The 144,179-nt window shown below is 46.1% G+C and overlaps 1 protein-coding gene and 2 pseudogenes across 1 annotated transcript in view; 2 read left to right on the top strand and 1 right to left on the bottom strand.

Moving 5' to 3' along the window:
• The first annotated feature begins 15,122 nt into the window (after positions 1-15,122).
• On the top strand, positions 15,123-18,706 carry LOC144103457 (cholinesterase 1-like; annotated as a pseudogene).
• Positions 18,707-40,308: 21,602 nt separating this feature from the next.
• LOC144103458 (acetylcholinesterase-like) lies at positions 40,309-114,439 on the bottom strand (annotated as a pseudogene).
• A 20,564-nt stretch (positions 114,440-135,003) lies between these two features.
• LOC144103459 (acetylcholinesterase-1-like) overlaps positions 135,004-144,179 on the top strand; it is a 19,843-nt gene continuing 10,667 nt past the window's right edge. The window contains exons 1-2 of the mRNA XM_077636170.1: positions 135,004-135,049; positions 135,361-135,639. Coding sequence (XP_077492296.1) covers positions 135,004-135,049; positions 135,361-135,639 — 325 coding nt within the window. The remainder of the gene's footprint in view (positions 135,050-135,360; positions 135,640-144,179) is intronic.

Genomic DNA, 144,179 nt, shown 5'->3' on the forward strand with positions numbered 1-144,179 from the left:
GTGCCGCATGAAGATGGATGTCTTGGGAGATTTCTGGGGTGCGACTGACTCGTCGTAGTAGACGTGTGACGTGAAGGGCATTGGTGCGAATGACAGCCCGGGCCGTATGTAGCATGGGAACGGTTTCCACAGCGCAAAGTGCCTCTTAACCGCAAGCATCTCCGCACAGAAGAAGGAAAGAGGTCCTGAGAGGCGAAACCTTGACGTTTTGTTCAGGGCAGGCTCGCAAGTACAGTAAACTGCCGTTGTCGTTTCGCGGGCCTGGATGTTTGCGGCAACGTACATAACGATGGAGCCATGCGGCAGATAGGCGTCGTGCTCTGTAATTCGGTCGCGAAACGACGATGCCGCACGGGTAGATGATGGGCGACGTAGATCAGTTGATTTGTTGTCACTTAGCTGCAAGAAACGCCAGTGAGGAAGAACTGGCGCGGGCGGCTGTAGAATGGAGTGCGATAAAGCATATGCCTTGAGTCTACATGCTGTGTGTGTAAGGTTTGACTTTAGACGGCGAGCATCGTGTCGTTGCTGCACCAGCTCATCTAGTGTATTCAGCTGCGCATGTTCATGGAGCGCCACGATCAGGGAAATGCGGGGAAGGCAAGTGATGACCCTCATTGCCTCTCGCTTATCAGCTTCCAGAGATCCCATTGAGCCCTCGTCAAATGCAGGACTTGGGCTTGGTAAACCAAGCGCGGTTGCACAATCGCCCGCACCAACTGTCGTGCAACATGAGAGCGGGCTCCGCCTGTTTTAGGGGCATTGCATCTAATCAGACTCAACGCCTGAATTGCTTGTTTTTTAGCCCGAAAAGCCACACAGTATCTGTTTCTGACTCATGTATTGTCAAGCCCAACATTTGTACGGTCGAACTTTCTTGATTCGGAGATCCGGATAGATGGAGACGAATTGGTGTTGCAGCGAGTTTACGGCGCCCTCAGCGGTTGGCGTCTGACACCTACGTGGTTTTGCTTACTGAAAGCTGCAGACCAAATGAAGAAACAAAAGACGACATAATATCTACGGCTTAATGTAGGTCCGCTGCTTGATTCATCAGGTCGTTGTGAGTGCTACACACCGTTATGTCATCTGCATACAATAAGAGCTTAATCTCAGAGACATCATGTAAGCGCCAAGCAAGAGGGATAGAAGCAACAATAAGTACTGTTGGCGATAACACCGATCCCTGGGGAACGCCGCGAAGAGGCACAAATGATCCGACGGCCTCACCACTGAGGTGTATGGCAAAGTTTCAGCCTTCAAGGAAGGATTTAACGAAATTGAGCACTCTAACGAAGAAATGAAGCATGTAAAGCGATTCCAGGATGACAGCATGACTGATATTATCGTACGCGTTTTCCATGTCCATGGCAAGTACAGTGCGTACATTGTGGCAGGGAGTTGAGGCCACAACTGCTGACGCCAAGACAGCCAGTCCATCTTCTGTACCTATGGACGTACGAACGCCAATTTGGACGGGATCGTAGAAACCATGATGCTCAAGCCACCACGACAGTCGTGTGGCAAGAATTTTTTCGGTAAGATTGCATAATGTCGGCGTAAGCGATATAGGCCGGAAATTTCCGAGGTCCGTCGGCGGCTTCGCGGGCTTTGGTATGGGGATCACATAGCCGATTTCCAGATTTCTGTTACGACGCGTTCTGTTCATACCTTATTAATGGTGGCGATGAGTTGAGGCAGTACAGCGGAACTTAAGTTCTTGTAAACCTCGTACGGAATGGAGTCCAAACCGGGCGCAGTCTTCCGATGGGCCTCGTCTATTGCTGTAAGCAACTCGGGCATTGAAAATGGGTTTTCAATTCCCTCGACGTCGGCTGTGGATGGGAGCTTATCGACATATGCTGCAATGGCAGCCAAGGGGGCTCCTATTACCCCTGGAGGCAACATATCATACTTGGGGAAAAACTTCCGCGCTGCCTCTCTGGAGAAATCATCCGGAGCTAAGTTAGCTGCGAAGCATGCTGTGGCCGCGGCGGAGCGTGGAACATAACGCCTTATAATTACAGGCCCTAACCATACAAATTTCTTTCTTCATTAAGGAAAAATATGTTGCTTCGCGGTTGTTTCGCGGGCAATTCAGCTCGCTTCGTGTCCTTTAACAGTAGAACTGTCATTTTTGTTGCCTTATAACTCTGCTGCCATCCATTTAGACTCATTTCTGTTCACTAGCCTTTGCGTTTCGGCGCCAATGGCAAACAACGGTAAACTACCGCATTCGTGTAATTTGTTTCGAGGGGTACCGGTAAATTGCTGTTCATTAAGTGAGAGTGCCTGCCAAACGCGTTCAACCCCATTTTTATTTATCTTGCATTTCTGTGCCGTGGTATTGATCTGCGGTGACTGCGCCCATTAGGTAGCTGTATTCGCTGACCACTTCAAATACTTCGGTACATATCGTGAGCTGTCGTTCCCGTACGATGGTTCAATATTTCTTCACATTTTAAGATATCAATTATTATACAAGACATTTTGCTTTGGGTGTTTAGGTATTCAGCATGCTTTGCCATTTGGCCCCTGAGAAATTCAATTCCATGTGCAGATCGGAGATTTTTTTTTTTTTATTCGAGAAGTGTGCCATGAGGCATAAGTTGAAAAAGGAAAGGGGGGAAGGAATGCACGGGATTGAAAGTTAAAAGAAGGAGTGAAGAACCGTTGCGCTGAGGTAGTCGCAGAGGTTGTTAATGAAACGGTTGTCCATTGTCCACTTCACGAAGTCACTTTCGCGGTTCCACCGCAGGCCAACCTCCCTGAGGAGCCGTTTTCTGATAGCAGCCGTCGCTGGGCACGTCCACAACAAGTGCCGCACATCACATATGTCCGGTGCAGCGCCACAGTGAGGGCACCTGTCAGGTAGTGGCAGATCTTTGGCACGCCACCGATGACGGACAGATGGTGTCAGAGCCGCCCCTGCCCGAATCCGGCGCACGGATACCTCCTCCTGCCGAGTAAGACTACGGGGGAGAGGGTGCGAACACGGAGGAATTAGAGCGCGTGTTCGCTGGCGCAGAACTTCGGAATCGGAAACGTGGGACAGGAACGGATCTGGGGGAAGAGGGGAAGGTGGCGGATCGTCTAATGTATGAAGATGAGTCATAGCATCCGCTTGAATGTTATGTGGATCCTGGGCATGGCCGCGAATCCAGTGTATGCGCACAGGACATGGATACTTTGCGCAGAGCACATGAATAGATTGTGAAATCTGGAACGTTCGTCGAACAGCCTTCAGCTGTTTAAGGGCGGCGCGGGAGTCGGTGTAAATGTGAACTGTATTGAATGTTGGAACGAGCGGAAGGGAAGCAATGGCATTGTAAATGGCTTGAAGTTCCAATGCCAGGGGAGTGCACGTATCCGCAGTATACGTCGCGCGAGAGTTGAGATGCGGATGAGATGGACTATACACAGCAGTAACTCCCCTCTCTGCAGAATGAGATGCATCCGTGTATAATATGCACCCTTCAGGCAGATACGCTGCTGATACCGACGGGGAAACAGTGGGGCGATTGTCAGTGAGCTGGCAATAGGACCACGGTGGAAGTGTCTTTAAACGATGAAGTTTGAGAGACTGTTTTCAAGCTCTATTTGCCACCCGTTGGTCGATGATCTCACTGAGTGTATTAAGTTGGGCGAACTCCTGTAGCACAGGTATGGGTGTTAAACGAGGCAGATATGTTATGACGCGCATAGCCTCACGATTGATAGCTTCAAGGGAGTCCCACTGTCTGCGGGTGAGACGTTGAAATTGAGCCTGATATACTATCCGTGGCTGAAGGATAGAGCGCACAAGCTGGCGGGCCGTATGAGCACGTGCGCCACCAGAGCGCATAGCTATGCGACGAATCAGACCTAGAGTAGCGTGAGCCGATTTACGGGTGGCTGTCAGCCACGGGGTGCCAGTCCCAGATGTATGTAGGAGAAGACCAAGAATACGAACAGTTTCTACCTGAGGAATCAGAGAATTATGTACCGTAAAATTTAAAGCGGGAGCTTTCCGTAAGGCGGCTTTATTTCCAATTCGAATGAAACATGATTTAGTAGGAGAGGGTGTTAGACCCAAAGGTGGGAAGCGAGATGTCAATACATCCAGCGCGTGTTGAAGGACCGACTGATGAATAGACGCATCTGGATGACAGCACCACAAGGTGATATCATCGGCATATGCAAGCACGCGGATAGAAGGGATGGTCTCTAGGGCTCGAACCAGAGGAATTAAAGCCACATTAAATAATGTGGGGGCGAGAACGGAGCCCTGCGGCACTCCTCTATTGGAAGTGAAATTACCAAAGGGCTTTCCGTGGACACGCACGCTGAAGGTTCGATTTGCTAAAAAGGCGTGAATGGAGAGGAGGAACCGGTGAGGGAGACCAAGAGTTTGAAGGGAGGCAAGAATGGCAGAGTGAAGGATGTTATCATATGCCTTTGTTATGTCTGTAGCGATTACGGTTCGTACAAGGTGACTCTGTGGGGAGTGGTCAAGCACGTCAGCAGCCAAAGTAGCAAGGCCGTCCTCCGTTCCAATATGTGGGCGGAAACCAATTTGGGAATCTGGGTAACAATCATGGGATTCCAGCCACCATGATAAGCGTGCGGCTAGAATGTTTTCATAAAGCTTGCAGATGGTAGGGGTAAGGGAAATTGGACGAAGGGCCGAGAGAGATACTGGAGGCTGACCTGACTTGGGGATTGGAACCACAATAGAATGCTTCTAGTCTCCCGGCATGATGCCAGAAAGCCACACTTCGTTAAACGTATCAAGTAGGGTTTCCAAAGCCCTCCCTTCCAAGTTACGGAATAAGGAGTTAGGTATGCCGTCGTGCCCGGGAGTAGTAGTAGTTTTTAAACGGTCAATGGAGGCCAGCAGCTCTGCCATGGTGAGGTCAGAAGTAATCCCATCGGGGGGCTCTGTTACCGATAAGTCAGGTGGAGACGTAGCGGTGCAGTCATGGTTTGGAAAAAATTGACGGGCCGCTTGTTGTGCAAATGTGTCCTCATCCACATTTAGCGCGAGGCGAATGCTCTCTGTTGAATCTGCAACCTGAGAAGGGCGCTCCATGGCGTGAAACACTCTCCAAAGATGTCGATTGCCCTGCGTAGAGGACAGGCGGGCACACCATGCAGCCCAGCGTTGCCTGCCTAGCCGCTTTGCATAGCGCCGCGCCCGTGCGGTAGCGCGGTGAAGAGTAGGAAGAGCCGAAGGGTCATCGGGGTGACGAGTAGCGTAAAGATCCGCCTGGCGACGAAGAGCCCACAGATTCAAGAGATGTATGTCCGGGTTTGGGTCATCTTCATTTACAGTAGTGGTAATAGTGTGAGTAGCGAGAACATCAGATAGAGTAGACAATGCTGAAGAGGGGTTGAATGTAGATAAATGATTGTCTGCGCGTACAGAATCCCATGATGTTATTCGTACAGTGCGGCGTATTTTCCGTAGACGCGTAGGCGTGAGGGAGATAAAAATAGGGCTGTGATCGCTAACCCAAGTATCAGAATCAACAGCCCAACGAGGGTTACCGGGGCCTAACCACCAAGTCAAATCAGGTGAATACGGGCCACCTCGTGGGCGGGTAGAAGTATTCGGGTGGTTTAAAAGTTGAAAGGAATGATCTGAAAAGCTCCCTTGGATGTGTGAACCCCTTGAGGAATCCGATGGGTAACCCCACGCAGTGTGTGCGCCGTTGAAGTCACCGCCAACTAGAATAGGGATACCCGAGTTGGTAGAACGTAGAAAACGAACCCATCCCAGATTGGGAGATGCGGAGCCAGGACGACTATAAAAAGAAACTAGAATAAGGGGTGTGCGTGCAGGTTTTACGAGAAGGGCGACAACCTCTTGACGTGTGTTGCACTACCTTGAAAGGTCGAGCGGTGTGTGCGGAACTGAACTGTGAATATAAATTGCAGATTTACCTGGGCTGAGGGAGGAGGCGGTGCAACGGCGATCAGGGATAGATGGTGAATGGTATGCGCAGAAACCTGAAAGGCGTGGGAGTGCATTATGCTCTTGCAGTAGGAACGCCCATGTCCTCAGCTTTCCGTCGCGAAGGCGGATGTTCACTTCAGAGGCCTTATTAGCGAAACCTCGACAGTTCCACTGCACCACCACCGATGATGATGCGCTATCCATGACGAGGCCGAAGAGCTTCCACGATGAGGGATGTCACCTGCTTCATCAGCGCTAATATCTTGTCCACTGTCGGGGTAGTCACGGCTAACAGGTGGTCGGCACCTGATTGTGGGCCAGTGCTTACCCTAGGTGATTCCTCTGATGATTGCTCCCGAGTTATGAGAATTCTTCGAGAGGATTGAGAACGACGCTGTTCCCGGCGCTGGGTGAGTTCGTCTAGTCGGCGGCGAGCCTCCGCGATTGCATTGTCTAAAGCTGTGTCTTCATCTGTAGTATCCACATGTGATGGATGCACTGGACGTTTGGGCGTACCATTTGATCCGGGAAGGTGAGCCGCTTGTGCATATGTACGCTGGCGAGGAGACGTATGGTGAGCAGCAGGCTCAGATAAAGGAAGTTCAGGGAAGTCGTTGTCGTCACATGCGAGAGCTGCAAAGCGATTACTTGTAGGGACATCCATTTTTGCAGGCGACTTGGGAAACTTCTTCGCTTGCTTCTTCTTTGGACAAGCGGGGGAGCGAATGTCATGGTCCGGCGATTTGCACAGGGCACAATGAGCTGTTGGTTCATTCATGTCGGCCACAGCTGCTGGATTAGGGCAGGTATTTTGCATATGTCCTTCTTTGTGGCAGTGATAGCAAAAAATACGACGAGGTCGGAAGGGCTGTGGTTTGACGATCGCACCGTAGTAGGTAAGGTACTTCGGGAGAGTCAACGGGCCTTGCAGGATGAGCAGGTATGAGCCCCGGCGACCCATAGGCCGTGCTTGCAGTACAACATGAGTTGAGCAGCGAATATTTGCGCGCACCTCCTCGGGAGGGCTCGTGCTGTCGACATGATAAACCATACAGCGGAGTGTGTCAGGACCAGATGCAAAATATATTTGCACCGGGACATGCTTGCTGTCATCCAGGGGGATCCGCGTAACTGCGCAAAGTTTCTGGGCTTCCATCAAGGATGACAAGTTTACCGTGATGGTGTTCGATGGGCGATGGACGACAAACCCGCAGTAGTTCGAAGAGCCAAGGGCATGGTCAATTGTGGCTTGAACATTCCGGGCAGGGATGGCAGTCATATCAAAGCGCAATGTAGGCTTGATGGTAACGCGGAACGAGTTCGCAGCAGGCGAAAGAGAGCCTTGACTCACGGGAGGCATCTGTGGAGGAGGCTCAGACGCTGGTGACGGCCCTTGGTGGGAATACTGAACTGGCGCGACGGGCACAGTTTCTTGAGGGAGTGCCACGGGCACGGAGGCGGTAGAGCAGTCCATGTCACAGGCCAAAGTCGTAGCATCGGAAGACGGCGCAGGCTGGAGGCCTAGAGGCGCTGACGATTGCGTGGACGTGGAGGCTGCGTCAGGTGGCAACACAGCGGGCATCCGCGTAGCCGTCGTCGACAACGCAGAATCCATGCAGACGCGTAGCGCGGCCTCGCTCGGCAGCGCCGAGCTAAGCCTAGCTTGCCCCTGAGGGTTCCGGTTGGGTTTTCTCACTTGAGAATGCGCCCGCCGTGCCGGGAATTTCTCCGTAGGGGCGTCGTCAGCATTCGGTCGCACGGAGGGCACTGTCCGACCCACGCCACACACGAGAAGACAGCGAAAAGCGAAAACACAGACCTAGAAGCAGACACGTATCCACCCACTAGGTCTTCGTATTTTTCGGAGATGCCTAAGGCACTATTAGCTAGCTGAGATTCCTAACTCTTAAGAAACCATTTACCTGAACACCTTCTGTAAACTCGCAGGGTAGAGCAGCCCACAGACTTTCTCTGCTAAGTGTTTTCCGTCATCATTGGTTACGTAACATTTTCCCTGTAATGGACTATGGTCACTCAGTAGTCGCTATACATATATTCGGGAATCATTACAATGCTTCCCCAACAGCCCGGTTATCACTTCCCCTGTTAAGAATGATGGTCACCCGGCAACCGATATATATATATATATATATATATATATATATATATATATATATATATATATATATATATATATATATATTATCTGGGGCCTATACAGATGCTTTATAGCCAGGACAGGTAACTAATGCACGACTCTTGAGGTTGGTTTTCAACCAATAAAATGCTCTTACGGTATCTATAAAGGCTATATACGAAGGTCGGGAATATTGGTGTTTCTCAATCACCTGCTCAATGATGCAAATATGGTCTATTTTTTACTAGCTTTTCCGAAAGCCGCCCTTTTTAAAGGTCACTCAACCAAAGGTTGTTGTCATTCAATCAACAATTAATATAGTAAATACCTTATAAACAACGTGCTGTAAGCAAATCGGTACATAAATTTTCAGTCCCACAACATCCCTTTTATTATGCATTCTGATGACGGTAGGGTTTCTCCAAATATGCCATGAAATCCGCAGTTAGCTTATCCTCACCACCCGCTATCCACCTTTGCAAAGCTTTTAAGCATTTCTTTAGTTCTCTGTCATTTATCTACGGCATGTACAGTTCCTCTGCACCAACTTCTTTATAAGTAGCTTGCTCATTATATCTGCTGCTTTAGAGATGTGCGCAGAACTCTTCGGCTATTTTGCATATCTTATCGATAACAAAATTGGCATTGCATGCCTTCTCTCTCAATTTATAGCGACACCTGAATTTTGCGTCTAATTTCATTGCGAAAGCTTTTAGGGTTCCTCCACTGGTCAGCGACCGCTAAAAACTCTTCATGTTAGCCTTTTTTTATGTCATATATATTGCGCTTATTGGTTAACTTGGACATTCATTATGCATTCTCTAATAAGAGTCATGGGAGTTTTTGCACTGCGTTGAAGGGGATTATTAATTCTACAGAGAGATCTTAAAATTCCTATTTAAATCTTGCCGGCTATACACTGCATGCTTCTGGTTTACTGGTTTTGTCCATTCGCCTTTCATATCTGGACACAGTTGAGGCCTCGCCATAATGTAGTCTATAAATCTCAACTCTTCCAGCTACTCCACATCTTGCATTATCCCAGAGTGTAGGGACAGTAGAAACTCTGTTACGAATAAAGCAGAAAACATCTTTGAGCTCTCGTTCTCGGCGCACCGCGGGGAGCGTTGAATTCAGAAGGGCGGAACAAAATACCCGTGTCTTTGCTGCCACTACGGAGGGACTGCACGGAAGCGAATCTAAAAGAGCTTACGTGAAACTTTGTCTGAGCTTTAGCGTATACTTACTATGCTGCTACCAGAATAGGCCAACCTTCGACAACAGTGTCTACCTAATACCATAGTGAGAGGAGTAGGAAGTTGCTGTTTCTTGCTTAAGATGCACTATCAGGAACGAATGAAATGCGCACGAGGCATTTCAAAGAAGAAGTGAGAAATTAGGAATGCTTTGGATCGGCAAGCTTATAAGGTGCGCAGGCTGTGATCACTGCGAGAGCGCGAAGACTTCCCTTAAGAAGTGTTAACCTAAAATTTATGTCCTCTCCAGGAACTGATACGTTTGTATTTTGTGTTGGCATTTCATTGCTCTTGTTCGCCTTTCATTCGTTGCTGGCAGCACTCTCGACCGCATGAGAACGCGCCCTTTTTTAATGTGACATCGTTAGAGCTTCCGTTCTTCCGCTTAGTGGTTGCCTGTGTGCTCCCTCTGCGATATTGAAGAGGGTAGAGCAAAGAAGGGTTTCAACGACCCAAAGCGACTCAGGCAATGAGGAGCGCCGTTGCGGGGGGCCAAGGATAATTTCGATCACCTGGAATTGTTTAACTTGCACGGGCCTCCAAAATTCCACCTCCATGGAAATGCTTCCGCTACGTTCAAGATCAAACCAGCGTCTTTTGGGCCAGCAGGCGAGCGCCATATCTATTGAGGCACATCGACGGCGAAGCGATCTTGAAGACCTGGGTGGATGGGTGCACACGCATGGGTGACTTGTGGGTCATCCAGGCCATGTAATGTTTTGGCGTCGTCACAACCTATCCAAAGGATTGCGAGAAAACTGTTCACTGTGGCAAGTGGTAGTTCAGTTAATGATTATCTGTGAGAGGTTGCTCGGGAAGTGCAGCGTGGGTCTTACATGTCACACCACTGGCACCACCTGCCATCGCAAGGCTGTGGCGCATCGTTTCCAGCAATCCATAAATCCAAGCAAATGAATGAACAGTTCCGCAGATATGGGTCAACACTGTCCACACTGTCGCAGCATACCGATAAGGGGGACGTCAAGTGGCCCCTCAAGTTTTCCGTTAATTCCATTAAATCTCCCTTCAATAATACCATACTTGCGTTGATGGCCGCACGTAGCAGAGAAAACGCCGTCGGCATTGACTGACATAGTGGCCGAAAAAGACGCAATTGACAGGGTTGTGACGTCACAACCACATGCCCTTGCACGGGTAATTCATACATTACAGTGCGATCACAAGATTTCGTCCCGTAGGTATATGCTGCTCCGACAACGAGCAAAACCGCCACGGTTAAAGACACAAATTGTTGCTAGAGTGCTCGTATTGTTTGCAAACACCTTTAGGGCGTTTATATTTGTCAATTAAGTGCGGTAAAACTTACATTAGGGGTCAATTAGGTGGGAATCGAACTAACGCCCCTTGAACTGCGAGACAAGTACGCTGCCCGTAGGCCACAAACGCTCCTCTCTTCAAGCGGTACACAAATTGAGCTGATGAATACGTTGTGGTCTTTGACATCGCACGGTCTCTTAAAAACATGCACTCATGCGTGCACTGTTAATTAAGACTGCGATAATTATTTTACTTCGGTGTCTGACGTAGTTCTTTGTTTGTGAAAAGATACATGCATCTACATACGTGATGCATCGACGCGTGAGGTGTGATTCGGGCATCACGAATCGAGGAAAGAGAAAGTGGTATAAACCTGGCGCGGGGCCGCCGAGTGTGTTGATGCTACTTCGACATTAGGTCTCGTCAGTCTGGAGGAAAAGTTCCATCCATCGCGGACTCCGCTGAGGGGCGCTGCGATCGTTCGCCTGGGGAGAAAGCTGAGCACCAGCTCCTTCTTCGTCTGCAGATAGCAGCTGCGGACTAGCGGTGGTGGTACGATAACGCTACCGCTATCGACTCTTAAATGCAACGCTTGAACACCCCTCAAGTTTTTTTTTAGTCTTGCCTTTAGGGCTCTTCCATGTCCCCTTCCGGTTGTTGCGTTTGGGGAAAAACGTATTCATGATCAGTAAAGTATTTTGTACGCGAATCAAATTACAAATTCTCCTGGCTGTTCTTAGAACACATGCCGTAGTCCCCTACTGCCTGGTCGCCTTCCTGTTTCTTAGCGACCGTGGCTCTAAAGGTGCCCATCAGACCGGTGTGCTGCGTTTCTTACTCTGCTCAACACTGATTCAACATCTCTATTGGAGCGTTCTAATATGTGTTATCACGAATTATTACATGTGCGAAGCCTTTTAGAGTATTTCGCTAATACCACTTGTTAGTCTGCATTCGTATAACTGCCACATGCTGCAAAATTCCTCAATAGCGCCAGATATATTCATTTTGGTACAAATCTCGTTGCTACTTTTTCTCTGTGCGCTGAAACCGCGATGGAACTGTACGTTAGCGTAGTATATTTTCACTGGCGGTGATGGTAGTCCGGCGGTCACGAAGGCAGTGAAAAGAGCTTTCAAAAGAAAGTTTATTGGATGACTCGTGCGCAATAAGAGCTGAATGGCTCGACGGTGGCTTTTAGCAACAAGAGTGTTTGGCGGTCGTCGAACGGAATGCGTGCCGTTCTCGGCCATGCAAAATTTAAAGATGGCAATGAACCATAGAGATAAGACACCAAAGGAACTACAGTAATCAGGAATAACGTGCAAAGAGCTCTTCGTTCTTGAGGTTTCACGAGATAAGTCTCTTGGCAACTGGCGTCGCAAACCAAATGATAGCCTAGCGTCGGCTGCTTTGAGCATGAACAAAAAAGAGTACAAAAATCCCGAAAATTCCCTAAACATAGATCAGATGCTTGAAAGCAAAAACAAGCGTGCAACACAAGGAATGAATAATCACTGATAATGCAAACACTAACTATAGCGCATAACCGGGCTTCAGTAGCACATGTACAATTTCCGGGTGCACGCGGCGCCCCTGGGACACTAGGCACCTCTAGTATACCATTTACCCCATAACCGTTAGCGTTTCCGGAGTACCGGGAGCCGGCACACTGCAAATGCGCATGCGAAAATCGATTTCACGCGCCAAATGGGGCCACGTACCCGGGGGCTTCGCGTGCGCCTTCATCGGTACCAATCAGAGCGAGCTCACCGGTAGTAGTCGGGCTCCCGGAACTCCGGTAACGGGAACGATAGCACGATAATCTAGAGGTGTCTACTGTCGCTCCGTCGGGGCCTGCTTCGTAATCAAGACGTTCAATTCAGCGAACGATCCTGTACAGCTCAAAGTAACCGTGCAGAAGCTTTTAATTCTGTCTGCAGCGGCGAATGGGCTTGCACACCCATAAGCGGTCGCCAAATTTGTATTCCGTGTGCCGCTAGCCGGAATATAGCTAGCGGAGGAGAAAAACTAGTCGCGCTGTTTAATTTTAATCTGGCAAGAAGCCATCGAAATATTATGTAAAAGAATAGAGCAGTCAGGAACATTGCTGAAGCAGTTGTTCGTGGACGCGCTCATTCGAGATATGTCTGGTCGCATCGCGCGTCACAGAGAGAATGATGCAGCCTAGTGCCGGCGGATTCGGACGTGAACCAACAAGAGTACAAAGTTTTGCGGCAATATGCATCGTCTGTCGATTTAACATCAGTAATTCATTTTACATCCGATTATATTCCAGCGATGCCCTCAAGAGCACAGCAAGGATGGCTTCACTGAATTATTGGTAGCATTCGGTAGCTAAAATAGCAGTTTGTCCGGAACCGGGCACTAAAGACTTGTAGCATAGCGCGTAGACTTCCTTCCTTGCTAGTGGTTGACAAAGATGTTCTGTTTCTAGAAAATTCATGATCTTAAATTGATTTAAACTAAGGAACGGGGGGAGGGAGGGCTGGTTTTGAAAGGACTTTACCACGTGTCAATTGACTAGCTAAAGATTCACGCCTTGAAAGTGCTCGTGCAAGTGCTCTAGACCATGTTATGTGACATGACTATGATGAATAAATTTTGTGTTCTTTTCAATCAAACTTTACTTTCGAGTCAGCGCTCGTCTGTGATGTCTCCTTCTATTGTGCTTTCGTGTGTTTCTGCGCGGTGCCTCCCACAATGAGCTAATCTGCTCAAAGGTGGGAGGCGTGCGCGCAGATTGCGGGATGTGATGCGATCTGGCGCACTCACTTTGATCTGCCATTTACCTGCACGCTATGCTGGAAGTCTATTATTAATGCCTCATATTTCTGCACGTACAAAACGTGATTGAATTTGAAAGCCTGTCTCGTATGTTCGGCGCAAGAAATTAGGCATCGAAAAGCCAAATTTGTTATCAGTTCTTTGCAGCTAGAATGAAAGGAAGTCACACTGTGCAATGAGTCTCCTAAGAAAATATTCGAGCAATACATTCCAAAGACATTCCAATAATTTCAACCTATCAAGAACGCACCAAAAGTAAGAACTGATGTTCTCTAGTGCAGCAGTCAGAGTAGCGTAAAACAACACTGGGGGCCTCTCTCAGGATTTTCTAATATCCTCGTGTAGGACCAATGGTTCTCGATTTGTTTATCGAGAGATCGTGCTCAGAATGTCCTCTGTGAAACATTTCTATATCTTTACATCATCATTGAATGATTAAGTACACAAGGCTTAGCATTATTGAATCTTGTAAATTTGAGGAACGATAATAATTCATGTGAAGCAAATGGAGCATTTAGACACAAGACCCATCCAGTACCGTTACTACAAGTTTTCACCATATTTCACTCCAAATTGGTGGAACAGCATAGATAAAATTAAAGCCGTAACGATCCAAACAAACGATATAGCCATTACCACCAGGAAGAACTACTGCGCTGTTTAAGTGCTCTAGAAACCTTCGAGTTATGGTCATCATTGGTAGTCGAAAATGTCAGTTGAAGAAACGCCTGTCCCACTAACCTATGAGAGCAATCTGGCAATGGGCAGGTGGTGCAAAGATGGTCAAAGCAGCTATAGGGGCTCCCCTACAAACTTTGTGAATTTTATTGGTGCAAAATAAACTATAAATTGCTATAAGCGGTCAATCAGTGCCCTCTCACATCAACGGTTTTTTGAACGCCTATTGCCTTATGGATAAACTAGAAAGGTGACCAGGGTAAGAGTCGTGTGCATTGTCACCTATAATAGGGAATCTGAAATAAAAATATGAACGAGAACGGATTGAAGAAGACGACGAGGATGGCGATAAGGATGACGTGGATTAACCGAAGAATAAAGAAGATGAAAAAGCACTACTCGCTGAAGTGGGAAGAGATGATTGGTAGAGAAGAGAAGAAGAAGAGGACGACGACAAGGATTACGTGGAGTAACGCGAGGACTATAAAAGCGCGAGGGAGAGCGAGGCACGGGGGGGGGAGATCAGAGCTGCTGCCAGCCATCCGGTTTGTGCCACCAACGCCAACAACACCGGCAGCACCTCCACGGGCGCTTGGGCCGGGAGCTTATACAACGCAGCCAGCGACGACAGCCGAAGCACGTCGAACGCCGCCTCGACGCCGGCTACTAGATCCATTCCATTCAACGCCGCAGCCGCACCAAACCAACCGTGAGCACGAACGCCAACCACTAACAGTACAACGCTAGTAGTAGACGCTAGTAGCAGTGTTCCCGGGTCGCGTGTATTTTTATCCTTTCTGTGTTGTGATAATTTTGTCAGCTTCGTGCGCTAGCTTTTGTGTCATGAAGGGTGTATTAAATATGCGTCTGTGTGGGTACACATGTCACCTAGTCCATTCTTTCGGTCCCAGTGTTCTCTGGGGACAAGTTAAGTGGCGAGCCTGCAAGGATTGATTTCTTTGTTTCATTTTGCTTTCTCTGGGATCTTTCTGACCTCTCGACGGCGGAAAGTATGGATTTGGCAAAAATGTTAGAACTGGCGCTCAAGCTATGGTTTAGCAAGGAAGAGACGATGTGTCTCTGTGACGAGGATAAAGAGGCAAAACGGCAGAGCGAGGAAAGGGAGCAAGCACGCGCAGACGCTCGCGAGACAGAAGAGCGGGAGGCGAGAGGAGCTCGCGAGGCAGAAGAGCGAGAAGATAAAAGAGCTCGCGAGGCAGAAGAACAGGAGAAGAAAAAAGACAGACCGGGATCAGGAGTTCCCTTTGTGGAAACAGGCGCATGTCGCGGGAGGTTATAAGGAGATCATGGACAGTGATCAACGTATCTTAGCGGGTAGCGAATCTCCGTGGTTACGTAGTTTTCTCTTTTTGTAATGACAAGTTGCCTAGTGGACGGAGAATGTCTTACTTTTATTTTTTAGCCCTAAGCCATTCTCACAAATAAGAAGAGGCTATTGTCCAAATAACAGCGGTGGTGACAACGAAAAGAACCGATCATTGTGATTTGCCGTTAATTGTACAATGTGGCAATGACGTCAGCACTAATTGCTATTAATTCACTCGCCCTTTATAAAAGGTGTAATAAAACAGGACGTACCCAGGAGATCAGGATTATTTATTGCAGCATCAACAGCATTCAAAAAATTATATGCCAGTGGTTAGTGAAACGGAAGCCGCATTTTCTCACCTCAAGTAATAGTGTATCTTGCTAAATTATTGCTCGTGTGTACGTAACTAAGATTCTTTTCTTTTTGAGGTTCGGAAAAGATTCATTTCGGAATGCAGCGTTTATTATGCCTTCGGCTAAAATAAATTTTTGGCAGCCCGTGACTGTAGTGCGTTTCACTATCGCAGCAAGGATCTTCTCTCGAGTGGCTCTAGAATGAGCCTTTTAAGGCAGCTAGCTTTTTTATTCTTTTTTTAATTCCCAGCGATATTCGCAAAATAATTACTCCGGAGAAGATGCAGCTTTCGTCCGGAGTAAAGCGTCCTTGGTACCGATTATATTTCTTTCCTGTGATGTTGCACGACTTCGGCGCTTGGTGTTCGGTTAGTATTCGAATGTAAGTGTATTGTGTAACTTCTTATAAGTCTGCAAAAGAGAGAAGACTGCCTATATCTAATCCTATGGACACCGACGCTGATCACATCCTCGCGGCTCCCAGTCATGGCATGGCTCCATGGCGGAGAGTTTCAAGTTCGATCAGCTGCCATGCGCTTGGATCACGGTGCCAATCTGGCTTCTCTTGGAAAAGTGGTCGTAGTAACCATTGCCTACAGGTGCTTTTTTGCTAGTGTAGGTGCATGTCGTTGCACACTACTGCTTTTCATGATCGGAGAGAAGCAAGGTAATTTCATTCCGTTAAAGTTTGAGGAGCGCGCTTGAAGGTCAATAGGAAGTAACTCACCCTCTAAAGTAGACAGGCGACAATTTAGGAGAAAAAAAAAAACATGGCGCAAGGGTAACAAGAAGCGCCATATAGAAAGTAATTCTCGTACTCATAAATATTTATCTCTCGTGTTTAGCATACAAAGATGGTGTGAGGCTAAGAAATAATGCCAGTGACAAAGTGTTCCTGTACTCATGAATATTTTATCTCCCGTATTTATATGAAATATCTAAATGTTTATAAAACGCAGGCCGAAACTCATTATTCATTCGTTTCCGCCTCAGCGCGAACGTACTGTTATAGCTCTCTTGTAGCTGTAAGCAGCAGGATAGGCAGATATGAATGTGCTATTAATCGACAGTACACAACCTGCCTTCAGAGAGATATATTATAATAAAGATGGTGAGAGCAGAATTTGAATTTTGCACAAAAAATGGTTGGACAGAAAGTCCAAAATAAGATGAAACGCGTTAGCAGAGCAGAGAAAAAACTTTCATTTTTATTCAAGATTTCTGAAATTCGCAGAGGTCTGCCTTTGAAGACCTTACATCAGGCACGTTACAGGCTGGTATAGCACACACATAAAGAACGAAAAGAGGATAGAAAAATAATTTCCGTTCAGCAATAGCCCTGCCTAAAATTTTCAACCTTCCAGAATATATTCATATTGTGAGTAGCTTTAAACTTTGGAACTCCGCTCATATGTCCTCATCTTAGCGCCGGGAGGTACTTCTGACATCAGGGACTTTACCGTAGGCCGAATACAGCGACTGCCTATTTCACAGGTTAAATGCCGGCAGAGAAGTCTACGACTGTCTATCGCTTCGCGACGCCGGGTCTCTGATACCGGCTGCCACTGCCCTAAGGTGTTTAAATATAATATATATACACACGCTTGCCTTAACAATTTATTACAAAGAAAATTGCTGCATAAAAGATTTGCCCTTAATTCACCCTTAGAGTCTTTTGACGAAAGAGGCTTGAAGTCGATTCCTCCAAAAATTGCTACGTAAAGCATCGCACCATCACGCTAGTTAGGGTGGTCGAGTGCGGGTATATATGAAGATTTCTTTATTTGTAGTTTTCAGTAATTATTTCAAATTGACATGCCTTTAAGCTTTACCCCAGTGTTCATGCTGCAGTCGTGTGGTTTCGTGTATGAAGGGACAGAGGATGCTCCGGGAAACCAGGGACTGCACGACTCGGCGTTAGCACTGCAGTGGACACAAGACAACGTCGCTGTCTTCGGCGGCGACCCAGCGGAAGTGACGTTATTCGGATGAAGCGCTGGTGGTATCGCCACCGGTTTTCACCTGTTATCGCAAGGAAGCAAACATTTGTTCAAGCGAGCGATCATGCAGAGCGGGCCTGCGACAAAATGACCGCACGAAAGAGCGATCGTTGATGTTGAGATACACCAATAACTTTGCTCAGATCTTTGGTCGCAGCAATGGTAGCATCCACACCAACTTGTCGTTAGACTTGGTGTCGTGCCTTCGAAATGTAAACGCGTTTAATCTCCTCAGTGGAGCATACTTTTGCTGACGAAGGCAATCGTCTGTTTGAACCAATTTTAAGGGATGAGTTCCTCCCCGTGGACTCCAGTGAAGCTGCATTTCCGGGTGAAAGAGATGTCATAATTGGATACGTCGCCAATGAAGGAAGCATCATGCTCTAAAAGAGTTTCAGAGACACGTTCTGTCAAAATCTACTTCCCAGAGAAATTACCAAGCTAGAAATATTTCAGTTCCTGGGAACTCTCCACCCGGATCTGTCTCTCCCCGACCTTATCCACCCACCTCCAGCAGATATATATAGCGAATATTGAAGAAAATGATTACAAAGGACTGAGACAAGCACTGTCTGATATGAAGATCGATGAACATGTGTGCGCGACCTTCCAAACTGCGGAAAGGTTGGCCGATGCCGCAGCTTCAGCCGACGGTGGCAATGGCGTCTACGTCTACGAGATGAATTACGTGTCGGCCTGCAGCAAAAGACAGACATGGTTTGGTATGACGCATGGAGACGAAATACCTTTCGTGTTCGGGAGACCTCTTGACTTTGACGGTGGATGTACAAGGGATATTCCATTCAGCAGGGCAGCCATAGAGTCATGGAGCAGTTTCGCTAAAGCAAGAAGCCATAAAGGGTGGCGTTCCGTCTGGCTGTTTTGTAGAGGCCTTGGTTATGTAGATCTCAAGTCCCTGAACCCGTGAAAACACTCTTGGCAAATCAAAACGCATGTGCTTCGACACGCAGCGCGCATAAAGCTGTGCCAGTAATAAAGCATTGCGGAGATTCATCCTCTTCAATGTGTAAAAGTACTCTTAATCAGTTTAATTGATTTTACTAGAAGCCACAGCGCAATAGACATTACGACATCGAATAGTTATTTCTCGACAAGAAAGGAAATCAGTAAGACCGCCTGCGTTGCTACTCAATAAGTATTTTTTTGAAGGTGGATAAGTGTGCAGATAAAATGATGTGTTTATGAACAGAGTGAATAACAATATTTTTTTCGACATCTAGACATGGCTGTCAATACACAGGATGTTCCTTACGATATGAAGAGCGTTCGGTTGCTTACATATCTGCAATCTCATGCACGCAGCAAACAGAAATTTAACGACAATGATCTTTATAAAAAAATATCTCTTAGATAAATGTGAACCCAACGCCTCATTGCGATGATAAAGGTTTTCCAGGGCAAACTCTGTGATCATCGATATTCCTCGCTCGTATACATTGCAGGAAGAGGTTCGTTAGAGACAAGCGCGATTTTTATTTTCTCAAAAGAAGAATTTCGCTTCCCTTATAATTTAATAGGTGTTCACTCGTTCTGATTCTTCGTAAATATTTGGCGCATTTATCCCCCTTGCTTCAATATTATAATGCGCAGGTGCATAATGTTAGAATTTTTTAATATTGCGGAATGCAAAGTATGTTATAGCTATGAAATAATGTACTGGCAGTTGTGCTACTATCCAAGATTTTAAGAATATTTTACATAATGGAACTCAAGCACTTTTGCTTAAGCAACAGACAATGCCTGGACAGTTTCAATATTTATAAACAGCTCGGTAATGGCACTGGACTGTTTCTTGCCCTTTACTTTGAGCTTTAATAATGGGTAATATTGTACGTGATAGAAGCTGTGATGTGCAAGGTGTATGGCGCGCTTACATAGCGGCAGTCGTGGTCGGCTTTCACCAAAATACGGTTGTCGCACCTCTTTTGAAACTGCTCTCTTTCCTTCTACATTGCATAGCGCTTATTGGACCTAATGGTATTAAGTGGCCGATGTTTTTGCCAAACTCGATGTCCGTTCTCAACATCACAAGCAAGGGCTCAGCAGTTTCAAGCGCGAAGAAGGACTCTCGATATTACGCACTCAATGAGCTCGGATTTGGTTAAATTCCAAAGGTATTTTTTTATGAAGCAACCAACTACACCACCTAGAGTTGCGGACGAAATCGAGGGGTGGTAATAAATTGTTGTTGGTCATAATGCTGTCTTATTTCGAAATAAACGGAACGACGCTTGCATTACGCTTGTTTTACGACGATAGTTTAGCATTGGTTATAACGACTTTAGGTTTGGATTATGAGGGTTTAACGTACCAAAGCAACTCAGGCTATGAGGGACGCCGTAGTGAAGGGCTCCGGAAATTTCGACCTCCTGGGGTAATTTAACGCGCGCTGACGTCGCGCAGTACACAGGCCTCTAGAATTTCGCCTCCATGGAAATTCGAGCGCCGCCCCCGGGATCGAGCCCGCGTCTTTCGGGCCAGCAGCCGAGCGCCATAACCACTCAGCCACCGGGAGGCCCCGTTTTAACGACTTTAGAGTGTATATATGTGTACACAGCGTTACGGTGCAGTTGGAACACCGATGCTTCTCTTTCCTCCCATGCGGCGTCACCGCGAATGAAAACTAATGTAACCAATTAAAAAGTTGTATTTTCTCACGTCGTTGACTGAAATGCGAAGGCGTGCCTCTGTCCTTGCGGCGCCATCTCTCGTTATGGAATTCTACGGAATGTTTACTAATGTAGGTCGTGAAGATGCGAGTTTAACATATGCCCTAAGAGAACCTGGACTTTAATATAGTACCGAGAAGAATCAAAGCCCGGTGCGCACGCGTTGACAGAAACGCTTGCCTCAACGATCGAAAGCGCTAAGACAAACGAAAGTGGACAGCAATGAGGACTTCAAGAATACTTGGATTCGGTTCGATTCGCTGTGTGCTGAAAAAACTACGAAGCATAGTAATATTTTACGCTGAGTTCGGCCTGCTACACAGACCTCAAAATCAATCCTACTTGGTACATTGCTCTTAATGGAGGCTTACAGATAATGTTGTTGCTCGCTGCAGTTGTAGTTAGAAAGATTTGTTCAGCAAATTGAGAATGAACCTTGTGTTTGCAGTCCTTATTTCAGGATCGCATTGGTCAAGGTTTCTATGGCGGCTCGGTGTAAGACCCATTTCTGGCCTGCTCCTGCGTAGATCACGGCGGCCTCCCATTGGTCAGGAATTGGCGAAGGAATAGGGATGTAGCCTTGTTTGATGAAAATGAGTGAGTGAGGTTCCGTTTGGTGTGTGCTTAGCTTTCCTTCAACTCTGTCTTAACAGAGTTGCCGGTTTTTTTTTACTTTTCCCCCCTTTGATATCTCACGTTCAGGGTAGCATACTGGGCATCGCCTGGTCAACCCTTCTGCCCTTCGTCCTTCTCTTTCTGTCTCTCTCTCTGTGCCCTATTCGATAGTGGGAACGTTTTATGTCTTCAAGACCGTTATTTTTGGCCGCGGTCTTCTTTCTTTTATGATACGTAGCGGCTGATGCTCTCATGAGTAGCTGTTAAAAGGTCCTATTTGCAAAATCGATTGTGATGAATAGTGACTTGAATTTCGAGGCCCATCTGCTGATTCGGTTGTATATTATGAATAAATAGTTCTCTTATCAGTCAGGCTGCCAGAGATTATAAGTTGTCCTGAGATAAACGACTTAAAATACGATCCGAACTATGTTTTTCTGACTTCACCTCATCGGAAGCAAAACTTGTTGGATGCTTTCGAGATCGTTTATTAAGGGAATTCTGGTCTCACTACTCTCCGCAGTTTTTCAGCACCCTTTGATGCTGGGAGACTTCATTAACAACCTCACGAAACGATAAATTACTTACTGTTAGTTCGTGATAAAAGTTCTGCTTTTTTTCTCCCTCAGCAACATTTTTGCCTCAACTAACCCGCCTATATCAGTGCCGCCGGTTTGGAAATGCCAAGTTTTTTTTTCAATCAGGGCACTTATTTTCATCAATATCACTTGAGCATCATCTCATAATGGCGACGAAATTGGTAGCGAAACTTAAGGCACAACAGATGGATTCAAAAACTCAAATTCTTGCCCATGCTACCTAGAAGGCAAAAAAAAAATCTATCGGATCAACAAGGCCAATGCGTACTTGAAATCTTCAGCGAAAGCCTTCATAGGTCGCAAATCTCATGCGAAGGCGAGGGTTGCTAGCGCTGATGCTTCTTACACTATTGCTGCCGAACGCTTTCCTAACACAAACTTCGTGCTAGACGGAGATTCATCCAGTGGTGGTCTGTGTGGGTGGGTGTGTGCTGCTTTTTTGTATTCTTACGCAGCACACATACATCGTAGACATCTCTGCTTTAACTGATATTCATGCTTGTCTTCCTGAACCGATGACGCTCTAAGGAGTTGAAGCAACGAGATTTTTGTTTTCACAGCTTACAAATAGGGTCTGCGCGCCAGGTAGACCAATTAAGATAAAAAATGCGAGTGCTGCAAAGTTGCATTAGGGCCGAGTAAATAAAAAATAGATGCGCATTTTATTAAAAGAATAGAGTGAAGGTGATGTAGGAACAAAGGAAAAAAAACAATACTACACGTCAATTAAAAAAGATTGGGTCCAGGCAAATTTACTTGTTTGGGGAGCAAATCATTAAGTGGCCGCCAACTTTAGTGCAGGTGATAGGTGAATATATTAACAAGATGTCAACCGAGCAAAATTCAGGGATTTGCTGTGACAACGCTTGTAAAGTAAGATTTCATGTTTGGCTGCGTATGCTCTTCTTGCCAGGTTTGATCACAAAGGGAAGGAGACTAGTGGTATTCGCGCTGCTCAGAGTTATCTCATAATCTCGATGGCTGCATTTAAAATACGTGAATCAAGGCTTATGGAGCCACAAGGCACAAATTCCTACGCCCTATCCGGAATCCCATTTTGCCCAGGCGTCTATTCGAGAGCTGCGCTGCAGAAAACTGCCACAAGTTAAGCTATTTCGAGAAAATGTGAGTCATGTCACTAAGGCGTCGCCTTCCTGAATTGAGTTCAGTGTGTTAAGATCGCCTACGCCCTAAGCGAAAAACGAAAAGAAGCACTGTAAATACATTTTAGCTTATTCTAGTGATTTCTTGTTAATTTGGTGTCAATTTGCCTGTACACCTAATTGTTAAAATAATGTTTTCTAAGTATGCTGGGAGTATAAAAAATCATTCTTACAAATATGTCCAGAATATGACTTGACTGTTTTCTATATTTCTCACGCAATAATAATAAATATAATTCAGCTAGACTTAAGAAAGACCCATAAACTGAGTTTACCGCATGCGGTTTCGAATTAATTATAAAAATATGTCTCTAAAACATTCTCTTTCTTTAGTTCTAAAAGCGTACATATTTCATAGTAGATAGATAGATAATGAGGAGGAGGGAAAGGCAGGGATGTTCACCTGAAAGGGGTTCCGGTTGGCTACCCTGCTCTGGGAAAGAGGAATTAGGTGACTAAAAGGAGGATGAGAGAAGAGGAAAATGCATAACACACACACGCGCACAACGTTGTCACAATTTGTCACTCAATCCAGTCGCTCTCAAATAGGCAAAGAGTGCCTTATATGCCTACAGGGCAGTCGACTGCTGTGGCTACGGACTGAGGATCTATTGCTCTGTTATTGGACGAGGATCGAGGCGGTCCAGGGCAGAACACAGTGTATGTCTTGCACTGGCAAATGCAGGGCACTCACAGAGATGGGCGATGGTCTCCTCAAAACCACAGCTTTGGCAGGCAGGGCAGTCATCCATCCCCATCCGGAAAGCATAGTGGTTGGTAAAAGCAACACCGATCCATAAACGGCATAACTATGTTGCTTCGCGACGTGCTAAGTTACGTGGAAGACGAAAGCGCAGTCCAGGGTCCAGTGCCTAGAGGCGGAGGTTTCAAACCTCTCCCGTGTTCCACGCTTAAAGTGTGAGCTCCAGCGCCAAAGGACGAAGCCCACACGCTGCTTCAGGTGTTCATATTGGGATCCTCACTGGAAGTCCGTCGTTGTGAGCAGAACACGCAGCCGCATCGGCCGCGTGATTACCGTTAATATCACAGTGTCCTGGCAGCCATTGTAAAATGTTTCATGACCTTTGGATACGGTGCCGTGATAGTGTAGACGGATCTCAGCAACAATTGTTCCTGCGACCTGCGGCGTAGCGCAGCTTGCAGCGCTTGAAGGGCTGCTTTAGAGTCGGTGAAAACTGTACATTCATGTGGAGGTTCTTGAATGATGAACTCAACCGCAGCCCGTAAGGTTGCGAGTTCCGCACCAGTTGAAGATGTTGGATAGGTCGTCCTACTTTCATGAAGATGTATCTGGCCGGTATCACCACTGGCCCCGCAGAACTGGTCGAGTGAACTGATCCATCTGTGTAAACTTGTATGCGATGACTCTGGTAAGAATGCAGGTGATTAATAGTCCGTTGTTTGAAAGCGGGCAGTGATACACCAGCTTTCTTCGTAATGCCAGGAACATAGAGGTGAACACGAGGTTCATGAAGACTCCATAAGGGTGTAGACGGTCTTGACGCAGGGGTGAAATCCGATGGAAGATATGCGCGATGTGCTTCAATGATTTGCGAATGCAGTCCCCGGCCTCATTATTGGGAGTGTTGCGAGGTGATAACAGGGAACCTGCGTGAGGTGCCGAATATGTGTTCCTATGGTGTCAACAGCAATGTATGTAGTAACAAGATGTACCCGGGCAAAAACAGTTGCTGCTGTTGATGCACATTTAGGAAGTCCAAGGCAGATATAGAGAGCTTGAGCTTGCACACTTTGAAGAGTCTTGATATTTGTCTTTCTAATAGAACTGTATATCGGAAGACTGTATCGCATGTAGCCCAGAAATAGAGAACGGTACAGTTGTAGCATCGAGCGCACTAATGCGCCCCAGGACTTTCCCGCGAGGAAGGAGAGGACATGCAAAATCGGCACTACTTTCTTTCCCATGTAGTAGATATGTGGACTCCACGAAAGCTTCTTCCTGATGAAAACAACAAGGAATCTGTGGCTTCTCTAATAAGAAATGCCTTCGCCATTGATGCGTATGGTGTAACGTGATATTATTTTCTATGGGAACGCCACAAGTGAACACTTCTTGTTCGAAATGTTCAGTCCCTGCAAGCGAAGATAAGGTGACAATTCCGATGCCGCCTTTTGAAGTCTTGCACGAACTCCACGCGAATTTCGGTGTAAGGACGTTGGTCCGTTCACAGTCAGGACAAAAAACGACCTCTCTGATAAATAGCTGCGTATCCAGCTGAACGTGCAGCCTCCGATCTCAGAAGCTTCCATTGCGTTACGTTGTCGTACGCGCCCTTGATATCCAAAAACAATGCCACGGTCAATCTTTTAAAACTTTTGCTGTGTTGCACCGACTTTACGAGGTCAACCACGTTGTCGATAGAAGACCGGCTCCATCGGAACCCCGATATGAAGGTTGGATAAACCTGATATCGCTCCAAGTAACATTCCACGTGTGTGAGCAACATTCTTTCCATGAATTTGCCGACGCAGCTGGTGAGTGCAAATGGACGGTATGATGAAACGTCGAGCGGTGATTTCCCCGGTTTAAGAAGTGGAACCAGACGACTGGTCTTCCAATCATGAGGAGCTATGCCAGCAGTCCATGACTTCTTATAGGTGTCCAAAAGAGCCCGTCGAGATTCTTAGCCAAGGCTGGCAAGTGCGGAGTACGTCACACCATCGGGCTCTGGTGATGATGACCTTCTACAACAAGCCAGCGCAGCATCAAGTTCTTCCATGGAGAATAGTGCATCCATCCGAGAATCCCCTGAGGGTGGAACATTGTTCCAGTGCAGTGTTGCGCAATGATTCGGAGAGCCTGTTTGTCTTGCGCAGAAATCTTCGGCTACTTCAACCACACTGCGCCTTTGGTGGAGCGCGACGGATTTGAACGGGTAGCCCTGTTGAGGAGATGTGCGAAGACCCCGAATTACACGCCAAACGCGTGACAAAGGCTTTTGTGGATCAATTGTTTGGCAAGTTGTCCTCCAGCGTTGTGTTTCCAGTGCCTGAATTCTGAGCTGAATCTTCTTCTGTATGCGCCTAGCATCTCTTATGTCTGGGCGCGACTTTGTGCGTCGGTATCTGCGCTCTGCCCTGCGCCGTTGTGATCGCAGTCGCTGCAATTCGAAGTCAAAATCGGTATAGTAAGCGACAGGGTAAAAGGGGCAGGTGGCGTGTTCCATGGCTTACTTAATTTTTTTTCAAGACCGGTTGAGAAGCCCTCTGTGCCAGCAGCCTCCATAAGTAAATTAAACACTGTCCAGTCAATGCACTGCCTACACGTGGCTGGGGAAAATGTAGAATTACCGGTAATAATCAGATAGGTTGGAATATGGTCGCTGCCATGTGTTTTTACACCCGAAAACCACCGCACGCTGTTGGTAAGCCACTGTGAAACGATAGTCAAGTCCAAGCAGCTGCTATAAGTCACCCCCCGAATATAAGTCGGCCTTCGGTCATTAAGGCACTGGAGGTCATGGTCAGAGGCGAAGGACACCAGCTGTCTTCCCTTAACGTCCATCCTAACGCCTCCCCACATGATGTGATGAGCATTGAAGTCACCCATAATGACCCACGGAGCAGGTGTAGCTGCCATCAAACCACTCAACCTTCTGGCGTCGAAACGACTTGATGGCGCCAAGTACCCCGCCAGTAGCGTAAACGTCATGTCCCGGCTCTTCACTGTCAGGCAAACGTACTGATTGTCTTCGTTGGGAGGAACTGAATGTTGCACATATGTAAGTTCACGTCGAATGTAGACGATGACTTTGCTGGATCTCTTGCGCGTGGGTGATGCAGATGCCTTGTAACCGGATATTCGCCAAACTGTCGGGATCTTCGGTTCACAAATCACAAGAATGGGGAAGTGATTCTCGTAGTCGTAGTGCCATAAATCGGAAATCCGGGAGTGGAGTCCGCGTGCATTCCTCAGGAAAATTAAAGCTTGCTTGACTTTCTTTTGAAAATACAGGTCCGAAGGAGCCATGATGCCTTCTACTGTAGAGCCGCAAGAACTGGATGTATCACGTCCAGCACTTGAAGTGTGCTGTTTGCTGCTGGCGTTCGTAGGCTGGAAATCAAAGCACGCATGACATTCATTAGTGACGCTAGCATTGAAATCACTTGCATATCTGGGCCATGGCCTTAATCGTGCCTGTTGGCTGGATCAATCGTAGGCGCTGAACACTGCCCTGAGTGCGCCAACATCCTTGACACAGTAGGCGTAGAAGGCTTTGGCAGTGGTGGCCAAGTTGCATTTGAGGCAGCAGGTCCAGCCTCACCAAGCGCCGGGTTCCCTTGATTTGGTACGGTTTTTGGTGGAGGCGGACAAGCTGCAGTGTGGTTTGGGGCATTATTGTCAAATGTGACTGCTTTCTTTGACGACCTTCGGCGGCGCGAACGACGTCGTCGCACCTTTGCGGCGGCTACTTTATGCGTAGAATGGTCTCGCACCATTTGCTTCAGTACCGCCCGCTCGGTCTTCAGACGCGGGCAGTCTTTCGAGGAAGAGTCATGAGGGCCTTGGCAGTTGGCGCACTCCAAGGTAGTCGCGCGGCAAACGTAACCGCTGTGTGACTCGGAGCATCGTGGACACACGATGGAATTGATGCACACGCCGCTCACGTGGCCGATCCTTATGCACTTCCTGCATTGAAGTGGCTTAGGCACAACAGGTCAAACTGGATGACGAAAGTGTCCAACCTTCACGTACGATAATATGCAGTCACCCTTGAAGGTCAGCTTGATGCACGTAGATCTTCCTAACCGCTTGAACTTCAATGATGGAAATGCCGTTGGTTGCCGGAGGGGGCGAAGAATGTCTGGCTAAAGACAGGCCGCTTTTGAATCTGTACCTTGTAACGTTTAGCGCTAGAACCTTGTCTAATGAGTCTAGCCTAGCAGTGCTACTCGAGGAAGTAACTGGCATTGAATGGGATGCCATAGGGCTTATTGAAGTTAGGAGGACAGGTGAAGCGTATACTTTACTAATAGACGGGCACCTACTGCGCTATCGCTGATTAGCGGATAGACGTGATTTATGTATGGGGGATCTCATTAATCATGTTATAGCAGGCAACGTAGAAGAGTGCTATAGTATTAACGAGAGGGTGGCAGCTATTGTAATTCGGCTCAATAGGAAGTACATGCTGAAGGTTGGGCAGGCCTACGCGCCTATTTCCAGTCATAATGACCAGACCGTTGAAAGCTTCATCAAAGACGTGGAATCGGCGATGAACAAAGTAAAATCACAGTACACTGTACTGATTGGTGACTTTAATGCGAAGTTAATCAAGAAGCAGGCTGGCGACCAGGCAGTAGGCGACTATGGGACAGGTTCTAGGCATAGCAGGGGAGAGTTATTAGTAGAGGTCGCCGAGAAATATTTGAGGGCTATATAATTCTTTCTGCCGCAAACGAGAGACAGGAAATGAACCTGGAAGAGCCCTAATGGTGAGACTAAAAATTAAATCGACTACAGAATTATGCGTTCAACATTGCATAGTCCAGTATGTGGACGTCTTCGGCAACGTGTGATGTAGCGACCCAGCATGGTAAGGTGTCGAATTTGCTTAAATTTGAAGACGGAAGGGAAGAAGCTAGTGAGAGGAAGCCCATTGACAGAGTTAGTGGTAAGAGTGATATTAAAGGAATTCAGAATATCGCTGCAAAAAAATATCCAGCTTTAACTGAAAAAGACGATTTTAATGTTTATGCAATGAACATTAACAACAACAACAATAATACAGCTATCATTACGGTGTGCGCAGTATAAATCATCGGTAGGAAGGCTCGACAGGATACCGGCAAGCTATCTCAGGAGACTAAGCACTTGATTAAGAAACACCAAATCATGAGGGCGTCTAATCCTGCAGAGATAGTAGAACTAGCAGAGCTATCGAAGTAAAAAAATGAGCGCAAGGGTATAAGGAAGTTTATTATAGAGAGAACCTAGCATGCTCTAAAGAAAAGAGTTACCCAGAAAGCGGTGCATAGAAAACTAGGCATGGGTAAAAAACAGCTGCATGCGTAAAGAGACAAGAAAGGCTATGTCATTAGCGATATAGGCGCGAATCTTTGGAGCGTTAGTTTTTTCATTCTTCAATGTTGGCGCCTTGCCACCTTATCAGTTTGTGGGAGGAAGAGGCGACCAAATTTATCTCGGTTGATTGCATACAGGCGGAGCAGATCCTACCTCGTTCAAGAATGTTGCAGTAACTTTACTCAATTTATCTGCAATGTTCGCTCTCAGCTTTTAATTGGGCACGGCCGGGAGTGGCGGAGATTCTGTTCGACGACCGCCGAGTACGCTTGTTGCTACGTCGCTGCCGAGACATTCAGTTCATTGTGGGCACAAGTCAGCTCATATAAAGAGTTTTACTTAGACGTCATTTTAGCTGTATTTCAGTTCCCTAGGTCGCGGTCACAAGCTCGTGATATATGGTGGAGGTTCTGGGTGGCCGTCCGTGTACCGGACACCGTCTTCAAGTCGTGCCGCCAGCCATCTGCACTTCGCACCTGAGGACGAGCTAGGAGTTAACCGAGCCAGCCGACGTCTCCAGGGAGAGCAACCGATCAAACGAACTAAGGCTGCGAACTCGGCCTGTCCTTAGCCAGACATTCTTCGCACCCTCCGCGGTGTCACAGGTGTTACCGCCGCCTTGGTCAGTTGCTCCGCAGCCGCTGGGGACTGGGGCCAAGGGTTAATTGTTTGTACATAGAAGTTTGAGGAAAAATTACTATACCAGGGTGTCAAAATCGTGTTTGGTGAGGGGTGCGTTATCGATTCTGGTCACCGACATCCGGCCACACCCCAGGCCTGGTTATGCAATAACATAACACGGGGGAAAATATCGCTGCACTGGGATTCGAACCCCGGTGCTCTTGCACGCGATGCGGACGCTCTACCTCTACGCCATCGCTGCACCACCAATACGAAGTTATAAATATTATGTGTACTATTAGAGTATTCTGTGTAATCATTTGTAAGCCATTTTTTCTTTTTAGTTCCACTTATACATGCAATATGTTTTCCTGCATACGTGACATTACAATATGAAGTTATACTTATTATATTCTCACATATACAGGAAAACTTATTGCATGTATAAGTGGAACTAAAAAGAAAAGAAATAGCTTATTCATGGTTCACTAGAAAGGAATAATAACGGAAAACACAACAAAATCAGCAATGTTTTATAAGTAAACAACATTCAAAGCAGTGTTTAATTGTTTATATTATAACGTGTAAAAGTATTGCGTGCTGCCTCAACTGGTTTATCGTTGGCATGCTAAGAACGAAGACGTGGAAGTTGTTCTGTATCAGAACACTGCCTTCACGTCTCTGTAGTTTTTGGTAATTTGTGCTATAATCATGGAGGCGCCGCTCTCTTTTTGCCACGGCGATAGAAGTTGAGGCTGCACGGCCTCTATTGGAACCCGGTGGGTCGGCAGAAGCCGTCCAGAGAAAGCGCCTGCACCGCCAGAGTGACTCGAACAGCCAGGGCACTGTTGTGAACTCGGTGCCAAGTGAAGACTCCTCGTCCTTGGCCGACGACGGCATCATACCGGTTGTTGGCAAGAAGACCAAGCGCAGACTGCGTAGACAAGCCGAATCGTCCTCATCGAACACATCAACGGTGTCTTCATCAAGCACGCCAACGATCATTACGGCGCGAAGCTCCTCGGCGCATACAGTCTTGTTTGTGCCGTTGAACCCAACGGACAACTTGAACCTACTGAACAGGCAAGCCATCTCTATTTGTCTGAAGAGCCTCGTACCGGGAGGCATTAAAGATGCCAGAATAAACCCGTTCAAAAACGTCCTTGGCATTCATGTGGTGAAGCGAAGTGCACTAGAGAGTTTAACCGCAATCACCAAACTCGGCAACATTAGTGTGCGCCCCCTTATTCTCCAGGACAGCGGCACTACGGCTGGCGTAATCTACAACGTCGATATCGCCATCTGTGATGCAGATTCACCCATGTTGATCAAGCCGGCAACCGACGGCATTTCCATCATTGAAGTTCAGCGGTTAGGAAGATCGACATGCATCAAGCTGACATTCAACGGTGACTGCATACCATCGTACGTGAAGGTTGGACACTTTCGTCATCCAGTTCGACCGGTTGTGCCTAAGCCACTTCAATGCAGGAAGTGCATAAGGATCGGCCACGTGAGCGGCGTCTGCATCAATGCCATCGTGTGCCCGCGATGCTCCGAGTTACACAGCGGTTACGTCTGCCGCCCGACTACCTTGAAGTGCGCCAACTGCCAAGGCCCTCATGACTCTTCCTCGAAAGACTGCCGGCGTCTGAAGACCGAGCGGGCGGTACTGAAGCAAATGGTGCGAGACCATTCTACGCACAAAGTAGCCGCCGCAAAGGTGCGACGACGTCGTTCGCGCCGAAGAAGTTCGTCAATGCAAGCAGTCACATTTGAGAAGAATGCCCCTAACGCAACTGCAGCTTTTCCGGCTCCACCAAAAACTGTACGAAATCAAGGGAGCCCGGCGCTTGGTGAGGCTGGACCTGCAGCCTCAGATGCAACTTGGCAACCACTGCCAAAGCCTCCTACGCCTACTGTGTCAGGGATGTTGGCGCACTCAGGGCAGTGTTCAGCGCCTACGACTGATCCAGCCAACAGGCACGATCAAGGCCATGGCCCAGATATGCAAGTGATTGCAATGCTAGCGTCACTAATGAATGTCATGCGTGCTTTGCTTTCCAGCCTACGCACGCCAGCAGCAAATAGCGCACTTCAAGTGCTGGACGCGCTACATCCAGTTCTTGCGGCTCTACAGTAGAAGGCATCATGGCTCCTTCGAACCTGTCTTTTCAAAAGAAAGTCAAGCAAGCTTTCATTTTCCAATGAAATGCCCGTGGACTCCAGTCCGGGATTTCCGATTGACGGCACTACGACTACGAGAATCACTTCCCCATTCTTGTGATTTGTGAACCGAAGATCCCGACAATTTGGCGAATATCCGGTTACGAGGCATTTGCATCACCCACGCGCAAGAGATCCAGCAAAGTCATCGTCTACATTCGAAGTGAACTTACATATGTGCAACATTCAGTTCCTCCCAACGAAGACAATCAGTACGTTTACCTGACAGTGAAGAGCCGAGACATGACGTTTACGCTACTGGCGGTGTACTTGGCGCCATCAAGTCGTTTCGACGCCAGAAGGTTGACTGGTTTGATGGCAGCTACACCTGCTCCGTGGGTCATTATGGGTGACTTCAATGCTCATCACATCATGTGGGGAGGCGATAGGATGGACGTTAGGGGAAGGCAGCTTGTGTCCTTCGCCTCTGACCATGACCTCCAGTGCCTTTATGACGGAAGCCCGACCTATATTCGAGGGGTGACTTATAGCAGCTGCTTGGACTTGACTTTCGTTTCACAGTGCCTTACCAATAGCGTGCGGTGGTTTTGGGATGTAAAAACCCATGGCAGCGATCATATCCCAACCTATCTGATTATTACCGGCAATTCCACATTTCTCCAGCCACGTGTAGGCAGTACATTGACTGGACAGTTCTTAAATTACTTATGGAGGCTGCTGGCACAGAGGGCTTCTCAACCGGTCTTGAAAAAAAAAATTAAGTAAGCCATGGAACACAGCACCTGCCCCTTTATCCCTGTCGCTAACTGTACCGATTTTGACTTCGATTTGCAGCGACTGCGATCACAATGGCGCAGGGCAGAGCGCAGATACCGACGCACAAAGTCGCGCCTAGACCTAAGAGATGCTAGGCGCATACAGCAGGAGATTCATCGCAGAATTCAGGCACTGCAAACACAACGCTGGAGGACAACTTGCCAAACACTTGATCCACTAAAGCCTTTGTCACGCGTTTGGCGTGTAATTCGGGGTCTTCGCACATCTCCTCAACAGGGCTACCCGTTCAAATCCGTCGCGCTCCACCAAAGGCGCAGTGTGGTTGAAGTAGCCGAAGATTTCTGCGCAAGACAAACAGGCTCTCCGAATCATTGCGCAACACTGCACTGGAACAATGTTCCACCCTCAGGGGATTCTCTGATGGATGTGCTATTCTCCATGGAAGAACTTGATGCTGCGTTGGCTTGTTGTACAAGGTCATCATCGCCAGGGTCCGATGGTGTGACGTACTCCGCATTTGGCAGCCTTGGCCAAGAAGCTCGACGGGCATAGTTCCTCATGATTGGAAGATAAGTCGTCTGGTTCCACTTCTTAAACCGGGGAAATCACCGCTCGACCTTTCATCATACAGTCCATTTGCACTCACCAGCTGCGTCGGCAAATTCTTGGAAAGAATGTTGCTCACACACGTGTAATGTTACTTGGAGCGATATCAAATTTATCATACCTTCATGTCTGGGTTCCGACGAGGCAGCTCTTCTATCGACAACGTGGTTGACCTTGTAAAGTCGGTGCAACACAGCAAAAGTTTGAAAAGATTGACCGTCGCATTGGTTTTGGATATCAAGGGCGCGTACGACAACGTAACGCATCAGGGCATTTTGGACGCAATGGAAGCTTCTGAGATCGGAGGCTGCACGTTCAGGTGGATATGCAGCTATTTATCAGAGAGGTCGTTTTTTGTCCTGACTGCGGACGGACCAACGTCCTTACGCCGAAATTCGCGTGGAGTCCCTCAGGGTGGAGTGCTGAGCCCAGTTCTCTTAAACCTTGCTCTCATCGGCCTGGTCGACGTATTGCCACAATCTGCTCAGATCTCTATATATGCAGATAATATCAGTATTTGGGCATCAGCGGTGACCCGTCCTCAAGTTCGTGCAAGAGTTCAAAAGGCGGCATAGAAATTGTCACCTTATCTTCGCTTGCAGGGCCTGAACACTTCGACCAAAAAGTGTTCACTTGTGGCATTCACACACAAAATAATGTCACGTTACACCATTCGCATCAATGGCGAAGCCATTCCGTATTAGAGAAGCCACAGATTCCTTGTTGGTTTCATCAGGAGGAACCTGTCGTGGAGTCCAAATATCTACGACATGAGAAATAAAGTAATGGCGATCTTTCATGTCCTCTCTTTCCTCGCGGGAAAGTCCTGGGGCGCATTAGTGCGCTCAATGCTACAACGGTACCGTTCTCTGTTTCTGGGCTACATGCGGTACAGTCTTCCGATATTCAGTTCCATTAGAAAGACAAATATCAAGACTCTTCAAAGTGTGCAAGAGCAAGCTCTCTGTATCTGGCTTGGACTGCCTAAATGTGCATCAAGAGCAGCAACTGCTCGTGCCCGGGAACATCCTGTTACTACATACATTGCTGTGGACACCATAGAAACACATATTCGGCACCTCACGCAGGTTCCCTGTTATCACCTCGCAACACTCCCAATAATGAGGCCGGGTACTGCATTCGCAAAGTAAGTGAAGCCCATCGCGCATATCTTCCATCGGATTTCACCCCTGCGTCAAGACCGTGCTCACCCTTATGGAGTCTTCATGACCCTCGGGTTCTGTTTTTGTTCCAGGCATTACGAAGAAAGCTGGTGTATCACTGGCTGCTCTCAAACTGACATTGAATCAGCTGCATTCTTATCACAGTCATCGCATTCATGTTTACACAGATGGATCAGTACACTCGACCAGTTCTGCGGGGTCGGTGGTGATACCGGCCAGATACATCTTCATGAAAGTGAAGACGACCTATCCAACATCTTCAACTGGTGCGGAACTCGCAGCCTTACGGGCTGCGGTTGAGTTCATCAGTCGAAATCCTCCACATGGTTGGACCGACTCTAAAGCATCCCTTCAAGCGCTGCAAGCTGCGCTACGCCGCAGGTCGCAGGAACAACTTGATGCTGAGATCCGTCTACTGTATCACGGCACCGTATCTAAAGGTCATGAAACGTTTTTCAATGGCTGCCAGGACACTGTGATATTAACGGTAATCACCAGGCCGATGCGGCTGCGCGTTCTGCTCACAACGATGAACTTCCAGTGAGGATCCCAATATGAAAACCTAACGCTGCGTGTGTGTGGGCTTCGTCCTTTGGAGGTGGAGCTCACACTTTCAGCGTGGAACACGGGAGAGGTTTGCAACCTCCGCCTCAAGGCACTGGACCCTGGACTGCGCTTTCGGCTTCCACGTAACTTAGCACGTCGCGAAGCAACATTGTTGTGCCGTTTATGGATCGGTGTTGCTTTTACCAAGCACTATGCTTTCCGGATGGGGATGGTCGACAGCCCTGCCTGCCAAAGCTGTGGTTTTGAGGAGACCATCGCCCATCTCTGTGAGTGCCCTGCATTTGCGAGTGCAAGACATACACTGTGTTCTGACATGGACCGCCTCGATCCTCGCACATTAACAGAGCAATAGATCCTCGGTCCGTGGCCACAGCAGTCGACTGCCCTGAAGGCATACAAGACCCTCTTTGCCTACTTGAGAGCGACTGGATTGAGTGACAAATTGTGACAGCGTTGTGCGTGTGTGTGTGTTATGCCTTTTTCCTCTTCTCTCATCCTCCTTTTAGTCACCTAATTCCTCTTCCCCAGCGCAAGGTAGCCAACCGGAACCCCTTTCAGGTTAACATCCCTGCCTTTCCCTCCTCCTCATTATCTATCTATCTATTATGAAATATGTACGTTTTTAGAACTGAAAAAAGAGAATGTTTTAGTGACATATGTTTATAATTAGTTCGAAAGCGCATGCGGTAAACTCAGTTTGTGGGTCGTTCTTAAGCCTAGCTGAATTTTGTTTATTTTTATTGCGGTAGAAATAAGTCATATTTTGGACATATTTGTAAGAATGCTTTTTTATACTCCCAGTATATTTAGAAAACATTATTTTAACTTTTAGGTATACAGGCAAATGGACTCCAAATTAACAAGAAATGACTAGGATAAGCTAAAATGTATTTACATTGCTTGTTTTCGTTTTTCGCTTAGGGCGTAGGCGATCTTAGCACACTGATCTCAATTCAGAGAGGCGACGCCTTCGTGACATCACTCACATTTTCTCGAAATAGCTTAACTTGTGGCGGTTTTCTGCAGCGCAGCTCTCCAATCGGCTCCTGGGCAAAATGGGATTCCGGAGAGGGCGTAGGAATTTATGCCTTGTGCCTCCATAAGCCTTGATTCACGTATTTTAAATGCAGCCATCGAGATTATGAGACAACTCTGAGCAGCGCGACTACCACTAGTCTCCTTCCCTTTGCGATCAAACCTGGCAAGAACAGCATACACAGCCAAACATGAAATCTTACTTTCCAAGCATTGTCACAGAAAATTCCTGAATTTTGCTCGGTTGACATTTTGGTACTATAGCCACCTTTCACCTGCACTAAAGGTGGCGGCAACTTTACGATTTGCTCCCCAAACAAGTAAATTTGCCTGGATCCATTTTTTATCTTCATTGGTCTACCAAGCGCGCAGACCCTATTTGTAAGCTGCGAAAACAAAAAGCTCGTTGCTTCAACTCCTTAGAGCGCCATCGGTTCAGGAAGACAAGCATGAATATCAGTTAAAGCAGAGATGTCTACGATGTATGTGTGCTGCGTAAGAATACAAAAAAGCAGCACACACACACCCACACAGACCACCACTGGATGAATCTCCGTCTAGCACGAAATTTGTGTTAGGAAAGCGTTCGGCAGCAATAGTGTAAGAAGCATCAGCGCTAGCAACCCTCGCCTTCGCGTGAGATTTGCGACCTATGAAGGCTTTCGCTGAAGATTTCAAGTAAGCATGCCTTGTTAATCCGATAGATTTTTTTTTGCCTTCTAGGTAGCATGGGAAAGAATTGGAGTTTTTGAATCCATCGGTTGTGCGTTAGGTTTCGCTACCAATTTCGTCGCCATTTTGAGATGATGCTCAAGTGATATTGATGAGAATAAGTGGCCTGAGTGAAAAAAAACTTGGCATTTCCAAACCGGTGGCAGCGATATAGGCGGGTTGGTTGAGGCGGAAATGTTGCTGAGGGAGAAAAAAAGCAGAACGTTTATCACGAACTGACAGTAAGTAATTAATCGGTTCGTGAGGTTGTTAATGAAGTCTCCCAGCATCAAAGGGTGCTGAAAAACTGCGGAGAGTAGTGAGACCAGAATTCCCCTAATAAACGATCTCGAAAGCATCCAACAAGTTTTGCTTCCGATGAGGGGAAGTCAGAAAAATATAGTTCGGATTGTATTTTAAGTCGTTTATCTCAAGACAACTTATAATATCTGGCGGCCTGAGTGATAAGAGAAAAATTTATTCATAATACACAACCGAATAAGCAGATGAGGCTCGAAGTTCAAGTCACTATTCATCACAACCGATTTTGCAAAAGGGACTTTTTAACAGCTACTCATGAGAGCATCATCCGCTACGTATCATAGAGGAAAGAATATCGTGGCCCAAAATAACGGTCTTGCAGGCATAAAACGTTCCGACTATCGAATAGGGCACAGAGAGAGAGAGACAGAAAGAGAATGACGGAGGGCAGGAGGGTTGACCAGGCGATGCCCAGTAGGCTACCCTGAACGTGAGAGAACAAAGGAGGGAAAAAGGAAAGAAAGAGCGGCAACTCTGTTAAGACAGAGATGAAAGAAAGCTAAGCACACACCAAACGGAACCTCACTCACTCATTTTCGTCAAACAAGGCTATATGTCTATTCCTTCGCCAATTCCTGACCAATGGGAGGCCGCCGTGATCTACGCAGGAGCAGGCCAGAAATGGGTTTTACACCCAGCCGCCTCAGAAACCTTGACCAATGCGATCCTGAAATAAGGACTGCAAACGCAGGGTTCATTCTCAATTTGGTCAACATATCTTTCTAACTACAACTGCAGCGAGCAACAACATTTTTTGTAAGCCTACATTACGAGCAATGTACCAAGTAGGATCGATTTTGAGGTCTGTGTAGCAGGCCGAACTCAGCTTAAAATATTACTATTCTTCGTAATTTGTTCAGCACACAGCAAATCGAACCGAATCAAAGTATTCTTGAAGTCCTCATTGCTGTCCACTTTCGTTTGTCTTAGCGCTTTCGATCGTTGAGGCAAGGGTTTCTGTCAACGCGTGCGCACCGGGCTTTGATATAGCTACTCTCACATTCTTCTCGGTACTATAATAAAGTCCAGGTTCTCTTAGGGCATATGTTAAACTCGCATCTTCACGACCTACATTAGTAAACATTCCGTAGAATTCCATAACGAGAGATGGCGCCGCAAGGACAGAGGCACGCCTTCGTATTTCTGTCAACGACGTGAGAAAATACAGGTTTTTAATTGGTTAACTTAGATTTCATTCGCGGTGACGCCGCACGGAACGAAAGAGAAGCATCGGTGTTCCAACTGCACCGTAAGGCTGTGTACCCATGTATGCACTCTAAAGTCGTTAAAACGGGGCCTCGCGGAGGCTGAGTGGTTATGGCGCTCGGCTGCTGGCCCGAAAGACGCGGGTTCGATCCCGGCGGCGGCGGTCGAATTTCGATGGAGGCGAAATTCTAGAGGCCCCTGTACTGTGCGACGTCTGTGCGCGTTAAAACACCCCAGGTGGTCGTAATTTCCTGAGCCCTTCACTACGGCGTCCCTCATAGCCTGAGTCGCTTTGGGACGCTAAACCCTCATAATCGAAACCTAAAGTCGTTAAAACCAATGCTAAACTATCGTCGTGAAACAAGATAAAAAAAGATGATGTGTGGCCAAGGAAAAGCTTATGTAGAAATTTCAACCGTTCTTCAGTGATGAAACTTTTAGGTACACATAAGCTTAGTCCCTTTACGTTAAACCCATTTCTGGTGTCTTATCATTCGTTGCACATCAACTATTCTTAGTGAAAACATTATTTTATTTTGAGCTAATGACTTGTGAAGAGCTGTAGGAACATGAACAGCATTCCTGACGTGCTCTTCGTCACGAGAAAGCATAATTATCTGTGATTTCCTAATGCAATACATGAATTACAAAACGCATGAAGGTGTTATAAAGAAACAAATTCTGTTACTTTTCCCAATAAAGCATTTGCCCTTTTTCATCTTACTTTCATTCTCCATCCAGTCATACCATGCATTGAGGTCATATTTACTGTTCCGATGCATGCTTCATGCCGTTTATTTCGAGATAAGACAGCTTTAGGACCAACAACAATTTATTACCAACCCTCGATTCCGTCCGCAACTCTAGGAGGTATATTTGGTTGCTTCATAAAACAATACCTTTGGAATTTAACACAGTCCAAGCCCCTTGAGTGCGTAACGTCGAGAGTCCATCTTCGCGCTTGAAACTGCTGAGCCCTTGCTTTTGATGTTGAGAACGGACATGGAGTTTGGCAAAAACATCGGCCACTTAATACCATTAGGTCCAATAAGCACTATGCAATGTAGAAGGAAAGAGAGCAGTTTCTAAAGGGTTGCGACAACCGTATTTTGGTGAAAGACAACCACGACTCCCGCTATGTAAGCGCGCCATACACTTTGCACATCACAGCTTCTATCACGTACATTTTTACCCATTGCTAAAGCTCTAAAGGTAAAGTGCAAGAAACGGTTCAGTGCCCTTACCGAGCTGTTTATAAATATTAAAACTGTGCAGGCATTGTCTGTTGCTTAAGAAAATTTGCTTGAGTTCCATTATGTAAAATAATCTTAAAATCTTGGATAGTAGCACAATTGCCAGTACATTAATTCATAGCTATAACATACTTTGCATTGCGCAATATTAAAAAATTCTTACAATATGCATCTGCGCATTATATCATTGTAGCAAGGGGGATAAATTCGCGAAATATTTTCGAAGAATCAGAACCAGTGTACACCTATTAAATTATAAGGGAAGCGAAATTCCTCTTTTGAGAAAACAAAAATCACGCTTGTTTCTAACGAACCTCTTCCTGCAATGCATACGAGCGAGGAATACCGATGATCACAGAGTTTGCCCTGGAAAACCTTTATCATCGCAATGCGGCGTTAGGTTCACATTTACCTGAGAGATATTCCTTTTTATAAAGATTGATCTCGTTAAATTTCTGTTTGCTGCGTGAATGAGATTGCAGATATGTAAGAAGCCGAAAGCTCTTCGTATCGTAAAGAACATCCTGTGTATTGACAGCCATGTCTAAGTGTCGTAAAAAAATATTATTATTCACTCTGTTCATAAACATATCATTTTATCTGCACACTTATCCGCCTTAAAAAATACTTATTGAGTAGCAACGCAGGCGGTCTTATTTCCTTTCTTGTCGAAAAATAACTATTCGATGTCGTATTGTCTATTGCCTGTGGCTTCTAGTAAAGTCAATTAAACTGATTAAGAGTACTTTTACACGTCGAAGAGGATCAATCTCCGCAATGCTTTATTACCGGCACAGCTTTATGCGCGCTGCGTGTCGAAGCACATGCGCTTTGATTTGCCGGGAGTGTTTTCACGGGTTCAGGGACGTGAGATCTACACAACCAAGGCCTCAACAAAACAGCCAGACGAAACCCCACCCTTTATGGCTTACCTTGCTTTAGCGAAACTGCTCCATAATTCGATGACTGCCCTGCTGAATGTAATATCGCTTGTACATCCACCGTCAAAGTCAAAAGGTCTCCCGAACACGAAAGGTATTTCGTCTCCGTGCGTCATACCAAACCAAGTCTGTCTTTTGTTGCAGGCCGACACGTAATTCATGTCGTAGACATAGACACTATTGCCACCGGCGGCTGAAGCTGGGGCATCGGCCAACCTTTCAGCAGTTTGGAAGGTCGCACCCACAACATGTTCATCTCTCTTGATATCAGACAGTGCTTGTCTCAGGCCTTTGTAATCCTTTGTAATATTCGCCATATATATCTGCTGGAGGTGGATTAGGTGGGGGAGAGACAGATCCGGCTAGCGAGTTGCCAGGAACTGAATCATTTCTACCTTGTTAATTTCTCTGGGAGGTAGAATTTGAGAGAACGTGTCTCTGAAACTCTTGTAGAGCATGATGCTTCCTTTATTGGCGACGTATCCAATTATTACGTCTTTGTCACCCGGAAATGCAGCTTCACTGGGGTCCACGGGAAAGAACTCATCCCTGAAAATTGGTTCAAACAGACGACTGCCTTCGTCAGCAAAAGTTTGCTCCACTGAGGAGATTAAAATGGCGTTTACATTTCGAAGGCACGACACCAAGTCTAACGACAAGTTGGTGTGGATGCTACCATTGCTGCGACCAAAGATCTGAGTAAAGTCATTGGTGTATCTCAACATCAACGATCGCTCTTTCGTGCAGTCTATTTTTGTCGCAGGCCCGCTCTGCATGATCGCTCGCTTGAACAAATGTTTGCTTCCTTGCGATAACAGGTGAAAACCGGTGGCGATACCACCAGCGCTTCATCCGAATAACGTCACTTCCGCTGGGTCGCCGCCGAAGACAGCGACGTTGTCTTGTATCCACTGCAGTGCCAACGCCGGGTCGTGGAGACCCTGGTTTCCCGGAGCATCCTCTGTGCCTTCATACAGGAAACCATACGACTGCAGCATGAATATTGGGGCAAAGCGCAAAGGCATGTAAATTGGAAATAGTTACTGAAAACTACGAAGAAAAAAATCTTCACACGTATCCACACTCGAGCACCCTAACCAGCGTGATGGTGCATGCTTTACGTAGCAATTTTTGGAGGAATCAACATCAAGCTTCTTTCGCCAAAAGACTCTAAGGGTGAATTAAGCGCAAATCTTTTATGCAGTAATTTTCTTTGTAATGAATTGTTAAGGCAAGCGTGTGTATATATAGCATATTTAAACACCTTAGGTCAGTGGCAGCCGGTATCAGAGAACCGGCGTCGCGAAGCGATAGATAGTCGTAGACTTCTCTGCCGGCAATTAACCTGTGAAATAGGCAGTCACTGCATTCGGCCTGCGGCAAACTCCCTGATGCCAGAAGTACCTCCTGGCGCTAAGATGAGGACATATAAGCGGAGTTCCAAAGTTTAAAGCTATTCACAATATTGCCGCGAAACTTGCTTTTTGTCTGATCTTCTTATCGCGGCAGGCACGCCGCATTATCAATTTTCTGGGACGCGAGACGCGACCAGAGTTATCTCGATTTTTCCTAGCCTCGCGCAAGTGTGCCTACTATGTTCTGGAACTTTCCTTGCCGCCTTTAAAATCGAGCACGGCTAAGAGCGGCGGGCATTCTGTTAGTCGACGACCGCCGAGCACGTTCGCTGCTATCGCCGCCGCTGAGTTTTCAGAGCTGTTCTTAGCGGGCGTAAGCCAGCCTATTAAAGTATTCTCTTACGAGCTGCTCTGTGCCCTCCTCAAGACCGGACCCCAGTCGGTGCTACGTGACCCCGTCGGAGTTCCCGTCACCACCTCGTGACATCTGGTGGAGGTGCGGGGTACTGCACCCAACCCAACCTGGAAGATCCACCGTAGAGAACGAGAGCCAAGAAGATCCCGAGGTACGACACAGCCGCCGTCTTCAAGGCCTGCAAGCTCAGCACGGATTACTATCGGATCCTACTCGACAACGACAACAAGCTCCAGCGCCCACCATGACCGAGCTAGCCACGTCCACCCCTGTCATGCTCCACCAGCCACGGGTGCCTCCAACCTTCCACGGCTACCCTGCCGACGATCCGGAAGATTGGATAGACAACTTTGAGCGCGTGGCTACATTTAACAGGTGGGAAGATGACATGAAGCTTCACTATGTTTTCTTTTCCCTTGACGGTCCTGCAAGAACGTGGTACGAAAACCACGAGACTACCTTGAAGACCTGGAAATTATTCAAGTCTGAAGTCGTGAAGGCGTTTACCAACATTCTCCGGAAGGAAAAGGCGCAGATGCTGCTGGACTCACGGATGCAGCACCCAAACGAAACTGTCAGCATGTACGTCGAAGAAATGCAGCGTCTTTTCCGCCGAGCTGACCCGAATATGACGGAGGAGAAGAAAACCGGATATATAATGCAGGGCGTAAAGGAGTCTCTTTTCGCTGGCCTCGTACGAAATCCGCCCAAGACTGTCGCCGAATTCGCCGAAGAAGCGTCAACGATTGAGAAGACCCTGGACGCCCGCACAAGGCAGTACAACCGACCACCGCAGGTCTGCTCCAGCTTTCCGGACACGACGACTACAACCAGCGACTTGCGGGAGATCATCCGTGAAATCGCCCGCGAAGAACTACGCCGGCTGCTGCCATCATCTTCACAACCTCAAGTAGCGAGCCTGACGGAAGTCGTCCGTGAAGAAGTGCGGCATGCGCTTGGCTCCCCTTCTGCGACGACTGAACCTCAAGCTCGAGCCATGAGTTACGTCGCTGCAGTACGCAAGCCCGCGCCTCGACGTGCCACCCCAAGCCCTATTCGACGTGAGCCAGCAAGGGGGGAGTAATGCCGCGAAGCTTGCTTTTTGTCTGATCTTCTTATCGCGGCAGGCACGCTGCATTATCTATTTTCTGGGACGCGAGACGCGACCAGAGTTATCTCGAGTTTTCCTAGCCTTGCGCAAGTGTGCCTACTATGTTCTGGAACTTTCCTTGCCGCCTTTAAAATCGAGCACGGCTAAGAGCGGCGGGCATTCTGTTAGTCGACGACCGCCGAGCACGTTCGCTGCTATCGCCGCCGCTGAGTTTTCAGAGCTGTTCTTAGCGGACGTAAGCCAGCCTATTAAAGTATTCTTAGCCGTGCTCGATTTTAAAGGCGGCAAGGAAAGTTCCAGAACATAGTAGGCACACTTGCGCGAGGCTAGGGAAAATCGAGATAACTCTGGTCGCGTCTCGCGTCCCAGAAAATTGATAATGCGGCGTGCCTGCCGCGATAAGATCAGACAAAAAGCAAGCTTCGCGGCATTATGAATATATTCTGGAAGGTTGAAAATTTTAAGCAGGGCAATTGCTAAGCGGAAATCATTTTTGTATCCTCTTTTCGTTCTTGATGTGTGTGCTATACCAGCCTGTAACATGCCTGATGTAAGGTTTTCAAACGCAGACCTCTACGAATTTCAGAAACCTTGAATAAAAATGAAAGTTTTTTCTTTGCTCTGCTAACGCGCTTCATCTTATCTTGGACTTTCTGCCCAACCGTTTTCTGTGCAAAATACAAATTCTGCTCTCACCATCTTTCTTAAAATATATCTTTCTGAAGGCAGGTTGTGTACTGTCGATTATTAGCTCATTCACATCTGCCTATCCTGCATCTTACAGCTTCAAGAGAGCTATAGCAGTACGTTAGCGCTGAGGCGGATGCGAATGAATAATGAGTTTCGGCCTGTGTTTCAAAAACTTTTAGATATTTCAGATAAATACAGGAGATAAAAAATTCATGAGCACAGGAACACTTTGTGACTGGCATTATTTCTTAGCTTCACGCCATCTTTGTATCCTTGATACGAGAGATAAATATTTATGAGTACGAGAGTTACTTTCTTTATGGCGCTTCTTGTTACCCTTGCGGCATGTTTTTTTTTTCTCGTAAATTAGGGTGAGTTACTTCCTATTGACCTTCAAGCGCGCTCTTGAAACTTTAACGGAATGAAATTACCTTGCTTCTCTCCGATCATGAAAAGCAGTAGTGTGCAACGACATGCAGCTACACTACAAAAAAGCACCTGTAGGCAATGGTGAGTACGACCACTTTTCCAAGAGCAGCCAGATTGGCACCGCAATTCAAGCGCATGGCAGCTGATCCATTTAGACACTCCCCGCCATGGAGCCATGCCATGACTGGGAGCCGCGATGTTGTGATTAGCGTCGGTGTCCATAGGTTTAGATATAGGCAGTCTTCACTCTTTTGGAGACCTATAAGAAGATACACAATGCACTTACATTCGAATACTAACCGAACACCAAGCGCCGAAGTCTTGCAACCTCACAGGAAAGAAATATCATCGGTACCCAGGACGCTTTACTCCGGACGAAAGTTGCATCTTCTCCGGAGTAACTATTTTACGAATATCGCTGGGACTTAAAAAATATTAAAAAAGCTAGCTGCCTTAAAAGGCTCATTCTAGAGCCACTCGAGAAAAGATCCTTGCTGCGATGGTGGAACGCACTACAGTTACGGGCTGCCAAAAATTTATTTTAGCCGAAGGCATAATAAACGCTGCATTCCGAAATAGATCTTTTCCGAACCTCAAAAAGAATAGAATATTAGTTACGTACATACAAGCGATAATTTAGCAAGATACCCTATTACTTGAGGTGAGAAAATGCGGCTTCCGTTTCCCTAACCCCGGGCATGTAATTTTTTTGAATGCCGTTGATGCTGTAATAAATAATCCTGATCTCCTGGGTGCGTCCTGTTTTATTACACCTTTTATAAAGGGCGAGTGAATTAATAGCAATTAGTGCTGACGTCATTGCCACAATGTACGATTAACGGCAAATCACAAAGATCGGTTCTTTTCGTTGTCACTACCGCTGTTATTTGGACAATAGCCTCTTCTTATTTGTTAAAATGACGTAGGACTAAAAATAAAAGTAAGATATTCTAAGTCCACTAATCAACTTTTCATTACAAAAAGAGAAAACTACGTAACCACGACTAGCAAGATTCCGCTAAAGATAGTTATGAAGAAATGGAGCCTTCCAAAGCCGACAACCTAACAGTAGTAACACTGTACGAAAGATTACATCGTTCGCAGTGATGCCACAAATTTCTTCGGTTCCTCGCCATATGAACCACGAGTCACAGACTCCGCGCCGTCAGGCCCGTTTTCCCGTTTTCACAGCTTCCGTAGGCAATACGGCCAAGACACCTCGGCTACTCTATGTAGATGTGGCTTCCTATGTACGGCCCGACAGATAAGCTTGTGCTGCTGTCAATCATGTCAACACCCCTTTTCTTGAAGCGTCCTTCACGGCACAGGATCCGGCGGCCGCAGAAGCCATTGCAATAGCCATCACCATCAAAATGAGCGACACGCAATTACCACCGCGGCGCTCAAACCAAGAGCGGTATACCGGCGCAGCAGGAACCTCAAGGATATTTTTGTTAAATACAGAACATCGCCCAATGCTATCCCGAACTCCGGGTGTCAACCCTTGCCGAAAATCATGCTACAAGGTTTGCTGTCACATGCTGACAACAGACATTGCAAAAGGTGCCTTCTCTGGCTTTGCTTTCACAATCAAAGAAACTCTAAATTGAGACAGTGCAAACATAGTCTAGATGATTCACTGCGGTGTGAGCGGCATGCAATGCATCGGCGATACAGAAACACCATTCAGGTTGCGATTCAACAAACACAAGGCCAACATTCACAGACTGCCAAACCTACCATTTTCTAAGAACATATGTCTGCCATAACATACATTCGAAAGCATACGTTTCATCCTCCTCCAGTCGGGTTTTCAAACAGGTCGCTAAACAGAACAAAAGGAATCGTATTTCATACACAAATTTCGGACATTATCCCACGGCATCAATGAGAACTTGGCCAATTTTTCCTTGCTCAAAAACCATTCCATTGAAAGAGGACAAACAAGCTCCCGTTTGTTATATTTCTTTTGTTTTCCTTTTATCCTGCTCACCATGCGCCTCCCCACTTTTTTCATTTCTCCATGCTGGTTCCCCTTTTTCCTTCTTGCCCTCCTAGCCCCCTTCTCGGAATTGTCTGCGGTGGGACGCGTGACGCAGGCGCCCTAGGAATGACACGATCTTTGAGCTGCAACACGCTAAAAATTTTCCTGTGACCAGCTTGTCATGCAACCCTTCAAAACCCTTTTTTGTGTTTGACATATCAAGCCACTTATCGAAATAGTTGTTCAGCCTACAGGAAAACAGCTTAGAGGTTTCAGAATACTAGAGATTCGCGGTGCAAAATCTCTCACGAAAACCCTCTGCCGTAAGCCTTAATCTTTGGAGGAGTGCCTTCTTGACTTTCTCATAGTTCATAGATTCAGCGCCAAGCGTCCTTCCACACGCACTCAGAGCCTCCCTGACTAAACCCATGATCAATGCCGTGGCCCATTCATATGCTCCCAGCCTGGCGCAAAAGCTCTCTGCTCGAATAGTTGCAGATATGCGTCCAGATCATCTCTTTTGTCATCGAAAGGAGCCATCAGGTTCCTTGCACAATCTTTGGCCAGTCAAGGAGATTCGCTACCCGCTAAGAAACGTTGATCACTGTCCATGATCTCCTTATAACCTCCCGCGACATGCGCCTGTTTCCACAAAGGGAACTCCTGATCCCGGTCTGTCTTTTTTCTTCTCCTGTTCTTCTGCCTCGCGAGCTCTTTTATCTTCTCGCTCTTCTGCCTCGCGAGCTCTTCTCGCTTCCTGCTCTTCTGTCTCGCGAGCGTCTGCGCGAGCGTCTGCGCGTGCTTGCTCCCTTTCCTCGCTCTGCCTTTTTGCCTCTTTATCCTCGTCACAGAGACACATCGCCTCTTCCTTGCTTAACCATAGCTTGAGCGCGAGTTCTAACGTTTTTGCCAAATCCATACTTTCTGCCGTCGAGAGGTCAGAAAGATCCGAGAAAAAGCAAAATGAAACAGGGAAATGAATCCTTGCAGGCTCGCCACTTAACTTATCCCCAGAGAACACTCTGGCCGAAAAAATGGACTAGGTGACAGGTGTACCCACACAGACGAACATTTTATACACCCTGCATGGCACAAAAGCTAGCGCACGAAGCTGACAAAACTAACACAATACACAAAGGATAAAAATACACGCGACCCGGGAACACTGCTACCAGCGTCTACTACTAGCGTTCTACTGTTAGTGGTTGGCGTTCGTGCTCACGGTTGGTTTGGTTCGGCTGCGGCGTTGAATGGATCCAGTAGCCGGCGTCGAGGCGGCGTTCGACGTGCTTCGGCTGGCGTCGCTGGCTGCGTCGAATAAGCTCTCGGCCCAAGCGCCCGTGGAGGTGCTGCAGGTGTTGTTGGCGTTGGTGGCACAAACCGGATGGCTGGCAGCAGCTCTGATCTCCCCCCCCCCCACCCGCGCCTCGCTCTCCCTCGCGCTTTTATAGTCCTCGCGTTAGTCCACGTAATCCTTGTCGTCGTCCACTTCTTCTTCTCATCTCTACCAATCATCTCTTCCCACTTCAGCGAGTACTTCTTTTTCATCTTCTTTATTCTTCGGTTAATCCACGTCATCCTTATCGCCACCCTCGTCGTCTTCTTCAAACCGTTCTCGTTCGTATTTTTATTTCAGAGTCCCTATTATATGTGACAACGCACACGACTCTCACCCTGGTCACTTTTCTAGTTTATCCATAAGGTAATAGGCGTTCAAAAAAACCGCTGACGTGAGAGGGCGCTGATAGACCGCTTAGAGCAATTTATAGTTTATTTTGCACCACTAAAATTCACAAAGTTTGCAGGGGAGCCCCTATAGCTGCTTTGACCATCTTCTGCAGCACCTGCCCATTGCCAGATTGCTCTCATAGGTTAGTGGGACAGGCGTTTCTTCACCTGACATTTTCGACTACCTATGATGACAATAACTCGAAGGTTTCTAGAGCACTTAAACAGCGCAGTAGTTCTTCCTGGTGGTAATTGTTATATAGTTTGGCTGGATAGTTACGGCTTTAACTTTATCTATGCTGTGCCACCAATTTGAACTGAAATATGGTGAAAACTAGTAGTAACGGTATTGGATGGGTCTTGTGTCTAAATGATCCATTTGCTTCACATGAATTATTATCGTTCCTCAAATTTACATGATTCAATAATGCTAAGCCTTGTGTACTTAATCCTTCAATGATGATGTAAAGATATAGAAATGTTTCACAGAGGACATTCTGAGCACGATCTCTCGATAAACAAATCGAGAACCATTGGTCCTACACGAGGATATTAGAAAATCCTGAGAGGCCCCCAGAGTTGTTTTACGTTACTCTGACTACTGCACTAGAGAACATCAGTTCTTACTTTCGGTGCGTTCTTGATATGTTGAAATTATTGGAATATCTTTGGAATGTATTGCACGGATATTTTCTTAGGAGACTCATTGCACAGTGTGACTTCCTTTAATTCTAGCTGACAAAGCACTGATAACAAATTTGGCTTTTCGATGCTTAATTTCTTGCGCCGAACATACGAGACAGGCTTTCAAATTCACTCACGTTTTGTACCTGCAGAAATATGAGGTATTAATAATAGACTTCCAGCATAGCGTGCAGGTAAATGGCAGATCAAAGTGAGTGCGCCAGATCGCATCACATCCCGCAATCTGCGCGCACGCCTCCCACCTTTGAGCAGATTAGCTCATTGTGGGAGACACAGCGCAGAAACACACGAAAGCTCAATAGAAGGAGACATCACAGACGAGCGCTGACTCGAAAGTAAAGTTTGATTGAAAAGAACACAAAATTTATTCATCATTGTCATGTCACATAACATGGTCTAGAACACTTGCACGAGCACTTTCAAGGCGTGAATCTTTAGCTAGTCAATTGACACGTGGTAAAGTCCTTTCAAAACCAGCCCTCTCTCCCCCCGGTCCTTAGTTTAAATCAATTTAAGGTCATGAATTTTCTAGAAAGAGAACATCTTTGTCAACCACTAGCAAGGAAGGAAGTCTACGCGCTATGCTACAAGTCTTTAGTGCCCGCTTCCGGACAAACTGTTATTTCAGCCACCGAATGCTGCCATTCATTCAGTGAAGCCATCCTTGCTGGGCTCTGAGGGCATCGCTGGTATATAAGAGGATGTGAAAGGAATTACTGATGTTAAATCGACAGACGATGCATATTGCCGCAATACTTTGTACTCTTGTTGGTTCACGTCCGAATCCGCCGGCACTAGGCTGCATCCTTCTCTCAGTGACGCGCGATGCGACCAGACATATCTCGAATGATCGCGTCCTCGAACAGCTGCTTCAGCAATGTTCCTGACTGCTCTATTCTTTTACATAATATTTCGATGGCTTCTCACCAGGTGTAAATTAAACAGCGCGACTAGCTTTTTCTCCTCCACTAGCTATAATCACGCCAACGGCACAATGGAATACAAATTCGGCGACCGCTTATGGATGTGCAAGCCCATTTGCCGCTGCAGACAGAATTAAAAGCTTCTGCACGGTTACTGTGCGCTGTACAGGATCGTTCGCTGAATTGGACGGCTTGATTACGAAGCAGGCCCCGACGGAGCGACAGTAGACACCTCTAGATTATCGTGCTATCGTTCCCGTTACCGGAGTCCCGGGAGCCCGGCTACTAGCGGTGAGCTCGCTCTGATTGGTACCGATGCAGGCGCACGCGAAGCCCCTGGTACCTGGCGCCATGTGGCGCTGTGAAGGCGATTTTAGCATGCGCATTGGCAGTGTGCGGGCTCCCGGTACTTCGGTAACGCTAACGGTTATACGGTACATGGTATACTAGAGTTGTCTAGTGTCCTAGCGGCACCGCGCACACCCGGAAGTTGTACAGGTGCGCCTGCAGCCTGGTTTTGTGGTCTAATTACAGTGTTTGCATTATCAGTGATTATTTATCTTTTCTGTGTGTTGCACGCTTCTTTTTGCTCCAAGCGTCTGCTCTATCTTTAGAGAATTCTGCGAATTTTTGTCCTCTTTATTTGTGCACGCTCAGAGCAGCCGACGCTAGGCTTTATCACTTGGTTTGTGGTGCCAATTGCAACTGACCTATGTCGTGAGATATCAATCACGAGGAGCTGCTTCCACTTTACTCCTGATTACTGTAGTTCCTTTGGTGTCGTGTAACAATTGTTCATTGCCTGCTTTAAATTTGGCATGACCGAAACCGGCACACTTTCTGTTCGATGACCGCCAAACACGCTTGTTGCTAACGCCACCTCCAAGCCATTCAGCTCTTTTTGGGCACGTATCAACCAAAAGACATTCGTTGCAATCCTTTTTCTCTGCATTCTTGACCAAAGGACTGCCATCACCACAAGTGAAAAAAAAAAACTGAAGGGCACTTCGTAAATTTCGAAATGTGTTCGGCGAAAGCCTGTGCGCATTTGAATGTTTATGCCATGTCTTTTCCGCTTCCCTGGCCTTGGTGTCCGTTGACATATTAGCTCGCCGCATGCACATTCGCTCGTTCTTCTTCTAGTGTTTGGTATCGGGAGAATCCACATTCTTGGGGCGCTTCTCCGGACCGCTTGCCGTGGAATCATCATCGGGCTGCTTGGGAGCCATCCGACTAACCCGACTGCTGCAACAAGTAGTCTGACGATGGAGCGTTGCAGCGAGCGCCGCTGTGCCATCGCGTGATTACTGAGAGAGTTTAAGAGGGAGAGGCCACAGCTGTGGCGGTGCAACTGTTGGTGTGCGCCGCTGTACCATCACGTGATTGCTTAGAGTGTGTGAGGGGGAGAGACCACAGCTGGCACCGTTCCAGGGCACGGACGTACGGACGGTGAGACGCCGCGAGTATGTGCCATAAAAGGGTTTCGCCTTAATATACTGTGCCAATGAACGAGCACGTACAGTTCCATCGCGGTTTCAGTGCACAGAGAAAAAGTAGCAACGGGATTTGTACCAGAATGTATATATCTGGCGCTATTGAGGAATTTTGCCGCATATGGCAAAGGTGGCAGTTATCGTAATACAGACTGACAAGTGGTAGTAGCGGAATACTCTAAAAGGCTACGCACCTGTAATAATTCTTGATACGATACACTAGAATGCTCCAATAAAGATCTTGAAACAGTGTTGAGCAGAGTAAGAAGTGCACCACACCGGTTTGATGGGCGCCTTCAATGCCGCGGTCGCCATGAAAAAGGAAGGCGATCAGGCAGTAGAACTGCGACATGGGTTCTGAGAACAGCCAGAAGAATATGTAAGTCGATTCGCAGTACAAAGTACTTTACTGATCACGAATACCTTTTTCCCCAAGCGCAGCAATCGAACATGGACATGGAATAGCACTAAGGGCAAGTCTAAAAAACTTGAGTGGTGTTGAAGTTTTGCATTTAAGAGTAGAACGCGATATCATTATCGTACCCACCGCTAATCGGCACTTGCTATCTTCAGCCGCGGAAGGAGCGGGTGATAGACTTTCTTCCCAGGCGAACAATCGCAGCGCCCCTCTGCGGAGTACGCGATAGATGAAACCTTTCCTCCAGACAGATAAGATCTAATGTGAAAGTAGCATCGACACACTCGCAGCCCCGCGCCAGGTTTACACAACATTCCCTTTCCCCGATTACGGAAGCCCGAATCACACCTTACGCGTCGATACATCACATACAAAATACCATTCAAGAAGGTAGAACTATGCTAGAAATCGAATCGAATTAATCTAGTTGCAGTCCTGAATCAGTAATTATCGCAGTAATAATCAACTATGCACTCACCAGTACATTGCCCTAAGAGACCATGCGAAGTCAAAGACATCATCGCATTCATCAGCTCAATCTCTATACCGCTTAAAGAGATCGAGGAGCGCTCGTGGCCAATGGGCAACGTGCCTGTCTCACGGTCCAAGGGTTGTTCGTTCGATACCCACCTAAGTTACCCCAATAAAAGTTTAGCGCATTTAATTGACATGCATAAACGTCCTAAAGACTTTTGCAAACAATACGAGCACGCTAGAAACAATCTGTGCCCTTCACCGGGGCGGTTTTACTCGTTGTCGGAGCAGCACATATTTACGAGAAGGAATCGTGTGAACGCACTGGGGTGTTTGAATTTCCCGTGCAAGGGCATGTGGATGTGACGTCATGACTCAGTAGATTCCGTCTTTTTCGGCCACTCTGCCGGCGTATGCTTTGCTACGTCTGGCATTTAACGCTAGCATCGTATTATTTGAGGGAAAGAGGAATGTGCATTTTTTCATTCAGAGGGCAAGGTTGTTGCGAATCCTCCACCAATCCTTTTCAGCAGCACAGAGCTACAATACGGCTAGGCATTCACCTCCTTTGGCATAGGTTTTACTCCCACAATGTCATAGAATACCCATATTAGCAAGATATGCATCACCATGCCGAAATTCATAGGTGTCATCGCTCGTAATAAACGTATTTTGCCCAATAAAACGAAGCTCGAACTTTATTACGCTTTTTTCTTATTATATAAAGGTTTTTGTCACTTGGTATGAGGAATTACTAATGTGTCATATATACAAAAAATTTTACACTGCACAAAAAATGATACAGATCCTTACAAACGCTTCCTTTGACGCCCCGACCCGCCCCATAAGACAAACGTAGAAAATTATTCCGGTTAATAAGCTATTTGATTAAAGGTTTGCCAGCTTTTATAAAAAAGTCACGGCACGAAATGACCCTTTTTTTGAGCCGCATTGTTCCTCTTGTACCATATGCCACACCCTATGCAACTAGAGATCATGGAATGTTTGCAATACCCTGATGCAGAACATACTACTGTTGTGCGATGTTAAAATAATTTTTCCGAAATTTTTAACGCCCCTCTCTGCGGCAATTTAAAAAATGACTTCTTCTGCACTAAGGAAACTGTGAGAACTGTGGGCGTGAGAACAGCACCAGGATGCAGCCACATAATCCGCTCTGCTTCTTCGTCCAGGTTACGGCATGGGCTCTGTTCAGCAATGCGCCGCTATCGTCACCTACCCATGAGATCAGAAAGCTGCCCTGCCACTTCAACGACACTTGTGATGCCGCATGCCCGCAAGACAGGCACATTTTCATCGCCGTCCCTCCATCGCATGAAAGATCCAGATCAACAGCGACATCATTTGCTGCCTATATGAACAGCTGGCGGGCTCCCGGCGCCTTTAGTGGGCGTGAGAACAGCACCAGGATGCGGCCACCTAATCCGCTCTGCTTCTTCGTCCAGGTTACGGCATGGGCTCTGTTCAGCAATGCGCCGCTATCGTCACCTACCCATGAGATCAGCAAGCTGCCCTGCCACTTCAACGACACTTGTGATGCCGCATGCCCGCAAGACAGGCACATTTTCATCCCCGTCCCTCCATCGCATGAAAGATCCAGATCAATAGCGACATCATTTGCTGCCTATATGAACAGCTGGCGGGCTCCCGGCGCCTTTAGTGGGCGTGAGAACAGCACCAGGATGCGGCCACCTAATCCGCTCTGCTTCTTCGTCCAGGTTACGGCATGGGCTCTGTTCAGCAATGCGCCGCTATCGTCACCTACCCATGAGATCAGCAAGCTGCCCTGCCACTTCAACGACACTTGTGATGCCGCATGCCCGCAAGACAGGCACATTTTCATCGCCGTCCCTCCATCGCATGAAAGATCCAGATCAACAGCGACATCATTTGCTGCCTATATGAACAGCTGGCGGGCTCCCGGCGCCCTTAGTGGGCGTGAAAACAGCACCAGGATGCGGCCACCTAATCCGCTCTGCTTCTTCGTCCAGGTTACGGCATGGGCTCTGTTCAGCAATGCGCCGCTATCATCACCTACCCATGAGATCAGCAAGCTGCCCTGCCACTTCAACGACACTTGTGATGCCGCATGCCCGCAAGACAGGCACATTTTCATCGCCGTCCCTCCATCGCATGAAAGATCCAGATCAACAGCGACATCATTTGCGGCCTATATGAACAGCTGACGGGCCCCCGGCGCCTTTAGTGGGCGTGAGAACAGCACCAGGATGCGGCCACCTAATCCGCTCTGCTTCTTCGTCCAGGTTAGTTCTGTTACTTCCCTGTACGCTAAGGAATCTAATGACGTGTGTCTGTTGCTGTTCCAACTCCCGGGAGGTTTGCTTTGTGTGTTCAGTGAATGCTTTAATATTGTAAACCAACTTCTGGCGTTGTCCGGGGACGTCGAGCTCAACCCTGGGCCTAACACGAGGCATCAGGTACAGGACTCTCTTCCTGACGTCCAGTCTAAGCAGTTGGAAGATATGTTTGCAATACTGGAGGCTTTGAACACGCGAACGGCGAAAACGCAACTGGACCAAAAGGCTTTCATAAAGTCTATTGATGATCTTAAGAAGTCCCAGCTGAAGTTAGAAGATTTGAGCGAGATGAACAAAAGATTAACTAACGTTGAGCGCAAAACTGTTACCATTAACGAAACCGAGAAGGAAGTACATCCTTTTCAGCAGTTAGTTGACCAACTTTCTAGTGAAAACTCTAAGCTGCGCGCGCGCCTGTCTGAACTTGAAGACAGGCGGCTACGCGATAACCTTCTGTTCTATGGCATACCTGACGCGCAATCAGAGTCCTGGGCTCAGTCAGAAGAAAAGCTAGTCAAGGTTCTTTCATCCTGCTTGGAAATTCTGTCCTCTGAAATTTTGATCGATAGAGCGCACAGGCTCGGAAGGTTCGCATCGGAAAAATGTCCACCAATTATTGCCAAATTTTCATCCTTCAAGGTAAAGCAGAGAATACTGCTTAACTGTTCTAAGCTCAAGGATGAAAAAATTACGCTTAGCGAGGATTTTTCTTTCGCCACCCGTCACGCTAGAAAAAAAACTGGTCGAATTTGGCAAATCCCAGCCGCTCACTTTCAAGCTTCGCTACAATAAGCTTTACATAAAAAATAAATGCTACTCCTACAATCACTCTGATGACTCCGTTCATGAAATCCCAAACGCCTTCCTGTAGCCAACCAACCGTTCTGAGCACCCTACGAATGATACCCACAGCGCCTCCGCGCCACCGACCGAACTTGTTACCAATTAGCACTGCGCGAGGGGCAGTAGAACTAAGTCCTCGGCCATTACCCCACTTTCTTTTTTGTTCACAAATATTCGCAGCATAATACCTAAACGAGATGATCTTTGTTCTGTAATTGATGCTTGCGATGCTGACATTGTACGTCTTACTGAAACCTGGCTATCGGCGAAGATAGATAGCTGTGAACTTCTTACCTGTAAAAAGAGATATAACATTTATCGGTGCGACAGGGGTTCTAGATGTGGCGGAGGCGTGCTTGTAGCTGTTGCTGGTACTGTTATGTCTTTTCCGAGCCATTTTGTAAGCGCGTTGGAACTTGTACTGGTTGAAATTCGCACATGCTCTAGGAAATTGATAGTGGGCGTTTGCTATCGTCCGCCGTCTACCTCCCCTACCTTTGTAAACGATCTTCATGATGTCATTCATATGATTACAGTCCGTTATCCGAGCAGTCCCTTTATCTTACTGGTGATTTTAATTTCCCCAACATAGTGTGGTCTAATGTGAGTTCTTATTGTGAACCTTTTTCAAGTGAATGCGACATGTTATTGAATTTGTGCAGTGATTTTAACTTATCCCAGCTTGTAATGCAGGCAGCTCGTATTTCACCTACTGCGTCTAATATCCTCGATCTGGTACTCACCACATCGCCTGATTTTTTCCAGCCCATATCATACTTGCCAGGGTTAAGTGATCACCTACTCCTTCATTTTGCTTTGACCTGCGCAGTTCCCCATCAACGTAACCACAGTAAATATATCCATGATTACAAATACGCTGATTTTGATGCTATTAACCTTAAACTGTCTGTTTTTCTAGACCATTACTTGCTAAGCTTTCATGATCGTTGCGTGAATGCTAACTGGAGCCTGTTTAAAGAAATATTTGCTGCGCTCACTGAAAAATAGGTTCCACGCTTAGTCATCACCTCTAACTGTCAATCACCATGGTTCACTAAATCGTTAAAACGGCTCTGTAATAAGAAAAAAACGCATGTTCCGCTCTGCAAAACTAACCGGTTCCCAAGAACGTTGGACTGCTTATCAGGCCGCGGCCCTTGAATATAAAAGTGCACTGAAGGTTGCCAAAGATTTGTTTTTCAATGACACATTACCTTCCCTGTTGATAAATAATCCTAGGCAATTTTGGAGCGTAGTTAACAAAAAAGACAATTCATCCATCAGCCTTAAAAACTCCAGTGAGCAACTAATTCATTCTAATGAATGTGCAAATGTTCTAAACAGTGTATTCGTTTCAGCTTTTTCCAAAAATCAGTGTTCGGTAACCCCTGCATATAACAGTGCTGACTTTTTACCGATGGATTCTATTGTCTTTGATCCTGCTGGAGTGGAAAGAATAGTCGAAAAACAAAAGATTTCTTCATCATATGGTGTTGATTACATTAGTTCTAAGTTCTTGATTAAAACCAAAGTATACAGCGCAATAATACTCTAACCTATTTCAGCAATCTCTTGAAACAGCATGTATACCTGATGACTGGAAGGTTGGGAAGGTGATTCCCTTGCATAAATCTGGTGATCAACATTCCCCGCATAATTATCGACCCATCTCACTTACCAGCATTCCGTGTAAAATCATGGAGCATGTTATTTACTCTCACCTTGCATCGTTCCTTGATTCTAATGCCTTTTTTACGGACAGTCAACATGGATTTCGGAAGTGGTTTTCTTGCGAAACACAGCTTTTAACCTTCACACATGATCTAATCTCATTCCTCGGCAGGGGTTCCGTTGTCGACTGCATATTCCTCGATTTCTCAAAGGCGTTTGACAAGGTCTCTCATCAACTGCTTTTTTTAAAATTTAGTAAACTTAACCTCGACCCTAACGTTCTTAGGTGGCTGCATTCGTTTCTCACTAATCGTTCACAATTTGTCACCGCTAATAATGTTTCTTCCTTCACTTCTCCAGTTGGATCTGGAGTACCACAAGGCTCTGTTCTAGGGCCTCTGCTTTTTCTTATATATATCAATGACGTACCTGACAATCTATGTTCAACAATAAATCTTTTTGCTGATGACTGCGTCATATACCGCGAAATTAACAGTGACTCTGATATAGCTCTTCTTCAATCGGATATTGATCATGCTCTTGAATGGACTAACAAATGGAACATGGAACTAAACGTAAAAAAGTGCAAGTACATGCGGGTTTCTCGTCGTAACACCACATTGCCTTCATATCGTCCTAATAATTGCAGCCTCGAGTCTGTGCCTTTTTACAAATATTTAGGTGTCCTCATTTCCCATAAGCTTTCTTGGAAAGTACACATAGACTATGTAAGCAATAACGCTAACCGCATGATGGGCTACATACGCCGTAACTTTAATCTTTCTTCTAGCTCCGTAAAACTGTTTCTCTACAAGTCGCTGGTTCGTAGTAAACTAGAATATGCTGCATCTATCTGGGACCCCTATCAAGAGACACTAATATACCAACTCGAATCTATACAGAACCGTGCGACCCGTTTCATTCTCTCGAATTATCACCGTAACTCTAGTGTCAGTGCCAAGAAATCAAGCTTATCACTCCCACCACTGTCGCAACGTAGAAATATATCCCGCCTTTGTCTATTCCATAAGATTTACTACGATAACCCCATCCTTAAGAGAAAATTTATAACGCCACCTTGCTACGTTTCAGCTCGGATCGATCATCGTCATAAAGTTGGTATTCTTTCACACCAAACAAACCACATTTACAACTTAATCATCCCCAGCACATCGGCACAATGGAATCACCTTCCCCGATCGGTCGTCGAAATAAGTGACCATTCTGTGTTTAAATCAGCTTTTACTAACTTGATGGTAACATAGTACATGTAATTCTTGCGCCCTGCCGTTTATTCTTTTTAGCTTATGTGGTAGTTAAAACAGACCTGGTCTGCGTGGTATGCTTGTTTGCGTGGTATGCTTACTTTTATGCTTACTTTTATTCTTTGCTCATAATTTCGTGTTAAATGACTGTTAATTCGTTTGATTGTATTTGCTGTAACCTACTGATTTCCGCGAGCCATATTCTTGTATAGTGACTCTCCTGTGTAACTGTCTCTGCTAATGCTGCCGACTTCTACGGGTGACGAAGCTTGTCAAGCGGTCATTGCGAACCGCTTTTTTTGTCACCCACGGTTTTTGTACGACAAAAGCTGAAATAAAGTTGACTTGACTTGAGATAGCGCTGTCACTTTGATGTTAACTGTAATTTCGGGTCTTGGCTTGGCGTTCAATGTCAGGCAGGTGTTAGACAATAATCGGTGATATCGCAGATTGGGGGCCTTCGGACTAGCCCACCAAAACTGGATGGGACACTTAAGGTCCCCGTTAGCGCTTTGTCTCGATGGTGTTGACAGGTTAATAGCCATATCTGCAGAACTGTTCATTCTTTTTCTTTGGAGTTATACATTGCTGCAGGCAATGCCCAGCCACCTTGCGAAGGCAAGTTGTGCCCGTGGTGTGACTTGTGAGACCCACGCTGCACTTCAAGAGCAACCTCTCACCGCTAATCATTAACTTAGCTACTACATGCCACGGTGGACAAATTTCGCGCAATCTTTTGGCTAGGTTATGACGACGCCAAAGCCTTACATGGCCCACCTGTCACCCAGACGTGGGCACCCATTCACCCATGTCTTGAAGATCGCTTCACCGTCGGTGTGTCTAAGTGGTTATGTCGCTCGGCTGCTGACCCAAAAGACGCTGGCTTCATCTTGGGCGTGGCGGTCGCATTTCAATGGAGGTGGAATTCTGGAGGCTCGTGCAAGATAAACAACCCCAGGTGGCCGAAATTATCCTGGGCCCTCCGCTACTGCGTTCCTCATTGCCTGAGCCCCTTTGGGTGGTTGAACCCCATCTTGCCTCTAGCAGATTCAACATCTAAGAGGGAGCACAAAGGTAACCACGAAGAGGCAGAAAGGAAGCTCTGACGCTGGCATATTAAATAAAAGGAGCTTTCTCATGCAGTAGAGAGTACTATCAGCAACGAATAAAACGCGATCAAGAGCAATAAAATGCCAACACAAAAACGCAAACATATCAGTTCCTAGATAAGAAAATGTTAGATGGATTAACTCTTCTTAGGGGCACTCTTCGCCCTCTCAAAGTGATCACAGCCTGGGCTACTATTGATCTTCATGATCCAAAGCATTTCTAATTTTTCTCCTCTTCTTTGAAAGCCTTGTGCGTGTTTCATTCGTTCCTGATAGCACATGTAAGCAAGAAACAGCGTCTTCCTACTCCCAGTATGGTATTAGGAATAGGCTGTTGTCGAAGCTTGCGCTGCTTTGACAACCTCATAGTAATTAGACGCTAAAGCGCTGAAAAAGTTTCACGTAAGTTTTTAGATTCGCCTCCGTGTACTCCCTCCGTTGTGGCAGCGAAGACACGGGTATTTTCTTCCGCCCTGCTGAATTCAATGTTCCCCTCGGCGCGCCGGGAACGAGAGCTGAAAGAAATTTTCAGCTTTATGCGTAATAGAGTTTGTATTATCCGCACATCCTGGGATAACGCAAGATGGGAAGAAGCTCGACGAGTTGAGATTTATAGAATACTTTATGGCGAGGCCTGAATATGTGAACACATATGAAAGGCGAATGGACAAAACTAGTAAGCCAGAAGCACACCAGCGTATTTCCGGTAAGATTGAAATATGATTTTTAAGATCTCTTTGTAGAATTGATAATCCGCTTCAACGTCGTAGGAAAACCTTACGACCATTATTTGAGAGTGCGGAATAGAGTGCCAAGTTAACCAATAAGCACAAGGTCAATGATAAGGAAGGCTAACATGGAGAGTTTTCAGCGGGTGCTAACCAGTGGAGGAATCCTAAAAGCTTTCGCAATGAAATTAGATGCAAAATTCAGGTGTCCCTCTAAATTTACAAAGAAGGCAATGTCAGTTTTGATCTCGATATAATATGTAAAATAGCCGAAGAATTCTGCACACTTCTCTACAGTAGCTGATAGAACGAGGAAAATATTTATAAAGATGCTGGTACAGAACAATTGAACATGACGTAGGTAAAGGAAATAGAACTAAAATGCTTAAAAGCATTGCAAATGTGAATAGCGGGTGGTGAGGACTGGCTAACTGCGGATTTCATGGCATATTTGGACAAACCCTACCGTCATCTGAATGCATGATAAGGGGGATGTGATGGGACTGAACATTTGTGTACCGATTTGCTTACGGCACGTTGTTTATAAGTTATTTACTATATTAATCGCTGATTGAATTATAACAACCCTTTGGTTGCGTAACCTTAAAACAAGGTTGGCTTTCAGAAATCGTAGTCAAAAATAGACAACATCCGCAGCATCGAGCAGGTGATATAGAAACACAAATATACCCAACCTTCATAGATAGCCTTTATCGATTCTGTAAAAGCCTTTTTTTAATTCCAAACCTCACGAGTCGTGCATACATTACCTGTCCAGGCTACTGAATAAACATATGTAAAGGCTCCAGAAAATACAAATAATAATAATAATAATAATAATAATAATAATAATAATAATAATAATAATAATAATAATAATAATAATAATAATAATAATAATAATAATAATAATAATATAAAATAATAATTATAGGTTTTTGGGGAAAGGAAATGGCGCAGTGTCTGTCTCATATATCATTAGACACCTGAACCGCGCCGTAAGGGAAGGGATAAAGGAGGGAGTTAAAGAAGAAAGGAAGAAGGAGGTGCCGTAGTGGAGGGCTCCGGAATAATTTCGACCACCTGGGGATCTTTAACGTGCACTGACATCGCACAGCACACGGGCGCCTTAGCGTTTTTCCTCCATAAAAACGCAGCCGCCGCGGTCGGGTTCGAACCCGGGATCTCCGGATCAGTAGTCGAGCGCCCTAACTACTACGCCACCGCGGCGGGGCAGAAAATACATATATATATATATATCGGTTTCCGGGGGACCATAATTCTTGACAGGGAAAGTGATAACCGGGCTGTAGCAGACGCATTGTAATGGTTCCCGAATATATGTATAGCGACTACCGAGCGACCATAGTTCATTACAGGGAAAGTGTTACGTAACAAAAAATGAAGGAGATAAGCTAAGCAGAGAAAATCTGTGTGCTGGTGTTCCCAACGAGTTTACAGAGGGCATTCAGGTAAGTGGTTTCTGTAGAGTTAAGGATAAAAACTAGTGAATAGTGCCTTAGCAATCTCTGATCTGCTCATGGCATTGAATTCTCCAGGGGCCAAATTGCAAAGCATGCTGAAGACCTAGACACCCAAAGCCAAATGGCTTTTATAATAATTGATAATGTCCCCGACAAACGTAGCAGTACGCGGGAAGCACAGCCGTTTACTGGGGTGAGGCTTGCCGAACAGCCGCGCTCATTCGAGACAAAAGAAGACGTTCGGCCACGCGCTGGGAGACAGGTTCAGCCACCAGTTGACGACAGCGGAATGTTAGCAATGTGGCATTGCCCCCCTCCCTTCCAGGAGGGATCGACTCGATGCCGCACGTGAGGGGGAAAAACATACGTAATGTTTCCTGGTAGCGGCGCGAGTGTCTTCGTGCAAAAGAGGCTAACGGGAGCAATACGGCTTCATTCGCGCCAGGTGGACTTCTTCGGACGTCGGTTGTCGAGATGACCGGACAGTTCCTTGAGGGAGCACCTCGTAGGTCACCGCGCTGAGGCGGCGTAACACCTTGTATGGACCAAAGTAACGGCGAAGAAGCTTCTCAGACTGCCCTCGCAAACGAATCGGACTCCATACCCAGACTTGGTCACCGGGTGTGTAAATCACCTCCCTGCGGCGTAGGTCGCAGCGCTCTGCGTCGCTTTGCTTTTGGAACCGGATTCACTGTCGAGAAACTTGGCGAGCGGCTTCGGCGCCATAAACAAATTGTTCAGCGTCCACGACAGAAGAGGGAGTAGGATCCGGAAGAAGCATGGCGTCCAGCATGGTCAAGGCTTCGCGACCGTGCACCAAATGTAACGGAGTGAAGCGTGTCGTTTCGTGGAGTGCATTGTTGCACGCCAACGTGATATAAGGGAGTATCGGGTCCTAGTTGGCATATTCGTCGTCGACATACAAGGAAAGCATGTCGGCAATTGTCTTGTTAAGCTGCTCAGTCAGTCCGTTTGTTTGCGGATGGAAAGCTGTAGTCTTGCGATGGCTGGTGCCACTGAGTCGAAGTTCCTTGCTCGTAAGTTCCGACGTAAACGCGGTGCCCTTGTCAGTTAACACGACTGTTGGGGCTCCGTGACTAACCACAATGTTGTGAATGAAAACATGTGCAACTTCGGCGGCGGTGCCACGGGGAAAGGCCTTGGTTTCACAATAGCGGCTAAGGTAGTCAGTGGCAACAGCAACATATATCGGTTACCCATGGAAGACACCGGAAATGGGACAAGTAAGTCCATGCCTCCCTGTTGAAAGGGGAGGCGCGGGGAACTGATAAGCTGCAGGAGCCCGGCTGGTTTAGTCGGCGGCGTATTCCGGCACTGACACTCACGACATGTTCGCACGTAGTGGTGGACAACCGCAGCAAGCCTGTGCCAGTAGTACTTGTGGCGTATACGCGCAAACGTGCGGGAAAAACCGAGGTGGCCCGAGGGAAGGTCGTCGTGGCACGCACGCAAAACTTCGTCAAGAAGCGTTGTAGGCACAACAAGCAGGTGGACAGTGTCCGTTTGGCAGTAGTTATTTTTGTAGAGGACACCATCGAGCAAGCAAAACGATGGTAGTCCGTGCTTGAAGAGTCGAGGTGGTGATGGAGCAGTTCCTTCGAGGTACTCGATGAGGGGCAGCAGTTCGGAGTCGTCCCTCTGCTGGCGGGCCAGGGTGGACGCGGTGACAGCACCGAGGAAAACGGAATCGTGGTCGGGCTCGTCCGTGGGGCAGAGAATAGGAGCGCGGGAGAGACAGTCAGCATCACTGTGTTTCTGGCCGGGCTTGTGCACGATGGTAACATCAAATTCTTGTAACCGAAGGCTCCATCGAGCAAGCCGCCCCAAGAGATCTTTCAGGTTCGCCAACCAACACAGTGAATGATGGTCACTCATGACTCGAAACGCGCGGTCATACAAGTACGGTCGAAATTTCGTAACTGCCCACAGTACAGCCAGACATTCATTTTACGTGATGGAATAATTGACTTCGGAACGGGATAAAGTGCGACTGGCAAAAGCAATCACGCGTTCTAGACCATCCTGTCGCTGAACAAGGACCGCACCGAGACCACCGTTACTGGCATCAGTGTGCACTTCCGTGTAGGCCTCTTCGTCTCAGTGGACAAGCACAGGCGTACATTGGAGACAGGACTTGAGTTCAGTGAAGGCTCTTTCCTGGTCCTCGCCCCAGAAGAAGCGTTCAACGTCTTTCGTCAGGCGGGTCAGAGGCTCTGCTAGCCTGGGGGAATATCGAACAAATCGGCGATAGCACGCGCAGAGGCCCAAGAAACGATGCAGGCTCTGTTTGTCTGTTGGATTGGGAAACGCAGCTCTGGCGGCCGCTTTTTCGGGCTCCGGACTAACACGTCTAGCGCTGACAATGTGACCAAGAAACTCATGAAACGCAAAGTGATATTTTTCTGGGTTGAGAGAGAGACCACAGGAGCGTATGGCCTCGAAAACAGCACGCAAACGTTTCAGCTGCTAATCGAACATGTAGGAGAAGATTACGACGTCGTCGAGATATACGAGGCACGACTGCCACTTCAGGCCAGACAGCACGGTGTCATCATTCGTTGGAATGTGGCAGGGGCGAGCACAAGCCAAAAGGAAGCACCTTAAACTTGTACAAACCGTCAGGAGCAATAAAGGCGGTCTTCTCTCGGTCGCGTTCTTCGACCTCTATTTGCCAATACCACTGCGGAGGTCAAGGAACGAAAAGTAGGTGGCATGGCGCAGACAGTCTACGGAGTCATCAATGCGTGGCAGAGGATACACATCCTTTTTCGTGACGTTATTGAGGCGTTTGTAATCCACGCAGAACTTGAACGTGCCATCTTTCTTCCTGACTAGGACAACAGGCAATGCCCAGGGGCTCGTGGACGGTGTTATGACGCTGTCCTGGACCATTTGTGTAACTTAATGGCTGATGGCGTTACGTTCTTTTGAACACACGCGATAAGGACCCTGGCATAGTGGTCTTTGATCGTCAGCAACGATAATTCGGTGCTTGGTCGAATTAGCGAAAGGAAAATGTTGAAATCTTTCATCGCTCCAGTTCACCGCAGTCCAACGACAGCGTGGCCATGTTCATTGAGGATATGACCAACCTCTTCAATCGGGTCGACCCGGCCATGCCCGAAGGTACAAAGGTGCGACACGTTTTGCGTGGAGTAAAGGAGAAGCTGCTTGCTGGCTTCATGACTGACCCTCCGAGAACCGTCGCCTCCTTCGCCAAGGCAGCTACGAGCATGGAACGTTCATTGCAGGAACAGAGTGCCCAATACGGCCGTGAGGCGAATATAGCGGCTGCTCACCACTGCACGTCCTTGCCAGGCCCCGGGGTTGAGGCGCAGCGAGGGCTTATGCGGAGCATTGTTCGCGAACTGCGACACCTCCACTTGGATGCTCCGTCGGCAAGCATACCTTCGATGTCTTACAGGCGATGTCTTCCGTGACGAAATTCGGCGAGTGGTGCAGCCACCACAAGCACCACTATCGGAGCCGCAAGTGATATCCTAGAGCGATGCCCTGCGCCGACCTGCCCACGCGCCGCATGCCTTTCGCCCCGTTGCCGAACGACGACCACCCCATCGTTAACTGCGTCCCATCGAGCAGCAGCAGGACCTGTGCCCTCCTTTCAGCAAAGTGCGCCTATGGCGAACGTCCAACAATCGCCCGCTCTGCTACCACTGCGGGAAGCCCGGTCATATTCTGCGCAATCGCCCGTACCGGCGGATGGGCTTGAGAGGATTCCCACCGGACGCACCTCGACCGCGCTGTGGTGAAAGACCGCAGGACATAGAGGAGTACCTGGCAAATCCGGTGCTGCCCCCGACCTCGCAGCGGCGACAATCACGATCGCCGTCCCCGAGGCGCTTTGCTTCGCCCAGTCGGCCCTCACCCTCTGGTCAGTTCAGAGGCACGTCCCTTCGCCGGGAAAACTGAAACCTGCATCCTCCGGGGGCAGGGCCGCCGCCACAGCACAGAGTCAACAGCCTCCACCCGACGATTTGACGTGACGGCCCGAGCGGCGACGACACGATCCGACGTGCTGCGAACGATTACTTTCTGCTGAAATTTCAGTAACCGCCTACAGTCATGAAGTGACCGCACTCGTCGATACCGGCGCTGATTTTTCTGTGATGAGCAGGCAGCTCGCCACAACCCTCGTAAGGTTCTGACGCCTTGGCGTGGACCCGTGATCCGTACCGCCGGTGGCCATGTAGCGACGCCGGTTGGCGCCTGCACCTGTCGCATCCAGATACGCGGTCTTACCTTCACTGGCTCTTTTGCCGTAAAACGTGACTGTTCGAAAGATCTCATTCCGAACATGGATTTCCTTCAAGAGTATGGTGCGGTCACCGACCTTCGGCAGCTCATGGTATCTTTTTACGCCTAGCGAGCCGTTGACACAACACCGAGCCCAGCAGAGTAATGTTGCGCGTATGTGACGACCACGTAAGAATCCCTCCGAGAGCCAGCAAGTACGTCACAGTCGAGTGTAAAGACAGCACCGGCACTCTTGGCATTTCTGAAGCGAACGTGTCGCTGCTACTCGCTCGGAAAGTTTGTGTCGCTCGAGGCCTAGCAGAACTTGCAAACGGTCGCACCGACACCTTAGTCACCAACTTTACCCGTGAACCAAAGCATTTACCGAGAACAGCGGTCATCGCTTATTTCGACAAGCTTGTAGAATGTTCCAGGCAGTGCTCTTTGTCCACCACGTGAGACATCGACGATGCAACGGCTACAGCCATTCCGCGACTCTTCCTTCCGCGACTGTTTTGCATCAACTTCCAAGGTGCGACCGACGCCGCTCACCCAGCGCCTCCAACAAATGTCACCGACAAACGTAGCAGGACGCGGGAAGCACAGCCGTTTTCAGGGGCGAGGATTGCCGGACAGCCGCGCTCATTCGGCCATGCGCTGGAAGACAAGTGCGGCCGCCAGGTGGCGCCGGCAGAATGTCAGCAATGCGGCAATATCCTAAAGTCTGAATAAATGTTGAACCCTCGGACGGGAACGACAGCTCACGATATGTACCGAAGTATGCGAAGTGGTAAGCGAGAACAGCTACTTAAAGGTCACAGTGACCGTAGATCAATAGCCCGGCACAGAAATGCAAGATAAATAAAAATAGGATTGCATGCGTTTGGCAAATACTCTCACTTAATGAACAGCAATTTACCGGTACGTCTTAAAAGAAATTACATCAGTGCTGTAGTTTACCGGAATTTGTCAATGGCGCCGAAACGCACAGGCTACTGAACAAATAGATATAAGTGGAGGCCAACAGAGATATAAGGCAACAAAAATGACAGTTCTTATGTTAAAGGACAGGAAGCGAGCTGAATTGGTCAGGAAATAACCGCGAAGTAACAATATTCTTCATTAATGAAGAGAAGAACTTGCAAGGTCAGGGCTTGTAATGATAAGGCGCGATATTCCACGCTCCATAAAGGGATGGAGTGGTTTCCAAGAAAAGGCATGCGTTGCAGGCAGCGCCAGAGAATTAGGTAGCAGGATCGAATCAGAGGACTTTCAGGGATACGTCGGACGCAGTGGCAGATGACAATGTTAATTTAATGAATATGGGAGGGGCATTCGCGCTCGCGCCCCGTTGTTCATAATTAAGCAGATAATGATGTGACTGTTAAGTTTTATATGATGATGTGAAATCGTATGGCAGGTATGCTCAAAATGAAAGCAAACCGAGCAAAACACATAAATTTGACTGAACTGCGGATGACATTCTCAATAAAGTTTAGTCTTTAAGATAACTAACAAATGAGAGATGATTTTCAGGGGAAGTTGTCTAACAGAAGTACAAATACGCTCTTAAAACAATTGGATCCAAAATGACGCAACAAAAATTGACTCTCTTGAGGTTTATCATTCTGGCGAGAACATTTAAGTAAATAGAAAGCCAATATTACAAACATTAGACATCTTGCTGTATGAGATTGCAGGTCACTATTGTGCAGGCTATACAGCACTGTAGACGGCTCCCACATGCAGTTTGCTGCTGTTTGCATTGTGGTGATTTCGGCACTATTCGGTTTTCAATATATTTCACGCGGTTCTTCAAGGTCTTTGGTTATTTTCGGCTGGTATGTGAGGATACTAACTTCAACAGCCCTTCAGGACCAAATTACTGTCAATATCCTGGAATGGCCACTGAAAACCACCTCGCCTCTGTGAGAACCGAAACCTCAGGTAGCTTTGGCCGCGTTATTCTTCGGGCTTGCTTAATTCTGTTGTGCCTGAGAATTCCTCCCTCCCAAAGAACTCGGTGCATGCGAGCAAGAATTTCTATTTTAAAGCTTGATATCTCCCATTAGCAACAGAACCCGGCGGCGACGGCGTTCAGGAAAACTTGTGCACAAATTATCTAAAGACGTCATTAGCAAAGAAAAAAATATCATCAAAAGGTGGGGGCAATTGAACGAAGACATTAAGACCGAACACTCAATCCATAGGCACGAAAACGTGATGCTTCTTGACGAATAATGGCCAACATAATGCATAAGCCGTCTTACGGCAGTGTGCTAATGAGTAGGTGGGTCGTAAGACCGGAAGGCAAAAATATATAAATGCTTTCCCCTTCAAATTACGCACGTAGGCTTAAGTTCTCTCCGTAATTTTTTTTATTACTCATCTTCAGAACTCAATGAAACCAGTGAAATCTGTTTTGATCTTCCATTTTAGCTATTCAGTGGTCATCGCTTCAGTGGCTTCGTAGTGGTCTCTCTGCAGCATCGAGCTCCGTAAGCCGGAACCTAACTGGTCTTTTCGGTCGGCCAGTAAGCTCTATCTGGAAGCCTATGTCTCCGTGGTAGTTTTCCTGCCGGTAGTTGAGCAGCACCTACCGTAGAAAATAGGAAATATGAGCTTTTATTGACGCTTCCCAAACAATTCGGACATTATTCTCTGAGACAAGTAGGCGTGATCTCCAAGCTTTTTTTTCAGTAATACATAGTGTTTCCGATTACCTTTTCAGTGTTTAGGAAGTTCTCCTGTGAAGTATCACAATGTTGCACATAAAACTTCAATCCACGCGATCATCATCATCGTTATCGTGGTCGAATTAGCTCTTGATCTCTTTCCCTAATAATCCCCATTTATAATTTTCCCCCATACTCTTCTCTTATCCCTACCGCTATCTCTAATCCTCTCCCGTTAGTCCTAATGGAAAGCTACCGGCGGAGAAGGACGTACTGGAGAGCTTGTTGGTTCATAATGAAGCGAATGAGTACAAACTGCGCGAACAAGACGGAATGTTCGGCACACAAGAGACAGACTGCGCTTTGTCTATCTTTTTGCGCGCCTAACGTCACGTCGTGTTCTCGCAGTTTGTGTTCATTCGCTACCGGTGGAGCTTAATAAAATACATTTAAGACACTCATGATGTCGTACACGTTGCCTTCACTGAGTGTGCGCAGGGTGACTGCCGCAAGCTAATGATAGCTGCACCGATTTTTCTTGTCGTTAAAGTTTGAGGATTCATTGTTTATTCACTCTGTGCTGCAATTTATGATCACAATATTTTACAATGTATTCATTTGTGACTGAATTTTTTTGGAAAATTCTTTCAAGTGATTTGAGACTACATTAAGTAAGAGAATTCTTCAAAGTGAACAAGTCTTGAGATATACACCGCACTTCTTTAGGAAAGTGTTATCTATTTGGCCCCAGAACTTCGTGCTTGCTCTGAAAATGCAGGAAAACTGGTGGCTATATTAAGAGTTATTGCTATTCGCAAAGTTCGGTACAATGAAATAGTCTCGAATCAACGGTATTCAAGATTGCGATTGCGACATTCAGCAAAACTGAAAATGGTTAAAAAGCGAAGAAACGCTTCAGCTGAGTACTCTCAAGTTTTGTCTGCTATCTCGTTATTATTTGTCAGTAGCGCCCAAAACACTCTAGGCGGAGAACCTCTTGTGACAATCCGCGTTATTTTTTAATAGCTGTAGCGATTCAAAATAATCGCATGCTGTTTGAGGATCTTTGTTTCTGGTAAAACACGACTTAGATTTCTATTTAAAGGTGATTAATATCCCAAAGAGACTCATCTGCAATAGACAGCGTAGTGGAGGGTTAGAATAATTTCGACCATCTGAGATTCTTTAACACTACTCCGGTCTGTAACATTTTGCCTGCATTGAAATGCAACCTCCGAGGCTGGCATCGAACCCACGTCATTTGCATCAGCAGTTGACCACCATAAATACTAAGAGGCAGCGTTGGCTAAGCCAAATTTATCTTGATTCTTGCACCACCAACTTAGATTCCGAAAATTTTGCACAGACCCGGTTTCTAGCTGGATATGCATCTAAAGGTGTGCGATATCATTGTTCAAAGCTTAAAGGCTGCGCACGCAAACTAGTAGATATGTTGAATTTTTGAAGTGGCGTTTTACGTTAGCCGTTGACTTCAAACATATTTAATTATTGTCATCCATGCCGCAGCGTTTTTCGTGCTTATGCTTGTAATGTACATATTAGAACCGCGAACCCACAGTAGAGACTCGGCATCATCTGGCATCATCTTTCCAATTTCTACCCGCTGTCACTACATGCTCTTTCTAATGTCCCGCGGATTTAAGAGGCCACTGCATATGGATATTTTTGGCAATGTAAAAAGGCAGGCACTCCTAGCAGCGACACTGAATTACTGCACACGATAGTGGCAGGGCGCAAGTTACAATAGCTGCCAATACAAAATACAATACTAAATGGAGAGCTAGCTGTTTGTGAAACGTTGCATTTGTCAAGTATTAATAAATGAACACCGGGGCTTAGTGGCATCGTAATGGGGAGTTCAGGATTAATTTCGTGCCACCTGGATTTCTTTACCTGCTGTGACATCGCTATGTATTTGGACGACTTTCGGTTCAATACCACAGAAACGAGGCCATCACCGCCGGGATTAAACACACACCCTCCGGAAAAGAAGCCGATGGACTTAACTACTCAGCCACAACGGCGGGTTGTGAGCCTTAGAATATTCATTTCATCGCTATTTTAGTTCTGATGCGTTCAAGAGTCCATATGTTCCTAAACGCCGGCACAAAAGCAGAAGCATTTAGGATTCCACCATCACCTTTAAGTCAAAATAGATTTAGTCAAAGTCGCAATAGTTTTGATTCGTCACCTGGGCGATGAGCGTGCAGAGCTGCATCTCTGCGATCCTCCTTCCGATGCACATGCGCGGTCCAGTGCTGAAGGGCAGCGAGGCGAAGGGGTGAAGGGTCCACGGCTCGGCGTCATGTCGTCCGGACCGGATCCAGCGCTCCGGGAGGAACTCAGAGGCCCTCGTGAGGTTCTCCTCTAGTCTACCGGACACGAACAACTCAGTACGAAGGACGGTCTGGGCAATAAGAGTGCAGCGTAAAAAAGGGCACAGAATGTCACACAGGGGGCGCAAAATCGCCGCAGTGGACTTAACAGGGAAAGCGGCCCATATTAAGGGCCACTTCAAAAGCAACGTTTATAGAGCGGCTCTTCAAACTGCACAGTACTGAAACCTTGTGTACACGTTCTTAGGTGCAGAGCAGTCTACATTATAAGGATGCTAATGACGAATCCAATCTGAGTGGAACATCCCGCTAGTAACAATGTATGAATTATAGACCGCCAACAATAAGACGGATTACTCGCAGCAAGACACCTGAAGTCATCTGGAAATAAATCGTGCGCTCAGTCTGACGTCACGGAATCGGTTGCTATGTCTGGGTAATTAATACAACTGAATGTACTCATGGTTGAAGTTTAAAGGCGCTCGGAAGATGCTGGGGGTAGTTGGTAATTCATAAATGAATTTAATTAAGTGCTTGGCTTATTCCAAACTACATCTGGCAACACGAAGTTTCAGAACCAATCTCCGCAGGGTATCATTTCTTTGGTTTCTCTTTCTCTAATTGTTATAACGCTAAATACGTTTCAGCCATTATAAATTATGCAAGAGAAAGCCGACAAGCGCTTTCGCGTGCATCTTTTTTCCGACAACGAATGTCTTCAGCGAGAACCACAATCGATGAAGCTCGGATCCTGTCTGAATTGATTCATTTGGCTCAGCTTGTGTATGCACCCATGTACAAGATGAATAAAAAAGTGTGTACATATATTGTATGGAATCACGTAACCAGACATAACAACATCGTGGTCGAGTTTAAGGTGGACAGCCGATACAGGAGGATAGAACCTGAAAATAATTAATGAATTTTTTATTATAGCCTTCACAGTCTTACTTTGTTTTCGTTATTTTCCGGTAGAACACTTAAGTCATTTGTAAACGAACAATGCTATACCCTTTTAAGTAGCCGTTGCGGTAGCTCAGTGGTTATAGTGTTCGGCTACTGACCTGAAAGGTACGGCTTTAATCCCAGCCGCGCTGGTCGCATTTCGATGAGGCTCGAGGCACTCATTTTAAGGCAGGGTATTGAGGGAGGCTATCTAATTCGAACTATGAAGATTTGTTTTGCGTGAAGATCAGGTGAGCAGTTGTAGAAAACAAAAATGATGTTGGGAGACGAGCACAAAACTAACAATTTCAACGACATTGATTCGATTGGAGGCATGAGTTTTGTATTTTATGCATGACGCAAAACATGGGCACCAATAACTATTTGAGAAATTCAATGTCACACCAACTTGTCCAAGCTTCTACAGCCAAATTTTGTCGAGGCGCAGCACCGACAGTGATCGCGTATTCGACATTCTAAAAACTGGTATGGCGGTTACTAACGACCGGCTCCAAACCTCTGATTGCGATCCGGCGCCTCACTCTTATAGATAAGAAGTTAATTATTGAAAAGTAATTAACCAGTTTACTGGTTGAGACCATTCACAGGTGTTTTCGGGTCCGCGAACCCTGGCAATGCCATGCCGCGAAAAGAATATTTTTACGTTTAAAATTAAATTTTTGAAAAACTCTGTATACATCAGCATTTTGTGCACGAAATATGTTTTCAAGCTGCCGCAAATAAATGGTGATGTGGCGATTATGTAAGGGCTCGTTCCATATAATAAAGAGTTCCATATAATAAAGGACCACAACTAAACTGCTAAAAATTGCTTTTCTTTCACGGTTTTCAAGAAATATGCCGTATGTTCACTATGGAGGCGAAATTCTAGAGGCCCGTGCACTGTACGATGTCATTGTACGTTAAAGAATCCCAGGTTTTAGAAATTTCCGGAGCCCTTCACTACGGCGTCTTTCGTAGCCTGAGTCGCTTTGGGACGTTAAACCCCCATAAACCACAAACCATAAGTCCAATATTTGCCTTTATACGCACACTATAAAAAGGATGTGGGGCGTTCATATAAACACTGCGCACGTTGTGTGCGAATCTCCCGTGCTCGTCTTTACTGAGAGGGCATCAAGATGCGAAACGTAGCTGAAATTGCTGCTTCCATTTTGAGTAGAGCCTGTGCACATCATTGAAATATTTATTCATGCACGTCAACCGTACTATAAGAGTTGTTTTAGCAGTGATTTGTCACGTACATCAAAAGTTACTCCGTGGAGCAACAAATAAAAAATGAAAACTAGCAAGCCTGTCACAAAGTCACACTAGGAAATCTTCAACAGAGAAAGAGCATTTTCGCGCATACAGTGCGCTTGGGTACGAAGCGCACAATTATTGGACGCCAACTCAAAGGGTGTTTTTCAGGTCGCATTCGTTCCTCGAGATAGAAATTTTTCTTCATGAGACCATATCGTGTGTGTGAGGGTGCTGTTGAGTGCAAATCGACCTTTAAAAGCTGCAAGGCTTGCAGCGAGACAAACAAGTCTACTAAAATTTTATGAACGATTTAAGCTGTACTCAGTTGGAGCGCTCGCGGAAGCTCCCTCAATTCTGAGGCACGCACAACTGAGTTAGAAACGAGCCGAGAAGGGCGACAAGTTCTTTTCCACTGTATTTTTTCTCACACATATATTTGTATGCGACAATCGATAAGCACACAATTATATTTATAATAGTTCGTTGCATAACAATTCTCTTTTCCTACCCGAGACGAAATAAGGGCAAAAGTTGCAAATGTTTTAGGAATTTAACTGTGTAATTTAATTCATTTCAGTAACAAATTTAGTAAATCAAGTGGCAAGTATAACCATATTTTGTGCTATAACACGCCGGAACATACCCTGAATGCACACTAACTGACGAACAGTGGCCGGCGGAGAATCAATATAACTCAATATATATACCGGAGCCTCTCTATTATAACTGCTCTGACTCGATGTCCAAGCCCAAAATTTACAGCTGCGTTATCTTTTGAGATGTTCGCTAATGCGGCTAAGTGTACTATTCATCTTCAAGAATAAGCATAAAGGAAAACGTCGAGGTAGCTTCGGCCAGACCACCATTAAATCCGGAGAAAATTTTATTCTCAATCGGACAGGCGGTAGATCGAGACCAGAAAAATCTAGATGGCCTATCCCATACCTGTAATGTAAGCGGGGCATCTATCTCAAAGACACACTAACACTTTATTGCGGCATGATAAAAAGATTTTTCTCGCAAAAGATAAATACAATGCACGTGAATGCCTATGAACTTACCTCAGTGCTTCCTTTATAGAAGCTCTTACGTAATGTAATCGACGGTATCTCCTGGTTTCCCTTTCATCCATAGCCAAGAATACCTCTTTCCTTTGCTTTTCCTGAGCTTCTTTGTTCATTTCAACGCAGTAAAAGCAATAAGTAGCGACCGATGCTGTCTGGAAAGAAGCGCAGATGGAGAAATAGGTATTACGTTGGATAGGTCTTTTCTATTGCATTTGAAGTATTGAACAAATATACTGAATGCCAACTACAATTATTTAGCCCGTAAACAATCCCGCGGTAAAACTTTCTCCTTGAGAAAGATACTATGCGGCGAAAAGTGCTCTAAGAATCGTAATATATATCTAGACATGTCATGGAGAGGGCTGAGTCAACGCCAAGTGAAAATAAATATTCGGTGTGCGCGCTATCCAGAATGAAACAAGCCTTTTTTTGTCTGAATGATGCCTTCTCTGCTTCCTCCTAAGGTCAACGACATTGTTCGAAACCATGACAGAGGCATACACAAGTGACCTTTAAATTAGCGCTGTTTGCGGAGCACTTTTCATTCATACATTCTTGAGGGTAAAAACGGCACCTAGCTGCGAGGCGACCAAGTGCGTGAGACGCCTCCATCGTAGCAGGAGGGTTCATACTCTAAGCCGCACTAGGACCAACCGGTCCGTGTCACTTAGCTACGCGAATCTTCCACAAAAGCTGAAATATTTCTAATTAGAACAAACCACAAAGTGCACGCTTAAATACTTATAGAAAAACTTCTGAAATACGATCTAAGCCGGAACAAGCTCACATGATCTCAGACCCCTTAAGTAGGAAAAAAATATTCACAGAAAGAATTCAGTGGCTAGCTGTCCCGTTTATATAGTCCAAATACGTTCGCATCGATTCTATGCCTGCCGGTATGACATAGGTCAAATTTTCTACCCAAGAATCGGAGCGAATTCCTATTCAAAAATTATTCAACCTTTTTGAAGCTTAAAATTGCGTCACGCATCAACTGATGTTTAAGCGACGCAATATAAGGCTGAGAAGTACTTGTAGCCCAGCTTGTTGCTGCTGGTTTCGGAAAGACATTAAAGCGCGAAAAATGGAACACAGACGCAATGAAGTAACGTAAGGAGCGCTGAACTGGCATATTTTGGTGCTGGGGTTCCTTAATCTTTGATTTCTTCAGTTCTTCTAAATCCAGGAATGGCTTGAGGGTATCAGTAATTGAGAATGCAAAAATGTTGCCGCCCAGACAACACACGTTTTATGGAAGTGCTTCTTCTGATAAGTGAGGAGACACTTGGAAGAAATAAAGAAAGCAAAGATAAAAAGCCCGAACTCGAACATGCGCTGCAATAGCGCTCGTCCAGCTCACTCAATATGGTTGTGTTCGTTTTTTTTTTGCTGTTCTATGTGTTTTCACTCTGCAAGGCACAACCGACTGGTTTAGTCATTTCCTTTGGAACAATATACCTCCGAGACGAATCTATTGCGTCCAAACAACACGTTGGAACGGCGTCTCCGATTGTCCGATGAGTGTGTCCACTGCTTGAAAATTTTAAAGGAGCACAATAAACTCAATAGCAGTTAGATGCCAATAAACATTTTTTTCCTTATATTCTGGTCATATTTCGTATGCGTATTACATGTTTTCTTTTCAGAGAAGCGTAATTTCTTGCATTTACAAATGCAAAGCTTAAACTATTTATTTTTTTTGTGTGTTTACTCTGGATTGATTTTATTCATTATGCACATGTTTACTGTACACGTCTCACATGTCAATTACTCGATTGTTTATAGGGCACAGGCACCCAGTATTTTATTATTAATAAATAGACCGTTCTCCGCTCTCTTTCATGGCCTTCTATCAAAATTTGTGCGCCATAAGTGACGAGTCCTGTCACAATACGATTACTTATAAGATGCTCTTCTTAAAACGTAACCTCATAGTAACCATAAAGCAACCTAACATTAAAGAAAATCTCACAACCACCAACACCATGATACACTCTCATACACTTGCTAAAGTGACTTTTTATTTGTTAGCCATTATTGGTTAAAGCATCGATGAAAATTTCAGCCAGCCTCGAACATGACCTAATTGGAAACATGGCCATTGCCCATTGCCGCCTGGTCATGAATTTATGAAGGGACGCGACAAAATGGTTTTATTCGTGCTTTAAATAAAACCGAAATTTCGTTACTAAGTAATTTTGATAAGATTAAAATAAGTGTATTTTGTTTTAATGTATCTTTATAGATGGTGGGTAATTAAAACTAAATTCTTTCCATAACATCACCATTGCGTTTAATAATAAAAAGTATGGTAGTTTTTGTTTCAATATATTCACAACGGCTTGCTCCATGCGACAAAGCTTTTGTCATTTTCATACACCCAAAACTCTGAACAAAAAACTCAGACTCCAGCATTCATGTCATGAAAATGTTTCTTTCAAAAGTGGATTTCAATATTTGGTGGTTTTACACCCAGAAAAATTGAGAGTTTTAATGCTGTCTTCAAGACTACCGAATTCATCTACGACGGAAACTTTCTACTCTCAATTGTTATGAAATTGCGAAATAAGTAGTTTTAGTAATTGCACCACCTCAATAAGCACTTCTGTCACTGAACTCTTTGACGCAGAAATCATATCAGAGACGCATGCACTCTCGATCATGTGCTCAAGAGACAAAGACGGAGGACTTCAATCTTACTTTTTTCACACAGAAATTGCGTCTCATTTTAAGGCCTTGTTCCTCCAAAACAAATCCAAAACATCTGCGATCTCTGTTGGGAGCGAGAGCATGAGCCAGAACTCACCACCTTACCTCCAGCCGCATATCTGCTCAAAAAGCACGGCGTATATTTCCTGTCTGCATCCATGGTTGTTTAGCTGCATGTTGGGACATCAACGAATGGAACCCTGATATTTTGAGCACTTCTATGGCAGTGGCTGGAGTGGCTTGCGAGCGATCAAGAAATGGAATCGTTGTGAAGCATGCAGCTTCCAGCCTCCCAAACTTCGTATAGACAGCTTCGAAGGCCATCACAGTGCTTCTAAGCTGGTAGCGTAGCGATGGCTTTAGAGGCCGAACATGGTTTTCACAAATTTTGCTTTACTTTCTGCTTCGTATTATCGTTCGTGCTAGACGAGGCCCCTGAGCATATTCAGTCTATTTCGGCAAAGACGAGGGCTTAAAAATTTTCTTCTCAAGACGCTTAATATTCTACGGTAGCTAAGGTTGGATTGCTTGATGGTGTTTTAAGTGCATAGGATGACGTCACAAAACTCCAATGCAGAATGGCACTCTGAAGTACAGGCGATTTGAAGGCAATGGTTGGTTTATGCACATCTTCGAAATGGACTAATTGTTCATTTTAAAATATCCACTTAATAGCAATCAAACTCTCGGAAAATAATTTATTTATGAATATTGTCAGCTATTGCCACGAAAATAATGCTGGCAGTACATCATTCGTTGCTCAGTTCTCTCCTCAATAACAATAAATTAGTATGAGGGAAAATGTCAGAAGAAAACATAAATAAGTAGCACAACTTCCAGAAAAGTTTTTAACGGCAGTTGAAAACGTTCGTATAGCATTGCACACTCACTTTTTCATAACCACGAAACAGTTGGGATCACCAAAGATACAATTTTTTTATGCCACACTTTAAAAACAAGATTACAAATAATACATCTTTTGTTCATGAACTGTGTAACACTTAGCTAAGCTACGAAGTAGACAACACAAGAAACGCCAATGAAGGACATATTAAAGTATACAGATGCATATCTGGCTGGCAAGCACTTGAGAACAAACCGCCTTGGACCTCGCTCGTTCACAGAGGACAAAGTCCTCTCTCCTGGCCACAACAGTCTAGTGCCATCAAGGATTACAAGGCACAGTCTTGTGTTTTACGAACGACTGCTAGATTGGCAGATTGTGACTGTATTTCCCGTTACTTCTCTCTTTCTTTTTTAATCCCCTCATTCTCTTCCCCAGTGCAAAGTAGCAAACCAGAAACCTTGCTCGTTAACATCCCAGCCTTTCCCCCTTCTCTTTATCTAACTATATCTACAACTTGATTATTTGATGTCTCCTTTTATTTCTGTTTGCATTAAATAACTGCCATGATTATGTGTAATATCATTTACCACTTATGTATTGTAATTTGTAAGTGTGACTAACTCTTCTGCTGTCAAAGCATTGGTGTTTATGGGGGTGTCTGGGTTTCTAGGTGGGAGGCTGGGTGTATATGACCACGTCAAGCTGTCCATGCGGCAACATTTACTACGGGCGCCCTGTTGCCAGGTACAGGTTGTGTTATAGATATCTTTATTATTTCTTCAGTGTGCTGCTACGCGTGTTACTACGGGTTCAAGGCCTTGTGAAGGGTTAATAAAGAGGGGTTAGTGGTGGGTGATATTCTAGAGGGTAGAGTTAAGTGCGTTGGCGCATAATGCTGCTTCTACACTGCGTATGTGGGCGATCACGAATTAGCGCATAGACGAGAACTAGGTGTGGGATTCCTCATAATTCAGGATATAGCTGACACATAGATGAGTTCTATAGTATCAACGAGAGGGTGGCAGGTATCGTAAATATGCTTAATAGGAGGTACAAGCTGAAGGTGGTGCAGGCATACGCGGCAACATCCAGCCATGATGGCGAGACCGTTGAAAGCTTGTATGAAGACGTGGAATCGGTAATGAAAAAAGTAAAATCACAGTACATTGTACTGATAGGCGACTTCAATGCGAAGGTGGGCAAGAAGCAGGCTGGCGACCAGGCGGTAGACAGCTATGGGATAGGTTCTAGGAATAGCAGGGGAGAGTTGTTAGTTGAGTTCGCAGATCGAAATAATTTACGGATCATGGATACCTTCTTCCGCAAACGAGAGATTAGGAAGTAGAGCTGGAAGAGCCCCAATGGTGAGACTAAAATGAAATCGACTTCATACTAAGCGCGCAGTCTGGCATCGTTCAGGATGTGGAAACCATCTGAAAGGTGCGCTGTAGAGACCCAGAATGGTAAACTCTCGATTAAGCTTAGACATGTAGAGGGAAATGAAGAAGCTAGTGAACAGCAAGGCCATTAACGTGCTAGCGGTAAGATGGAAAGAAGAGAAATTCTGGTTGTCGCCGCCTAACAGATATTCAGCTTTAACTGAGGAAGACAATCTTAATGTTCATACAATGAACGATAATCTGAAAGCTATCATCACGGAGCGCGCAGTAGAAGTAGGCGGTAGGACGGTTCGACAAGATAGCGGCAAGCCATATCACGAGACAAAATATCTGACAAAGAAACGTCAAAGCATGAGGGTGTCTAACCCTCCAGACAGAATAGAACTAGCAGTGCTATCGAACTTAATATATAAGAGCAGGGTAGCCAATATAAAGGAAAGGGAGTTTATTATGGAGAGAATGGAGCATGCTCAAAAGAACGGAGGTAGCCTAAAAGCGCGAAGAGGAAACTAGGCATAGGTAAAACAAGATGTTTGCATTAAGAGACAAGGAGGGCAATCTCATTAGCAATATGGATAAGCTAGTTAATCTAGCCGATTATTTCTACACAAAAGTATACAGTAGCCAGCGTAATCAGAACGTTAATGAGAGAGAAAGTAGCGAACACCAATGCGTCATCCCTCCAGTAACGGAGGAGGAAGTAAAGAAACCCTTAGCAGGTGGTGCGGATGAAGCAACAGCATATCTGTTGAGGGACGGAGGCGGGATTGTGCTATAAAAATTAGCCACCCTGTATACGCATTGCCTTATGGCCTCGACCGTACAAGAAGCTATGAATAACACAATATTATCTTAATTTATAAGAAAGCAGACGACAAGGACTTGAAAAATTACTGACCGATCAGCTTATTCTCCGTTGCCTTCAAGGTTTTTACTATGTAATCGCTAATAGAGTCAGGGCAACCTTTGACATTAATCATGAAATGATCAGGAAGGCTTTCGTAACAGATATTCCCGAAAATGTCATATGCACACTATCAATCAGGTGATAGGGAAATGCGCAGAATATAACCAGCTTCTATATAAAGCGTTCATTGGTTGCGAGAAAGCATTCGACTAAGTGGAAACATCAGCAGTCATAGAGGCATTGCGGAATCAGGGTGTAGAAGAGCATTATGTCAAAATACTCGAAGATATATGTAGCAACTGCAAAGCTACCATATTCCTCAATAAAATCAGCAATAAAATTACAACAAGGAAGGAAGTCAGACAAGGAGACACTATCTGGCCAATGCTATTCACCCCTTGTTTACAGGAGGTGTACGGAGGCCTGGATTAGGAAGAGATGGGGATAGGGGTTAATGGAGAATACCTAAATAATCTGAGATTCGCTGATGACACTGCCTTGCTGAGTCACTCAGGAGTTGAACTGCAAATCATGATCAATGAGAAAGACAGGTAGGGCAGAAAGTTCGGTCTAAAAATAATATGCAGAAAACCAAAGAAATGTTCAACTGTCTAGCTAGGGAACAGCAGTTCACAATTGACAGCGAGGTGCAGGAAGTGGTCAATGAATACGTCTGCTGAGGGCAGGTAGTAACAGCTGATCCGGATCATGAGAGTGAAATATATAGAAGGATAAGAATGCGGCGGAGCGCATATGGCAAGTTCTTTCAGATCATGAATGGCAGTTTACCAATATCCCTGAAGACAAAAGTGTAGAACAGTTTTATCTTGCCGGTACTCAGCTACGGAGCAGAAACGTAAGGGCTAACGAAAAGGGTTCAGCTTATAGTGAGGACAACGCAGGGAGCCATGGAAAGAGAAATGATATGTGTAACGTTAAGAGACCTGGAGCGGGAAGAGTGGGTGAGAGAACAAACGCGGGTTAATGAAATCTTAGTCGAAATCAAGAGAACGAAATGGGCTGGGGTAGGGAAAGTTATGCGACGACAAGATAACAGCTGGTCCTTAAAGGTAACGGAGTGGATTCCAAGAGAAGGCAAGTGTAGCAGGGGGTAGCAGAAGCTCAGGTGGGCGGATGAGTTTGTTTCCAGGTGTAGTATGGACATAGCTGAAATAGTTGGAGAGGCATGAGAAAGTCCTTTGCCCTGCAGTGGTTGTAGTCAAGCTGATGATGATGATGGTGATGTGGGCAATGTGGGATGAGTCACTAGATCGAAGGCGGCGATGGGGGATTAGGTAACCCACTGTCTACTAAAGTGTGGTGGAAGAGTATGGTTCTGGAGTGAAAGTTGGAACGTAAGCTCCCACGCTAGAGCTGGAGGTTTCACTTCAGCCAACACGAAACTTTAGGGGAAGGTACAGGTCCTCTTTTTTTGTTGCAGAATAATTTGGGCACAGTCTGTAACGTGATGCGACAATTATTCGAAGGGCAGTTGGATTTACACTCGATGATTGCATTGATGCTTCTGCTCTAAGCCGAGCCTTAACAGAGGTGGCAGGATTTTTCTGGACTTTGGACGTGTGTTGAAGTAGATACAGAGTGACGTTAAGTGGGCGGCAGCTTCCTGGCTAACGGGCGTGGGCTAGTAGGCGGTGCTTGCGTAGGGCAGCTCGTTTTCCCGCCACATCGCTTAACTTGATTTCTCCGTAACTGAGCCCAACACAAGCCGTCGGGTGGATGACGTTCGTCCACGTTCTCCGGTCAAAGCTTTCAGGAGAGACAAAGGAAATAATGAATGGAGGGCTGGCAGTGAAAGAGAGAAAGTGGATTGACAGAGAGAATATTGACGGCCCCGCTGCTATGTTGGTGCTGTAGCAATGTTGCCGGTGCGTCTGGAGGGTGAAGGCTTCACTTCATTATACATCAGAATACCTAGGGGGTTGGAAGGAGATCACACTCATTACTTCTGCGTTATAAAAAAAATTATTGCGGCGTTGCCTCTTCATGCAGCCGTGCCGTGTTGCACCATCTAATGGATTAGTCGCGTCCCCTCTGATGTTATTAGTTACTTATTTTTGCTTATTTTTTTACCAACAGTGCGAAGCGGCATTGCAGTTAGAGAGGGTATACATAAAAGAAAACATGGCATGACAATATGACATCGCATGTGTTGTATTTTATATATCTTATTATTTTTTATTATTTACACAATTTGAAACTGTGCATCACCTGCAGTCACAGCTACATGGGATTCAAAAGAAAATTTGAAGCGACGGGCGACCTGTCGCATTATTAAAATGAAAAATGAACTACTTTGCGTAAATGCGATTCAAACTGACCATTGAATCTTCGCGTAATAGGTTGAGTTATGAATTAAAAGTAGAAGTACGGATAAATAATGATTAGAGCTATAGGGTTGTGTGAGTTTGGTGTTATTAACTTTCATTCACACACCCTGTAAAAGTGTTTTTGGCAGTAGTTCCTTAGAGCATGGATAAAAAGCTTATCAAACGAAAATAGTGCTGATATGCATTCCTCTTCTGGAACCGAACGAGTCCTGAAAGTTGATCTCTTCCTGGACATTTTTTTTCATGCGTGTTTGCTTTTCATTTCATGTTTCATGCAGTGTCTTTTCATGCATGCCAGCATGCTTCCCTGAAAAGTTCTCTCTGAACCCTGAGGTTCAATTAAATTTAGCGATGCGGAAGATGAAGTCAGCTTGCTGCGAAGACATCAAAATTTATAAATTGTAAAGGTCTTTGTTCTCAGTGCACGTCAGTGGTCGTAGATCGAAGAGCGTCAGGGTGAGCACACTCCCAGGGGTCACTCAGGATCCCAAAGTACACTTTGTACACTTCTCCCGCCGCTTGAAGTGCTGCTGGTCGTTCCCATTACAGTTACCTCCACGCCGAAAGAGGAGCCATCCTGTGTCCTACGGGAAGGAAAGAATGGGCGCATCATAGTAGGGCCTTAAGAAGGCCGACGTTTACCGTTTCGCGGACCGGGTTACGATGATCCGGAGAATGGCCAAGGGGCTCAGTTATGTAATTCATGGGAAACGTTTACTGTAGAACGCGGTAATGTGCGTGATAGCGGGAAAGCGGATTCATGGCAAGGCCTGTAGTGGAGAAAGGAACACAGAGCCAAACGAGCACGCCGCATGGATGTCCCGCGGGAGGGTCCGAGGGATCCCGAAGGGGCTTCTGGTGCCACTGGAGCTGCGTGTTGAAAGAACGTGCAAGTTGCTTGCATTTTTCGGCGCGCATGCGAGCTTCGGCAAAAGGTTTGGTCTTAGAAGGCTCAGGGCTATATAAGGAATACAACGGGGCGAATCCCGTCGTCGCCTTCGCAGCCGTCACGCGTGCGTGACAGAACTCCCGCTCGTCACGCGTACGTGACGAGCGGGAGTTCTTCGTACCAGTTAGAGTGGGAGGTATCAAAGTACATGGCGGGTATGTCACTGAGTGTGTGGTTAAACTTCTCAGTCATGCCGTTTGTTTCGGGGTGATATGCGCCGGTACTGCGATGGACGATTTGGCATTGCTTTAGCAGCGCCTCGACGGCATCCGAGATAAAACGCGGCCATGTTCAGTGAGCAGTGCTGCCGGGGTGCCGTGACGAAGAACAAGGCGGCGAAGCATGACAGAAGGAGCATCCTGTGCGGCGGCAGATGGGAGAGAAGATTTTTCTACGTAACAAATGAAGTGGTCAGCGGCCACGATGACCCGGCGGTTGTGAACCGAAACAGTTGGAAGGGGGCCGTAAAGATCGATGCCGACGCGTTCAAAGGGGCGGCCAGGGCAGTGTAGCGGCTGTATTAGAGCGGTGTCGTGGCGAGGAGTGTTATTGTCACGTTATCAGGCTTGACAGGACCAAATGTGCTGACGTATAAAGCTGTATATACCGCGGTAGTATAGTATCGCAGACGCAGGCGAGCATACGTTTTCAATACATCGGTGTACCGCATTTTGAATCTGCGTGAAAAGAGGCGCAGATGGCAAAACAGAGGTGGCGAAGTACTACCAACCGCCACTTCCTCCCGTCGGAGAGGTAATTTGCAAGGGTGGTCAAACGGGCTAATTGGCAGTAGGTAGCGACGTCATTATAAAAGGCCCTCATGAACGGCAAAATCGTGGGCTTGGCGACGAATGTTCGGGGAAGCAAAATACGGCGAGGGACTAGACAGGAAGGTGAGCAGCGAGGTGATCCCAGGATCATTCAGTTGTTCGGAGAGCATATCAGGGACGTCAAACGGCGTAAAATTGTAGGCAATGACGAAGGGAGAAGAGAAGGAAGGTATGTGGGTGTCGGCAACAACGAGAAGCTTAGCTGAGCGCACAGGCTGGTCGCACAACGAAGCGTTACACAAGGAAGAAAGCGCGAGTTCAGCATGGGCACAATCAAGCACTGCCGGGTGGACCGAGAGGAACTCGCAGCCGAGGATAACCTTGTGAGAGTAGGACGGAGCACAGCAAACTCGTTGGCATATGCTTCGTCGTTCACACAAACGCGTACCGTTCAGGATGCGATGTGTTGGGTGCACTGCGAGAGTGCCGTACGGAGCGAAAATTCAGACAGCAGCGTCGTCACCTTCAGAATTTTCTGGCGAAGAGTGTCATTGATCACTCACACGGCAGCGCCGTGTCAACGAGCGCGAAAACAGGGACGGCTCTGACAAACACCCGAATAACTTCAGCGGGAGGGAACGGAAGATATAACCAGCTAGCAAAAGACGCAGTTCTTGTCTCCGTAACTGCGGCATTCAGTTTTCTTCCGTGAGAAGGCCCAGCCGCCAAAGCACTGGGGAAATTGAACGTTGGCGAGGCGTAGGCGAGCGGCCAATAAAAAAGTGTAGGCGAGGCAGAGACAAGCCAGAAGAGCCAATTGGAAAGGGCGGCTCTTGATTGTATCCGTGCGGGACGACATCATCTCCAGAACAAGGCAAAATCTGATGGCAAAAAATTGTGACGTAGCTCGGAAGCCCCCAAGCGTAGCAAATGGGCCGATTGTTGGCTCTGCTCCAAGGGTTCGTTGGGTGTCGTCGGCTGCGAGGAAACGAGGCAGGCGGAGGTTGTACAGACTGGAGAGGATATAATAAACAAGACTGCTACGATGTACTGGACGGGGAAGCGAGCACGAAGTGCGGGTGATGGCTTTAGCATGGGTGAGCTGTGCTGCTGCAGGAAGAAGCGGGGGGCTGAATGGACGGACTGCAGCGACGTGCTCCTGAAAAATTAGCTGCGAGGTTGGACGCTAGGTTGGGAGGAGGGCAGACAGGATCTTGAACCCGATACAGGAGAGAAATCTGGCGGGTGACTTCTTCGTGGATGAAGTCTTTGACGCGCTGCATGAACCGAGATTGTTCAGCAGGCGATGAACCAAGGGCTAAGCTAGCAAGTCCCTTGGGAGACGCGCCAGACTACGGCGTACAACCGCGTTGCTTTGGTAGCTCTTCACGCATTTAGTACAGCTGGATGATGGCTCTGTCAGAGGTGGGGTTCTTCACCAGGACCATTTGTAAAGCGTCATCGATGATTCCCTTAAGGATGTGGTTAACTTTGGCCCGGGCATGGAAGGGTTGACGCGCTTGCGTAAGTCAACGATGTCTTCGATATAGCTCGTGAAGGTTTTGGCCATGAGCTCAGCTCGAGCACGGAGACGTTGCTCGGCTCGGAGTTTCCGCAAGGTGGGACAGCCGAAAACGTCGGCGAAGCTGGTCTTAAATAAAGACGAGGTCGGAAGGTCGGCTTCATTGTTACGAAACTATGGGTTAGCAACGTCCGCGAGGTAGAAGGGGACGTTGATCAATTTAGCGGAATCATCCCACCGATTGTAACTGCTGACTCGCTCGTAGGAGGCCAGCCAATCGTGGACGCCCTGGTCGTCTGTGCCACTAAACAGAGAAGGGTCGCGCTGGCGCTGCAACCCGGAACAGAAGACGGTGGTAGGGATCGAGGCATAAGCGGCGATGATTGGCTCGTGCCTTCTGGCGTGGCGGCCGCGGCGAGAAACGTTCGGCTTCGAAGTTCCAAGATGAGGACAGGGACAGGAACCGAGACACCTGCACCAGGTGTAAAGGTGTTTATTTGCAGTGCTGGTCGGTGGTCATGGACCGAAGTGCGTCACATCGTGCACACTCTTATTAAACGCTGTTGTTATTTGCCTCACAAAATGGCACACACCCACAAGGGGGATTGGCCATAACCAGGCGGTGACTACTTGCATTGAGCCAGTGAAGATCCCCAATTGCATGTCGTCGATCTCTTCGTCCCGCCGAATGAAGTGCTTTCTATTAAAAAAACATAATTCCACGTAACCCAAACAACTATAATAAGGAGAACTGATGCGGAGAAGATGAGCAGCTAAAGTTTGCCATCGAGGCTATTGCAGGTTTTATTCAGGACTCGGAGGATTTTGTTCCGCACTCGGCACTTATTAACGCTACAGCAGCTCCGACCGAGGACACGTGTACGGTCCGGCAGATTTTTCGGTGTACACCAACCATATGAACCTTTCTGTCCGCGGTACATGCCGTCTTCAGCCGTAGTCCGAATTTGTTCACAGTGAACGCGAACGAGTGCGTTTCTGTAGACTCACTTGCCAGGCCTTCTTTGCACGCGTTTCATTTTCTGCCTCTCTTCCACCGTTTTGATCTGCCGCCAACGACATAATTAAGGCGTTTTCACAAAGTAAGGCGGTTCCCACCTTTTTCCGTTACCCTTACCCTCTCATTATATCCCCGTGGTTGAAATGGCTGCATCATCAAAAAGGCAGCCTTAGAATATCTGCGTGAATAACGGCAAAGGCACAAATCGAATTACAGTGAAGTGTTCTTGAAGCAAATTTGATTTCAATGAAGCGCCTCTAATAAAAACTTAAATGATTAATTACTAGGAAATGAGAGCCGCGGTAACTCTATCACTTCTCGGCAGACACCTTAACTACGCCGTGAGGGAAGAAATGAATGTGGGAGGGAGACAAGAAGGAGAGAGGGTAGCCGGTGGGGAGTGCTCCGAGAGAACTTCATCCACCTGGCAGTGTTTAACGTGCACTGACGTCGCACAGCAGAAAAGCACCTTTTGGATTTCGTCGTGATCGAAACGCGGCCGCTGCTGTCGGGTTTGAACCTGGGTATTTCGGCTCCGTAGCCGAGCGCCCCAACCACTGAGCCTTTGCGTCGGATACGCAGATCATCAAGCCTGACGTCTACGCCAGGTGACTGGCGCATCATAAATTGGCAAGCCAGAGGTGATATGCTGTGATATAGAAAGATAATGTGCGTCTATGAGAGGCTCTTGGCATTTTTAGTCAGCACCTCTATGCTCACATTTCTGTTCTTTACTTGTGGGCACTCACCGTTTCACTTCCAGCAAAGATGAAATTCGCGATAAGTGTAAATATTTCTTTTTGGTTCAAGCCTCCCTTGCGCTGCAGGTACGCAAGAAGCGTATTGTTCTTCGGACTGCCTTCTCTGAGCGTTTCCTGTGTTGCCGCCATCACGAGTGGAAAAAAATATCTGCAAGGTAACAAGCGCTTTTTTTGCAAATACATTTTTCTGCAGAACATGAAGATTACAAATGAATGGAGTATACAACAGATGTTATCAATCATTATCGTTACCAAGAGAAGCAAACTGCGATCTTGTTTTCGCTTGCGCGCTGCAGCCTGGCCATGCCTCCGCTCAAACTCAGAACGGCGAACGGGAAAATTTAATATATCTGTGTGCCTTGCAGGTGCACTGGTTTAGCGCGACAGGCGAGCCCAATTGTAAAGGTGTTCTTGTACAGTCGTCATAAAACGTACGATCGAACCCCGGCTGCGGCGGCCGCTTGCTGATCCCGCCAGTGCAGAAGATAGAAATTAGGCAGGAAACCTCCAATGGGGCCTTCATTGCAACCCGCATGCAGCTTTAGGGCAGTAAATTTCATTAACAGTCCTGTCCTCTTCCTCTCTTAATAGCGTCATAAGTTGTGATAACTTTCGACAGTGAATATTGCGTACTAAATGCTAGCGGCAATAATTTTTATCAATTTATTAATGCGTAAAAGTTGTGCTATATTGCATTACAGAATGGTATATGGTGTTTGACGTCCATAAGTGAAATAGCATTTTCCGAACGCCGTAGTTGAAGCCTTCGCAATAACTTGGACCACTTGGTCTTCTTTAACGTCTACTGGGCTGACATATTACGCGGGTGCTTTGCGTTCCACCTAAACTGAAACACGGCTGCCGAATCCGTGGTTGGAGCCACGTCATCGGGATCAGCAGCAAAGCTCCCTAATGAATGAGTCACCAAGGCAGGGCTTGTTGAATCAGAAATGGCGGAATAATTTTAAACACTAATTCCTTTGTTAGCTGTTTAATCTTTTCGCAGACAAAAACGAACTCGAAAAAATGCAAATCGACACAAAACTACAAACAATACTTAGCACGATGCCTGCCACCCTGCTCAAAAAATCGGCAAGACAGCCTGCCGAGCGCACTAGTTTCTCTACAGCTCTGCTTCAACGCGTAAAGTGATACGCACAAAGAGAGACATGTAGCTACAGGTGTGCCCTGCTCTACGAGCAGCTGGAAGTATAGAAACAGGAAATGAAACAACTGACAGTTTCCACAGATATAAAAGCAAAGTCCTCAATAACACGCTGAGAGAGATTGATGGTTTTAAAACGGAAGTAATATTTCCTGTACAGAATTCGCTCTTTTCGTTGTGCTTTTGCTTTGTGTCGTTTGTTCGACAGTATGGCCGTGCGTCAAGCTTTGCATCCACCCTGCTTTAGAATTCTATTCCATGCATCCTCACGCTCAAGGTTTTTACATTGTAACAGCGCAAATTGTAGTGTGCGCATATGTGGCGGCGAGCCTACCCAGCTGAGTGATCACTGAAGCTTTTGCTTTCCTGATAGACGAAAGGGCCATTAATCTTGTTATGTCTTTAGTTTGGTCTATGTGATAGTTGCTTTATAAACCGACTGAAGCCCGCTCTCCCTGGCAATCAGTGTTTCATCAGAACATGTCTTCTATGTGCCATTCGAAATCATCAGAATTCGCAGAAAAGGCTGGATTTTTCATTTTTATAAAAGGAATAAGCGTGCCACAAAAAACTGTCTTTGCATGATCTCCCTAATATGTGTAGTGTAGCGCACAATGCATCTAATCATAAAGACTCGTCGTGCCACTTTTTTCTCACAGGTACCTAATCTTTGTTTAATACTGGGCAATATTCTGCTCTTTGCATCATGAGATTAGATGCGCTCATTATTTTTATAGGGTAAGTTGAAGACAATGCTCCGCGAGATAGAGAACTTTAAAAGGGCTCACTCACTGTTTGCAAAAGGCTCACTCACTCAAATAAAATCACCTCTTCAAGAAGAGAGCTGTTTCTCTGATATCCCAAGGGCAAATAATTCAGTTCACGTCATTACAGCGGTTTCAGAAGGAGCTCAGCTTGAGTAGCGGTGCTTGAGCAGCTATTTGTGCTTAATAGCCATGAGGCAGTTCCTTGAGAGTCGCACTTTGCATAAAAGCTTTGTTGATTTTCTTTCGGAAAGTTCTTGCCGAAAGTTTGAACTCAGAAGAAACACTGAGCCGGTATTTGTCCTGGGTGTAGAGTATTCAGCCTGTGTTTGCTGTACACTTGCAGGTTTGGAAACAGCTGATTGTGCTATGTAGACACTGTTACGTTTCGCCTACGACGCGCGGTATAGCCGGCGCGGATGCAACGGACGCAGGGGCTTCGTTCAAAGTGGCGGTCATTTTGGGCTCGTTCAGTGCTGCCGTAACGCCTCCTGCCAAGCGCGTCCAGGCAGGTTTCAATGCCACGTGTCGTCGTGTGTGCGTGTGTGTGTGTGCATGTTGGTGCCCACGCTTGTCAAAGCGCGGCAGCCGGGGAGAGGAGCTCCCCAACTGGGAGGCGAGGAGGTCTGACCGGCGCCGGCCCGGCGGACGCGCACGTCACGTCTGAACATGTCCGAGCGTCGCCGTATCGGGCGCCTCATCCAGAGCCGTTCGTTCTTGCCCTCGACTCCGAGGGTGTAAAAGCCGCTGCCCCGGACGCCAAAGAGAGACTTCGATTTCTTCCTTCGAGTAACGTGGACGCCCTGACCGGCTGCTCTTTTGCGATGCCAGAATAAACAAGTTGTTCTGTTGCCAGTCGACTCATCCTTTGCCGGGACCTTCGGATGTTTCCAGCTGTGCCCCAGGCCGCCAGGCCAACGCTACCCTTGGGGCTTGCAACCCTTTTGCAACAACTGGTTGCCAGCGGTGAGATCGCGACAACGGAGGCCAGCAGCGAAGATATGCGGTCAACTGTATGCTGAGCAGCACAACGACCATCCGGGAGCAGTGCAACGAGCCCTGTGTGATGACTGGTTGCCCGCAGCGGAAAGACTGCGCTGAATTCTTGGCTGCGAGGTTTGGTGAGTGCGGGACTTTCTTCTTCTGAGTTTTGCCAGGCTTTTGTTAGTGTCAGAAACAGCTGGTAATTGTGTTGTCGTTGCTGCCGGGTTAGTTTGCGGCAAGACAATAGTAGGCAGTAGAGAAAGCAGCATTCGGAGCAGCCATGGATTTGAAGTCGTTGCGCAAACCGAAATTGCTGGAGCTTGCAAGAGAGTTGGGTCTGGATGTCTCAGACAAACTCAGAAAACCAGAACTGCTAAGGGCTATTCTTGAGTTGGAGGCTGAGGATGACGAGCTGTCGGAATGCCTTGAGACCATTGAGGAGAGGGAGCAAAAAGAGAAAGATGAGCGCGAACGTAAAGAGCAAAAAGAGGAGCGCGAACGTAAAGAGCAAAAAGAGGAGCGCGAACGTAAAGAGCAAAAAGAGAAAGACGAGCGCGAACGTAAAGAACAAAAAGATAAAGAGAAAGAAGAGCGCGCTTTGGAAATGAAGCGTCTCGAGGTAGAGATGGAACGCGCTCGTAATGGAAGTCAGGCACACGGTGCAGGAGAACGAGTATCGTTCAAAATGACTGACCTGATGCGGCCGTTTAAGCTTGGAGAGGACATTGGTTTGTTCCTGGTTAACTTTGAGCGAACGTGCGAGAAGCAGGGGTTCTCTCGGGAAACGTGGCCACAGCGCTTGCTCACTTTGTTACCCGGCGAGGCGGCCGACGTAGTCGCTCGCTTGAAGAGAGAGGAGGATTTCGACCAAGTGAAATCGAGTCTGCTAAAAAAGTACAGGCTGTCAGCGGAGGCGTTCCGTCGGAAGTTTCGGGAAAATGAAAAAGGCAGAAGTGAGTCATATACAGAGTTTGCCTACAGGCTTATGTCAAACATGCAGGAGTGGCTCAAAGAAGAGAAAGCGTTTGGTGACCACGAGAAAATTCTGCAGTGTTTCGGGCTAGAACAGTTTTATAGTCGGTTACCTGAGAACGTGCGGTACTGGGTCTTGGGTAGGCCAGACGTTAGTACAGTGGCTAAAGCCGCCGAGCTAGCCGAGGAGTTTGTGACGCGTCGGGCTCGCGGAGCTAAGGACGGTCATAAGGGTGAATTTGGCTCCAAGTCTGAGAGGCCGAAGTTCATACCCATGAGAGCAAGGGGGGACACACGTAGCGCGGATGCGAGTGAAAGCAGTCCGACCGAACGTAAGGAGACGGCGGCAGCCGAAGCCGAACGCAGAAAGCGGTTCGAGAGGAGGCAAGCGCGCGTGTGTTATACGTGCCAGAAGCCGGGTCACTTTTCGGCGCAGTGTCCAGAAACAAAAAGAGAAGTCGTGTGTTTGTCATTATGTAGCACTGACGAGAACATGAAGCTTCTCGAGCCTTACATGCGAGACTTCCTCGTGGACGGGAAAGAGTGCCGAGTGCTTCGTGATTCCGCAGCTACAATGGATGTAGTTCACCCCTCTTACGTAGAACCCGATATGTTCACGGACGAGTGCGCATGGATCAAGCAAGCCGTGGAAGCTCATAGCGTGTTTCTGCCCGTAGCAAAAGTGCTTATTGAAGGACCTTTCGGAGCACTTGAGACGGAGGCCGTAATGTCATCTATGCTGCCCCCCCAGTACCCGTACCTATTTTCGAACAGGTCCGATCACCTCCTGCGCGAGAAGGGGCTTTTGTTTGGTGAGGCTAGCGTTCAGGCCTTAACCAGATCGAGAGTTCGGGAGCTCGCTGCAAAGGCGGTAGTTGCGGGGCCGACGTTGTCGAACAATGAGAAAGGGTCGGAGGCGCAGCAAGCTCATATTCAGAGCACGTCCGAACTGAATAAAATTGAGCCTGTAGCGTTGAAGGCACCAGGTACTGGAGAGGAAATGCCCGACACGGGAAAGTTAGAAGAGCTTCCGGTCGAGCTTCCGGGACTAGGCTCAGTGACGAACAGGGAAGACACTGATCAGGTCATTAGTGACTTACTCAGTAAAGCACCGCTGTCGGCTGAGCAGAAAACCGAACTACACCAACTCTTACAAGAGTTTCAAGGTCAGTTCTCTGAGAGGCCTGGTAGGACTTCTGTCCTTACTCATGATATAGAACTTACCTCGCCAGAGCCAGTACGATCCAAGGCGTACCGGGTGTCACCCCGCCAGCGCGATATTATGGAGGCTGAGGTAAAGAAAATGCTACAGCTCGGTGTTATTGAGGCGGGTGAGAGTGATTATACCTCCCCTTTGATTTTAGTTGAGGTACCGGGCAAGGAACCTCGTCCTTACGTCGACTACCGCAGGCTTAATTCCATCACTAAGGATCAAATTTATCCGATCCCTAACATCGAGGAGCGCTTTGAGAAAGTTAGTAGCGCTCAGTTTATTTCCACCCTAGATCTTGTCAGGGGTTATTGGCAGGTTCCACTTACAGAAGAGGCTAGTAGGTATGCGGCGTTCATTTCACCAATGGGAACATTCCGTCCTAAAGTTTTGAGTTTTGATTTGAAGAACGCGCCATACTGCCTTTCGAGCCTCATGGACAAAGTGTTGCGGGGACAGGAAGAATTTGCTTTACCGTATTTAGACGACGTAGCGATATTCTCCGCATCCTGGTCTGAGCATATGGCACACTTGCGGGCAGTGCTAACCCGCCAGCGCGAAGCGGGCTTGACAGTCAAGGCTCCCAAGTGCCAATTAGCACAGGCCGAGGTTGTCTACCTCGGTCACGTGATTGGACAGGGTCGTCGCCGCCCCTCTGAAATAAAGGTGGCCGCTGTGCGAGACTTCCCGCATCCGCGCACGAAGACCGATATTCGGTCGTTCTTAGGTGTCGCCGGCTACTATCAGAGGTACATCCCCAGGTACTCCGATATCGCGGCTCCCCTGACGGATGCTCTAAGAAAAACAGAGCCCCAAACAGTCGTCTGGAGCGAGACAAAGGAAAGAGCTTTTAGCGCCTTAAAGAGCGCCCTAACAAGCCAGCCTGTGCTACGATCGCCAGACTACACAAAAGGGTTCGTTGTTCAGTGCGATGCTAGTGAGCGAGGCATGGGCGTTGTACTGTGCCAACGGGAAAATGGAGAAGTGGAACACCCCGTCCTTTATGCTAGTCGTAAGCTGACCTATCGTGAGCAGGCGTACAGCGCCACCGAGAAAGAGTGTGCGTGTCTCGTGTGGGCCGTTCAGAAATTGTCATGCTACCTAGCCGGCTCGAGGTTTATCATTGAGACGGATCACTGCCCTCTCCAATGGCTGCAGACCATCTCTCCCAAAAATGGCCGCCTCCTGCGCTGGAGCCTCGCTTTGCAACAATATTCCTTTGAGGTGCGTTACAAAAAGGGGAGTCTCAACGGTAACGCCGATGGCTTAAGTCGAAGCGCCTAACGTAGGAATCCGCCTCAAAGTTGTTTGTTACTTATGTTTTCTTCCTGAGGCAGGATTTTTAACATATTGCTTTTGTTTAGTGTTTCAATGTGATTATGTGCTTTCTAGTGCAATTTTCCAATTTGTGGACGCGTTCTGAGTGCTGCTTGACTACTGTAAGGAACTAGGCAGTATTATAAAAGGGGAAAGAGCCTGGCAGAGCTTAGTGAGGGTTGTCTCGTGCTTGCTGACTGAGCGGTTGCGTTTCAGCGTAGTTCTAACCCTTGCTGGGAACGAGCACAAAAATGGCAACTCTCCCGAAGTGACTTTGCAGTGTCCTGTGTGGTCCTGAACCTAACGAGGCCTTCTCTGTGCGCTGCGCTGAAGCAACGTCGAGGGACGACCGGTTTCGATTACGAGCATCATCGAGTGACATCCCTCCGGACAGTGGATGCAGTCCGCTGACCATCGGGATCTCCTGCTACCGGCGGGGCGGTCTGTTACGTTTCGCCTACGACGCGTGGTATAGCCGGCGCGGATGCAACGGACGCCGGGGCTTCGTTCAAAGTGGCGGTTATTTTGGGCCCGTTCAGTGCTGCCGTAACGCCTCCCGCCAAGCGCGTCCAGGCAGGTTTCAATGCCACGTGTCGTCGCGTGTGCGTGTGTGTGTGTGCATGTTGGCGCCCACGCTTGTCAAAGCGCGGCATCCGGGGAGAGGAGCTCCCCAACTGGGAGGCGAGGAGGTCTGACCGGCGCCAGCCCGGCGGACGCGCACGTCACGTCTGAACATGTCCGAGCGTCGCCGTATCGGGCGCCTCATCCAGAGCCGTTCCTTCTTGCCCTCGACTCCGAGGGTGTAAAAGCCGCTGCCCCGGACGCCAAAGAGACTTCGATTTCTTCCTTCGAGTAACGTGGTCGCCCTGACCGGCTGCTCTTTTGCGATGCCAGAATAAACAAGTTGTTCTGTTGCCAGTCGACTCATCCTTTGCCGGGACCTTCGGATGTTTCCAGCTGTGCCCCAGGCCGCCAGGCCAACGCTACCCTTGGGGCTTGCAACCCATTTGCAACAACACATATTTACGATGTCTCCTGGATACTTGTATATGTAGGATTTCCATTCCGCTTGGCAAGCGACGGCTCTTTCTTTCCCGTTGTGACAAAGCAGTTAGTTGATCGTAGTTGAGACTTCTTTTGCGTTATTTCTGATTTGATATGTATACGTTTAATAAGTATTATTATTGTTTGGTGCGTAAGTAATTTTTGTCTAAGTCATCCTTTCTTGCATTTTTTCTTCCAGAGCGCTCTGTGTCTTAGGCTCTAGCTTTATGTTTAGCCTTTCGCATTTTCTTGGTTGCCATTATATCACGACACAGCTGCACCAGCGGCGAACGTGAGTGCAGATGAACTTTTTTTAAGTCCGCGGGGGGGGGGGGGGGGGCAGAGGAATTTTCAACCCACTTTTGTTCGTTTAGGGCCTCTTCTTTCGACTTTTTTCTTGATTTTTCTTCCTTCTTCACTAACAATGTTTAGAACAGTATGCTTCTCTGAATAAATTGTTAGGCGGTTCAGCACCTGCGTCATTCCTCAATTTTGAACAGGTTTTCGCGCTGTCTCATTCTGGTAAATATGAATTCACGTCCAAGTCAGACTTAAATCGCTGTGTACTCAAAGAAACACGCAATAGCTGACAGAGCCTGGAGCTCTATTGGGCAACACCAAACAGTACCACGGGACAGAAACTTAGCGTTTTGGAACGTCATCATAGATGTAATTACAATGGTGGTGCCATTTTCTTGTAACTGCATCGAGCAATTGCCGAAATCGCCAGACACGGTAGAGAGATATTTATTGTTCCCTACACTAAAAGCGTGCTTCAAGAAATACGAAAAAAGTTTCTTCGGTCACCGTGCGGCAGCAGAGCATTATACTTCTTTGCTGGAATAAATTATCTGGGATGTATAAGGGGCAGCTGGAGGAAGGAAACAGTTGTTTTTTGCTATTAACCCTTACTTTTGACAAGACCCGCACCGAGGCTGACCCGATCGCCTTCTTGTGAAATGTCTTAGTGTGCGAGCCCTCGGAAAGCAATTTCTGTTAAAATGAAGGGTTGCTTGCTTAGCTGGATTTCCAAAAAACCGCTTCATGCTCTCACCCTCCTGTTTTCCCAGCGTTGTTCACGAACGTTGCTTTTACGTTGGCCACTATTCTCAACTTGCTTTATAAGCGAAAAATCAAGGGCCTAAAATAATCTTTGCCCCACCGTACTGGTTCTTAGGTTTAGGACTTTCTCCAAAGCGTAATTGGAATGGCAAGGTCAGGAGCAAATATGAAGTAACCAAGGTGTATTCGATTCAAATTTTTCTGCGGCTCTTTAACACCGTCTTCTGAATACCTCGCGTAAAGAGGCTGTGAGTAGCTGAGTAAATACAGTGTCACCTTGCATGATACCCTTCGCTACTGAATTTTTAAAACAGAATTGTCAGTGTTGTTTGGTCTTCAGGTATGTGTTCTAGTGACTTTTTTTAACACTGCCCTGCTGTGGTTTACGACGTCTACATGTCACCTGATGTATCCCCTGAAAGAAAGAAATGGTGTTTGTAGTTTATGTAGTCTATATACAAGATTTTGATGTTTGTAAACAAATATGATTGGTGATGATGATACTGGCCCAGAGCGCTTCCGGTATCTGTGGCGCGGTGTTGAAAACGGTTTGCGTGAGACCGGATGACATGGTTCGCGCTGGTTTTGATACGGCAGCTCGCAAACGCAGCATACTGCGCCGTGTTTAAAAGGACGCTGGTGCAAGTGACACGCCTTCTTTAGAAGCTTATTTCGAAACAGGAAATCTTCTGGAGCTAGATCGCAGTTTTGCCAGAACATTATTAGTGTTATCAGATTAAGCATTTTGTACTGTGGAGCATAATTTTTCAATTAAAGTGGTTCCTTTGGTGATTCAACTTTACTTGTGGACTGACTCTATTAAAGAGTACGTTGTGAATACATCGTTGAGAAGGAAAAGTAAGATATTGGGCAACTATTTATAAGTTTAACCTCTCCTTTCTTATTGATTACTATGAGCTCAGGCTTTATCCAAGATTTCAGAACACTCGAGATCATGACTGATTCTTTGGGAAAGATCACAGTACACATGGCATGATTTCTACCTGCCCTCAACAGGTCTGCAATTGCTTGGCTTTCATCTGTTGGTGTCTGGCGCGCCTTCCAGCCCAAGTGGACAAAGACGCGGACTCCCTGACCAGGCATTCCAGAAAACCATTATGAAGGCGATTGAGACTTCTGAAGCAACGCTGCTGCCTGGCGTTCGCTGAAGCAGTGACAGAAGCAGTGACGCCAATCTCGTCTCCACGTGGTCGAGCATGCCATCGGGTCAACAACGTACCGTCGTTCTCACCAGTCACGCTGGGGTTGGCATTTCATGGAGAGCTGCACCTTCGACAGAAGTTCCGCGTTTCGGACAACAGGCGAGGAAGTCTAAGGTCTTCCCCCCCACCCCCCTCCCGGCGCTGGGAAACGACTTGACATTCCTGTAACATGTGGGCGCATGCCGGTGCCACGAGGGTGCCACAAGGGTGCCACAAGGGTGCCACGTGGGAGCCACGAGGGTGCCATGAGGGCGCACGCCGGTGCCACGTGGGCTTATGCCGGACCCACGTGCGCCCCCACCTGGCAGCTGTCTTGGCAACAACCTGACTTTGTTTTGTACCGTTTTCATTGCCGAGCGGACAGAGCATCACCACCGCCCCTGCCGTGGGCGGTACCACCAGTGTCATCATCTGCACGTTTGCTGGTCATCATTCTTCAAACTGCATTCCCTAGTCAGGGATCTGGGGAATACGCAGGGTATTTAACGAGCTGCTGGTTTGGTACCAGAGTGACCCCTTTTGAGAGAGACCCTTTGCTGAGGGATACCCCGATTGCGGAGAGATACCCGTCTCCAGTCTTCCTTTTAATGACAAGCATTCTCAGTTGCCCTTACTTGTATATTAAGTAAGTAGTCGGTATAAAGTTTTCCTTGCCTTTTCCCTTCGTAACCTCGTCTGCGATGCTGCTCGTCCTTTCTCCGTCCCGACCATGACCTGAATCCTAACAAGTGGTGGCACCGGTGGGATGCTGCTACCTGAATCCCAACACTGTCGAGCCTTTCATCTTTTCCTTGGTATGGAGGTTTTTTTTACTTCCTTCTTATAATTAGTGCAATTATATTTACTCCGCTGTACAAACCCTTTTCCTACAGCTGATCAAAAATTCGACTAGAATTTGAGCGTTAATATAAATATCTTATGCATAATCTCAATGACCTGGCCCTTCTTGCTTGCCCTTCCTCGACTAGAGCTTGCCGCTGAAGGTATTTCTGCGTGATATATTTTCCTCCATGTCTTTTTCTCAGCTGCGTGAAGCTACATCTCAGGGGTTAAGGTTGCTCACTTCCCTCCACATTATATTTTCTAATCTCACAAAAATTACCTTTCTTGATTATTTTTATAGTTCTGCTAGTAGTATTTTAACACAGCTGTTGCTCACTTTCGTTTACATCTTGTCCGGTTTTGCAAAATACTGGAAAAGATGATTTGCCATAGAGTGCAGCAAATATTAAATAAAAATTGAACTTATCTTTTCTCCAGAGCACGGTTCTCTTTCTTGAGGGATATCTGTCGACATATGTTTATTATGCTTAAATCGCATATATAAAATGCTTTAAAAAGCTTTTAATATTACTTAATGCTTTGCTTTCACACATTGCTGTGCGCTCGTAACAAGATATTGGCTTTTATTGCAACGACTTTTAAAAATAGCTAACATGAACACAGAGAATTAACTTTACTAGTGCTTCACAAGCTTTTTGACGAGTATTTGTGCTTGAGAAGCGAAATTATAAAATCTTATGTTTTAAAATATTCGCGCTCCTACTCCTCCTGTTTGTATATTATAAGATAATTTGATATGCTATTTATGAAACGCATTTATTTCTTTAGTAGGCACTCCGGTTGGCTGAGGCAGGATGCGTAGAAATAAGTAGCGGGGCACAGCTGGGAGCATACAAGACAAAAGCACACAACGCCAAATTCTGACGATAGTTTACAGCAGATAAGAAAAATAGTTTATATGTCAAATAATCAGTCTAATTATCAATTAATAAACGAGGCGAGCTTGCAGTCAGTATCACGCTCTAATTTGTTTTCAATACGTCTGGCGCGCGAAAAGCTTCTCAATTTTGCGAAAAGCCAACCTGATTCCCCCGCCTACAAGATGCGCTACAAGTTGCTTATGAACAAGAAATGTTACATGTACTATTGAAACACAGAGACCGTCATTAACATAGATGCATGCAGCGCACATGTCAGTTCAGCCTCTGTTGCTAGGTCGGATACCACATCCTGGCATGCGAAAGGGATAGTGGTCAGGCCTCCACAGCTTCAGAATCGGTTATTTTTACTAAAATCAGAAGCGTTCTTAACAACTATGTCTCTCCATCATCAGCTTTCGAGACCTGTTCCGCTAAAATCACCACGTTAACAGAAACTTGGCTCCCTGCGCATGTTAGCGACACTGATATATTTTTCGATGCTCATCATTTTTCATTCTGCTGCTATGATCATGGCACGCAGAGAGGCGGCGGAGTGCCCCTCGTTATTCCCATTATTAACCCATCGCTATATGTACATGTCCAGTGTAGTCTAGAGATAGTGTGATCTGCAATCACGCTTAATCATCAGAGAGTAGTAATAGGCATATGCTACTGTCCACCTTCCTCGTCACCTACTTTAAGTAATGAACTTTACGATTCTATTAATATCACCGCAAAACGCTTTCCATCAACTCCACTGTTCTTATTCGACGATTGTAATTTTTTGAGCATACCATGGATTATCGACTCCCCTTTAATGTCCCCGTTCTCGTCTCAAGGTCGCGAATTTTTAGATCTCTGCTCAGAATTCTCTCTAATGCAAATTCACACATAAGCAATTCGAACAACCGACCACACGGCGAATACACTGGATTTCAACTTGACAAATAGATTTTTTTTCTCACAAAGTCGGACAGCAGGAAAAACCGGACTTGCCCAGGACCGCAGTGATACTCTGAATCGCTTCTGACGAAGGACCTCAGTGGTGAATTTGACGCTGGTTGTAGCGTACGAGCCTTGAGTCGAACTCTTGAAATGGGAGGGAAACACGAACCACCTTTCCAGGCTGAGTTGTCTGAAACTTGGTTTGACCCCCAAGAGGCGCAGCGGTTCTTGCGGATCCTCCTCCAACCACACACCCCTGAAGAAGCCGGGCGCCGGGCCGGGGGTGGCTTGTACCCATTCTTACCGGTACCCATTTTTAGATACCCTCACCTATTACATACCTGCCGGGCATCAGCGACCACTTGCGAATGCAGTTTGACAGTAACGTAGCCCTTCCGAATAGTAGTAAAAAATTATGCGAGACTACAGCAAACAAAAATTTCGCGCGAAAGCGAACTATTTCCTGTTATACACTTTTTCGTGATAACCATGGGAACCGCAGTGTTTCAACTAACTGGCGCATCTTTAGAGCTATCACCCACCCAAACGCTCCCTGGTACAATAATGACATTAAGCGTTTACCTAACAAAAAGAAACGCCTCTACCTTATTTAATAGCGGTCGCCCACTATTGAGCGATGGGCTCCGCATACGGCGGCTCCCAAAACGTATGTTCATGCGCTCAATGACGCTAAAAAGAACTTACACACACATGAACTGTCTTCTATATTAACCACCAATGAGAAAAATATTTGGCGGGTAATTAATCATTCCACCGATGATAGCATTGCCTGATCTTACCCATCAGGCAACCCCATTCCTTCCAAAATTTGCGCCACGGTTCTTAACCGCGCATTCACTGACAACTTTACAGCCATGTCTGGTGTACATATACCTAAAATTCACCACTTAAACCATGTTGCCATGCCACCTATGGCTGTGGCTACTCCTGGTGTCAATAAGCTTATTGACGGACTCCGTGTTCAGTCCGCCCCGGGTTATGACAGCATTAACCCAAAGTTCTTAAAAGCACTTCATCTGATTCTTCCAATATACTAACCAAACTTTTCCAGCAATCACTTCACCAATCAACGCTACCTAGTGCACAATCGGAAAGGTGGTTCCAGTCTACAAATCTGGCAGCAAAACATCCCCTAGTAATTATCGTCCCATATCTCTTACCAATACTTCTTGCAAAATGCTCGAACATATAATATTCACCAGCCTTGAAAACTTTCTCGAATCGAACTCAATTTTTACTTCTGCGCAACATGGTTTTCGAAAAACTTAATCTTGCGAAACGCAGTTAATAGCGTTTACACATGAACTCCATCGTATTCTGGAACTAGCATCTCTGGCTGACTGCATATTTCTAGATTTTTCAAAGGCTTTCGACAACGTATGTCACAAACTTTTACTTCACAAACAAAAACAACTGAATATTGACTGTAAATTATTGAAATGGATTGAATGTTTTCTACTTAATCGTTCACAATTTGTTCTTGCTATCTGTTATAACTCCAGATTTACCGAAGTATATTCCGGGGTTCCACAAGGTTCAGTTCTTGGGCCCTTACTTTTCTATTTTGCATTAATAATCTCGCCACTCTTGTGAACTCTCATAATCACCTATTCAGTGATGATTGCGTCATTTTTAGAAAAATATCCAACGATAACGACCTTACATTACTTCAGTCAATCCTCAACGCAATAGGGAACTTGTGCAAAGAGTGTTTAATGCAGCTAAATATTAACAAATGCAAAGTAATGCGTGTTTCTAGAAAAACTTCTGGCCTGCCTCACCACTACCTCGAAAATATTTTGTTGCAATCGGTCTCGTCATATAAATATTAACTGGCCTCTTCATGCCGAGTACGTAATATTCCTTCGAATTTGAAACTATTGCTTCATATAATATTAATACGATCCAAACCTGACTACGCAACACCTGTATATGACCCTGCTCATGACAACGTAATTAATGATCTTTAGATGGTGCCAAAATAACTCTGTACCTTTTATCCTTGCAAAACAGAACTGCACAGAGAGTATACGAGTCTAATCTCGGTCTCCCAACGCTAACATCACGTAGGAAAGTGTTTCGTATCGCCCTGTTCCAGAAGCTGTATCATCATCCCGCTCTACGGGATCACCTAATCCCACAGCCAGTTTATGTGTCCTGCCGCATTGATCATAATCACAAAGGTAGAACTGTGTCGTGCAACACGAAATTCTCGAAGCCAATCGTGCCGCGAGCCTCATGTCACAGGAACCACCTTCCCGCAAAAGGTGCCGGCACTAGCTAGCTAAGATTAGCTAGCTATAGCACTAGCTAACCTTGTATATTCAGATGTTATCTAACATTTATGTAACCAACTGTATTTTATTTGTTTTTTTGTATAATAACCGCTCCCCTTTTACAATGCTACTAGCCCTGAGGGGTAATGTAAATAAAGAAATAAATAGGAACTTTGGTATCACAGCGATAATAGTCCTTACCTAGTCTCGTTTCTACACTGACTACCGCATTGCGACTGTTTGCCACGATAACCAACTTTTTTATGCGGAAAAACCCTTTTCTGAACTTACCGTTGTGTGTTTATGTGTTCTGTCCGTCTATGTATTGGTCGCGCTGCGTATTTGTTCATTAATTTTGTTCCATTCATCACCGAGTAATCGGCTCCTGTGTCGACTAGAGCGGTAACTTTCCGGCTGTCGATAGTCCCTTCTAAGTCGGAGGTCCTAGCTCTTGCATTGCATGTCGCTCTCGGCGTCGGGTCACGGCTTCGTCGCGTATTCGAGTCGCGGGTGGGTCGTGTGGTCGAAGCTCTTCTGGGTGGCGGCGTCGTTTTGAAGGCAGTTTGCGTCATGTTCGGGGATGACATTTTGTGCGGCGTCGGTGCAGCGAGTGTAGCATCTTCATGCGGCGTCGCGGGTGCAGCTTCTTCATGGGGCGTGGTCGGTGGAGGATCTTCTGCGTTTCGCTCTTGAGCAACCTAACCTCCAGAGGTTGCTGCCTTCAGCTTCCCCTACGGGGGCTGGGAGACCTTCCTCGTACCGCGGCTGCGTAGCTGCGGCGTGGCGACGCAAAGAGCGAGGTTGACGGCGATGGTGAGCGCGAAAAGCGGTTCGGCGTGCACTCTTCTTGGCGCAGGTACTCGTCGATTTCCTGCGGACGTTGTCCGAAGCGTGGTCGTGGGGCGTTAATGGCAAATCCTCGAAGACCGATACGTCGGTACGGGCAGTGACGAAGAATATGGCCGGCCTCACCGCAATGGAAGCACAAAGGCCGGTTGTCGAAAGTCCTCCAGGCGTCGCATTTCCTGGGGCTTGAGCGTCGGTCATAGGCTGGGTGGGAGGGGGCTGGGAGGCGGCGTTGTGGAACAAGTGGCTCATCTCGGGGAGGACGTGGGGGTTGTCGTTGGGGCTGGGCAGTCCTCACTGCAGCAGCGTAGGTCATAACCTGGGGTTCAGTGGCCGTCGGGGTGCCAAGTGCCTGTTGCACTTCTTCCCGTACCACGTCCATCAGAGTCGCTGCTTGTGGCTGTTGGGAGGATGTCAGTAATCGACGTAGCTCCTTTTGGACGATTTCGCGGATAACTTCCCGCAAGCTGTCGCTGGTGGTGGCCGGCGTGTCCCAACGGATTCCACAGGCAGCGGAAGGACGATTGTACTGCCGAGCTCGGACGTCGAGGGTCTTCTCAATCGTGCAGGCTTCTTGCATGCATTCCTCGACTGTTTTTGGCGGCTGGCGGACGAGGCTTGCAAAGATTTGTTCTTTTACGCCGCGCATTAAAAACTGAAATTTCTTTTCCTCGGTTATCCCGGGGTCGGCGCGGCGAAATAGGCGCTTCATCTTCTCGACGTAACCGCGGACTGGCTCATTCGGAAGCTGGATCCTGGACTCGAGGAGTCGTTCGGCTCTTTCTTTCCTCACGACGCTGGTGAATACTTTCAATAGTTCTCTCTTGAATAGCTCCCATGTCGTAAAGGACGACTCGTAGTTTTCGTACCACGTGCGTGCGGAGCCATCCAATGAGAAGAACACGTACTGTCCAATCTTTGCCGCATCATCCCACTTGTTGAATGACGCCACGCGCTCAAATTCATCCAACCATTCTTCAGGGTCTTCGCCTAGGGATCCATTGAATGTTGGCGGCACCCGCGGCTGCTGCAGTATGATCGGTGTTGACATCTTCGGCGAGGTTGCGGTGCTCGTAGCCGCGTCTTTTCGCTGTCTTGTGCGGTCCGGCAGTTTCCCGAACTCAGGCTCCTCTCCCTGGAGACGTCGGCTGGCTCGCTGTTCTACTGGCTCGTCCTCGGGTGCGAAGCGCTCAGGGCTGGCTTCACGACATGAAGGGGGCGTCCGGAACTTCCAATATATATGTCGCATCAACAGCAGAAACAAGTATGGTATAAAGTCCCTTTCATCATAAGTGTCATTGAGCGGCCTTTGAGTTTCATGAGTTCGCGTCGTGGCAGGTTCGAGTACCAGCCGTAGATGTAGATCTGATTATTTTCATGCCTGTATTTTTTCTATTCTGCAGAGGTGCACATACGTGATAAGAGTTTACTACGTTCTGAACCTCCGGCGGTTTTATCAAACTAAAAATATAAGCAGACGCTTCAAACTTGCCCGGTGTTGTGTACTGTTGCACTGAACTGAACTGCTTGCATAACTCATGGTGATGATGGGTTTTTATGGCGCAAGAGCATTTATGACCAAAGAGCGCCTGGATGGGGTCAAAGACCCATTTCCGAAGCCTCTCACCCTTGATTGGCCAAGCACCAGACCAGGGGAAACCTTGTACCCATTGTATCACCGGTGGGTACCCGGCGGCACTGGGGATCGAACCCCGCACCTCCCGCATGCGAATCGGATGCTCAACCACTTGGCCACCGCTGCGGTAACTGGTATGTTGAAACGGAATGTGGCAAATTATACACCGATTTTGTATGCAGTTAGTTTGGTGTTAGCAAAGCCAAAATAAATTTTGCCTGGCAGCAACAACGCCAGTGTCGCAGGACGTGACTATATATTTAGTGCGTTCATTATTATTACTGAAAAAACGATAAGAGCCATTTCCTTGCCACAGCCATTTTGGGAGGGCCGATTTCTTCGCGCAGTCACCAGTTCAATCCTTTCAAAAGTATCGACCACATCAAGCGTCAGTAACGCATGGTGAAATAAGAGCGCAAAGGTCGAGCCACGGAGAACTAAACTGCAAGACTAGGGCTCTGGTGTCAGCTCGAAAGAGCAAGGTGTCGGCCTAGTTGGGACTGCTTAATTAAAAGAACAGTGCTATGAACAAGACGAACCACAAAGGGAGCAGCGCCTGCGTCTTTCTTTTTCTTCGCCCTTCGTATTTCCCCTAGCGCTGTTCTTTTCGGTATCTGCCCTGAATTTCGGTATCACTGTTGATCGTCCTACACTCGGCTCTGTCACGTCAATAACCTTATTTTACCAGATATTCTCATTGCTTAAAAGAAGTTCAGAGAATTATTAGTCCGGTTGACGCCTTTTTCTTTTAATGAAAATAAACCTCACGCTTGATCCCTGCTTACACGCGTGCTTTAAGGAATACGGAGAATAGAAATAAAGAATGCTTCACCTGGTGACGTCGTCTCCGCTCCTTATGAACCGTATATAATAAGGCGTTGAGAAATATCGGTAGAAGGGAAACTTTGTCGTCATTACATTCAGCATTGAGAAGAAGTCGTTGATTGCTTCCATCAAGGAAGCTCCATCAGAGCGTTCATTCAGATCGCTTTCCAGTACACCCATTCTCTTATTGGTTGTAAGGAAGACAATCGCTGTAAAAGAAGACAAAAACACAAAAGATGCGATTACACTGAAGGGGTTCTCTTCAACCAGCATGGGCATCATCAGCCTTTGTATTAAAGCAACGGCCTTCATTCGCGCCGGTTCACGTGCCTGCGCATACGCATAGCTGGGCAGTGTTTTAAATGCCGTGAATTATGTGGAATCTGGTGGCGAAGGCTCTCACTTTTCGATAACCGCGGCTGACTTTTCTAAAGTCTGAGCTCACAGATAAAATTTCGAATACTAATTACCGCTCTAGTTTCAACGTGTATGTCACATTTTGGCGGGATATCAGAGATTCAGCCGAGCCTGCGCAAGTTTTGAGAGCTGGTTTAATTCCTAGCTTTACCTGCAATTTCACAAAACGACAGCTAAGACAAGGAGGAAATCACATACCTGAACTAACGAGCCCCAAAGTTACGCGAAGAATGCGTGTGTTCACAAGTGATGCCTGTTTCAATAACGATTTCATGAAGCCTAATTTATTGTTTGCAGCCGAGTTTTGACACATAGCTGAAGTGAATTTGAAAGAGGTGTAGTGGGGAGCTCGATTCTCCTAATCTCTAGTTTTCGAAAAGCATGCCATTCCCGCAAATCTCAAGCTCTCCTATATAATTATTAGAAGGCAAGAGCTTGTAAATGTTTTTCTACTCTGTAATAATAGCTGACAGGAGACCGCAATGATTAGGACCACATTGATTACAAAAATCTGGATAATTCGAAACGATGGTCTGGTTCCGGCAGCGTCCGTGTAAGCCTACGGCGAAGACGCTGGCTCATTCATACGCAACACTTCGCGCATCGTTTCATAAGAAAGGTTTCTTGAAGCGAGTCCGCGTATGTGTACGGCCAGCACGGCAAGCGAGTTTCAATATAACCACACCCAAACCTGAATTGTGTGTATTTTATGCACGACATTGTTCATTATAAAATTGATTTACGACTTAAATAATCCCAAAGTCCCTCCTGTATTCACTGTATACGTTGATGGTCTTCAAGTAGCCTGCACATCCGCAAACGTATCAACATGCGAGAGACAAATACAGTTGACCAAGAAAAAACTAGTGACTTGGTCGGATGAGAACGGTTTCCAGTCTTCCGCACAGAAAACAGTAGTCATTCTTTTCTCACTGAAACGAGGCACGTAAGCCGGCCCATTGATACACCTGAACGGAACACAGATACCCATCTGTCAAAAATGAGCATAAACTTCTTGGGATAACTCTTGACAAAAAACTCACTTTCCACATCATAGAAACGCACCGAAAAATAAAGCGTCCGGATCTCTAAATATACTCAAGGTACTGTCACGTAAACTTTGGGGAGCTGACAGGACATGTACTTTACAAATTTATCAGCCCGCGGTACGCTCTACCTTAGACTACGGATGTATAGTTTACGGGACAGCAAGATCTTCCAACCTGGAACGACTAGATCCAGTACATAATTTAGGTTTGCGTTTTTTCTTTGGTGCTTACAGGACGTCGCCCATAAATAGTCTTTATGTAGAAATCAACGAACCGTCAATTACAGGCAGAAAAACTATGCTCACATGCTCATACATTTTAAAAATCCGTTCGCTGCCCAAACGCCTATGTTATCCCATAGTCACAAACTGCCCAACTAGAACACTGTTCAACAACAAACAGGTAGCTATCAGGCCAATCCTCCTGCGTTTTGGAGAGATGTGCCAAAACCTCGGCATACTAGATACATTACCTGACATTGCTCAGAGGAGATCCACTGCCTCCTTGGTGCAGTTTTCCTGCAATCTGTGATCTCACTTTTACATAGATTCATAAAACACAAAGTCAACAACATCTTATTGTGCCCGAATTCCTTGCACTCGAAGAAAAATAATGTAGTTTTACGCAGTTTTATACAGATTGTTCAAAAACGGACGTTTACGTAGGAAGCATACTGGTCCGAGGGAAGTCGGAGAAACCAGTACGACTTCCACAGTGCTCATCCATCTTCACTGCAAAACGTTACGCAGTCTATGATGCCGTAGAAAAAATAGAAGACGAGAGCCTCACGAACAGTATTATTTACACCGAGTCCCTGAGTATACTTACAGCTTTGCACTTTAGAAATGTAGTCGCTCCGATTCTTGGTGACATCATACACAAGATAGTAACAGCCACAGCTCGAGAACAATCATAAAAGTCTGCTAGGTTCCCAGTCATGTCGAAATAAGAGGCAACGAGGGGGAAGATTTCTGCGCTGCTAAAGCTCGTGGCAGGGAAATAAAAAAGAGTAAATACACCGTTTAAGGATTGCAAAAACTCTGTAGAGCGTACATCAGGAGAAAAATGGCAGTCCGCATAGAATGGTTTTTGGTTAATTTAAATCATATGTGCACCAGGAACGTTTCAATGAAGTCATTTTTTGCCATCTCCGGATAGGCCACACGCAACTTGCGATACACTTCCACATATCACATATTTTTTTCGGGTGTGAAAATGGAACATTAAGAAAAAATTGGTTTACTCAATTCTATAAAGAATGCATTCCTCTTTATCCAGCACTGCTCTTAGATGATAATGCCATTGTTAACATACCTTCCGTTTTTAGCTTTTTAAAAGAAGCAGGGGCATTTGAAAAACTAAAATTTGAAGCACTGCTTTGCTTGAATACATGACACTCTTCAGCCACTTTCTCATTCCTGAGAAGAAGGTTGAAGTTTTTATTTGATTGGTTGGGAGCCTCAGGACCCTTTGCGCAGCCAAGGATAGGCACTGATGCTACCTGACCTTCTCTGGAGGTTTAACCTTAGCTATTTCCAGATTTCTCCTTCTCTGTTATTACTAGGCAGTACAATAATTTTAGGCTATCTACACCATCGACGATTTTTCATGTTTCTAAACATTCTACAGAAAACTAATTCTATACCTTGAGCCTGGAGCATGATGGGGTTAGCTGCCTATGATCCATAAAACGCAACACTACACAACACAAACCTGAATTTCGGAAGACTGTTCCCGCTCCGGGCTCCATTCCGTACGAGGTTTACAAGAACTTAAGTTCCGCTGTACTTGCTCAACTCCTCGCCACCATTAACAAGGTATGGATAGAAGGCGTCGTACCCGAAACATGGAAATCGGCTATTGTGATCCCCATACCAAAGCCGGGGAAGCCGCTGACAGACCTCCGAAACTTCCGGCCTATATCGCTTACGCCAACATTATGCAAGCTTACCGAAAAAATTCTTGCCACAAGACTGTCGTGGTGGCTTGAGCACCATGGTTTCTACCATCCCGCCCAAATTGGCTTTCGTACGTCCATAGGTACAGAAGATGGACTGGCTGTCTTGGCATCAGCAGTTCTGGCATCAAGTCGCAGCCACAATGTACGTACTGTACTGGCCATGGACGTTGAAAAGGCGTACGATAATATCAGTCATGCTGCCATCCTAGAATCGCTTGACATGCTGCATTTGCCCGTTAGAGTGCGCAATTTTGTTAAATCCTTCCTTGAATGCCGACACTTTGCCATACGCCTCAGTGGTGAGGCCTTCGGATCATTTGTGCCTCTTCGCGGCGTTTCCCAGAGATCGGCGTTATCGCCAACATTATTTAATATTGCTTTCAACCCCCTTGCTTGGCGCTTACAAGCGCCCGTGCTCGTCTTGTCTGTATCTCGTCCCGTCCTTTGCGCTAAAAATATGCCTGTAAAAAACTTACATGATGTCTCTGAGATAAAGTTCTTATTGTATGCTGATGACATAAAGGTGTGGAGCACTCACAACGACCTGATGACCCAAGCAGCAGGCCTACAATCAGCCATTGATATTACGTCGAGTTTGCCTTCTTCAATTGGTCTGCAGCTTCCAATGAGCAAAACTACGTTCATGTCCGTCGCGAACCGCTGGGGGCGCCGTATTCTGGCTGCAACACCAATCCGTCTGCGTCTATCCGGAACTCCAATTCAAGAAAGTTCGACCGTAAAAATCAAGGGCTTGAAAATACACGAGTCAGGAACAGGTACTGTTTGACTTTCTCGGGCTAAAATGCGATTCAGGCGTTGGGTCTCATTAGACGCACTACTCCTAAAACAGGCGGAGCACGATCTCATGTTGCACGACACTAGGTGCGGGCGGTTGTGCAACCGCGCCTCGTTTACCAAGCCCAATTCCAGCATTTCACGAATGCTCAATGCGATCGTCTAGAAGCTGTTAATTGAGAGGCAGTGAGGGTCATCACTTGCCTTCCACGCATTACCCCGATCGTGGCGCTCCAAGAACATGTGCAGCTGAATACACTAGATGAGCTGGTGCAGCAACGACGCGACGCTCGCCGCCTAAAGTCAAGCCTTACACACACAACGTGTGCACTCAGGCCATATGCTTCATCGCACTCCATTTTACAGCCGCCTTGCCAGTTCTTCCTCCCCGGCGTTTTGTGCAGCTAAGCGATAACAAGCCAACTGATCTACGTGGGCCATCATCTACCCGCGCGCCATCGTCGTTTCGCGACAGAATTTCCGAGCAAGACGCTAATCTGCCGCAAGGCTCCATCGTTATGTACCTTGACGCAAGCATCCAGGTCTGCGAAACAACAACGGCAGTTTACTGTCCTTGCAAGCCTGCTCTGAACAAAACGACAAGGTTTCGCCTTTCAGAACCTCCTTTCTTCTTCTGTGCGGATATGCTTGCGGTTCAAAAGGTACTTTGCTCTGTCGCCGCCGTTCCCATGCTACCCACGGCCCACATTGTCATTCGCGCCGACGCCCTTCACGTCACACGCCTACTGCGACGAGTCAGTCGCACCCCAGAAATCTGCCAAGACATCCATCATATAGCGGCACGTATCCCGCGGCAAATCCGTATTGAGTGGGTCCCGCGTGACCTCCTGAGCGCACAAAGCCGCTCAGATTCTGCGATCCGCCTTTCGACCGCAACCTGGTCTTTGCCTCGAGTCCTCATCTGAATGACACCACTCTTTTTTTAACAAGAAAGGAACACCTCAGGTGCCGCACACGTGCTCTAATCCCTCCGTGTGTGGTAACCCACCCCCATGGTCTTACCCGTGCAGAGAAGGTGGATACGGATCAGGGTTGCCCTAACTCGAGCTGTGACACGCGAGTGGCCGCATTTCAACGATTTATATCCCGGCCCCGGGTGTCCAGTCTGCAAGATCAGAGACTGTGACGCGGATATCCACCACCTGTTGTGGGTTTGCCCGGAGATCAAGCCGACGAGAGTTCGGCACCTGGCGGCGGTGGGTCTCTCACCGGACAATCCGGATTCCTTTATTGCCTGGCCACAGGATCCATATCATCGTTTACTTCTTGATTTCATCAATTCAGCCCACGTTTTTTATTTATTTAAGCATCTTACTCATCTCTGACCTCATATTCTTTTATGCCCTGAGGCAATATACATCGGTTAAAAAAATGGCCAGGCTTAGCTTGGTTAAGCTAAGAATGCGTTGCATATCTCGATGGAGTTCCGTGCTGCTCCGTTGACTCGATAGGCTGTTGACTCGATCGCCGTTGAAACTGCCCGTGTAGCAGCGCTCGATCGCCTTTGAGTCGATAGACTATCGGTTCGAGGGCCCTCGAAATGCCCGTGTGACAGGGGTATAAGACTGTCCCGGCCAAAGAGCGCAGCTATTTTATACATATGCCGTGACGTCAATCATGGCGCAGCGCCCCTAGCGGGAGGAGCGGGAGTCAGGTGTTGGCTGCGGCCGCGCGAGTTGGGGCCCAGCTTTTCCTCCGGCTGTCGTGACGTCACGTCACGTGGTTTTGTGGCAGCCCGGCCGCGCCCAAGGGCTGAACTGAGTGATTGCAATATGCAACGCATAAAAAAAACCTTAATTGTTGGCTGCTCAGTTGTCCACGCTACTAGAACGTGCTCAAAACGGCAGGCTTAAAGAAAAATGGACGGCCCCGGCTTCCGAAAACAGTCCGACCACTTAATTTGCTCCGCTTTTCTTAGCTTCGCGCTAGGCATGGATGACGGCGGCTGTTCATTCTTTCCTATTAACTTAGGTAAGCACGAAGATCTCGCTCTTATTAGCCATGCATCAGTCACTCAACCGAATATATTTTCACCGAATATCCATTCACGTGGTTCATCCAGCACGCGGATACTGCGCGCTGGTCCCGTGCCGTTCGCTATTTCTTCAGGAAGCGTAAAATCTGCTTTCCGTTACCGTCTAATCGAGTAAGTGCAGTAAGTTCCAATTTCGGAGGTGTTCTGATGAAGCCCTTTGTGCTCTTGGGCTCACTCGCTCCATCTCGACGTTCATTCAGCTCCCCCGGTGGCGTTTAAATGTGCCGGAGACACCACTTATCTCTATCTTTGCAACACTCTATTTGTTTATTTCTGTACTCGTTGACGCTTTACCTTTTCCAATTACGCTGATGCTATTACGCTTGCTTGAAGCGTTTTGTCTTTGGCAGCTTCGTTTGAATCAGTTTTTTTTTCTGCACAGCCTACCGCACGGCTCATTTACGGCACTCTGTGGATAATGAGGTGTGCTGCCTATTGCCAGCAAGCTGTAAATCTTGTTCATCACACTGAGTGGAGCAGCTTGTCACTCAACGCTATCGAACGAATGATAGTGCAGCTGTTGTCTTATTTCTACGGTTAATGGGGAGAAAAATTCGATGCCAATCTCCTGCACATGAACGGTATTTAGACGCTTATATGGCGTGCTCCCAAGAGAGAACACGACCAGTTTCATCGCACTTGGCATCAGCTTAACTGTTAGAACGTTATGGGCGGAAAGAACCCACCATATATCCTTGCAGGTAAACCTCAAACACAATCAAAGATATACGCAATCAACACAGTTTTACAAGAGGTTGTGGTACCGTACCCTAGAGTTTTCTACAAGCATTCTTCATATAAAGCTTTAAGATGTCCGAGAAGCTAGATTTCTTAAGTTTCGTTGACAGATTTTTTTGGAATCTTTAAGGAACTCCAAAGAGCAATAGGGAAAGACAGTGCTTCACTCACACTCAAACGCCCATCTTCGCATAATTGTGTGGCAGTCTTTCACTTCCCCAGCTCTGTCCCGCGAAGTTGCGATGAGGCGAACGATGTCATCCGCAATGTGCGCCAGGTCCTCGCCATAGGCATGTATTGTACGGGGGTCTGAGACGCCAACATGGACTTGGGTCTGTAGGCGTTGCCACTCTTCGCCCTGGCTGTTATGAAGGCGCGAAATCGTGCTGTTATTAAGGCTAGATTTTGGAAAAAATACGGTGCTGGTGCATTGCTTTAATGAGACAATGCTTAATAGTTCTGATGAACGTTTTTTTTTTACCCTGCGCCCTCAACTTGGTTTGATATTGCTTGCTACCGCACAATTCTTAGTTCTTCGGGAGAAGAATAGCAAGTGAACGACTGAAATACATCATTCTTTGAGCATGTCAAGTTACGATTTCTCGTTTCAAAATTTCTGAAAATGGCGCTTCGTGCGGCAAAAAATATCTCAAACACAAATTCCTTAATGATGCCACCACAGAACGATCTGAAAATCCTACTGATACACTCCTACCGCATGCAGGTAGGATTATGTTGTCACAAACAAGCTTCTGTACACCAGCTCTCGCGTCATGCAGCAGCGGGCACACCAGCCCTGGAGTCGCAGCAAAATGCTTATTTTTTGCTCGCGTACTTGCGGCCCTGACACCTTTTAGAGACCTGGAATAAGGCTGCTTATCATTTACGACAAACACGTAGCCAATTCGTGTGACGTCATCAGTTCACCACGTTTGCTATGCAAACACATGGAGATTACGCCGTGTATCAAGAAAACCGGCTACGTCGCATAGACGAGTGTGTCAGGCAATACTGGACTTCCGATCATCTTGACGGTGTGCTCCATGAAGCTTGATATTATGCATTTCTTTGTTTTTTACGTCTGCATGTCTGTAATTAAAGCATCGAAAGTTTTGTTCTACGCCAGGTTTTAAATTACTAAACATTCGAAAACACCGCTCTCCGACACGTTATCCTAGATTAATTCGGAAATTTACATGCTTTTATCTTCCAGACGTGACAATAAATCATTATTACTGAGAAAACTGTAAACTCCTGGTGTTTCAGTTTTCAAACGGCTATATAAAATCATACCTGACTCAAACAATAAAATGGAGACAAGTGGCATATTCTTGTCGCCAAATCGGTATCTTGGAGAGGTTTCAAAAATTACCCAGATCAAGTTTAGCACAAGCAAGCGCAGCAAGAACTTCATTTGTGACTACACCTAGAAAAGGAGCAGCAGCATTAAGAAATCATAGAAAGCTAAAAAGTATAAGTGTAGAAAACACTCTGCTAATAAGGTTATAGACTATATTCACGGCAGTGCGTTGTTGCATCACTGTCAAGGCCACGCGAAACACAACGAAATGTTAGCACGTGGCATACGAAACAGCTATACACGATGAAAGTGGTGAAACAGCGTAACCTTTTTATAAATAAGAACCAAACGTTTCAGCTTAATTTCTAATAAATATGATGAGATATAATGGCGTTTTATGTCGCCTATCTCATAGTACAAGCACCTACCCATGGCTTAACTGGAAGGGACGTCTGGTAACGTCATTCTCTTCAAACCAGGGAAAATCCTTCCGTCTGGTGATGTCAGCTTTCTCCAGCCACGAACCGAAATCAGCTTCTGACAATAGATTACTTTGCCGTTGAGGCTTCTAATATTGTGGCATTAAAATGTATATAGAAGTAAGGAGCCCTTAAGTGTCCTCCGGGTACGCACGAGTGGAGCAGGCCGTCGCTGGCAAATAACTCGGGCGTTCTGCTGCGGTGGTAGAGCTTGAGTGGCAGCGAACCCACGTGAAGTGGCATCCGCCTTTCCTCCCGGTGCAGAGTGCGGTTGTCGTCGGCGCTGAAGAGATGCACCAGAACCCTCCGGCCAGGAAGCTGCTCTGCCACGATGGGGCCAAGCCGGAGTCGCATGTCCCAGGCCGCCTTGCTGCTGTCGCGAATGTACTGTACCTACCTGCGTGGGAAATCGTCGTTCGGTTTAACGGTGATCGCTCGAAATTGGCAAACGCATTTTATACGAGCACAGAACGCGGCTTGAGCGCATCTACCACTCATCTAATAATCATTTTGTTTAAGTGCAGAGCTAAAGGGAGGCCTTCGCTCAGCGGTGGGCGTAGCCAGGTAAGGGCTGAAGATGATACGGGCGATAGATTGCTCAGCCTGAGCCATGGATGAAATGCCCTTTGCCCGCAAGTAAAGAAAGATAAGTTCTATATACAGTTCTTATTATTAGAATACAATTGCAGTGTAACATTTTTACGTTCTGAGAAAAAGATAAGTCATAGCGAAATGTTTAAGCTTTTGCTTTTGTCCTTTCTTCATTACACATGTAGTAGTTGCTGGTGCGATTCCAGACTGTCATAACTTTTTAACAATTTTTTAAGTAGGCTCAAGCAGCCATGCCAAGCACTTACCAACAAGGTGATACGAGTTAACCATGCTGCGTCCCACTTATTGAGGAAATGCAATCGTAACAATTTATTTTGTCAATGACGCTTAGTGACCGTGCATCTACTGCGCGATAAAAAGATTTTCGTTTTTTTGTGGGCCCCGACAATGAAAATCTGCTCCCCTGACCAAGTAAGCGTGACATCGTATTATTAAGAGAAAAATATGCTAGCATGTTACAATTATTATATTCTCCGTGTGCCATAGGCGGAACAAGTATAAGGTTAGCTTTTTTTCTGTATAGTATATCAGTTAACGCATAATACCTTTCACTCTCATATGCTTCATCAGGATGCAAGCAGTAATTTCATTCGCTTTCCATATTTCTCGTACCTGTGCACACGGTTACGCGTACGTAGTACACTTGATGTCACTTCCATGCCTAGGTCGCTGCTACATCAGCACATTTCATGATGGTAATCTGCTTTTTTTACAAATTCTAGGACGACAATATCAGTGCGCTTATCTTGCTTTGACTGCTCAGCCGCATTGTTTGACAGCGCACAGAGGAAGTGTGTATGTAAATTGACCGACTCTACCTCACCCAAGAGTTCTCTCCGCCACTTTTCTGCAATCAGAGCGGCTCTAGTCCAGCCTTGGCACAACTTACCGTTATAATCCTACGAGTCAAAGTTATAGTTAGTACGCCTAGACCGCAGCCCGCCGCAGCGCTCTTTGCGGCGCGTATCAGGAGAGGAAAGCACGGTACGGACCACTGAGAGTGCACGCCCAATGAATTGAAACTTGGTGCAAAATTATGTATTTATTTATTTATTTATTGTACCCTCAGGGCCAAAGGCATTACAGAGGGGAGTGGGTTTAGGATAAACAACAATGAAATAGAATACAGTGAAAATAGGTATTACAAAATAAATTTCCTCCAGAATAAAACAAATAACATCCAGAAAACGTAAATAGTATAGAAACAATGTATACTATTCAGTGGAAGCAGATAAAACACAATCAACTTTCTTCAAAATAAACATTACTAGCTACAGCGTCATGAAAGATTTTGTTATCAGGAATGGCTGCAATATCGGGGGGAAGGTGGTTCCATTCCACAGATGTGTGGGGAAGATAAGACTGAAAAGAAGATATGGTGTGGCATGTTGGGATGCCAACCTTGTGGCGGTGATCGATGCGACGTGAAATGTATTCGGGGGGGGGTGACATGAAATAGTTGTGAAGCGCAACGTGATGATATAGCTTGTGAAATAGCGTTAGGCAACAAATTTTGAGGCGAGATTGTAACGGTGGGAGTGAGGCGTTAGATTTCATGGCTGTGATGCTTGCCGTACGGTTGCAATTCGAAAGAATGAAGTGAACGGAATTATTTTGAACTAATTCCAAAGAATATGTGAGGCTTTCGTGCGTGGGGTCCCATATTGATGCTGCGTATTCTAGTTTAGGACGTATGAGTGTTTTATAGGGTAGATTTAAGGGACGAGGGAGCGGTAGAGAATTTGCGACGTAAGTATCCTAACATGCGGTTATCGTTATTAATCACGTAGTCAATATGAATAGACCATGTTAAGTTTTGAGTGATATGAATTCCTATGTACTTATCTGTTTTTACCCAATCAAGAGGAGTGCCATCAAGATAATATGAAGGAAGAGCGTTAGATGTCCGGGAAACACGCAAAGCTTTACATTTATTAGTGTTAATTAAGTGTTAAATTAAGGTGTGACTGGAGAGTGTCAGTATCGTTGACGTTATTTATTTCCCGAAATATTACACAATCGTCAGCAAAAAGGTGAATGTTAGAAGATATGGCAGAAGGAAGGTCATTAATATAGATTAAAAATAGGAGTGGCCCAAGTACCGATCCCTGTGGAACACCAGATAGCACGTTAGCAATCGGTTAATTAGTGTTATTAGCATGCACAAATTGCCAACGGTTTAGAAGGAAAGATTTAATCCATTGGAAGACGTTAGGATCGAGATTAAGATGGCTCAGTTTATGTAGCAGCAATTTATGGCATACTTTATCAAAGGCTTTGGAAAAGTCCAAAAAAATACAGTCAGCGCAAGATGAGTTATCAAGTATGCGGTATAGCTTATCAGTAAAGGCAAGTGTGTGAGTTCCACAGGAGTGTGTTTGACGAAAACCATGCTGCGCAGGCGTGAAAAATGAATTCTCATCGAGAAAGGTAACGACATTCTTGAAAATGATATGTTCTAGTAATTTGCAGCAAGTGCTGGTGAGCGAAATGGGACGAAAGTTTTGAGCGCCGTGCTTACCACCAGACTTGTGAAGAGGAACCACCTTCCCAATTTTCCAGTCTATAGGAAGGCTTGCTGTGTCGAGTGACTGTTGAAAAAGTTTGGTTAGCATAACTGAACTATAAGCACAAGTATTTTTTTAGGAATTTAGCGCTAATCGCATCAGAACCAGGTGAAGAATCATTTTTTAAAGATTCGATTAATTTGGCTACACCAGGTGGATCGACAGTTATGGGTGGCATTGTCGGGAACCTGTGGTGCGGTATGAATGGAAGATTAACGCTTGAAATGGAGGAAAAGCTTTCAACGAATGTGTCTGTCAGCACGGAAGCACAAAGATCATTGGGGATAAGTTTACCGGAGGCGTCTTGTAGTGTAATAAATGTGTCGTTCGCAGGATGTATAACGCGCCAAAATTTTTTAACACTCGTTTTCAAAATTGCTGGTAATGTGGCAGACAAAAAGTTATTCTTTGTATGTTTAATGGCGTTGACATAAGCGTCGGAAGCAGACTTGTAATTCGCCCATCGCACATTAGATGATGAAAGCTTCGCGCGGCGGTATAGACGTTTCTTTTTGTTAGATAATCGTCTGATGTGAGAGTTGTGCCATGGTGCTTGTGGATTAGAGGTGACGATGCGCTTTGGGATATACTTATCAGTTAGTTCATGATCCTTTGTTTTGAAAGATATCCAGTTATCCTCGACAGAGCAGTAGTCTGAATTTGCTATAAAGTAATGAATAAAAGTGCCCAGCTCATTGTTAATAGCGGTAAATTTGGCGCGTTTGTAATCTAGCATGATTTTTTAAATTTTATTGACTTTTGGACGTGGTATACTAATGCAAAAATTGGCCAGAACGTGATCGCTTATGCCTGGAAGATATGTTATGTCAGTAGCGAACTCTGGATTAGTTGCTAGAACTAGATCGAGAGTGTTCGAAGCGTTATTTACCGTCATAGTGGCTTTTGTAACTAACTGAGTTAGCGAAAATGTGGCGCATTGTTCTAAGAATTCTTTAGCTTGATGCGAAGGGGGAGATGAAGAAGGCGGCTGAGCAGTCCATAAAATAGTTCGAAAATTAAAGACCCCAAGTATAAAAAACGGTGATGAAGGAAATCGTGCTCGAACAAGATTTATAACGTCGTGAAGTTCGTTAGTGAATGTAGAAGAATAAGAAGGAGAACGGTAACAGACGCCAATAACCAATTTGAGATGACCTATCAGTATTGACGCAAAAATTAGTTCTAGTTCGCTGAAGACTTGGATACATGAAGATGGAATGCCCTTGGAAATTGCAAGTAAAGCACCACCACCACGCTTGGCTGTTCTATCGCAACAATATATCGAATAGCAATGAGCGTTATGGAAGATTTCGGAATCTGACACATGCGTTGGGAGCCAGGTTTCCGTTAGCGCTATAATGTCAGCTGAGCATGTGTCTATGGCAGAAGATAAAGAAGTATGCTTGTTAAGTTGGCTTCTGACGTTAGAATAAAGAACTGATATCGGTGATGAACACTGTCCACTACCCCTCGCGATTCCCTACGGTGAAGCGGAAGATCCAGCTACGGAATCTAATGCAGACGATTCCAATGCAGAGGATTTGCCACGTTCCACGATTTCTTCAACAGTGTCAGTAGTAGGGTTATACATGAAGCATTTTTTATTGATGTGCAGCTTGTTATATTAGATCCGAATTCAAAAAGTTTTTTTCGAGCCTGGCGCGTAGCAGGTGAGAAATCTTCACTGATAGTGATGTTATCTGTTTTAAATTGATTACGAAGGGTTAATATCTTGTCTTTAATTTTAGTGTCTGAAAATTTAGCTGTGATGGTCGACACTTCTTTTCTGAAAAAACGCCGAGGCGATGTGCACGTTGAATTGGACTCGAGGAGCATACTTCGACAACCTTAGACAAGGCTTCCAGGAGTTTAGATTCAGTATCTGCCCAAGTCTCTTCCGCATCGGGTATACCCCTAAATAATAAATTCTCACGTCGCGATCTATCTTCTGCTTCATCAAGGTGAGACTGCAGCAAATCATTGCGAATGCGTTGGTCTTCTACAGATTTCTTTAAAGATGAAAGTTCTTGGCCCATTTCGCTGAATTTCTTTGCCTTTTCCTCGACTTCATCAAGCCTCTTGCACATGCCAGCTAACTTTGATTCAATGTTCCTCTGACTACTCCTAATATCTTTTGTATTAGCTGCTAATTCGACCTGATCTTTTGAGCTTTGCAACGTACGAGAATGTACATCCTTGAGCAGCTTAAACCGAACTTTCATTTGTTCAGACGGATTGTCTGGCAGGTTGTCTATGTCAAGGGAGCGAGTCGTAGGACCCGGGTTAGATTCAATGTCGCCAGAGCGCAAAAGCAGGAAAATCAATGAAACACATTCACAAGCAACACCAAAGCACACCCGTGGGCACGGGAACAGAAGTAAACAGCGATCGTCGTATTTCCTAGCGTGCAAAGAATTGTGAGCACAAACCTGCACAGTGAAGAAACGAAGCATTGGAGGCATGTTGATGTCACTGTTGCCGTGCCCACTGAAGGGAAAGCCAGCGTGTTGTCGCTTTAAATCCGGTGCGGGTGGCGATGCCATCGTCGATGACGCTGGACGGGTGTGGACGAGGGATTCGATGAGCAGAAAATCTTGGCCGGGTAAACGGCTGAATTTGTCGGTGAACCGAAGCCCAGAACTTGCAACCACCGGACCAGGGAAAGACGTCGAGTCAGTGCCTGCAGCCGGCGAAGTTGATATGCCGAGCGCCAGCACAGCCTGCACAGTGAAGAAACGAAGCATTGGAGGCATGTTGATGTCACTGTTGCCGTGCCCACTGAAGGGAAAGCCAGCGTGTTGTCGCTTTAAATCCGGTGCGGGTGGCGATGCCATCGTCGATGACGCTGGACGGGTGTCGACAAGGGATTCGATGAGCAGAAAATCTTGGCCGGGTAAAAGGCTGAATTTGTCGGTGAACCGAAGCCCAGAGCTTGCAACCACCGGACCAGGGAAAGACGTCGAGTCAGTGCCTGCAGCCGGCGAAGTTGATATGCCGAGCGCCAGCACAGCCTGCACAGTGAAGAAACGAAGCATTGGAGGCATGTTGATGTCACTGTTTCCGTGCCCACTCCTGTGCCCACTGTTCCCGTGCCAATGATAGTTAATGTCTCTTGGTATTTCCGAAACATGTTTATTTATTTACATCGTCGGCAGATGCTTTCTCTTCTAAATACGCTATCTTTGGTTCGGAAGTGCCATCCATCTCTTCCTGTAATTACTAAGGTATTAATGCAACGCGAAACCTAACACAGTCATCTCATATCATGAACATCGCTAGCGAGGCTAATCATTCTCTTGGTTAAACCGCGCAATCGACAATTTGCCTCCCCAAACATCGAATCATTTAACATGCCTAACTTTTGTCCGTACTAAACTATAATAAGCTTCAGCAACATGGGATCCTCAAAGGTCTAACCTCTCTATGAACTTGGAAAAAAATACAAAATCGTCATTTTCGTTTCCTTCATACTGATTATTCAAAATACACTGGTGTGTCTTTAAAAACCAGAGACAACTTACTCAGCCTGGAAACGCGACGAAAAATTTCACTATTTTGCCTTTTTCATATGTTTTATCATTCGCCTCTAGAAAAATTAGTCATATCACCTTCCCGTCGAGTCTCCCACCCTATTAGTCACCATAAGGCCGTCTACCCCTCTACCAAAAGAACCACCGGTCATATTCGATATTTGTTCGTCACGTCATCCCGGGGCTGGAATGATCTACCACAGGACGCCGTGCATCATATCAGCGCTATTCATTTTAAGAACGCTATCAAGATTATTGTTGTTTAATTTCTATGCCAATCCTTGATGTAACTCCTCATACCAGGGTCTTTGAGTTACAAAATACATAAATAAACTGGCTATTGCAAAAGAAACGTGATTTGATAACATGGATAGCGTACATCTTTGATCAAAAACATGGATGGAAAACATGTGGGCGCTATTCATTTTTCAACTGCACAAAGGCAAAACGCTCGATTATTTCCTCTTCTCAACAATCACTAAGCTGTCATAATGTGCAGGAGTCAAGCAGAAAATAAAGGAAAAAAACTTACATCGCATAACAAGGAAACGTTGAAGCGCCTACTGTCCGCGGTGTGCAAGCACTGAAAACTGGCAAAACATGAAGCACACAATGGAGCGTGCCAGCGAGTTGCTTTATGTCATCAGCCATTACTTCACTAAGCAGAGTATGAAGAGCGAATAAACTAAAAAATGAAATTTAAAAGTACCTGCTGCAGCGAAGGAGGCACAATTTTCTTTTTTTGTGGACTGGCACATAAGAAATAATATACAGTAAACGGTTAATATACCAAATTTTATCGTCTTTCCAATTCGGATAGTAAAAATTGCAATCCTGGAGAGTTCTGCAATGGTAATACGTTCGCCGACAACTACTTATCCAAAACACCTGGACTGCACATTAAAAGCGACCCCTGAAGAAGGAACCCTATCGACAAAAGACTAAATAAAATGAGGGGCGATTGTCTGTGCTAACACTTAACAGCGAGAGCTATTAGCGTCTACATTTACGGCACGTTGAGATAGAGAACATGAAACAACTCCATATCTCTATGGTTACACAGCGCTCTTTTTTGTTACCACGCATGCTCGTTTTCGAACTATCTTTCCCTTTCAGACAGCCACTCTAGGTCCGCGGCGCCACCGATGGTCGTCTCCTGGGATGACGCATTTGGCAGCATCTGATGCAGACAGATCGTGCCATATTCTTCCTCCTTCACCATACCTTCCCCCCTCTTTCCAAGGTAACCACGCTTGGGATGACTCCAGTGGCAACCTTTATCCGGTTACGCATTCTTATGTTCTGGCCATACCTTGCTGCTTCCACAGTAACCTTTCTCCTCGTATTTCACAGGTAAATACCCTAGAAGCGGTTTTTGTGACGAGCATACTCCGCTTGCGCCTTGGTCTTTTGCTATACTTTCCTCCTTATACGGAAACCACCCCCCAATTAAGCTTTTCTATGTTCTCGCCACAACCTGCTTACAACGCAACCATCCTCCGATGGGAGATTATTCCGGTCTCGCCACCTCGTCTTCCGTCGACGGTAAACACATTCCGGACAGTTTCTATGGAAACAAGCCATTGGTTACACCTTCCTATGCGCTCGCCATACACGTCTCCTTCCTTTATAACGCTCCTTCCTCTTCCAATTGAAATAGCCTGCTGCTGGTTTCTTGGCAACTACCTTCGGCTCTCGCCATAACTACTTCCTTCCGCCCGTGCCGTGGAGCCCACCCTTCAGTTGTGGACTGCCACGCTCTAGCTACACGTTCTTCCTTGAACACGAACTACTTTCAGGATACCTCTGGTGGTAACCACGCATCAGTTACGCATTTCTGTGTTCACACTACGCCCACACCTTATCAGGAAACCACTCTCCTAGTGGTTCTCACGGCAACGCACCACCGGATACGCCGACGGCTACGACATACCAGTATTAATATTTCACTTACCACTACTACGATGTCAAACCCATAAAGAGGCATTTCAGACCTGTCGCTGTAAAAACCCCTGTTTGATTAGTTTATATCCTTTTTACAATTTAAAACTGCTAATTGCTTCTTTTACACACGATGCCCAACTCGAAAACAATACCTTTTTGCTCATTTAATGCGCTACCAAAACCCTTCTCTAAGGTCAGGTTACTTACCCAAAACTGGGAAATAGATCCACGAGCTTCCAATGAGAGGCAGAGCCGGAATCTTCGGAATCTCATTAAACGGCTTTGCAGATGATGCATGCTCCGCTCTCAAAAACTGTCAGGTTGTTAAGACTCGTCCATTGCGAATATTCAGCGTTCGAAGCATTTTGGTGTGCTGCAGTGTGCAGGTACTCAGTCTAGCCACATGTCTGCTTTTACGCAGCACAGCGTTTTCCAGGTGACCTACGCAATAAACAATGAAATATGCGACCAATGCCTTTCTAACGTTTGCGTGCTGGCGCGCGGAGTACGCCGATTGTTAGTTCGGGAAATTAAAGCTGACGTCCTTTTTTATATCAGACACCTGAAAAAGAAGTTGAGGACCTGTCCTTCAGATATATTTGAAAGTTTAACGTTGCACTTATTTGTGAAGCGTAATGACGAGATGCATTCTGCCACGCGTTAAATGATACACAAGGAATAATGAAGAGATCTGCGTTAAGCGGGTTGCATGCATACGTTTTTTGTCAAGCAGCTAGTTATACATATTGAGTAATACTGCAAACGAAAAATCGAACGCAAGGGTGTACCCTAAGCGGCTCATGGACAACAAGCGGTCACCAGCTTCTTTTCCAACACGCTTAACCTGGAAACATTTGCCAATTTTTCGGAGTTATTCACAGAGGTTCTTTAACTTATAATTATGTACGCCAATGTATATAAATTATCGTAGAGGCATTTTTTAGACGAGAAGTACTTGCATCATCATCCCTTAAAGCGACATTAACAGCATTTTCTAACGTTTTTGCTTCGTAATAAAGATCGACTTTATGGTTGTCGGCCTATGTTGTAATTTGTTCGGAAAATAAATACGTTTGTTTGTTTTTCTGTGCTGAGAAAATCGAATTTAAGATAGGAACATTTGTACTATCTGTAGAATCCGGTACAGGACATCATCACCGGAGGAGACTCGGTGTAATCTACTGGAAGCGTACGGTGGTTTAGTCTGGGACATAAATACCCTCACGCTGTGAGGCGTTTCTGGTGCGACCTACGCTTCCTTGTCAAAACGTGTTAGAGTGTCCGTAATTGTATTTCATTTCCAGGTCATTTTATACCCCACAAAAACGATGCTCACAATAGGAGTTGGTGTTTGCATTTTAGCATGGTAATTTATTGCTGAATATGTAATTCATTTTTTCGTCGATGTCTCTTTATCACTCTTCGTGTTAGATAGACGGCGTCAGGTGCATCCTGAGTTAAGATCACGAGTCAACCGCAGGGTATATGCGACTGTTTCTGCCGCTTTGCTTTGCCGGTCTGTTTTTTTTTTTTACGCCATGTGTAGTAAATGCGCTTTCCAATGTGTACATATAAGGGGCGCAGCAGCTATGTGGTAAATTCTGCTGTATGGTTACCCCAACATAGATTCAAAGGGCATTGCAGTGGTGGCCAGTGTTACCGAACAACCATTAGGGCACGATTATTTTAATATGCTATCTTGAATACGGACTTGTCTCCACTCGTTCTAGCGTGAGTTAAATATTAAAACGAAAGCCAATAGTTAATAAACAGTGTACACAATAAACAATGTCGCTTCGCTGCTGGGTACTTCTGTTTTTACTGGTGAATTTTGTTCTGAGATTGGCAGCACAAAGGGGACCATTTTTCTGCTCTTTCAGAAGAAGGATAATTCACAGGCAAATTGAAATCGCGAGCTTTTTGTTGCACTGCCATTTCCTCAGCAGTCGCAGACCCGTAGCAGCACTGTGGAGCAGTCTGAACTTCTCTGCCAAAATCGGCGGATTCGACTTGAACTCTGTGTCGGCAGGACGCCTTACTGAAGAAAGCTTGAGCATAGCTCGATACGCTTCCGTGGGGAGTTATCTGTGCATAAGTTGATGACGTCGAGAGGTGCAGACACGTCACTTCTTAGGCGAAGCTCTTGAGCCGCGTAGCTGATCATGAAATTGGATCGGGCGACACGGTGCTAAAACAGGCTCACAAACCGCTTACTTGTACGCCCTTGAACACCCCACATGAACTCCCTCCAATCTCCTCCGAACTCTCTTCTTCCGCTGATTATCAAACTATAACACTGCAGCGGGCTCAGTCATGGAGAGATGTCAAAGGCATACCAGTAGGTGTGAAACAACAGCACTGGCTCACTTCCTTACAGTGGAAGACATGCACACCAGCTGGCGTCTTATGACGGAATAGTCGCAGTCATGTACTCGATACCATCCAAAAGGCCAAAGAGCACTTTTCATTGGAGCAGCTGCGGCTAACGCTTGAATGTTCGGCGATCGCTAACAATTGTCCGCAGCTGTTCCTGAGCTGTATGGAACCGTCTCGAAAATATGTCATTGCCGCTGTATGCGGTCTATACAACTGCTGACACTTTTTGTTTGTTTGTGCATGTGTGACAGACAAGGTTTGGAGGGGGGGCGGCGGATATGTACGCGACATCTGGCTTCGTTCAGACTCACCTTACAATACCGACATTTTGCCGCTCCTGGTAGCAGAAAAACGCTAACCTGGATCACATCGCTACCTTCATTTAATCGTTTTTCGCCCCTCTAACTATGTCAGAAATCTCTCCCCTCTTGTTGCAGAAAACGATACGAGAAAACTTTATGTTTCAGATAGAGAATCAAGATTTGTCAGTGCTCCGCCAAGGCCAGATGCATATTCAGAATGCAGACACGCATATGTATAGGAGTCACACGGCTAGCTTGAGAGATTTTTTTCGGACACAGCCAAAATATATTTCTTTTCAATTACACCTTCCCCAGCTTTACAAAAGGCAGGTGTAAAGCTTTACTTATTTTCAGTGCCAGCTTTGACTTCAGTGAGGTGAATACCCAAATAATCTGCGATTCGCTGATGACATTTCTTTGCTGAGTCACACAGGAGGTGAACTACAAATCAGGACCAATGAGGTAGACAGGGAGAGAAGATCGGTTGGCCTAAAAATTAACATGCAGAAAACCAAAGTAAAGTTCAAGAGTCTAGCAAAGGAACAGCTGTTCACAACTGGAAGCGAGGTGCTGAAAGCGTTAAAGGAATACGTATTCCTTAGGGCTGGTAGTTAGAGCTGATCCGGATAATGCGGGGGAAAGAACTGTAAGGATAAGAATGGAGTGCAGCGCATATTGGAGGTTCTCTTAGATCATAAATGGCAGTTTCCCAATATCCCTCAAGAGAAAAGTGTACAACTGTGTCTTACCGGTATTTACCTACGTGGCAGGAACGTGGAGGCTAACGAAAAAGACTCAGCTCCAGTTAAGGAAAATGCAGCGAGCCTTGGAAAGAAAAACGATAGGCGTAACGTTAACAGACCGGAAGCGGGAAAAGTGAGTGAGGGAACAAGCGCTGGCTAATAGAACCCCAGTGGAAATCAAGAAGAAGAAGTGGGCTTGGGCCGGGAATGCAATGCGAAGGCAAGACATCACCCGTTCCTTAAGGGTAATGGAGTGGATTCCATTAGAAGGCAAGCGCAGCCGGGGGCGGCCGAAAAATGTGCGGATGAGAATAAATTGTTTGCGGGTATACGGTGGCCGTAGTTTGCAAATAATAGGATTAATTGCAGAGACATGGCAGAGACGTTTCCCGTGCAGGTGCGTAGTCAAGGTGATGAAGATGATGATGTGTCGGAATAAATAATTATTTGAAGCCTATTATCAGATGAAGGAAGATAAATCAAACACACATTCGTATAAGATATAATTTTTATTTTTTGGTGACTTATTTATACCCGCGCAGTTCTTTCTTGATTGAACAACGACGTGATCTTACTTTTATAATCTCATCTTGCCTGCTTAACACTTCATAGAAGACAAACTGTTCAAACTCTCGGCGTTGATGTGAAACACTGCATCCTTTTGGGCCAATTGCTTTTATTAATATACGTTGTGTTGCTGCCAAACACTTGTCGAAGGTGTAAATTTTTTTTAACGACAATGTATAAAACTCGCCCTAGCTTGGAATTTACGAGTGTCCTTGTAAGCTTTCTACCACATCTTCTGGGTTAAGTACTATACATAGCTTTTCTTCCTACCATTGCATTTCTATTTCCCTTTTATAGGTTCTTATAAAGGCCCCTTTCAATGTGGGCATCATACGTGAAACACTTCTGGCCGGCGCGGCTCACATGACACTGATAGCCGCCTCCCTTTACTTTATGTGCTTGTGTATTCACATTGCATGCTCGCGGCATGGCATATTTGCTCCCCCCTGTTTGGCGGTGTCTCGGTCGTCTTTCTGTGTTTCTTTTAATGCGTAAGCATTACTAGTCCCATTACGAGAAAAGCCGTGAGAGTATCAGTGTGCATGTGTGCTTTTACTCGCAGATGGTGAAGAAAATACTAGCGATGGCAAGAAAAATAGCGTGACGTCATCAGCATGGCGCATGAAGCTCGTTGGAAACCTAGCACCAACACCTCAGGCTGACCTATTCAGCACTTCGCCGGAAAGCTTTCATCCTAGATAAGCAGCGCGGTCGATGATATGGCCAATATCACCCCTGTGTTAAATATATCACGCAATTGTACGCTCACATGTGGGTCAACAGCATGTTTTCTTTTTCTATTTTGCTTAAATTTTGGTGCTGCAGTGCGCATGACGCGAAACGCAATTGCTGAAGTTGAGTCAAGCTCGCTGAGATGACATTTTTGGAGCTTCGGACAGCAACAAAGCTGCAACAGCTCGAAGAAACGTTACAGTGCGCTGGCTGTGCCTGTGAATGGAGCATTGGAGGGTAGTGACGGCTCTTTATAAGGACATTTTCCCTAAATGGCTTCATAGATACTTACATTTTGATTGTACACAGGACGAAGAAAAAGCCGGACAGGGCGGCAGCGCCTTTAGATGCTATCGGCACTGGGTATTCAGTTTCTGAATGAACGCGTGCGCGTAGAAGCTAGCGCAGATTCACCGCACTCTCACACTCATTCCATACGCCCTCGGATTTATACCCACTCTTTACATTTGTCTTTTTTATTTCGCATTTATCAAAGCTGCGGCTGAATAAATCGTGCTCGATCTATTATTAGTAGTACAGTTCATACGCCTTTTCCTTGCTCCATAGGCAAGACAGCGTTCTCGAATTGAATCCTTTCGAATCAAAATCGTTTTCAGAAAATGTGTGCGCAAAAATGACTGGAACATTTACTGTGGTTTCATCTTGTGGCCATAGCGAACTTAGCCAGCAAAAATGGAGTGCAGATTATACAACTCTGTTATCAAAGTACAAGGCATCGTTCGTCCACCGGCCTGTCGAACTCGCCTTTTGACTTTTGTCGGCGCTTGAGCTTCCCTCTGGACGTGTCGCCGTTGAACGTTCACTTGAGTAAAACTTGATTTCAAGACGAAGTAATTTAATTAAAAGAGTAAATTGTTCAAACCATATTTAATGCTGTCATTCGCCTTTCTTTCATAACCATGGAAAATTGGCATTGCATTTATGTCTGTGCGTTTTGCGCCAACGAAGTTTTCCGAGAAGTCGCGAGGTTACACAGGACGCGAGAAGTCATTACTGTTAATGTATAAATACCATAGCGGTCTCTGCTCTTTGACTGCAGGAATCTGATGCAGGTGTAAAAGCCTGCTGCACATTGCTGGCGCGGGTGACCATGAGCTTCACATGTTTCTATTTACATTCTTTTTCGCTTTTGTAGTTTTTGCATCCGCTGACGACTCAGTGGTTCCCGGAGAACACCGAGTTCATTGTCGTAGCGTTGAATCCACGAAAGAGCAAATACGCGACAAAAATGAGTCAAGAGCGCAGCTGGCACATTGAAAACATGGCTCCAGCACCACTGATAACGCAGGCCAGAGAGGACGAAGGTGGTCGGTGCGCTGCCGACTAACTGGGTGCGAGGCTGAGACGAAAAAATGGACCACGCATGTGGTTCGTCTACATATAAAGTGTCTAGCATAAGACTTAACAGTTTTTAAAACATGTTTTTTGAGTTAGAAGAGCGCTTTTACGGCACTGCATCCTTAGCGGTATAATTCATCAGTGTACGGCTGAGACGTGCTAACTAGCAGACCGGTCAACTACTTAAATTCTTAAATATCATTGTTAGGCTCTTCAAGATATGATAGGCGCATAGCCAACAGTTAGTAATGTAGATGTCAGTTTCTAGAATTTTGGAAACACTGTTACCCTCCTGGCTGTGGCCATGCCATTTTTGGCTACATCGCGCCAAAATACACACGCTTTTTTTTATTTGATACTGTAAGTCCCATCAGGGACTGTAACAGGAAGGGCTCTAAATGATACAGTTGCAGTGCACATGTTGGTAGTAAACAATTTGAACAATAACATATGGCAAAAATAGTTACAAAGTCGGTTAGAGAATTCAATTTGAGGTGCAAATAATAGGCGGCAAACATGATGACAAGCATACCAATAAAAGGAAATCGGCTGCAGTTAGTGTTGTATTTTCAATCTAGGCACAAACAAAACGGTAAAAATAAAAAGGGCAGAAAGGTGTGGAAAATGAGAATAACTACTGGGAAACAAACAAGTGATCTATAACCAGGGCACTGAACACATCTAATTATGAGCTGTTAGTAATATCTATGTCTAGATTGTTCCATTCTCGTGTAGCTCGAGGAAAAAATGAGTACTTGAATATGTCAGTACGGAATGCAAACTCGTTTAATTTGTGTGTGAGATTGTGGCGGGTCGATCTAGTTTTTGTTGTCGTTATGTATTTTGTAGCGGGAACTTTTAGTTGGTTGTGTATTAGCTGATACATAATTTTAAGAATTGCGAATTTTGCCCTGTTCTCTAGGGATAGGAGTTCTGCACTTTTTAGTAATTGTGTTGGTGAGTCCGTAAGGGAGTGTTTATTATATACACATTGTAGTGCCTTTCTCTGCACCCCTTCAAGTTCATTAATGAGCTTATTAGTAGAGGGAACCCAAACGGTGTTGCTGTATTCTAGAATTGGTCTGACAATAGTTTTATATGCTAGTAATTTTGTTTCAGAGGGTGCTAGTTTAAGGCGTCTGTTAATGAAGACTTGTTTTAGTGCATTAGATGTGATGATATTAACGTGCGAATCCCATCTGAACTCAGAGGTTAGTGTCACACCAAGGTACTTATGCTCAAGGACAGATGAAGATAAATATTATTAACCATGTACTGAAAAGCTGATGTGTGTTTGTTCTTAGTTATAGATAAAAGAACAGATTTATTTAAATTGATGTCCATCTGCCAGTCCTTACACCTCTGGTACGCTGCTGTTAAAGCGTTATTTAAAACTATATGGTCATCAAAAGAGTTAATTTCCTTGTAAATGACGCAGTCATCTGCGAAAAGTTTTATATTCTGTGAAACACAAGCTGGTAGGTCATTTATAAATATTAGGAACAGTACTGGTGCTAGGACACTTCCTTGTGGTACGCCCGATGTAACATTAGTTGTCGCTGATTTCTCATCGTTAATTTCCGCAAATTGCATGAGATTACTAAGATAGTCTTTAATCTAGTTGAGAATAGGGCCAGTTCCTAAAATAAGTTGAGGTTTTACACACACACGGTCAAATGCTTTCGAGAAGTCTAAAAATATAAGGTAAATTTGTTTCTGGTTATCAATGCTCATGGATATGTCGTGCGTGATATGATATGCGTGCTAATTTATTGTTATGTCGGAACAGGATGCGCGTGTTCCTGTAATCGGGAACACATTGGCACTTTTTGCCCTGGAAAGACACCTGGGCAAAGGGGTCCCCTTTTGCTCTCCTTTCTGCATGATCCTTTTCATGCCTGCATTGGCATTGCCTGCTGTGGGAGCCTGTGTGAGACAGTGGGTCATTTTTTCTGGTGTTTTCATGCTTCATCAAGCGTTTGTGTACGCACCTGACAGTCTGGCCAATGTACATGGCACCGCTGGAGAAGGGGATCTGGTATGCCACCCCTACCTCGTAAGGTATAGATGGCGACACATGACGCACCTGACAAGCATCCCTCTTGCTCTTGCCGTAGTGCCTCTGATTGACCTGTTTGCACACTGCGCTAAGTTTTCTAGGTGCAGAAAAGAGGACTTGAACGTCGTATCTGCCGGCAACTTTTTTCAGCCCATGTGACAAGCAGTGTGTATACGGGACCACTGCCGGCTTTTTCTTCTTTTTGGCCTCTTTCGGCTGAGCCCCATTCTTGAGCTGCCTAAGAAGTTTCTCCGCTGCCCTGGAAATGAGTTGATCTGGGTACCCGTTCACACGTAACCTGCCTGTTTGCGCCAAAATGCCCTCTCACGTCCTTTCATGGCAAGATTTCCTGAGAGCTGATTGCAGGCAAAATGCGACAATGCCCTCCTTTATGAGCTTAGAATGGCCAGCCCTGAAGTTTAGCAATGGTTTGGCAGTCCTCGGGCGATACCACCAACACAAGTGTTTTCCCCTCCACACAATGCCAAATCCAAAAATTCTTTGTTGCTGGGAACCTCAGTTGTGAACTCCAGCCCACGTCCGCATTCCTTAAAAGTCTTCAGAACGTCGACCAGACTTCTAGGCAAACTGCCTGTTCGGGTGAGCACCAAGTAATCGTCGACATACCGAAAAATTCTGACAACTACCCCATCCAATGCCTTTCCAATTTCCCTATCAACCCTGCTTAAAAAGATGTCGGCTAACACAGGTGCCACCCTGGAGCCTATGCAAACACCCGACGCTTGTACAAAAGCCTTTCCCTCCCAATCAAACACTGTTGCAGATAGATAAAAGGACAGGATTTCTAAAAAAACTGTCAACCGAGACACCGCATCTATCGATAAAAACAGTTAAACAGTTTCATCATTGTCCTGTGTTATGCACATCTTCACAGCTTCCATGAGTTCACAATGTGGCAAGGAATAATAAAGGCCCACCACGTCAATGCTGAAAAACATGCAGTTAACGGGGTAATCTGTTTTGAGAAAATCGACCAGCAAGTCCGAATTGGGAATCACAAATGGGTCCGGAACTCACAAAGAAGCCAGTTGCCTCTGAAGATACCCTGAGACGACATGCTGCCAAGTCCCCCGTTCAGAGACGATGGAACGAAAAGGATAGCCTGGCTTGTGCGTCTTGGCGGTGAAAAAGACTTCGAGCTGCTGACCCGTTGACTTGTTGGCTGCTTCAGCCAGCTTGTTCAAGTTGTGGCCTCTTAGAAGTTGCACTGCCTGTCCTTTCACCTTTTAAGCTTTGAAGGCAACCTGTCTGAAGTTCTTCCGCAGGGCTTCGGATGCTTTCTCATCAAAGGCCCCCGCTGGAAGGACTACAAAGCATCCCTCATTATCAGCTGTCAGCAACTTCAGACCGCTTCCAGCCAGGAATTCAACGGTGTTGCTCATGCTCCCGCTGTTCCGCTGCTTACCATGGGTTCTCTCCAGCACGTCCACGCAATCCACGGTGCAACGGGGGCGCATGTCCTCTGGTGACAAGCGAACAGTGTTCCTCGAACATGCCACCTTCTCTGCAGGCCTCAGACGTGGCTCAAAGGCGAACTTCGGTCCCATCCGCAACACCTTTTTGTGTCTTTCCGGTATCTCCTGGTCGCTGAGGTCGATGAACCTTCTGTGTTCCACGTTAGTCTGTTTCCTTTTAGGCAGTGTTGGCCGAACGGCGTTCCATATGAATTCCGTGACGCTTTCAGAAGTTGCACACCACTCCCGAAAATCCCGTTCACGCTTGCAGGCCACCCTCAGCTGGTCCTTGAAGATTCGTGCTTGCCGCCACAACTCGGACTTGTATATCTTGCACAACCTTCTCGTGTGACTGCTTGAAGGCTCAAAGAACCCGCCCACGGCTAGCACTTCTTGGGGACAAGAGGCATGTCTAATGTGCCAAGAAAGGACCCTGGCCCTACACACGCAAATGGCAAACAAGGACACTAAGACGGAGGAGTTAGATAGATCAAAACTACTACAGAAGTTAGAGCCCAGTGTACTAGAAATAACGTTCATCAAGGCGGAAATTTGGGCGAGTTGGTAACTGTTCATTATCGCTCTCAGCGCAACACGAACGGGACACAAGACGAAGGACTAGCACAAACAGGCGCTGACTATCAACTGGGTTTTTATTGAAGAACGAAAAGCGTATAAATACAATCAGTGCACTACTTATCAATCAACAAAAGTTATCTGGAAGGCACGTGGGAGGTCAGATAGCTCAATTCCCTCTCGGATAACGTTAAGGAAGGGCTGCTGATACATTTTTCGCCGTTGTGGTAAATATAAAAAGCTTCCATTACCTCGCGTGTTAATTTATTGTTATGTCGGAACAGGATGCGCGTGTTCCGGTAATCGGGAACACATTGGCACTTTTTGCACTGGAAAAACGCCTGGGCAAGGCGCGTTCCGGCGCAGCAGATGGCGCTCGCGTAGAATCAATATAAAGAAAATGGAGAATTTTATAAACAATTTACAAAGCAGATAAACAAATATAAAGAAAAAGCCGACCATGGTGGCAACTGCTACCACCCTGTTTAAAAGGCGACGCTCCTATCTTCCATCCACCCATCCATCCATGCGCTTATACGAGATGTCGGAAGCCAGATTGCGGACGCGCTGTAAGAAAAATTATTTCGCATTGCTCCACCTAAGCAGGCTTATGTACACATTTTTTTGCTCCTCATCTTCTTCCTCTTCTTTAATTACTGTAGTTCGTCTGTCACAAATTTTCTCTTCTCCTTTCGTCACGTTAGCCTTTTGTGAGTGTTGTTATTTGTATCATTTTTTCTTCATTTTCGGTCCTTCGCTACTGCAGTAACACCTGTACTTTACACGTGACACAGCCGACGGCTTATATTTGTGCACCTGCCGCGCAAATGTGAATGTACGGGCCTAAGCGAGTCGTGCCTGAAATGAAAGCAAATCGTGGGCTGGAATTCTGGAGAACGCGGCTACCTAAAATTACCTCCACTCCGTAGAGACACCAGGACTACAAGACGTAAAGTGGAAACAAGAAAAGATACTTCTCTGTAGTACTGCGCTATTGTTTCAGTGCGCTATCCCTTACAGTGCCAATTCCCCGCATTTTAGCATTGTGCCTGTCTGTCTGTTTTAAGCCGCTTTGGTAGCAGGCTGCTTACCTTTCGACCTGACGGTGGGCAACCTGGGCACCGCGTCAGGCTGCAGCCCATTTAATCTTGAGAGGCTGCTCGGGGAGAGCAACCTAAGTCCCATCCCAAGTCCCACCGATGGTAACACCTGCCACAGCACCTGCCTTTTGCCACTGCGCCACTCCTCACCTTCCTAACGGGTGGCCTAATTCACAAGGTGTAGCTGGTGGTAACCAGGCGAGAACCTCGGCCGCTAATATAGCGGCACCGCCCCTAAGCGCACTGAGCTGAGCTGCGCGGAATAAACAGCAGCGGTTAAGAGGAGACCGTTATTTGAACTATACTGCACAGTAGCTAAACAGAAGTTTTGTTGACAATTAGCTGGCAGCCTGGTACCACCCAGTGTATCGTAGCTCCAACCGACAATTCACATCATGCTAGAGCACATACCCGCATTTCGCGTAATTTCCTAATCGGCTGATGTTTTTCTCTTAATCGGTTCATAGCTTCGTAGCACGTAACCTCCGGTAGTCTTGGCCGCAAGCTTCGTCATGTGAAGTTAGCTGGTACATGAGTGCACTTGTGCAATGTGCGTCACTCGAATGGAAGCTTTCACTAATTACGTTCAGTAAAAGGAATAAACTTTTACTTTTTCTCGCAAAAACACATTGCAAACGCTGGTTTCTTCGCGTTTTTAAACTCTAATAGCGCAAAAATATGTGTTCAATCATAAAAAAATTGGTGTTCTTCGAGCGATAGTGCGCGGTGATGTGATTTACAGTTATGGGAGCACCTGCCAGCTCCTCTCTTCAGAATTGCCCCAGGAGCGTAAGTACTAATTATTTCACAGCCTTAGTACAGACTGTAAGAGATATGTAAATACCATTCATTGATCGTCTTCAGGACAATGCTTTTCAGCTTCTATGCAGAGCATATGTAACTCAAATTGCACTCATTTTAGCATCTGTTCACAATTTTCTTCTTAAGAAGCTTCGGTGCTTGACGAAATACAGCTATGGGTTTTATGTTTCGACTGTTTACAACTGGGGCCTCTGGGGCAGGTCAGATCAGCAACGAGCGCGTAGGAGCTCCTGTTACAGGCATGTTGTGGCTAAAGAAAGCGCTGTAAACTTTAAAACAAGCATGAAGCTTTCAACAGAACAAAGTTCAACAGGAAACATCACTCTTCTTGGTCAACCACCCATAACGCAGGTGCCGTCTTTCCGGCATTGATTGCTTATAAACATTCGATTCGCATTCTTCCCAGCCTCAGCAGTTCCACCGCACTATTCTTTCTAAAAGATGTCAGCAGTTGCAGGCCTCATTTCGTGTTTTGCTTTCTTCACTCTTCTTGCCTCCTATAATCTCGCAGAAAACCCGGGCAATGCTGAAAACGCTGCTGAGAGTGATCCCGTGATTTCTGTAGCTGCTGGTAAGATACGTGGCGCAACAATCACGGCCGCCGATGGCATCAATGTCCACGTCTTCACCGGAATCCCGTTTGCCCAGCCACCGATAGGAGACTTGCGTTACAAGAAGCCGCAACCTGTGAAGCCATGGGGTAACAATGTGCGCGACGCAACCCAGATGCCACCTTCATGCATGCAGATCAGCGTATTCCAACCGAGACTCTTACTGTGGGTTCCATATCGTGAGTATCAGAGTAGCCCTTGTTGCGTTTGATGCATCGTCTACATGTATTTTTTTAATTGGTCTCAGGTCTTTTCTATCCAAATACGCTTTTTGATTACGGCATTGCTAAGGACAAAAATCTGCGTTACCTAATATTGCAAGCACTAATCGCTTTTATTGTTCAGATGGCTTAATCTTATTAAGAGAATCCGCACATTAATTTTAAAGCCCATTTTTTTTCTTCTTACACCATTTGTTTGGTCTGAATGCAGTCTGTATGTTCAACTCACTCGCCTCGCCATCTCAACACTCAGTTTAAAGAACGCTTTTTTTGCCTAATGTAAAGACCGACATGGCCTTCATCAGCAGACCCCTCATGTTGCTGTTCTTCTGGGAACAGGAAGGCACATGCGTCATCTTCTCGCATGTGCTGTTAAAATTTAAACACAATTGATTTCATTAGCAACTTTATTCCTACGAAGAGAAGTATTTTAGTTTGCATTTATTTTCTTACATGGAACCAGCTTGTGCTCTATATATGAGCAACTAATTTAGTTCTGAAAACACGAATAAAAGCCAAAGATGGGGGATGTGAAGTGAGCTGATATTCGAGACAAAATTAACTCTAAAGTTTTTTCTTTTTATAATAACCTGCACTGTAGACTTGTTAAAGACAGTATCCCGGACTAAGACAGTGCGAGCGAAATAGCGGTGCGTGTACTATCACTGCAACAATCTGATACAGCGGTCATTTATTCAGAGCAGATATTCATTGCAATTAGAGGCACCCTTATCAACAGCAAAAATATTTTATAATATCGAAGTTTTTGTGTGAGAGAGAAGGAAGAGGCTTCTGAACTGCAGCAGAGCTGTGCTAGAAGCAGGGCGTGATGCTCTATGCTTTTTAGATCGAAAGCTTTTTGCAGGAGTCATTCCAGAAAGGAACCACTCATAGCTCCGCCATTATTTCTGCACTATCGCTACGGGTTGCCACTATGGCGGACGTAGGTGACCATTCGGCACGAATCCAGGGAAGGATGTGCGAGGCGCACAAATATGGGGCATAGTTTCTCGAAGATGGCCATCACAGAATTGAAGCTGCAGCAGCTGCAGCCGGAGGAAAAAGTTGAAACAGCAGCGGTGGCTGTCGGTCCTCGCGCGCTCAACATTGAGGCATCCAGCTTAATGCTGATCTGCGTAGCGGCCAGACCAAGCGTCGCCGCCGCCAGGTGAAGCCTGCGCTTCACGTGAAAATCTAAAGCGGCTACGGAAGCTTTTACTGGAAGATTCAGCTCCACCCGGACCATCCACGCGCACTGCTGAGCCGCCCGGGAAGTGCAGAAAACACTTGCCAATACATTTCCAATATTGGGCCGATTACCTGCGCTTCTTGGCGGGAGGCCGTTCGGCCACTCGAGCTCCTTGTGGGGCTGTCTGTGGTTCGAGCCTAAATATATGCTACAGCAACTTGAACGCTTTGAGCGCTTGCGTAGGGACTTCACGATAGGGCATCTCAACGTGTGTCAACTATTCGCCACTTGCAAGAGCTCTGTGCACATTGCCATGATGCCACACCTCTCCACGCCCAGCTGCCGCCGTGGTGGCTAAGTGGTTATGGTGCTGTGCTGTTCAACCGAAAGAGGTGGATGTGAACCCGGCCGCAGGAGTTGCATTTCGGTCGGGGTGAAATGCTAAAGGCCCGCGTACTCTCCGCTGTCAGCTCACGTTAAAAGAACTGCAGGTGGTCGAAATTATCTGCAGCCCTCCACTGCAGCCTCCCTCATAGCCTGAGTCGCTTTGGGACGTCAAACTGGATGAACCGAACCAATACACTTCCATTTCACGTTATTCAATGCACCTTACACACCATAGCCTAACCTATGCGCATTTTGTTTCTTTCGTTTGCCGCCTGTTTAGTTTACATTCTGGAAATCAGCGTCCCCTAAAAAAAAAAAAACACGGTGTATAAGGGGCTCATATTTGAGGGCATCAAAATTAATTTTAAAAATCTAGGGTTCATTAGCATATACCCACATTACAGAGAACACAGACGTTAAGCATATCTAGCAGAGTTGCGCTGTGAGGGTAAACATAAAGATACGAACAAAAAAAAGTGCTTGAAAAGCACAATCTGAATCCTTTTACCGTCGCGCAGGGTTGATTGGTTCTTGGCTTGGGTGGTGAATAAGAGGTTGTAGGACAGAATGTCGGCTCCGCTTACTAGATATTTTAGTTGGAGCGAGAGGAATACGCAGCTGCGAGGTACGATGTCCGTGTCTTTAAAAAATTTACAGATAATTTAACGTGATTAGGCGAAATGCGAATTAGGTAGGCTAGCATTATAATTTTCACTTCGGTTTCGTTTCGAGGCTCAATTTTCAAGGTCAAGCAGGCTTCAGACAAAGGCGAAATCGGAGAGTGGTGGCCATAGTGCCGACGCGCAACAAATCGAGCGGAAGCTTAAGCTTCGCTTCAAGAATGTGACAGAAAAGCATTGGTGGTTTAATGCCAATTTCTGCGCAATTCGTCATTATCTACTTTACAATGATAGATCACTGAGAATCCTGATACCACTCCTGGAGCTGAGGTGCTGCCGTTAAGCGGTGCGCCAATGTTCTCCTATGGCAGGCGCTGCCGCCAAAGAGAATTGTCAGACACAGGGTGCTCTTCCCGTCCAAACTCTTCGTAAGCTCCCCAAAGCGATTGTGGGGAGACTTACGTTCCTTGCATGCCCCTTGTTCAATTTGTTTTCTGTTTCAAACCGAATGAAGATTACGATACATCGCCACATAATAAGATATGCGCTGGCTTGGCCGTTTGGAAGCCTTCCTTGGCGTATCTCTCAAAATGATTGGGCATATGGGACAGATATCAAATATATCAGGACTTTTCCTCGTTAGAGCTGAATTTCAACTTTATTTTAGCACTTGTACACAGGTTTTATTTGCAATGAATAAAAATTATAATATATAAAACACATATTTTCTCATATGAGCAGCAGTACGCGTGCTCAGGATGTCAGCAGAGCATGTGCGGTATGTTTTATCCTGGATTTTATGCAATTACCGAGCGAAACAAAGGGCAATTCTCTGACAGCTCGAAGTAGGCTATGTGGTCCCGTAGGACGTCAGATAAATGGTTCGGATTTCTGGCGGGATATATTTAAATACATTTACTGCAGTCCTTTGTGCATATGTACATTCATAAAACTGTGTCTTGTCGCGAACTTTTGTCGTCTAAAGCGCTATCCTTTACGTTGTCAATGTCTCAGAGGCTTGTAGAACTATACTTTTTTGGTCTTTAGTTTGTATATTTTTGAAGATCAAACAATTTTGCATACGAGGACTTTAGAACTCAAATACTACTGTCGCAATATCAACAAAGTGGTGCTTGCCATTGCCACGATATTTGCAGCTAGCAGCTATAGTACAGCAAAGCGAGCGCGTGAAGAGGTAGTTATAATTATTATTTTGCGCATCAAATATTCTTGCCATCGTTATACTTGATTTTCTCATCTGTTTTGTCCAACTATGTTCTGCACGGCACTGCAGACATTGTTAGGCAACAGTCTAGAGCTAGAAGTGATTATGTCGCAAAGTGTGCGTAATTTTTTGTTTTACGTGACAGCGTGGCAGCAGAGAAATTCGTCGGTGTCGTTTCAGAACGCACACCTTGTGCTGTTTCGCAAAGACTAACAAGCGCGGAGAATTTGGGAGAAAAGATTTTTGTTCTAGAGAAGGTTTCTTGCTGGCTATATATAGTATAATGGGGACAATTCATCATTGGCTTCATGGACTGACCTCACACCAAAGAAAAGTGCCATCGAGGTGCCCGTATAGTATCTTATATCCAAAAACATTTCTCTGAATATAATAAGATTACTTAGGAATAAATTGAGTTGTCGGCCTCGTGAAATTGGACTAGCAGTGATGACAAATATTAAATTAGGTAGTTACCAAAAGCAAATGGTTCCTGAACCCGTCATTTAAAAACGAAAAACACCATTTCGTGAAAATAAAAGGTAGGAGTGCCAAAGTGCCAATTTAGTTACTTTTCTAAGCAACCTGTCGAGGCTCTTGGAGTAGCAGGAGAGAGGAAACTTTATGGGGTAAAGTTCATGATGTCAACAAGTACAGCCTTGCTCAAAAGTCTTAAGGTCACAACATCCAGCTGCAGAGAAATGAATGCTCCTGGTATTCGGCGTGTAGCTGATCATTAAAAACACAAGTCCAGGAGGAACCTGCTCTACTGCATGAAGAAACCTTCTGCTAGCATTTCAAGTTCATTCGGTCTTCAATAGTGCCGTAATAGCTCGTTATGAGGCAGAAGCGAAAAGCCTTTGGCCTAAAGACATTTGAACAAGATTGTACCTTCGGTACTGGGATAAACCAACCGAAGACGTTTAGCAGACACTTGACATTGCGTGAGATGTGAGATGTTCTCTACTTCTCTAAGCATAAGGCTGAGAATCTAAAACTTCCATTGCCTCAAAGGTACATTACTGAAAAGGTTCATGGAGCCAAATATCTGAAAAAAGCAGCCTGGAGCAAAATTATATGGTTTTGTCAGTTTGATGTTAACTTGGAAACAGTCTCAAAGATCCGTTCTTTTTGTGAGCCCTGACTACGCGTTGACAGTGGTCAAGGTCAGCCAATAGGAACACGGCTTTGAGAATGTCTTTTGATTGAGAGCCTTATGTACTTTGGCCCCAGATTCGCAGTGAATGGTGTTAAAAAGGCTGCCCTGCGATTTATTTTATTGCACTAAATAGACGCGCGTGCGCTAACAAAATTATAATTACCTTGCGTACAGGTTACTTACTGCGGAGCCGGCCGGGAGGGCCGCACAAGTAGTGAGTCGTAACACAGAATTACATGACGAATGACAAATGTCGTTTTATTCATGGCGGGATGGGGTTTCTGAAAAACAATCAAGTGATAATTCAAGTCACTACTCAAGTAAAAATGCACATAACCAAGGCCAAATTCAATCCAAGTAGAACCAAATTGAGTCTAATCCAAGTCACTACTCAAGTAAAAATGCACATAACTAAGGCCAAAATCAATCCAAGTAGAACCAAACTGAGACTGAAACCCAGGACACAACATATTCCCTCCGTTCGGGGAAAAGCAAAACATTGGTGAAAAATTCAAATTGAATAGAAAATTTGGAATGCGAAGTTACAGAAATAAAACATCAACAAATATATCAACACAGAAACAAGCTTACTCTTATGGAAGCTTTGAATCGGAAAACAAAATTACTTATTTCTTCCCAAAAGAACAATCAATGAACACTTCAATCAAACAAAAAGAAAAAAAAATAACATTTTACAAAAATGCACTCCGTCAAACCAATGAATATCTGAAATATAGCAAAAAAAAAATGAATACTTCATAGAGAGCCCTGAAAATTTGTATCCGAAATATATCTTCTCCGCTCTTTTCTTCAGAAATAATCAGAAGTCTTCAATGCCTGGGAAGGTAAATGCTCAAGTATGCTTAACATATGCAGCTAGTGCAGCATCACTGAAGGCTGATAATAACGTCAGACACCGGAGCTCACGTGATATCATTAAGGTTTGGATGAATTGTCTATTCCCTTAGCGTCCCAAGGAAATCTGCTCATGGGTATCCCTATAAACAGTGATTCCTTCATCCAAATAAAATGATATCTTTAAAAATGCTCCTTGTTAAAGTTTTTATGAAATTACCTTAGAAAATCGGCTAGGTTTAATTGACCGGAAGAAACACCCTACTCAATGAAAACCTAAGATCCACACAACCATAGAACATCGGCGAGCTTTACTGAACCGGAATATACATATATGGACGTCAACCAATTTTACTAGACCAGAAAAAACATACGAAAGAAAAGCAAGTCATCTTGAAAAGAAGTCATACGATTCTGACTGAAATGCAATTATTTTGCTGGTAATAGCATTCACAATATGTGTGACATGAAACAGTACTAAGTGAATCTGTCAGCAAGAAGAAAAGGAAATATCGACGCAAGAACGCCCCGGGCACAGCAGACAGGCCGAGAGCACCGGGCCCGAGCAGAGGACAGAGCACCCAAGCCCAGAACACGCGCACCTCCGAGACACTTCGTTCAAATCGTCTTCCCCAAGAATCTTTTGCGATATGTATAGTAGCCTGAAAAATAGCACTTATTTCTGAACAGTTGAGCAATATTTTTATCATATTAGAATTTAATTTAGAAGAATGGTCTTGTTGAGAAATGCAACCTCATAATATTATACTGAATAATCCTGAGAACCCAACAAAAGAAATATCGAAGCACGTCAATTCATTATATCGGTATAACCTTATGCACTGAAATATATCACGTTCACTTCTCACGCAATAGCTGTTGGGAAGGAGAAACTGCGAACGACAGAAATGATGTTGAAACGCATGTTAAATACACGGTTCCATTTCATGACGAAAGTTAGAATTACGTTACCGAAGAATTGAAATCTCAATGCAATGCACATTCGTAGCCGAGGGAGAAGAATGCAAGACATGTTATTGGGGAACATATTCCTAAACCATTATGGCTGGCGATGGTTCCTTTTCGGTTCCTCCGGTGTCAAACTGGATTCCTTAGTAGACGTCCCCAATCCAGGTTCTGAAGGCTGCCGTCGGCGTGTGTTCCTACGCGAAACAGCTGGGGCTGGTCCACTTTCACCAGGCAGCACTGAATACATGGCACGCAAGGTAGGAGGCACATCTTGCCTGCCCACAGATATATCACATGAACACTGAGCACTTGTGCAAGAAGGCACATCAACACCCGCTCACTGTTATATCACTCACATAACTGCGGAGGTGGGACGACATGCATTGCCCAGCTGGTGGCCGTGAAGAAATGGTAAAGCGAGTTCTAGCTTCTTAAGACCGGGGTATCGAAGATGCATTGTTGCGCCGGGCGTCTTCAAAATCCTGGACCTTGTGGACGCATGGCGTATTGCCGCTCTTGAGATGTAGTAGAAGGCTGCGTGTAAGTTTGACGAAACGCGGGCATGGTTTCTTGACGTATGGGACCAACTTGACGAAGAGGCGAAATTTCCCCTTGAATTTGCGGATTAACTTGTGGCAACGATGGTGTACCTTGTTGCTGTAAACGAAATTGAGGCAATAAGTATGTTGCTTCCTGTATTAGTGCGACGACATCTTGAGCGTCGCGAGCCGTTTTGCTCATACAGCAGAGAATTATTCGCAGCTGTGGAAAAGGAGATACGAGATCGTTCTAACGAAAGGCGTTCGCGGACATGTAGCTATGAGACACCGGTCACGAGCCTGCCTCTCAATGCTTCATCTGGGGACGCAAAATTGGACGTGTTTGCCTCGGAGTGCGGAGTGCGGCTATGTTTTCTGGGACCGCCTTATATGGCTGCTGCGCGCGATTGTAGAATTTACGTCGTTCTACAACAAATTTGTCAACACAGAAAACTCTTGTGCAAGTAATGTTACAGCAGCCTGATACCGATCTGGCGCAGCATCTCGAGTTTCTGTGGACGCTGCTGCCTCTGGATGCGACGCAATCTCCGGTTGCAAGTAATGCGTGCAAAATGAAATCTGTGCCCCTCGTCTCCTGAATTGTATATCAACAACGATTTATTGTTTTTAGGTGATGCCGAAGAGCAACCAGATAATGTGGAATAAATTTCAAATCTTTCTATCCAAGGCAGTGCCGGGCGTCCCGGTCTCTGCAAGAAAGGCTCAGGCGCATGAATGCCGGAAAACCCCTTGCGTCGCGTTCGTAAAGCTTTGTAGGGGGCTTGTTGGTCGTGCATATTGAGACTGGGGAGCGCTAGATTGAAGACAAGGGAACACCATATAGGAGCACAACAAGACACGAGCGCAAGCTTTCAACAGAGTTTATTTTCGACATGGCGCTTATTTATAGGCATCTAATCTTGGGACAAACAAACATAAAACCGTTAAAACCAGCCGAGATAGCTTGGTAATCGTAAACCATGCGAGATACAACCTATCCTCGCAAGTAATGAATTTTACAAATGACCGGCTAAAAATTAGATGCGTATAAATATGCGCCATGAGAAAAATAAACTCAGTTGAAAGTTTGCGCTCGTGTCACGTAGTGTTTCTATGTGGGGTTGTTCCCTTGTCTTGCGTCAAGCGCTCCCCTGTCTCAGTAGTCTAGTTCGACATTTTTTTTTCAATTCTTGTCACCAATCTTGTTCACAGCTTTTATTTCTCTAGTACAACCGTTCCTCAATTCAACTCTCAAACATCATCGCCAAAAATGACCCATTGGCCTCCCGAAGCAATACTCAATATGGCGGTAGGCTTCCTCAGTAGTCGGTTACGAAAATGGCAGCGGCCTCCCGGTATCAATGGTCGGTCATAAAAATGGCCGCACTTTCCCTGCTCCTCCAATGGCCAGTTACGAATATGGCTACGGCCTCCCGGTCTCTCACTTGTCAGCTACGAAACAACAACGGCCTTCTTAATCGCTGCTAGCGAAAATGCTGACCCAGTACAGCGTACTTGCGGTCCTTCATTCCTACCACATTGAATATTGAACATGAAC

The sequence above is a fragment of the Amblyomma americanum genome, chromosome 9 (genome assembly GCF_052857255.1).
Source record: "Amblyomma americanum isolate KBUSLIRL-KWMA chromosome 9, ASM5285725v1, whole genome shotgun sequence".
NCBI lineage: Eukaryota > Metazoa > Arthropoda > Arachnida > Ixodida > Ixodidae > Amblyomma > Amblyomma americanum.